Source organism: Candoia aspera, chromosome 7 (assembly GCF_035149785.1).
Source record: "Candoia aspera isolate rCanAsp1 chromosome 7, rCanAsp1.hap2, whole genome shotgun sequence".
Lineage (NCBI taxonomy): Eukaryota > Metazoa > Chordata > Lepidosauria > Squamata > Boidae > Candoia > Candoia aspera.
This window is the reverse complement of record NC_086159.1, coordinates 28,609,741-28,753,919: the sequence shown is the minus strand read 5'-3', so window position 1 is coordinate 28,753,919 and position 144,179 is coordinate 28,609,741. Positions and strand designations below refer to the sequence as shown.

At 40.6% G+C, this 144,179-nt stretch overlaps 5 protein-coding genes and 1 long non-coding RNA gene across 12 annotated transcripts in view; 4 read left to right on the top strand and 2 right to left on the bottom strand.

Moving 5' to 3' along the window:
- Positions 1-17,335, bottom strand: part of MAFF (MAF bZIP transcription factor F) — an 18,721-nt gene extending 1,386 nt beyond the window's left edge. The window contains exons 1-3 of one of the 3 annotated variants that reach the window (XM_063308098.1): positions 17,130-17,335; positions 4,944-5,021; positions 1-1,942 (exon numbers count right to left, since the gene is read on the bottom strand). The exon at positions 1-1,942 is cut by the window's left edge and continues 1,386 nt beyond it. In XM_063308098.1, the coding sequence (XP_063164168.1) occupies positions 1,529-1,942; positions 4,944-4,979 (450 nt within the window). In that variant the 5' untranslated portion in view covers positions 4,980-5,021; positions 17,130-17,335 and the 3' untranslated portion in view covers positions 1-1,528. Of the gene's footprint in view, positions 1,943-4,943; positions 5,022-17,122 lie in introns of all 3 variants that reach the window. The other 2 variants (XM_063308097.1, XM_063308099.1) reach the window with 2 other exon arrangements.
- On the top strand, positions 2,790-8,656 carry LOC134500732 (uncharacterized). The gene is made up of 3 exons (XR_010068292.1): positions 2,790-2,933; positions 5,280-5,393; positions 8,615-8,656. It is a non-coding gene; the product is annotated as an uncharacterized LOC134500732 (long non-coding RNA).
- A 10,304-nt stretch (positions 17,336-27,639) lies between the features above and the next one.
- PLA2G6 (phospholipase A2 group VI) lies at positions 27,640-51,913 on the top strand. 2 transcript variants are annotated; one of them, XM_063308313.1, is made up of 17 exons: positions 27,640-27,702; positions 30,590-30,837; positions 31,558-31,773; positions 33,614-33,797; positions 35,106-35,293; positions 36,881-36,977; positions 40,305-40,487; positions 41,420-41,528; positions 41,942-42,079; positions 42,750-42,840; positions 43,124-43,287; positions 44,256-44,406; positions 44,885-45,021; positions 45,728-45,882; positions 47,547-47,714; positions 49,229-49,302; positions 50,660-51,913. In XM_063308313.1, exons 2-17 carry the CDS (start codon positions 30,629-30,631, stop codon positions 50,799-50,801), a joined length of 2,406 nt encoding a protein of 801 aa, XP_063164383.1. In that variant the 5' UTR covers positions 27,640-27,702; positions 30,590-30,628; the 3' UTR covers positions 50,802-51,913. The 2 variants fall into 2 exon arrangements, with proteins under 2 accessions (XP_063164383.1, XP_063164384.1); XM_063308314.1 differs by lacking the exon at positions 41,942-42,079.
- Positions 51,914-57,011: 5,098 nt separating this feature from the next.
- Positions 57,012-86,623, top strand: BAIAP2L2 (BAR/IMD domain containing adaptor protein 2 like 2). Of its 2 annotated transcripts, none has more exons than XM_063308467.1 (14): positions 57,012-57,209; positions 61,001-61,076; positions 61,982-62,068; positions 67,291-67,352; positions 68,397-68,468; positions 68,857-68,973; positions 70,280-70,426; positions 74,808-74,948; positions 77,500-77,638; positions 78,444-78,681; positions 78,901-78,954; positions 79,540-79,726; positions 83,782-83,822; positions 85,732-86,623. In XM_063308467.1, exons 1-14 carry the CDS (start codon positions 57,171-57,173, stop codon positions 85,802-85,804), a joined length of 1,473 nt encoding a protein of 490 aa, XP_063164537.1. In that variant the 5' UTR covers positions 57,012-57,170; the 3' UTR covers positions 85,805-86,623. The 2 variants fall into 2 exon arrangements, with proteins under 2 accessions (XP_063164537.1, XP_063164536.1); XM_063308466.1 differs by having other exon boundaries at positions 79,540-79,750.
- Positions 86,624-97,939: 11,316 nt separating this feature from the next.
- SLC16A8 (solute carrier family 16 member 8) lies at positions 97,940-102,890 on the top strand. Its single transcript, XM_063308468.1, has 4 exons — positions 97,940-98,168; positions 99,018-99,161; positions 99,765-100,625; positions 102,583-102,890. The coding sequence occupies exons 1-4, from the start codon at positions 97,940-97,942 to the stop codon at positions 102,888-102,890; spliced, it is 1,542 nt and encodes a 513-aa protein (XP_063164538.1).
- A 2,570-nt stretch (positions 102,891-105,460) lies between these two features.
- Positions 105,461-126,198, bottom strand: PICK1 (protein interacting with PRKCA 1). 3 transcript variants are annotated; one of them, XM_063307926.1, is made up of 13 exons: positions 126,169-126,198; positions 120,599-120,688; positions 117,577-117,688; positions 116,167-116,295; positions 116,002-116,068; positions 115,789-115,878; positions 113,871-113,924; positions 112,581-112,643; positions 111,700-111,833; positions 110,633-110,725; positions 110,284-110,334; positions 108,916-109,060; positions 105,461-107,486 (listed from the first exon to the last, which is right to left on the bottom strand). In XM_063307926.1, the coding sequence occupies exons 2-13, from the start codon at positions 120,637-120,639 to the stop codon at positions 107,233-107,235; spliced, it is 1,233 nt and encodes a 410-aa protein (XP_063163996.1). In that variant the 5' UTR covers positions 120,640-120,688; positions 126,169-126,198; the 3' UTR covers positions 105,461-107,232. The 3 variants fall into 3 exon arrangements, with proteins under 3 accessions (XP_063163996.1, XP_063163994.1, XP_063163995.1); XM_063307924.1 differs by lacking the exon at positions 126,169-126,198 and adding an exon at positions 125,962-126,150 and having other exon boundaries at positions 120,599-120,677; XM_063307925.1 differs by lacking the exon at positions 126,169-126,198 and adding an exon at positions 126,004-126,150.
- Positions 126,199-144,179: the final 17,981 nt, after the last annotated feature.

Below are 144,179 nucleotides of genomic sequence, written 5' to 3'. Positions count from 1 at the left end.
TATATTCCTCACCAACGGTGTTTCCAGCTGAAGCCTCTTTTCCTTGTTCCGTGTAAGTGACTGGGCATTTCCCAACTTGCTCTTGGGGAGGAAAACAGAGGCTGGAAGAAATGTGCCAGCCTACCCCACCCCTATCACCAGGGCTAAGTCAGAACCCCTTAGAATCCCAACCCCCCAAGCAATAGCCTCTGCTGCTTCTTGGGGTAGGCCAACCTTCTGTGTAGCTTGGTTCTCTTGAATGTAAAATGCCTTAATCTCTGTAATAGCTGGATATACTTCTTTCCTGAGTTTCTATTTCTAGCCTTTTGCCAATGCAAAAACAAAGAAAATACAAAAAAAAAAAATCTCCATTACATTTTGTTTGTTGCCACTGGTACCCTCATGAAACTAACTCCTTTAGAACTCAGTGTCTTCCCTAGAAATTTCACTTGTAATTCTGTTGCCCCTTCACTATCCATCAGTCTCACTTGCTTTATCCACCTTGCTCCTGCCTCATTTAACACACTCCCTCTTTACTTTTCCCATCTACTTCTCTCTCTCCCTCTTTAGAAAGCTGCTTCCATTTTGTCCATAAATCTTATGACCTCAGCACAAGAGCACCTTTACAATCAAAAGAGTACTTGGAGCACAGTTACATCCACACACAGTTGCAGAGAGACTATCTCTCCAATCACTGCAGTGTGCATAATCAATTTCTTTCCTAGGGTGGAGTAGCAGCAACTAGCTCTTTTCTTGGCATGTCCCTCAGTGATCCCTTTTTCCACCACCCTTGCAGTCACATAGCAATAACACTTTTCTTGATCATTTTTAAACGCCTGCTCATCAGAGGCTCAGACTGATTCAAGTTGCTCTTACCAAAAAAATCAGTTTCATGCTGAAGAGATCAGGAGGTTCTGAACTAAACAGTAGGGAACTGTAGCTTGCAACAAAAGGCAGACAGAGTTAATGCATGGACACTCAGAGTTGTGTCTGAACAGTGCACCAAGAAACTGGGAAATAATTCTAAAGCATCTGGATTATTGTAATCTCTAGCTCTTAGACATCAAAAGGAGACTTCAATCTTGGCATCCCTTTTTTTTCCATCAAAGAGAAGCTATCTGCCTTTCTCTATAATTGCTGTCAAAACTTCTCTGAAGTGGCGTTTCCAGCTAAGACAAAGATCTCATCTTCAAACCCATCTGTTTACATTTACTCAGTCGTAAGGTATGAAGCAGCAGAGAAGAAAACCTAACAAATATAAAATGGAAACAAAAAATAGGAATAACTGGCCACTGTAATCCAATTCACAAATAACTGACAGCTAAAATTACACAAGTCGGGCACCACTTTCCCACAATCTTCCAATGAAGGCAAGGACTAAGGACAAAGTTCAACATTTAGCCATTTGGTCTTCAAGTCAACTGCGTCTCCTCCAGTGGGTAGAACAGAAGTGGGAGAAGGAAAGAGCCAGTGCAGCTACAGCTGTTCTAGGTGAGAGCTGTGCAGAGGCATGGCAACAGGACTTAGTTCATGGCTTGGCTTGTAGGCACTAGGAGTAGGTGGCCTGGTTGGAACCAGATTTGACAATGGTGATAACGCTGGCAGTTGCCACCTTTGCGGCAGTGCCATGAGCTGTGACTGTGCGGGCAAAGCCCTGCAGCGCTTCATACTTGCCACGCAGGGCATCCAGCTCAAGGCGCATGGCAGCATTCTCCCGTGCTAGCTTATCAACTTCCCTTTCTAACTCCGTCTTTTGCTTCTGCAGCTCCTCCTTCTGACACACCCGCTTTACTCGGCAGCTGGCAGCATAGCCACGATTCTTCAGAGTGCGCCGCCGTTGCTTCAATCTTGCTACCTCCTCCTTGGACAGGCCTCGCAGATGGTGGTTAAGTTCCCGCACTGACAATCCCATAAGCTCCTCATCTGAAAGATGTGGTGTGTTCTCACCCATCTCCCGTTTGATCTGTTTAAGAAAAGGACTGAATAGTTGAGAATCAAATGTACAAATATGGGAGAATCCAGAAAAACAACAACTGGAAAGAGCAATGTGCGCCTAGAAGAATAAAAAACAGGAGAATACTGAGGGTATGTGGTAACATTTTTGTAGCAATAGTATGTAAGCGTTATTTGTTTAGATTTTCTACAATGCTCATTGAGTTAGGATTTTTCCTCTTATACTGGAATAATTATTATATTATAAATTTCTTATAATAAAATCAATTGATTTTATTATAAGGATTTGAAACTTGAAGAGTTGGATCCAGGCTAAGATCTTCAAGCTATTCAGCCAGGACTGCCAGTAAACCCAATGGAATTTACTTCTAAGTAGAGATGCTGTGTACTTTAATCAGTGCCAATTGAATCAATAAAACTTAGCCATCAACTAAATGAATAGGATTGGCCTGGATTTATTCCCATCACTTTGTTTTTTTAAAGACTTCTTTAATCTTCCATTTTTATTATTGTTATTATTTTGCAGCAGCAGAGATTACAACCAAATACAAAAAATCAGAATTCAGAATCATTTATATAAATTGTTACAGGCCAACATTTTTAGAATTACAATCATACTGCTTTCAAGTTTGCTTCTTTTTTCGAACGAACCTCATGGTGGTGGGGGGAAACTAAAAGTAGATAAAGGGAAAAGCAGTACATCTCAGTCTCTTCCATTTTCAGATGTCTTGAATTACTTCTCCAGCCAGCACTGAAAAAGGTAAGTGAATTTCTCTTTCATGTAATTTTTCCCCCATAACTTCATTGTGATAACCCTTTGACCTAGTTCTTCAATTAGTAGTCAACAATTGCTATCTATGCCAATTTCATTTTTTCCTTTAAAAAGCATTTTTAAAGATGGGATGTTCTTTAGATTCAGAGAAAAACTTGAGAGGAGCAACCTGAATATGGCTAGCACTGGGTCTCAAGAAGCTCTTTGGGAAAGAAGTGCCATAATCCAGGTAGCATTGCAGAAGATACCCTGTTCCTGGGATTAATCAGACAAAGCTGGTTCAGAGGGAATTCAGAATCAGGATCTAGGGGCAAACCTTAAAACCTGGTCTGATACAATCCTTTATGTATGGGACCACAGGCCATTTACAGTGCAATCCTATGTAGACTTATTCAGAAGAAAAATTCTTTGTTCCCAAACTCTCAAATTCGATGGAGAAAGTAACTACATATGCAAGATTTTAGCTTTTGAGAATATCAAGGTTATCATATTACACTGTCCAAGCATTGCTCAGTATTGGTGTAAGATACATGTGATATTTTCTTGTTCCAATTCATATGCTACTGGCTGCATTCCAGATCACAGCTTCCACACTGTTCTTAAGGAAAGCTCCATGAACAGAGTTTGCAATTTTTCTCTCTTGAGGGTTTCCCCCTATTAATCCCAAATATCCCTAAGCAAAAGTTAGTGCATCTATGTTTATCATCCTAAATTTTCCAGCTTATAGGAACGCAGCGTACCCATTCCTATTCAAACTGTTTGGGGGTATTAATTAAAAGGAAGTGACCATTTGGCCAAGTAACCCAACCTAGCTTGAGTTTTCACACTTAGACTATATAATACTTTAAACTAGTTAGATTTAACCAGTAGACAATTTCTAATAATGTTCTTGAAAACAAAGAAATGTAAACAGTGGTAAAGTCTTCTCTTGCAGGTCATGTATTGCTAGAAACAAACTTATAATTGGATATTGTGCTGTACTGAGTATTATCATAATTTCCTAATGCCTACCTAGCCTCAGGGTCTTTTTACAAAACACATCAGCTTCCTGACACTAATTGTTGGTTCCCTAAAAACCTTGGGGTGAGCTCACCTACCTACTCCAGGTTGCTTCATGCAAAATCTGTTCTAAATTAGTATACTGGTTTTCCTCTTCTAGAATAGCTAAGCAGGTGAATACAGTTCCCAAAATTACTGTCCTAGATTTTTGTTTTAAAAAACTTACTGCTGGAGACTGACAGAGAAGAGATGCATTTCTTTACTCTACTATGAAGGAGGGGCTGGCTTCCCCTGGCAATCTGTGTGATTTCTCTGCAGGACACACCTCCACCAGTCCTCACTTCACCTGCACACAATAATGGGTTGCCTCTGTCCTCCAGGCTTGTGTTTAAACAAACAATGTGATAATCCTAAGAATGGGGAGGCAATAGTTTCAATTTATAGCTGTTTCTTTTCTTGGATACAAGCAGGGAAAATACTTATATGGAGAAGCAAGTACTGTTCTTCAAATATTTCTGAGAAAATGAAAAGGGGTCCAGCTTGCCAAAGTGTGTTTGTGCATATGTTATGTATGGCGAGAATTTGTAGGAGATCACATTAAAAAAGCCACACCAGTGCAATAACTTCAGAGAGGAAAATTACATTAGGAAGGGCACAGAACATCCTTCCCCTTTTGGCTCAATGCCAGGTGGAACCATTTGCAAACATGCATACATACGTGCTTCTGCAACTGTGTGGATTAGAGACCGGCTTTTCTAAAAATAGAAATCTTGTGTCAACTATTGGAAACAATTTAATTCCATACAAGTTTCTGCACACACGTTCACCACTTCTGAAAAGAGGGCAGTGGCAAAGGAGAAGGTAAATAACAACACAAGCAGGAAGAAAAAGTGGTGAAATAGAAGGAACAGAGCATAAGGAAGTGAGGGCACAAAGAAGAGGGAAAGTGAAAGGTAGGGCTAGAATAATTGCAGGAAGGTAAGGGGAAAGGATACATACACAACCTGGGCAGAAATTCTGTAGAATCTGTAAGGTGAAAGATTCACTTCTGAATTCTTCCAATGAGAACTCTGGGGACTATTTTTTAATGCCTGATAATAGTTATTGATCTAAGTCATGATCAGTCTCTTATAGCAGAGTACCAGAGTTTTATGGAAGGGGTATGAAATCCCAGGAGCACCCCCAACTTGGCAAAAATTGGCAAGGAGAACCTTGTTTTTCAAAGCTGTTGTGTCCTTACCTTTAGGGCTTTGGTTGACAAGCTGTCAGCTGACATCTTCTTGTGTGCTCCTGACAGTCCCCCAGAAACAGCCTGTAACTGAACAGAAGGAGAGAGAGAAAAAAGACCTTTGATTGCTACTCATTTTTCAACATCATTATTGCTGTTATTATTTATAGTTTGTCTACAGCAGTGTTTCTCAACCTTGGCAACTTTAAGATGTGTGGACTTCAGCTCCCAGAACTCCCCAGCCAGCAATGAGTTGAAGTCCATTCATCTTAAAGTTGCCAAGGTTGAGAAACAATGGTCTAAGGGTTGTGTTTTTCACACAATTTCCCTTCCTTTTCATCTGTCCAGGTCTTCCAGTCCCATTTTCCTACTAGCCATTGTACTCAGCAGAAGGGCCCAGGATGCTTTCCTAAGAAAACCATCCTGGGGTCACAACTCCTTACTCTAGCAAGAGCAACAGAGGTACCAAAGTGCTGACCCAGTGTCTGTATTTTAATAAATACTTTTAAAGCTAGCTTTTTGATTTCCTTCAAAGCAGTGTTTTTCAAACTTGGCAACTTTAAGATGTATGGACTTCACCTCCCAGAATTCTAAGTCCTAAATGAAAGCGTTTGCACAAAATAGCCTACCTAGCCACCCATGCAAATATGAGGCATCTCCAATACATCCTCTCCTCCACTGTATAGTGACTCTACAATGGACATGCTCTGCAGCTGCCGGAAACAAAGAAGGGCAAACATTTCCTGAGAAGGAGGAAACTGAACAGGGGGGAGCCAGCTGGCGGGTGTGTCTCTGAAATGGCAGAGCCTGAAAGGAGACACGAGGGAGGGAATAAGAGCAACATATTCTGCTATTGGCAGCACAAAACTTCAGTCCACTGGGAAAAAAACTAAGAGTGACTAACAAGCCAAACCCTTATCTCCCAAAGGGCAGATGTATGTAAACCTTTACTACTAGGGATTATGCATTAGAGCAGTGTTTGAGAAACCGCCCAGAGTCCCCTTTTCGGGAGAGATGGGCAGTAATAGAAATAGAAATTTGAAAAATAAACAAACAAACAAACACTGCATTAGAGAGCTGTGTCTCCAGTCAGGTATATCTATACAATAGCTACAATCGGCTGCTCTACTAAAAAAAAGGGGGGGGGATTATCCTCAGTTCTTTCCACTGGGGGAAACCCTTACCTTTAGACTGGCATATTTGTGAGCAAAAAAAGGATTCCTTTAGGGCCAATGGCAGCATCTGACACTTTGGACAGCTGTCAGGGCCCCTGGAAGATTATGGCTCATTAGTCCTTTTCTTTTCTTTTTTCTTTTCTTTTTTTCTTTTTCTTTCAGGTCTGGCACCCTGAAAATACTTCGTAGCTGGATATAGTTGCTTTTTCAGAGTACAGTGAGGACAGCAGGCCATCTCAAATGACAGCCTTTTATGGAATTCAACATATGGCACATACATGGTGAAAGGCTGTATCTGAAATGCTGTATCCCAGGATGGTCCAGCAACAATCTACAGATACATTAATGCTTAGGTGGAGACCTTTCCAAAGCAGGTTAAGCAGAAGTAATATATAAAATTGAGGACAAATATGTAGAACTTCCCATCCTTTCCTACTATCCTCTCTCCTATTTTCTTCAGTTATGTTGGCATTATACTGATAGGGCAGAGCTCTTGCTGACATATGCCTCTTTGTCATTCTGCTTTGAAGAACTGACCTCCAATACAACTGTGCTACCTAGAGCTTTTGGCAACTTTAGCAGTCACAAGGTTGTATTTTATTCTTGGAAGCCTTCTGGAAACAATATCTGAAGAAAGCTCAGACTAAGTCTTTTGTAGTTTACTAACTTGCTATTCCAGTTCATCTGCAAGGGTTGAGAATTTGTTGCTCTACAGATGACCCTGGATTGCAGTTTTCAGCATTCCTCAAAACTGCCCATGAGGTCCATGGGAGTTGCAGTTCAGCAATCAGTGGCAGGCAGCAGGGAAGTTCCATTCCCCTAATATTCATCTTGCCTCTGAGAACAAGTTTGCTCAAACTTATATGCAAGTTTTGAGGAATATGCCTTGCATGTGGCTGAGCTTTTAAGAATATGGATAGCACAAGTGAACTTTACTTTATAACATTATATTCTCACATAAGTGGTTCTAGTACCATCAGTCCTCTCCAAAATTCCTAATCCAGAAGTGTCAGATTAAAGCTCACAGAATCTGTAATCTATGCAACCTGGGAAATGTAATCTACGAGATATAGAAGGACTTTAATGGGGAAGACTAGATTTAGGTTTACATAAACTATTTACATATGGGATCTGAAGATACCCAAATTTAAAGCTCAGCATATTTGTGTGCAAAGATCAGGCCAAGTTGATATATCTGGTGAGCTCTCAATGATCTTGGAACAACTGTTGTTCCAGCCTAATTTTTCCAAGATTTGACATGAGGTTACATGTGAGGGATGTATAGTGCCCTCAATTCTTTTATTTTTTTTAAAAAAGTATTATGATGGGGCTAGATGTGAGCAGGAAGTTCTTTCAGAGGCATGGGAGTGGTCAGGTATCACTACTCCTTTGTTAATTATCATCTATTTAACTCTTTTAGGAAACTAAATCCAAACAGATAAATAAGTTGTACCTTTTACCTACTCCTCCAAAATCACAATTCTTTTATAATAATGAAAATACAATTACTACTAAAATGTTTGACATTTATGTTTAGATATTGATGTGGTATTTATTCTCTGTCCAAGATTTGGGGATTTGCATGGAAACGGAAGAGTACAGAGAAAGTAAGAGAAGGCTTAGGTATCCCTGAGAACGTTTAAGGGAGATTTAGATTTTTTAAAAAATATCTCAGAAAGTACAAACACTTGGTATCTCAACTTCAATCTCTGAAGTCAGGGTTTCCAGATTTCTCACTTTACTTCACAGGCTTTCCAAAGTACCAGGGATGATTTGAAGCATAAGATTGAATGTAGATTTTTTTTTTATCATCTGCAGCAGTTTCCTAGAATTAGGTTGCCACACATACAGACAGATTTCAGAGTATTATACCGAGTATTTATGGCCCACAATATTAGAAATGGCCAGAGGTATATTCCCTCAGAATATGAGGAGAGCACTGAGGACTTTTCTTTGAAAGACATTCCAAAATTTAAGTAGTAGTCTTTTATTTTATCCTCTGGTCAAAATTAAGCTATTAGGTACCATTGGTTGTCATTTGGCTACAGTGCTGAAGAGTTACTGCTGAGATCACAATCACATCCGTATACTTATCTCATTGGGAAGCTTAATTTTTCTCTTGAAATTGGCAGTACTATTATATAGAAACAACAACAATCTTATAGTAGTCTTAAAGGCTGACATTTATTATGACATGAGGTTTAAGTTGCTATAGTAGACTTTGCTATAATAGATTTACATGGCTGCCCCACTGAAAATCATGAATATTGAAGAATATTCCTTTGGCTCCCTCTCTCCAGAGGAAGAGCTTAAGACTGCATGGCAAATAATGCTCTCATATTCTTAATTATACTACCTTGGTTGAAATACAAGTGACTTAATGAATATTATACCTCCAATTTTTAAAATGTTGCAAAGCAGTATTAGGGATGATAGATTATGAAGGGAACAAATATCTAGCCTCACCAGAAACATGCTTTAACTATCACCATCTTTTTTTATCTCTAGAAAAACATGTTTTAATTAACAACGCAGTTAATTAAACAAGACCCCGCACAAGACCTATTTAAGTCTAGCCCAAAAAATTAATCTTTCTCTTTCCTAGTTCCAAACGTATTACAGTAGTATTTACTAAACTAATTGTTCACACTTAGTTAAGGTACAACCAAGGGATAAGGATTTCACATCTATCCTTGAACCAACTGAATTTTATAAATTTTAAATATAATTTTTCAGCCATCTCACACCGTCAGGGTAAGATGGGCTCTTCCCTTCAGTGTGTTCCTACAGCCCCTTGGTCAGTGAGGGAGAAAAAGCCATCTCACTGTAAATCAGCAGAAACAGAATGGGTTGCCCTCTTCACTGTGCCTCTTGTCATGAATGGAAGTGGAATCCAGGCTGTGAAGTATCCAGGCAGGTACACAGTCCCTGCTGCCCAAAAAGCTTGTAGGGCTGGTAAGACTTATTAGAATAAATAAAAACAGGTCAGGTAAAGAAACGGATGAGAAATGGGGCTGCTGGAAGAACGTGGATTGCAAACTGATTACTTAAATGTTTATTGAAGGAGACAGAAGAGATTCCAAGACCAGGCACTTGTGCAGCCTGGAACAGCAAGTGGCGCAAAGCACACATTGGGCTGTAACACAGATAGCATTTCTGAAGGTCACCAGCTGTCATCCTCTTCTTACTGTCAGATGGCAAGATGAAGTACTAGACACTGAAATTCTCTCTAGAGCAAGTCTACCATCAGTCCACACATTTCTGAGGAGAGCACAGACCCGGTGGGCAGGTCATGACATCGGTATGCCAGATGTGCACATTCCCAAGCAGCTTCTTTTTGGGGAACTCCCTGCTGGAAGATGCTCACATGGAGGGCAGAAGAAACACTATAAAGACACACTAAAGGTTTCCTTGAAGTCGCTTGACAAAGACACAATCATCTGGGAAATGCTGGCACAAAACCACCCAACCTGGTGTGGCCTTATCCACAAGAACTAAAGCAAGGCGCACTGCTGATGCACAATGTAAGTGCGAGCTGCATAAGTCTAGAGCCACCAACACAACAACTGTAGTGCCTACACATGTCTGCCAACATGTGCCAGGTCACTCCGTGCCCAAATTGGCCTAACCAGTCATCTTCAGACACACCACATTCAGTCTTAATGTGGCTAATGGCACTGAGGTCTTCATCGATGACAATGGATGAAATATCTATCTATCCTCAAAGGAAATGAGCACCACATCTTCTCAGGTAAAGAGTGACTTAAAGTAAAGTCAGCTACTCCAGGGTAAGCTGCTTGCCATAACCCATCAATGCAAATATAAATTTCCGTGTCCAATCAATACGAAGTGGAGAAAGAGGCAAAGGCAAAACTAAATATGCACTGAGAACAACTATCTCCTAAAAGCTAACAAACCAAACTGGGAATCAAGTAGTCAAGGCTTACAATATAAGCTGACCAGCTGGGAATGCTGGTGCTTGTAATGCATTATTTCTGGAAGGCAGCATGATAGAGAATGCCGCCCTCTTAGGTGTGAGCCTCAAGAAATGCGCAACCAGCTAATTCCTGACAGTGGCTCTGATTCAGATCTTGCTTAAGTCTCTTAACTTTTTAGTTGCCTTAGCAAGACTGGAACTAGGTTTACAGTTTGGACTAGGTCATTGGTTGCTTAAATATGTTTTATTGAAGAAGTCACAATTAGCTAGAACCCAATAAAGAGGGTTCAACAAACCACAATGCCTGTCCTTGTAAAGTCAAGACTAAAAAACATTAAGGCTTAGCCACTTTTCTGAAGCTGCACTTCCTAAATACACAGTTCTTAAGCACTTATAAACATAGAATGCTACTATGAAACTGACTTCCAAAGAAATACATACATGATTGGGGGCAGGGAGGGGAAATGAAGCTGACAGTACAATCTTTTGTCTAGCAATAGCAGACTCATTATGAGGATTATCAAAAGAGCTCAAAGCAAGGTCAATATACTCAAGCCTTATAAGATGCTAAGAACTGCCTTCACCATGGCTCTTCTGTCCGTTTCCTGTACAATTAAAACTTGCTATAGGCCCATTTCATTATTTGACTTTCCTATAGGCCAGTGTTTCTCAACCTTAGCAACTTTAAGATGTGTGGACTTCAACTCCCAGAAATCCCCAGCCAGCCATGGGGAAATCCGTGATAGAACCTCCTTGTAGATTTCTCCCATTGTTCTAAGCTTTCAGTGACTATATGCCCCAGCAAAGAAAGTAGGTTGGAATACCCTCTCCAAATACATTAGTTTTGAATGTTGTTTGAAACCTCTGTGTAGAATTAGGGCAGAGCAGAGATGTTGAGTAAATCTCTGTGTATTTACAAAATAAAATAATGTACCAAATTCTTTCAAAATGGGTAGTTCAAGTACATTGATCTAAAAAAAGAGGTGCAAAACTAATTCTTCTTTCAGCACACACACATTCTTACCCTTTTGTGACCCTTTCCAATATGTTTTAAAAGGAAGTTCACAGAGGGCTGCAAGCCACTGTATGTGGAAGAGGAGTAGCAATTTGTCCCAGACATCACTAATTGCATCAGAGGGAATGTCCAATAAGTCTCCATGATACTTGTGTAATCACATTCCATGAAGCAAACGGAACACATTTGCCAGATAAGGGAAGTATTGGATCTCTCACAACCCATTGCTTAAGAACCAAATACTAAGTACTTAATAGCTTCTTGCCTCTGACATGGTTCACCATACATCTCCAGCAGAGAAAGGTGTAAATAAAATTAGTATTCCCATTCTGAATATGATTCCCTGAGCCAGACACAGTTCCTCCTGGAATTTTCTAGCATAATGTTGAAAGACTTTTGACTTTTGGAATTTCCCCATTCAATTTCCAGAGTAGGAGGGTTAGGCAAAGATAGTCCTCCTATTTCACAGGTATAAGAGGATCAGTATTTGGACAATTTATCTACTAGCACAATTTATCATAACTCTATCAATTTATAGTATAGTAGTTATGTGTGCACAGTGTACACTGTTTGTATGGATTTGGCATCCAGCATCTAACAAAGCTTATTATTTCACTACTATAGAGAATATTGCAAAACTACCAGATTTTTTCCCAAATGCTATGTTAACTTTTCTGATGCCAAGATGTACATTTGTATGTGCATACGCATCTGTATTCAACGGACCTCTCATATAGGGTATCAAATATCCAAGACAACATGGAAATAGCAAGTTTTTTAAAAAAATCACTGCCTCCAAACAGGTTCACTATTTTCGAAACAAAGGTGCATGCAAAATTTTGAATGTCCTCATCTATTCAACTGTTTCCAAATTCATAGCCCTTATGGTTCAACAACTCTCAGGTACAACAAAAATGGGCAAAGGAACAATTATTCCATTTCCAAGTCTCAGTTTCACACAGATGTCCACTGTAAGAAATTCTTGAGTGGTAGAGTCTGATAGTTGCTGCTCCTACGGTGCCATGATGTACATACTTTGGTAGTATGGGAGTTGAGCTAACATCTCCACTGCAGTAGCTAAAACTCTGACAGACCGAAGGAGAAAATCAACAGTCTCATGGTTGAGTATAGCATTCCCTAATATAATGCCCTCCAGGAGTTTTAGATTTGACCCATAGTCATGCCAACAGCACAGAATACTGTATAGTTTAGAGGAGAAAAAAAATCTATAAATTCTAACACCCCAATTTGTCTTGTAGAATCCTGATTGTAATGGAATGTATATCCTCAGATGTATCCTCACAAATTTAACTCAGAATTTTTCCCCAAGTTCAAAGGGATTTATTCCTGAGGAAATATGCCTTTAACTCTAAACGGTGTATTTGGGATCCATACACTAATTTATTATTTAAATAAATATGAGCCTTCAGCAAACTTCTGGAGCCATTTTCAAGATAAAACCCAAGAAAAATATTAGCATCCAACTGTCCATATATTGTGTGTATTTTCAGCTCTGGTTCAGATTTAGGTTGTTTGCTTGATTTTTTAAAAAACAGGTTTTATCATTTTATGTTTGTGAGCCACCACACTACTGTGCGAATGAGTGGTCAACAGCAATGCTATAAATAAAGAATATGCACCTAAGCTGTAAAATAATTTCAGGACAAGCACTTTGAATTGTTCTCTCCCACCCACCTCTTCCCTTCCTTGATCAAATCATGATAAAGAATGCAAAATGTAAGGCGGTCCTATCAGTGTGCTGAACTACATATAGTTATACAGTATGTTCTTGAAGCTCTAGAGATTTGTAGTTATGCAAACAAGTAACTTGTGGTAAATTAAAGGATCCTAGAAATATACTACATGCACAACTGTTTCCTCACCATAACAGGCATTACATGCCAAGAGATTTGATCCCAGACTTCAATTAAAAGGTACCCATTGCAAAAGAAAACTTCCTAAGAGTTGCAGCTATATAAAAATTATCAAGGAACCCAAAACACAGGATTTGATTTGATAATTCCCATGATACATTCAGCAAGGATCTACTTAGTGGGCATATTCACAGTGGCATTTTTACAACCCTCCCCCTGTACAGCTCTTTAACTAAAGTTTCAGACTTAATGCGACATTCAAACCATAAACAGCTTCTTTCTTGGGGATCCCCTTAACTGGAGTGGCATCCTTGAGGTTGCTGCAAATTCTAGTTAAGGGGATTCAGGATGAGGGCTTTTAGGATCTGTAGGTCATAACAGGGAAGCCTCATTTCCAGAGGTGGCTTAATATACTGTGTAAACCCAGCCACTATAGTTATAAATCATAGTTACAACTTAGTATTCTCCCACCCCAGTCAGCTAACATTTCATTTTGTAAGCTTAGGTTAAATGAACCATGTCTTAGCGCAATTTGTTAACTCTTTCAATACAAGGAGTTTCACAGGTTTATTTAACAGCCTTCCCTAAACACTGTAGTCCAGTATTAGGCTATAGCTTACAAAATTTCTCACCAGAATGGTTAAGATGACTGTAAGGGAAGAGAATGGAGAAAGCTGTCTGAATATTCAAACCCTACAGAGAAATGATCATATGAAACAGCACATCACAGGTGGCTTCAATTCATTTCAGCTCTCAAACTTTTTCCACAGCTTCTCTGGTGAGAAGATTTCCAGATCATTTTTTAAAGAAGACACGGGCAAAATTCAGTTATAGGAACTACTCAATTTTGCTATAATCCCAAAGTCTACCAAACAGAATCTGGTGTAAGAGACTTACACTTCAGTTAAGACATCCCTAGTCCTGGTAATTATATCAGACACAAGCAAAGCTCACAGACCTTCTCTGCAAAAACTTGGTCTTAATTATCCCCAAACTCCCCTCACTCTGTGCCAGCCATATAATTTTGATAGGAAGAATGGATTTATTTTGTTACTAGTATCATTAAGCATCTCGGAGCCAGGAATCACACTAGTGTGCTGTGCTTGTAGTTCAGAATCTACATTCTGCTCCCCAGTGTTGTGTCACATACAAAGCTAACAGCCTTGAAAATAAGCTAACAAAAGTTGCTACCTTGCATATTTTTAAACCTGCTTGCTAAGAAAGCAAGCTACATTACCAGACAGGCTGCAAAAGAGGAGATGCTGCCTCCTCTGAATTTACCCTGGAAATGGAGGCTACTTACCCATTAGGAAGTTAATAACCTCCGTTAAAATGCTTTTGCTCAGGAAAAAGACTGCTCCTTGCTAGCTACTCCCCCCCCCCTTACTCACCTGCATAGAACTGCAGGTTGCCTGTGGCAACCAGGCAAGTTGTTAAATACTAGATGGTTATTTATATAGATAATGGGAGCCAGAAATCTGCACCTTTAACTACTGCTTTTCTTGGTCTAGTCTTCCAGGTATCATTTTACAGTAGAAGCCTACAGATATCTACTCAGATGTAAGCCCCAAATCAGACAGTTTACTGCTATAAAAGCCAAGTTACCTGGGAATTATGGAAGACATGAGTCTATAAATCTGGTGGATGCCAGCCTGGGTAGAGTTAATGTATCTTCAAAAAAAGATAGACACACAAGGTGTTACTAAATATAAGATTAATCAGAACAATTATTAAAGGATGGAACACATCACCAGTTAGATTCTTTAGAATCCATAAACACATATCAGCTATAGTTTATAAAAGAAACCTGCATGTCATCATGGGAACCATGAAATTTAACTGTACTCTCAAAAACATATTCAGAAACTTAGTTTCAAAAATGGGATACTGTGCAGGCACCAGGGTTTCTCATCCAGGGTTCTGTGGAACCCTAGGGTTCCAAGAGAGGTCACTAGGGGTTCCCTGGGAGATCAAGATTTATTTAAAAATTATTTCAAATTTGGGCAACTTCACATTAAAGAGGTAAGTTTCATTCTTTATTTTTAGTTTAAGAACACTGTTAGAGCATATATACAGGCCTACATAAGAAATGAATATCATAATTCTATAACTTCTGGCCTTTAACTGAGCCTGAATTTGCAGGGGTTCCCCAAGGCCTGAAAAATATTTCAAGGGTTCTTCCGTGGTCAGAAAGCTGAGAAAGGCTGCCTTAAACATTAGAAAAATGGAAGTTCCCTTCCAAATATTTTCACTGTACTTTTACAGAAGAGAATACTTACAAATACACATGCTAGAAATTGTTTGACTGGTAAGCCTATAAATTGGAGCAAGCAGAATTAATGTAAAACTGTATCTTTGTACTACAGTAGTTCCCTTGTTTCTTAGGCTACATTAAAGTAGTTAGTAAGGGCAGAGAGTAATTGTATTTATTTTGGTGTCTCCATGTAAACAAATCCTTATTGCTGCTATATTACACATAACAAAAACTCAGTAATACAAGGCTTATAAAGTTTTTGTTTTGCTCACAAGTGAAGGCAACTTTGAGATTGATTGTTTTCCTTTCAAATTAAATCCTTTTCCTAAATAAACATTTATGAGATAAGCCTTGGTTTTCTTCTTTCCATTTACCGCCTGTCATTTACCTATAATTTTCTTCTTTCTCTCTAATGCAGTGTTTCTCAACCTCAACAACTTTAAGGTGTGTGGACTTCAATTCCCAGAATTCCCCTTGCATGGCTGGCTAGCGAATTCTGGGAGTTGAAGTCCATACATCTTAAAGCTGCTGAGGTTGAGAAACACTGGTATAGACTGAAATCACAGTACTTGTTGATGCCTGCCTTTGACTGGTGCCTCTTATGTTAGCAGTACAGACCTTACGTATCCCAAGGCCTTCTCTGTAGCATTCCCTTACCTGTGGTACAACCTCTCCAGAGAAATCCACCTGCCCCTATTCTGGTTGCTTTTAGCACAAGGGAAATACTTTTTTCCTCCTCTGTGACTTCGCTTCAAAAGCACTCTTTCAAAAGATGGCTGTTTCACTTCTGCTTTTTCTCTTTGATCTTTTTTTTCAAACTTTGCCATTTATATTGGTGACTTTTAAAAAAACAAACGCTGTTGAAAGAATTAAAAAACAAAAACCCAATCAGGAGATCCTTTGAATCACAAGTTGAAAGCAAAGTAGGATTGTGCATGTTTATTCCTCTAAATAAGAGGTGCACCGAAGAGGAAATAACTCCAAATTAGGACTTGAGACATCCTTCTAGATATGCAAAAACAACAACAAAGCCTTCATGATCTTTAAGGAGTTTAACGGGGGGGGGATTAATTAGGACTCGATGCATGGAAGCAATCCCAGGGTCTTCCAATAGAAAAAAAAAATCACAAGACACAAGTTCAGGCCAAGTTTTGTTTAGGTTTTTAAATGCTGATGCAGGAAATCTACGTACTGGGTTGGTTCCCCAAACTCCCAGGTCACCTTTCGTTTGCTCTTCACTTTCCCTGCGTCATCAAGTGTTCAGCACCATTCTGTAGGTTCAGCCTATCTCGCCGGGGACCTCCGAAGCCAATACACCATCGTTAAAACCGAACAATTGTCAACTCATTTATTATCGGCGGGAGGGGAAGGGAAAAGAAGGAGCGGATTTACACCGATCCACATGATTTTCTAATGGAATCCACACCCCAGCCGCGCATCGCAACTCGCATTGATGCCAGACGGTTTCTTACATGTGACCGAGGCCTCAGCACGTGCATACACAGGGCTAATATGAAACGAGCAACTCCTATGTTATTAAGCGATTTCCTGTCTCTTGCAGCTGCTTCGCAACTGTGACTGTGTGTGAAACCGAAGGCAAAGCAACACGACGATTTCTTTAAAAAAAAAAAAGCTTTGCTCCCATCCGGATCCCTTCTATAGATTCCTTCTTCACAACAGAGCTACGCGCTCTAAATCAGTTAAATTAAAACATCTCCCGAGAAATAGGTATGACTGTCTAGCTCTGAAGAAAATCAACACCAGACAGCCCCTCCTCACCACACAGAAACAATCCACAATGAAACCACACTGCTACGGTTTCCTCCATCGCTTTCAGCTCTCTGCGTCTGACATCAAAAGCCCCACTTTAGAATAGTGCAAGCCGCCATCCGTCTCTGACGTCTGTAAGATAGATTATAAACGAAATATCACTTACTTCGTACCAATTCGTCCTTTTGTTTGCTGCTTTCCTCTTTAAGCCTTCGGAGGGCCCTCGTTTTCCTGACAAACAAGCTTTCAAATCGCCTTGTTTATTTCCACAAATGAAGTTGTTGTTTTCCGAAGCGAAGGGCTGAGCTGGGCGCTGCGCTGTGATCTGCTGAGTTGTAATATGAGTTTCCTGGAATTACTCACTCACAGGATTCTTTTCATTCATAAAAACACAGTCATACAATGACATCATTCTTTCCCATCCCTCCCCATCTTAGTGAAGGGCACAGGCAGAAGAATGCTGAAAGGAAGTTGCCATCTTGGTGCTGGGCATTTATTTTTAAAGGGACCATACCTAAATGTTTTGTAATTGGTAGCTAGCCTTCAGAATTAATGCTTCGATACAGCTAAATATTATTTCTATGCAAAAAGAAAATGCCGAAGAATGGATAGATAAAAATGCTAACCTCAGCTACTACCGATATGCATCTTCTTTTTATTGAGAGTTGTCAATTTACATGATCACTAATTTGTCTGAGATCTGCTACAGAGCAAGGAATCTGCTACTTTGCTTACAAAAGCCCTACAGGAGTTTGGTGTTTTTGGAGCCATCAGGTTGGAGCCACATACACAATGCAACCTCATATTTCTGCATTCACCATTTTTAATGTTAAGCCTTCCAAAACTATCATTGGGCAGAAAATCAATCAATAGATCTCATGCTGTTGATGAAAAGTGTCAGTAAAAGAAATCACTACTGGCCATCCTCACTTCTTTGAGCTATGAGCATTTTCCAAGTAGTGCCACTGTTTATTTTATGTAAGGCTCAGTGAAGACTGATTGACTTGTTATATTTGCTTTCATTATAAATATTCACTTCAGCAAAGGATCGTTACCTTGTCGTGGTGCTGGAGCTTGAGCACCTCAATGATGCCATGAGCTAAACTGTGAAGGGCCACCCAAGACGGGAAGGTCATGACAGAGAGGTCAGACTAAATGCGATCCCTGGGGAAGGTAATGGCAACCCACCCCAGTATTCTTGCCGTGAAAACTAAATGGATCAGTACAACCAGAGATATGTCGGTATACCATTGGAAGATGAGACCCCCAGGTCAGAAGATGGTCAAAATGCTACTGGGGAGGAACAGAGGATGCGTTCAACTAGCCCCAGACGTGATGACGCAGCTAGCTCAAAGCCGAAAGGACGGCTAGCGGCCGACGGTGCTGGTGGTGAACGGCAAATCCGATGTTCTAAGGATCAACACGCCATTGGAACCTGAAACGTAAGATCTATGAGCCAGGGCAAATTGGATGTGGTTATTGGTGAGATGTCAAGATTAAAGATAGACATTTTGGGCGTCAGTGAACTGAAATGGACTGGAATGGGCCACTTCACATCAAATGACCACCAGATCTACTACTGTGGACAAGAGGACCACAGAAGAAATGGAGTAGCCTTCATAATTAATAGTAAAGTGGCTAAAGCACTGCTTGGATACAATCCAAAAAACGATAGAATGATCTCAATTCGAATTCAGGGCAAGCCATCTAACATCACAGTGATCCAAATATACGCCCCAACCACAGATGCTGAAGAAGCTGAAGTAGAGCAGTTCTATGAGGATCTGCAGCACCTACTGGACAACACACCTAAAAGAGATGTTATTTTCATCACGGGAGACGGGAATGCTAAGGTGGGCAGTCAAATGACACCTGGAATTACAGGTAAGCGTGGCCTGGGAGAACAAAACGAAGCAGGATATAGGCTGATAGAATTTTGCCAAGACAACTCACTCTGCATAACGAACACTCTCTTCCAGCAACCTAAGAGACGGCTTTATACATGGACTTCCCCAGATGGACAACACCGAAATCAGATTGACTACATCCTTTGCAGCCAAAGGTGGCGCACATCTATACAGTCAGTAAAAACAAGACCTGGAGCTGACTGTAGTTCCGATCACGAACTTCTTCTTGCACAATTTAGGATCAGACTAAAGAGATTAGGGAAGACCCACAGATCAGCTAGATATGAGCTCACTAATATTCCTAAGGAATATGCAGTGGAGGTGAAGAATCGATTTAAGGGACTGGACTTAGTAGATAGGGTCCCGGAAGAACTATGGACAGAAGTTCGTAACATTGTTCAGGAGGCGGCAACAAAATACATCCCAAAGAAAGAGAATACCAAGAAGGCAAAATGGCTGTCTGCTGAGACACTAGAAGTAGCCCAAGAAAGAAGGAAAGCAAAAGGCAACAGTGATAGGGGGAGATATGCCCAATTAAATGCAAAATTCCAGAGGTTAGCCAGAAGAGATAAGGAATTATTTTTAAACAAGCAATGCGCGGAAGTGGAAGAAGACAATAGAATAGGAAGGACAAGAGACCTCTTCCAGAAAATTAGAAACATTGGAGGTAAATTCCAGGCCAAAATGGGTATGATCAAAAACAAAGATGGCAAGGACCTAACAGAAGAAGAAGAGATCAAGAAAAGGTGGCAAGAATATACAGAAGACCTGTATAGGAAGGATAACAATATCAGGGATAGCTTTGACGGTGTGGTCAGTGAGCTAGAGCCAGACATCCTGAAGAGTGAGGTTGAATGGGCCTTAAGAAGCATTGCTAATAACAAGGCAGCAGGAGACGATGGCATCCCAGCTGAACTGTTCAAAATCTTGCATGATGCTGTCAAGGTAATGCATGCTATATGCCAGCAAATTTGGAAAACACAAGAATGGCCATCCGATTGGAAAAAATCAACTTATATCCCCATACCAAAAAAGGGAAACACTAAAGAATGTTCAAACTATTGAACAGTGGCACTCATTTCACATGCCAGTAAAGTAATGCTCAAGATCCTGCAAGGTAGACTTCAGCAATTCATGGAGCGAGAATTGCCAGAGGTACAAGCTGGGTTTAGAAAAGGGAGAGGAACTAGGGACCACATTGCCAATATCCGCTGGATAATGGAAAAAGTCAGGGAGTTTCAGAAAAACATCTATTTCTGTTTTATTGACTATTCTAAAGCCTTTGACTGTGTGGACCATAACAAATTGTGGCAAGTTCTTAGTGGTATGGGGATACCAAGTCATCTTGTCTGCCTCCTGAAGAATCTGTATAACGACCAAGTAGCAACAGTAAGAACAGACCACGGAACAAGGGACTGGTTTAAGATTGGGAAAGGAGTACGGCAGGGCTGTATACTCTCACCCTAACTATTCAGCTTGTACGCAGAACACATCATGCGACATGCTGGGCTTGAGGAATCCAAGGCTGGAGTTAAAATCGCTGGAGGAAACATTAACAATCTCAGATATGCAGATGATACCACTTTGATGGCTGAAAGCGAAGAGGAACTGAGGAGCCTTATGACAAAGGTGAAAGAAGAAAGTGCAAAAGCTGGTTTGCAGCTAAACCTCAAAAAAACCAAGATTATGGCAACCAGCTTGATTGATAACTGGCAAATAGAGGGAGAACTTGTAGAAGCAGTGAAAGACTTTGTATTTCTAGGTGCGAAGATTACTGCAGATGCTGACTGCAGTCAGGAAATCAGAAGACGCTTAATCCTTGGGAGAAGAGCAATGACAAATCTCGATAAAATAGTTAAGAGCAGAGACATCACACTGACAACAAAGGTCCGCATAGTTAAAGCAATGGTGTTCCCCGTAGTGACATATGGCTGCGAGAGCTGGACCATAAGGAAGGCTCAGAGAAGGAAGATCGATGCTTTTGAACTGTGGTGTTGGAGGAAAATTCTGAGAGTGCCTTGGACTGCCATAAGATCAAACCAGTCCATCCTCCAGGAAATAAAGCCAGACTGCTCACTTGAGGGAATGATATTAAAGGCAAAACCGAAATACTTTGGCCACATAATGAGAAGACAGGACACCCTGGAGAAGATGCTGATGCTAGGGAGAGTGGAGGGCAAAAGGAAGAGGGGCCGACCAAGGGCAAGGTGGATGGTTGATATTCTAGAGGTGATGGACTCATCCCTGGGGGAGCTGGGGGTGTTGACGACCGACAGGAAGCTCTGGCGTGGGCTGGTCCATGAAGTCACAAAGAGTCGGAAGCGACTAAATGAATAAACAACAAAATAAATATTCAACTAGCATCTGTCAGAAGCACTATAACTGCTCTAGGTAAGAAAACAAGAAAATCAGTTGCCAGATCCCTGGGTGGCCTGGGGCAATTTGCTCAGTCTGATTGGTGTGAACTGGAAGAAACAATACCAGGTACTGTATATGAAACCTAATGCACTGAAGGTAAACTAGAAAAAGCTGAAGGAGTAAGATTAGAATGTCATGTGAATTCTGAAATCCAATGCAACTACAGCATTCCTACACCACGTGAATGTAGCAATCAGAAACAGAATCTCTCAAATTATTTGAGACACTTCTGTTTCTTGTTAGAAAGATACAAACATTTGAATGGATATTCCTAATTTAAAAGGAAATAGTTCTTAGGCTTTCTTCTGGGTAAACATACTTAAGATTATGCTGTTAAATATCCTAAGGAGTTGAAAAAGGTAACAATAGTGAAAGACAAAATGCATACAATGCAAATGAAAGCTCCTTCAGATTAAGGTCACATCTGCACAATGCAATTTGCATATCATGACCATCTGAAAAGGAAGGAAGTGTTATGGTTCTCCCTGAACACTGTTCACACTTTGTGCTCGTCCCAGCTTCTGCACACCAAGCAGTTCGAAAACATGCAAATGTGAGTAGATTAATTGGTACCGCTTCGGCGGGAAGGTAACGGCGTTCCGAGTCGTCATGCTGGCCACATGACCCGGAAGTGTCCTATGGACAACGCTGGCTCCAAGGCTTTGAAACGGAGATGAGCACCGCCCCCTAGAGTCGGACACGACTGGACTTTACGTCAAGGGAAACCTTTACCTTTACCTTTTATTGTCCTTCAGTTTTCAAGAACATTTTGTTATATACCTTTGCTGATACAACTATTCAACTATTCACAGTTTGGGAGGCCATGTGAGCATCAGCAAAAGAGTGGGTGGGCGGGAAGGAATGCATAATAATACAGATTTTAATTAAAAATGCATGTCAGTGTGATGTAGGGCTACAGTGTTGGACTAGGGCTGGGAAATTCCAAGTTCAAGTTCACCCTCAGTCATGAAAACTCACTGGGTAGCTCTGGAGTAGTCCCTCTCTCAGCCCAACTACTCGAGCAGTAGTTGTGGCGACAAAATAAAAGGAGATTCCAGGTGTGTCCATGGGGGTTGAGGTCAGACCTGAGTGCACAACTGAAGCCCTGCCCCTTCCTTACATGCATTGCACAACATGGAAGCTGCTTTGGGAGCTCAAGGAAGAAAGGTGGGATGTATAATGTAACCAATAAATAAAATTAAAAAGTCACCTTGAATGTTTACACAAGCACAAAGACAGGATTTCCATTTAATAACAAAACAAATCTAATAAATAACTAAACAAAAATAATGTTTGCAATACTACCATTTAAATAGTAATATAGTATCTCTGACTATAACAGCTGTAATGAAGTGATCTTTGTGTCTGTTAGTTTGTGTCTTTCCAGGAGCTGTTGTTGTCTTGATCAACGCAATACAAAGTCCCTGCTCTTCATCTGACTGTTTTCTTTAAGCCAGCTTTGAACTAAGCAGCCCTACAAGATGGAGAGTTGTCCTCTGATGCGCATCAAATAGCACAAATCTTTTGGTAGAGTAGGACATCTGAGTCTTCTAATGAGTCTTCTACTCCTTGAGGATGAAGAAGTCACATCTGTAGTTCATAGCTTCATGATTACATACAGATGCAGAGGACATGGTTTCTTGTAGGGCCAAACTGCTAAAGGCTTTATAGGTCAAAATCACGACTCTGGACTGTACCCAGCACCCTAGAGAAAACAAAATCCCAAGTATTGCCATAATGTACTCTTGTGATCTACAACAGCAAGAGAGTGGACTTGTGTTTCTCTCAGAACAGTAAGAAGGGTAGCTCCAAGTGTCTAGCTTTGGAACAGGTGTTTCAATAAAAAGGAGAACCGGGCTGCTAGGTATAATCAGTATTGGGTTTGTTCTACTTCTAAATTCCAGAATATATCAGATGTTCTTGGGGCTTCATCTTGGAAGGTTGTTTATGGGAAATTGGTTCAACAATAACAGGTTTTCAGAATGAATGGGCTCTTTTCCAAAGCACTGCAATTTACTTCTAAAGGGCTTCTATTGCTTCCTCTGAAAATATTTGAATAGCTCAAGGCTTGGCACTTGGACTGATCTGTTTGATTCTACCTTTTCCAGTGTTTGAGAACAATACAACTCAGGGCAGCATGCCTATCATGGAATGCTTTACATTTTTCTTAAAGAGGACTGTGGCCTTTTATAGCCCCAGAAACGGCATTTAGAGTTAAGAAGGTAGAATAGGAATATTATGTGGGTAAACATCTAGTATTCCAAATTTGCACCCAGACCTACCTCACCTCTGGACATGCCTAAGAAAATGTTGGTATATAAACTCAACCAACAGGTTCCATTGCTTCATACCAAACCAAACTAATTCGTTTTGTTAAAAAAAGGCACAGCTTCATTCTTACATAATAGGAACATAAAGTTGCAGATAGGAATTTGTGCAAGTAAACTCTGGCTTTTCTGGAGAGCAAAGGAGAGGTTACAAGTCTTTAGCTGTACTAAAAGCTGGAGAGGCTGTAATTTTCATGACTAACGTTAGTCACTAAAATGACTAAGAATCACCACACCATATATAATCATGCACTATCATCTCTGTGTGGGAAACCTAATCTTTTATCATACTTTAATCAGCCTGATTAACCGAACAAAAAAATGGATGGTTATCCAGGCTGTCTGAACAGTGCTTACTGGTACTAACCTGAATAAGGTAATATTAAATATATACTGCCTAATTTTTAAAACACAGTTTGTTGAATAAGGCTAAGTTTAGACCACAGTAATATTTGTACATACATTATCTCTCTTTCTCTCTCCACAATGGTGGGATGCACACAACACAAACCATATTATGTCGTAGTACACTGCATAAACCCAAGCTGTCTTTAACAATGTTGCTGGATGACTGTTTATGTAACATAAGATATTCAAAATTGTGGAATTTAAATATAGTCACTGATAATCACAGTGATAAAGACAACTCTGCTAAATTGGTAACAAAGCTCATCCAGTCTACTTCCTACAGCAGACAACCAGCTTGTGTGGGAGGTACATCCTCTTGTTCAACTACCTTAACAACCGGAACTAGGTTTACAAAACATTCCATCCTGAAAGGTGATTGGCTATTTTATCATGAGAACCCAACCAACCTAATTAATTCAATAAACTATGACTCAATTACTATGCATTAATGTGTTGTAAAGAACACTTTTTGATTTTGGAAATATATAGGCACCATTGATAGCCCTACCCTAAGTAAATGTGAGGTTCTTATCAACATTAATATCAATCACAGACTTTCATTAGATTTTTTTTTTTCAATTTTCAATTGCGATTGTAAACAGCTATTCATGAGTTAATTTAACTGATACAGTTTATAGACATTTTGTTTCTTTTTTCAACATACCAGTTTCATGATGCAGAAAGGGCAAAATACACTTAAAAGTTCTTTATTTTTAAAACTTCCAATCCTTATCATATCAAGATAGTTAGAAATATAAGCTCAGGTACTCTTCAAATCAGGCTTTTTTTTTAATCCAGTAAAGGCTAGTTTACAGCCAAACATATGTATTTGTTCAACAGTAATATGACTGACTGAAGGAAGACTCTCCCAATAACAGTAGACTAAAATTTAATTGAGCCAACCATTTTCTTCCATACCAGGGCCCCTAGATGCCTTCAGAAAGCTTAATAAAAGGTTGTAAATTCAAAAGCCTACTTTCACCCAAGCACACCATACTCAACAGTATATGGTCACCAGTAACTGATACTCCATTTGACTGGGGTTAAATTATTTTAGAACAACTTCTTGCACAATTTAGGATCAGACTAAAGAGATTAGGGAAGACCCACAGATCAGCTAGATATGAGCTCACTAATATTCCTAAGGAATATGCAGTGGAGGTGAAGAATCGATTTAAGGGACTGGACTTAGTAGATCGGGTCCCGGAAGAACTATGGACAGAAGTTCGCAACGTTGTTCAGGAGGCGGCAACGAAATACATCCCAAAGAAAGAGAAAACCAAGAAGGCAAAGTGGCTGTCTGCTGAGACACTAGAAGTAGCCCAAGAAAGAAGGAAAGCAAAAGGCAACAGTGATAGGGGGAGATATGCTCAATTAAATGCAAAATTCCAGAGGTTAGCCAGAAGAGATAAGGAATTATTTTTAAACAAGCAATGCGTGAAAGTGGAAGGAGACAATAGAATACGAAGGACAAGAGACCTCTTCCAGAAAATTAGAAACATTGGAGGTAAATTCCAGGCCAAAATGGGTATGATCAAAAACAAAGATGGCAAGGACCTAACAGAAGAAGAAGAGATCAAGAAAAGGTGGCGAGAATATACAGAAGACCTGTATAGGAAGGATAACAATATTGGGGATAGCTTTGACGGCGTGGTCAGTGAGCTAGAGCCAGACATTCTGAAGAGTGAGGTTGAATGGGCCTTAAGAAGCATTGCTAATAACAAGGCAGCAGGAGACGATGGCATCCCAGCTGAACTGTTCAAAATCTTGCAAGATGATGCTGTCAAGGTAATGCATGCTATATGCCAGCAAATTTGGAAAACACAAGAATGGCCATCCGATTGGAAAAAATCAACTTATATCCCCATACCAAAAAAGGGAAACACTAAAGAATGTTCAAACTATTGAACAGTGGCACTCATTTCACATGCCAGTAAAGTAATGCTCAAGATCCTGCAACAGTAAGTAGCAGACCACGGAACAACGGACTGGTTTAAGATTGGGAAAGGAGTACGGCAGGGCTGTATACTCTCACCCTACCTATTCAACTTGTATGCAGAACACATCATGCGACATGCTGGGCTTGAGGAATCCAAGGCTGGAGTTAAAATCGCTGGAGGAAACATTAACAATCTCAGATATGCAGATGATACCACTTTGGTTGATGGCTGAAAGCGAAGAGGAACTGAGGAGCCTTATGATGAAGGTGAAAGAAGAAAGTGCAAAAGCTGGCTTGCAGCTAAACCTCAAAAAAACCAAGATTATGGCAACCAGGTTGATTGATAACTGGCAAATAGAGGGAGAACATGTAGAAGCAGTGAAAGACTTTGTATTTCTATGTGCGAAGATTACTGCAGATGCTGACTGCAGTCAGGAAATCAGAAGACGCTTAATCCTTGGGAGAAGAGCAATGACAAATCTCGATAAAATAGTCAAGAGCAGAGACATCACACTGACAACAAAGGTCCGCATAGTTAAAGCAATGGTGTTCCCCGTAGTAACATATGGCTGCGAGAGCTGGACCATAAGGAAGGCTGAGAGAAGGAAGATCGATGCTTTTGAACTGTGGTGTTGGAGGAAAATTCTGAGAGTGCCTTGGACTGCAAGAAGATCAAACCAGTCCATCCTCCAGGAAATAAAGCCAGGCTGCTCACTTGAGGGAATGGTATTAAAGGCAAAACTGAAATACTTTGGCCACATAATGAGAAGACAGGACACCCTGGAGAAGATGCTGATGCTAGGGAGAGTGGAGGGCAAAAGGCAGAGGGGCCGACCAAGGGCAAGGTGGATGGATGATATTCTAGAGGTGATGGATTCGTCCCTGGGGGAGCTGGGGGTGTTGACGCCTGACAGGAAGCTCTGGCGTGGGCTGGTCCATGAAGTCACAAAGAGTCGGAAGCGACTAAATGAATAAACAACAACAAATTATTTTCAAGGGGGTTTCAGTTTGTCAAACAGCTGAATAGGCCCTCAATTTGGGTCCAGCTCCATCCATATAGTTCTCCCTGCAGCATTTTAGAAATATTTTGCCAGTCCTTTTACTGCCCATAAAAGAGTACATGCTGCCTTTACTCAGAATCAGTGTTAGGCTCTTTAAAGCTACTTTGGGGGTTGGCCGACTTCTGGCCTGAGTGTGAAATCAGTCTCTGTATCTCCCGTTTCGCAGCGTTAGCAGGTATTGCATTCAGTGGAATTTAGTCTTTGCAACCTTCACACCAATGAGAAAACTTTTATTTTTATTTATCTACATCCCATCTTTCATTCTGAGAATCTTTGTTTTGCATCTCCCCAATGTGATCCTCTGTACACATTTTCACCCGTTGCTTCTAGTCCTGAATACGCTTTTATTATCTGCTCTCGACTCTACAAGTTGCCGACGTTGCAATAAACACGAGCACAGGGCAAGATGAAACCAGTAGTCTATACCCTACACCCCCCCTTTACAAAGATGGCGGCTATGGCACTACTGTATTGCGCTAACATCCGCCCAACACAAAGATGGCTGACCCGCCTCCTTCACGTCGAGGCGTAATTGTCGTTCGCGCGTAAGTATGCCGCCCTATTAACCAGATCCTGTGAGTCGTCAACGAGGCGGTAGATCGTGATTGGCAGAGGGGAGATCACGTGAGGCAATTGGGACTTTGTTGGCGGAAATAGTAGCTGGGTGAATAATAGCTAAGTAGAAGGTGAGTGCGATGTTTTGCAGGAGAAGGAGAGTTTGCGGGGTGTTCCCTCCTAGCAGTATTTAAAGTCCGGATTTTGCTTGTTGGAAAACAGTTCTGAAAGCAAAGGGGATCAGAAATGGGAATTAAGAAACGGGTACCTCTGAGCCCAAGCACAACCTAGGAACTTAGTTCAGATGAGTTTTCGCACAATATTCCTAGTCTCCCCCCAGCTCTCCTTGTCAAAACCCTCTAAAAGAGTCTTTTTTTTGCCGTTAGGAAAAATAAAATTGTGTTACTGTATTACAGATTATCCAAAGATGCCTTAATACACTCTGACCTTCAACCCGTTATTTGCTTCTGGGGTTGAAGAATTGTAATACTCTTGAGGTAGTCCTTAACTTCCTACAATGCGCGCTTTCCTCTCGAAGGAAATGCTGTGTAGGGTTGCTTCTTTGTAGTTTTACGATACACAGCCCCTCTGGGGCAGGGGGGCTTTCAGTTGTAACCACAACGAAAGATTTGGTGGTTCAAAGTTTTTATGTCCTGCAAAATCTTAAAGGCAAAAGAACCCTGCCAAGGAAAAGGATGGTCTCTACATAAAACTACACAAATTATATTTGCATATTGTGGTTAGTCAGAAATAAGGTTATGTTGCTGGCTTAGCTGTGTGAATCTAGTTAATTGTGTTTTTGAATAAATAAAATATGGCTTTATTTATTTCAAGTGCTTTTAAGCAACTTCAGTCATTCTAACTTTAAGCAGTGTGAAAAACAGGTCATTAAAGTAGAGGAAAACTCAAGAGTTAGAATTTTTCATGCCTTTGTTTGAAATGTTAAAAATATTGTAATCAGCAGCTGACAGGATGACTAAAATTTTACACTGAACACTGTTTCCATATATATCAGTCTGTTTCTGCAATGAACTTCTTACTCAATTTAGGAACATGTACATTTGCTTCACTAGACAAGACTTAACATTTATTTCATCTTGAAGACATTTGTTAGACCTTTCTTTTTTAAAAGGGACACAGAATGGGATGTTAGTTTAATGGTCTCTATCTCTGAAAGGGAGTTCTCAGCCTACGTTGAAAAATCACGTTTTGAGTAGTGGTACAGAACATGAATCCCTAAATTCAACAGTAGGAAGATATAGCTCACCTGATGTGGAAAGCATTCCCTTTAGTTCCATGGTAATTTTTTTAGCATGAAGAGAAGTGTCTGCGTTGTCATAATAAAAGCATGGATATAATTCAGTATAATGAAATAAAGACAAATAGAAATATTTGTGATATAGAAAAATGCTTTATCATAATGTTCCTTAAATGCTTTCCCCTATTCCATTGTGATGCAATAATAATCTTCCCCTAGAAGGATGCAGGGCTGGGTTAGTAAAGAGAGAAACAAAACAAATGCTGCTCTAAAAATTCCAACTACAGCTTTCAGACTTTGCTGGTTTTTTAATATTGTTGAATTGGATTTCAGTTCTCCTTTTCCCATGTATATTTATTTATAGAGTGAGTACAAGACTGCTGCTTCTCATCTTTTTGGTCATGCAAGTGAAGCCATAAAAAAGGAAAGTCTGAATAAAAATTAGGCACGCTTGTTCTTGCCATCCATTTGTAGACTCAACACAAATCCATACTATGAATCTTTGGCATGGAATCACTGAAGAAAAGCATACAAGCCCAGCATAGATTATGTTATGTTGTGCCACAACTATAAATAAATATAGTGTTCAATTTGTTCAAATATACTTGAGATTGGGTATGGTTTCCCAGTGTTTGCATGCCAAGGAAGTGTGTTTATATATAGCTAATTTAAATCAAAATTATTTGTCATTTTTTCTTACAAAAATATGTACATTGAAAACAAATAGAAGAAAGCAGAATGTAATTTACAAACAGTAACTGCAGCAACCCAAACAATCTATAACATTATTTCAAATAGTATCTCTATAATCTGTTGGAATGTTTTTGGTTCAAAATTTACTTTCAGTTAGGAAAGGAATCAAAGTATGTCTCTTAACAGATCAAATCATATTTATAAATTAGGATCTACTACATAGTTGTTGATTGTGTTCTCTTAACAAAGAACTCTGCCATGCTACAAAATGCACTGATATTACCAAAAGGTCTTTGCAACGGAGAATAATTTTGTGGAGAGCTGCTCCTACAGCAAGACAAAAAGGAATATCTCTGTTGAATGACAGAATGATCCAGTAGAGTATAGCGCAAGGAAAACAGACATGTTTTCTACAAACTAAAACCTCCAGAGCTAAAGCAGAGCCCCCCAAAATCAGTACAACTGTTTTCTTTGCACAATAGCCAGTGCTATAAATCGCCTGTAACTGGAAAATATTTATCCAATGTAGTTTGAATTACAAATGACTCACATTGTATTAAATATTTTCTGCATTAAAATGGAATTGATGTGTTAACCTCTCTTAATAGGAGTTCGCCTTCAGAATCAAACTGTTAGATCTATAAAGAATGCAAGGGCACTAAGTAAACTTTCTTTTTCTTTTTCTTTTTCATTAAATTCTATTCAATCTAGACTCGTAGTATGGAAGTAGGATGTGCAAGCCAAACCTTCCTTTTTCCTTCAGCAGCCTTTGGTCATAAAGGACCATTTCTCAACCTAGTTGATCTCTGGTCCTCTTGTTTTGACTACTTAGTTGCTTCAACACTGGGTGAATTTCATGGCAGATATATCTAACCAGAGTTTCCTGATTGGTGCCCTTCCAGCAAGCATATGTAGCGTAAGTAGTGGGCACCAGATGGGCAAAGCTGATCCATTTTCCATCGTTCCGCACTGCAATAGCTGGTGGAGAGAATAAGGAAATGTTATGCTAGATCAGAGTTAGTGAATGTCAGTGATACGTGTGAATGAAGATTTTTTTTTCTTACCAGAACATTGAAAGAAGATTATTTGGGACATATTTTAGAGGCATGCAGTTCTTTGGACGACTTGTCCATACTCTGAACAATGTCACCCACTTGTTCTCAAACCCTTACCGGGTAAAGGAGGTATCTCTAGCAGAGTATACATCTCAAAACCAGGTTAAACAAGAAGATAGGTTAGTCCTGTATGAAAACAGTTCAGCTCGATCGTGGGACTGTCTGCTCATTAACCCTCAGAATCAAACTTCTGCCTTCCGGTAAGTAACAGAACGTTTTTTTTAAAAAAATTATTTTACCTTTTATCTGTTCGTATGGGGGGTTGAGAGCAGAGGAATATGGAAATTTTCATGCACTCTGGAGGAAGATCTGAATGATGGCTTGGAAGGCATGTAAAGGAAGACAGATACGATTGCTTTGTGTTGCTGTAGGTGAGTGAGTGAATTGGCTTCCTCCATAGCTGACACAAATGAAAAGGACTGAGTTTGTTTGTAACTGCTTGATAAAAGGTTTATTTTTTGCAAGCCTACAAAGAAATTAGTAGTATGTACTTCAGTGCTGCTAGTTTCTTAGTGAGGTACATAATTTTGTAGGCTAATAACTATGGGATTATGTACAAAGCTGGCAGTGATGAGAGAACATAATATTTTTTCTGGGCCTTAGGAGGGTTACATTTTGTGAAAGAATAAAGATGGAAAGTATTTTAACTTCCTGTTACCATGCAATTTTCACTTTATATTTGTGAATGATCTGTTCTGCTTCCTTGTTTCACATTCTTTTTGTTTAGAATCAGCTCTTTGTAATACAGTCTGTGTGGAACTGCCCTTGAAATAGATTGTGAGGTGCCTCAATTTCTCTCCCCTCAAATCTCAGAAATTTGGGAGATTTTCTTCTCATTTTGTGGCAGATGCATTGACTGCCAGTTTATTTAAGCCATAGAAAGGCAGGTTATAAAAGTTCTAAAACAATTTCCTTTGTAGGCTTTTTCAAGTTAACAGTGAAGCAAATGCAACGGAATATTTTGATCTGTACACGAAGCAGCTGCGTCCCTTCTATGAGAGCTGTCACAATCCTTTGCCTCTGGAAACTTTGCAGCACCTCACAGACTGTTTTCGAAGTCACCGCAATTGGTCACTAGCACACATAGCTGTAGAGACTGGACTTCTGGGAAGCTTCCGACACAATCTCATTCTGAGGTATGATGTGGGATAGATCTTTTGTGCCAAACATAGGCACAAAACCCCTAAACTTCACATGTAGAGTAATCAAATCTGAGCTGACCAATAAAGGAAGAGATCTTAGAGTCATGATGTATAACTTGGTGAAAATGTCAACCCAGCGCACAGCTACTGGGAAAAAGACAGACATATCTATCTATCTATCTATCTATCTATCTATCTATCTATCTCCATCTCCCACCAAAGGAGGGACTCTGGGCGGTTTACAGATAACATGTTGGAATCATTAGGAAGGAAGCTGAAAATACAACAGCCAATATATAAATATGCAAAAAACAAACCCTAAAATGTAAGTAGTCAGGGCAGCTCCTCTACAAGGAAGAACTTCAGTGTTCGATTTATTATTATTTTTTTCACTTAAGCAAAGATGGATTGGCAGAGGCATGATAGAGTTGTATAAAACCATGCTTGGAGAGAGAAAAGATTTTCTCCCTGTCTTTTAACCTTAGAACTCAGGCTCATCCATTAAAACTAAATATATGGAGATTCAAGCCTAATAAAAAGAAGTATGAATTGACTTAACATATAATTAAAATGTGGAATTTGCTGCCGTGAGTTTCATTGATGGCCACCAGTTCAGATGGTTTTAAAAAAGAAGGGAACAGATTGATACGAGAATGGGCTTTCAGTGATTACCAGGTTTGATGGCTGATACTATCTTCATAACCATGGACAGCATGCCCTCAATGCCAACTGCTAAGAAACAATGGTGGAAAAGACTTCCATCCTCCTGTCTGTGCCTGTTAACTCCCTTGAATGCATATGGCTGGGCAGCATGTGATAGAGAATGCTGGACTGGGTGGACTACTCACTTGATCCAGTAGGTCCCTTCTTGGTCTTTGACTCAGCCTGTTGTATGAACCTACTCAGCTGTGGTTTATTCAAGAAACTATGTCTATTTCAACAATAGTTTAGCATGAAGTGTGAACCCAGTTGTTATAAGCTCATTCAAGGTGGACTTTAAGCTCATACATTTTACTTCTTTTTTTCTTTTAGTGAAATGGAATAAGGTAGCCCGGAAAACCTAGCAAATTGCTTGTTTGAACCAATAACCTAATACATTACACTGATTTATGTTAATAAATTTATTAAAACAGTACATTATACTATTTTTTTTAATCCGTTCATTTGTGTCTGATTCTCGGAGACTGCCTGGACAAGTCCCGGTTTTCTTGGCAAGGTTTTTCACAAGTGGTTTGCCATTGCCTCCTTCCTAGGGCTGAGAAAAAGTGACTAGCCCAAGGTCAGCCAGCTGGCTTTGTGCCTAAGGAGGGACTAGAACTCATAGTTTCCCGGTTTCTAGCCTGATGCCTTAATCACTACACCAAACTGGCTCACATTATACTGTTGTCTGAATACACATCTGAGTTACTATAGAACAGGGTTTCAAACAATTGAATTAAGAATTAAAAATTGCTCAGAAAAGTCACAGATTTCCAATTGTTGATCTATTGCAGATTAATCAGAAATCTACCAGTAAATAACAATGTGACTTCTGCCCATGTGTGGTTCAAGGTATTTCAGCAACAAAGATCTAGAGTCTGTTGTATTTTAGCTTTTACATAAAAATACTAGAATTTGTAAAGGATCTTTCTATCATATTGAGTATTGTAGTGGAAGTACAGCAAGTACAGCAGTTAATTTTGTAATATGCTCTGTATTATAATAAAAGAAGCAGCAGCATAAAAAAATTAAGTAATGCCACAGCTTTTGAAAGAAATCTGTTGGGTAGCCTGGCTGTTTTTGTACTTATGTGTCTGACTGCATACATAGCATTACCCTATCTTTGTTATTTTAGCTGCATAAATAGCAACAGTTCTGACAATGAATGCACCCCACTTCACTTAGCCTGCCAAAAAGGTGACCTTGAATGTCTGAAGGAGCTGATGGAGGAATGCCAAGCCCGTCTTGATCTTACAGACAAAAATGGAGAAACTGTCTTCCACTATGCTGTTCGAGGGAGCAACCCAAAGATTATAGAGGTGAGGGCTTTAAGGAGTTTCTTGCTTGCAGGAAGGGAGCATGAGGTAGAATGAAATGGTGTACAATCTAAGGAAGTGGGGAGCGGAGCTTTCCAAATGTGGAAGAGCTGAAACTGGCCTGTTCTACTCTTCTTCCCAATATAAGCTTGTTTGTGATTCGATAAAGTACAGCAAAACAGAGATGCTTATCAATATTTGCAATCACAACAAACTCTTTATTAGTAGCAAGATAGAATAAATGAAAATTATTTTTTTTTCAAAATTAATTTATTTACAGATGATGTACTAATAATTTTATAACCATCATTATATTTTAAGAGACTTTCTATTCTGTTTTTAGATAATGGAATTCACAGTAAAAAAAAAAGATTTATTTAGCATTAAAGTGGAAACTTGGAAAATGAAGTATTTATATAAACCATGAAGGATAAACCAGTTTAGCATCTAGAAATGACAAATGTTCTTAGAATAGCAATCATCTATATAATTTTGAATTATTCTGTGATGAGATTTACAGAATAATGGCAAAAATACAACATGAAAAGGATAATAATGCTTACATATCTAAGAAGAATATACCACCAGACTGTTTCAAGAACTGCAAACATAGCAGTATATCCTACTGTAAAGAATGCATATTAGTTGATTCATTTCTCTTCTTAAACATTGGTGACATCCTTATCTAGATAAATGCCTTCTCTTCTACATACGTTTCAAAAAGTTTGAAATGAGTATGAGTAATTCTAAAGCATTCCCTTGGATAAAGATAAAATACTGATTATTACAATTCTATATATAGTTAACTAACAGAAATATTATTCAAGGATGTATATATTTATACTTTTGTATGACTATCATGTTTTTTTTAACCTACTGGAATTTGTATGAATGAGTCCCATATTTCATTATACTTGTCCATACAAAGTCTACCTCTATAGGCAATCCACTCATAAGTGGCAAGTGTAACCAGGTCTTCAATCCATTGAGTAAATGGGGCCATGTGTTTATCTTTCCAATGCTGCAGTATCAGTCTTTTAGTCATATTATACTATGATTTTTTCTTTTTTAAAACTTTTTGTTGCACTTCCACTTTTTTGTAAAACACTTTTTATGTTTTTTTTCTTTCTGACAATATATGTATCTCCATCAGTATTATCATTTTTTTCTTTTTCTTTTTTGTTATTAGTTAAAAATAAATAAAAATAAATAAAAGATAAAATACTGACTGGGAAATTTGGGAGAACACATCCTGAAGGAGGAGGTTGCTTCAGAGTTGAAAATCACAAGTGAAATTGTTTAATTGTTCAGCTCCTGGGCAAGAAATCAACTGCTGCTTTGGACCATCTGAATGATGAGGGGCAGAGCCCATTGCACCTGGCCTGCCAGCTGGGCAAAGAAGATGCAGTCTTCTCTCTTCTTAAGGTTCATGCGAAGTACAATACCTTGGGAGCACTGGGCTATCCCATCCACACTGCTATGAAGCATTCTCAGAAAAGGTAACTTTGCTAGCCTTGTTCAGATCAGAATATAAGGATTTCTGTAAATAGAAACACCCTATATGCTATCCAACTGTACTGAATATGCACTCCTTCCCCTTTATGCTAGGGTCAGGTCAGGTATATCTGTATCCAGGTAACGTAAGTCATCTATGTGATACTGCTTCCAGATCATGCTTGCTCCCCCAGGCCTGTAATTCAGACTTGCCTGATTTTTTGAAGCTAGTCTTGATTGGATTCCCCAGTGTAGACTATATATTGAACTATTGGTGATTTAAAATATCACTTGTACTTATTCATCATGTACCTGGCTGGACACTTTCAGTTTCCATCAACTAAGACCTTAGAGAAGAAATGCCTTGCTAAAAACAAGGAACAGAGAACCACTGTCCGCTCCAAGCTACCATAGGTCCTGAAGAAAGAAAAAATATTCCCCATTCCCACCTGATGCAAAAGGGAAATAAAATATATGGCTTTTATCCCTCCCCACCTCCAAATCCATGTTTTTATTTCCTGCTGAGAGCATTCACCTAAAACCTGAGTGATTCCTGTGGAAGCTTCATAACCATCAAACCACCTTTTCCTTGAAATACCTGGTAGGTCAACTGAAATCACAGAGGCAGGATACAGAGTGAGACAAGAGTTACAAATGGGGAAATGGACTGTCAGCTCAGCAAAGGTATACCCTTGCCAAGAAAATAGCTTTTCTCTGGTTTCAAAGCCAGGAAAAATCCAAAACTCTCCAATCCAGCCAAAGTCATGCAATTGCACACTTCCAGAATTGCTTTCAAACTGTGGAAAATTCTTGCATGGAAGTGTCCTCAAAGTACACATCTTTCACACACACAAAACTGGCAGGAATTTTCTTGTCTGAATTAAAAGCGGTGCTTTGTAGGATGCTTATCTTGTACCCATTTTTGTACTTCTGAATGTGGCTGCAAGGTAGCAGACCACTCAAGAGCCCTGGGAGTGTCCCTTCATAGTTCAGGCGGTGGGGAAATTGTTACCTTAAAAGACTGCTGTATGACATGCCAGCTGGGGTCAGGGGGCAGGGAGGAGAGGTGTGCCGAAGACCACTATTGTGCACAGTCCCATCAGTTGAGTCCCAGGAGTGGGGAGGGGGGTATTGCCTCCACAGGAAACACATTTAAATATGTCTCTGGTCCCAAAGGTTTCAGCAAAACTTTTTAAGATGGTCAATGGGCTCCAGGAGATTGTGGCAGAAGACATAGACTGACAAAATCTGTGGGGCAAGCAGTGAAGATCCATGGTCAGGATGACAGAGCAGCAGATGGTACAGAAAAGCAGGGAGGACAAGAGAAGGAATCAGCATGAGTGATAACGATGCAGTAAAATCAGAGAATATGATAATTCAAAAGCATGGTATTACAGGGTTGCTTAGTTATATTATGAAATTGGCTTTACTGTATCCCCATCTATAGTCTTAGGGCTCATAATGTACCTTGTGTGCTTGCTGCTGGACCTTTGAAAATAATTCCATTCTTACTGAAAATACAAATATTTATAAAGCTGCCCAGGACATCTTTGTTGCATCTTTTGTTTATTTCTGTTTCTTTTTTCTTCCAGATGTGCAGAAATCCTTCTTGATAAAGAAATCAGCCAGATTCAGTTTCTGGACCCACGATATGGTGCTACACCCCTCCATTGGGCCAGAAATGCAGAGGTGAGAAAGTAGAATATCATTGGATATGACAAAACTTTTATTTTTTATTTTGCTTTTACTAACTGGGAGCCTTATTCTCCTGGGAATTCCTGTGGGTAGAAGTTCTTTTCCCCATTCCATTGCTAACATCCATTATGTATGATCCTGATTGGTTCTGGGTCGTCAATATCTGTGCAGAACCAGGAGACTTGCAAACATTTTTCCCCCTGCCATTTTGTGAAAATTATGGAAAAGCAGCATTTGTTGAATTTCAACCTTAAGAATCCTCCTCCCAAAGCAGCCTCAATGACTGGACTTGCTTAGAAAAAGAAAACCTGCAACCCCCAAGATGTGCATAGAGTTGTGCTTAGAAGCACAAGAATATTCTTGAGATCATTTAACAGTGAAAACAAAAATAACTTGTGTTCACTGATCCTGAATGTGCCTTTTTACTTAAAGATATCAGTGCTCTGTTGAATAAAGTCAATGTCCATCTAAGTATGCAAGAATAGCATCTTGAGCAGAAGTATTGGCAATTAGTTAATATATATGTTGTAGAAGTAACATCTCTCCTTCTGTATGGAACTACTGTTCCTCCTTCCTCCTAACACCCATAAAGAGAGACACACCTAGCATTAACCGTCCAAGAACCACAAATTGAATATACAGTAATTAGCATGATGCTTGCTTCAAACAAAGATGCTACTTGTTAGAGAAAAAAAGTACCCAAGAATGATAGTGTAAGAGAAGATTGTAGAACACTTGGCTAAGAAACTGTTTAAAATTTGGCGATATTTTTCCCACAGAAGAAAATGAAAAGTAACTTTTTTATATAAAAGTGTCATTTTATGCAAATGTTCCATCTCCTTATAAAAACTGACAGAAGCAATTGATTTATTTACCCTTGTAAGTCTTTTGATGCTGATATGATCTCACTTTTCTTCTTGGGGTGAACTCTTGGAAATTTCAAACATAATGTATCTTAAAATTAGGCAAAATTAATATCTAAGCCAAGCCCATGAATTACTGAAAAAAAAATGTGTCCATAAAGGGGCTTGTTTACACCTGGATGAACAAGATTGGACTGTTATAGGACTGTTACAATTAATTTCCCTCTTTGTATAACTTCTAGCAGCTCTATATCCTCTATATATCTATATCTATCCTATATCCTATATATAAATTTATCCATTCATTGTGTCTGATTCTCAGATACTGCCTGGACAAGTCCCTGCAGTTTTCTTGGCAAGGTTTTTCAGAAGTGGTTTACCATTGCCTGCTTCCTAGGGCTGAGAGAGTGTGACTGGCCCAAGGTCACCCAGCTGGCTTTGTACCACAGTCTCCCAGTTTCTAGCCTAATGCCTTAACCACCACACCATACTGGCTCTCTGTATTCCATCCATCCATCCATCCATCCATCCCATTAAGGAACTCTGTATTGGCAGACAGTATAGAGCTTTTACTTCTCTGAGGTTCGGGGCATGCTAAAAGTTGTTGTACAACTGGAATAGATGGCAGATAAAAGTACATCTTTTAGAAAATTTCTGAGTGACTTAAAATCCATTGTGCAGACCCCTGACTCTTAATTATTTAATTTAAGCAGCCATAAAATGAATTCCTTATCTACCCAGTTATATTGCTGAAACACAGGTGAAAGATCAGAAAAACTGGAAGTGGATTTTTGTTTTGAAGGATGGTGAGCTTTGTTCAATTTTGATAACCAAAACAAATTCCGAGGCATAAGATTCATTAAATCTATGTCTTTTGCACCAGAATTCAGTAGGCTAATCTCAGAATTCTGGTTTAAAAAGTAAAAGTCATACAGTAGGTGTGAAATCAGTTAATTTGGTTGTCCAAGGGATAAGAAAAGTGTCTTTGGTTCTTGTCAGAAAGTGGCACAAATAAGAAAGATTGGGCCTCTGTGAGAATTTTTCAGAAAGGTGTTGCTGTTGTCAATTCTGTTCATTTTTACATACTAAACCCAGTAAAACCAAATATGAAGTGAAAAGTCATTGGAACATGCAAGAAAAACTATTTTGTAGATTGACTGAAATGCATTTCTGGGTGCTTTTCTTCTTGTTATGTAAATAAGTCTAGATAGTAGTTTGGAGAGAAACTAATCTTACCAGTCAAAGTGCTATAGATCAACCACATTTTTGGACATGATGGTGATGGTGATGATTTATTAAATTTGTATATTGCCTGATTCCCAATGACTCTGAGCAGTTTGCAGCTACAGTGGGTTTTTTTTCTAAATGGATTATTCTGGTTACAAGAATACAGGTAGTCCTTGAGTTACAACAGCAATTGGGACTGGAATTTCTGTCGCTAAGCAATGCGGTTATAAAGTGCGATGTCACGTGACTGCATTGCTTAGTGCCAGCAATCCCAGCAGTCCCCGTTGCTGTCGTTAACCGAATCCCACTGGTTGTTAGCCAAGGACCCACCCCAAGCCAAGCCACTCCTGGCTTGGTCCCTTCCAACCCTGAGACCTAGTAAGATAAGGGACTGCCTCCTCTTCAGCTCCCCCCACCTGCCTATCTTTCCCCCACATCTCTGCCCTTTTGGTCTCCTTGTACTCCGCTGCCTCTGCTGGCCTTGCCACCCTGCGCTTGCTGCCCCTGCTGCCCCTGCCGTCCCCAGCTAACCTTCGCCATCTTCTTCCTGCCACTGCTGATGGGCATGCCTGGCCTGGCCCTTTGTGAGGCAGCTGCTGGCTGCACCCAGCCTTTTCCAGAGGTCATGCCCACCCCTTGTCCAAATGACGTGCAACCTTCTTGCAAGGTTTTGGAAAGCAGACGTGTGAAAGAAGACCCTAGCTGCACAGGCACGAAAGAAGGACCCTTCGAGCTGTCAGCAGTGGTAGGAAGAAGGCAGTGAAGGTCAGCTGGGGCAGCAAGGCCAGCAGGGGAGCAAGGCCAGTGAGCGCGGGGTGGCCAAAAGGGCAGAGATGGCGGGGGGGATAGGTGGATGGGGGAGTTGAAGCAGTCCTGTGGTTGTAAGTGTGGGCAGACTGCCAAGCACCTGAATTTTGATCACATGACCATGGGGGTGCCGCAACAGCCATAACTTCAGGGACTGGGCATAACTGCCATTCGTTCAGTGCAGCCGTAACTTCTAACGGTCACTGGATGGATGGTCGTAACTCGAGGACTACCTGTATAGGTGAATGGTCTGGTAACTAAAAGATATGAAATTTCTATAATAAACTACAAATATTTAAAAGGACTGTTGGAGCAACCTATGATCTTTGTCCCATCGTGAAAAATATAATAGAAGAAGCTCTTGGAAGAAAAGAAGGGCACCTGCTGCAATTCCTATTTTTGATTACTCCCCTTATGGCTCTAGATGACCCGGTTGCTTATTGAGTTTGGCTGTGAAGTGAACACCCTCAGCGCAACAGGCGAATCAGCCCTTCATATTGCTGTGCGGCGTGGGCGTTTTGATTGCACAATGGTTTTGTTGACACACGGAGCTATGCCCAACACTAAGGGGAAGGATGGCAACACACCACTTCACCTGGCCATGCAGGTGGGCCTGTCATCATTTGGATATTTTCCTAGCAGATGGGAAATTGAGAGAGGTGCCTTCTTTCTAAAATACAGAGAGCAGGGGTGAGCACAAGGTAGTTCTGGAAGAACTTTGAATATTTTGCAGAAGATAGCCTCAATTTCTCATTCCCAGTTTTCTAGCAATTGAAGTAACAACATGCCCTCCCTGGCTTTAATTTTCTGCTGAAACAAAGGAAACTTGCAGCAACGAGGAATTGATTTGCATGTATGAAAGAAGAGTGACTTAAATTCTGATACTTAAAAAATATCTTTGGATTCAACCTTCTTTCAATCTGTGTGTATATCTTTTGTACCTATTTCAGTTGGTAGATTTCAGTGTTTTAGTGAAAAACAAGGTAGAGCCAAGAAACATGAGCTATGCTTATCTCTGCAGTGAGCACACTTAACCATTTTATTTTGATATATCAATCAATTGATCCAGTACTCTTTTATATTTATCTCATCACCACCATTCTAATCTAGGTAAATCAGCTATTCTACCCAAAGAAGGTTGGAGATCCTGACCTGTTTGGGATGGATAAGCCAGTTGGCAGTTTGTAGTGTGGCTGCTGAGAGGAAGGTCTATATCTAGTCCTCCCCACTTTATTGGGCTTCTGAAGGGCCATGAAGACCTGGCCATTCAAGAGGGCTTTTGAGGAAGTGGAAGTTTAGCCTACCCTGCAGGGATGGCACTGTCATATGATGTTGATCAGAATGATGCAGTATTTTTACCCCAATGTTTGATGCTCTTTAAGCAGCTTTAGGCCTATAGGAACTAGTGGCATAGAAGCACAAACAAACAAACAAACAAGGTGGTAAAGTGGGTGAGCGTTTCAGTGTAGCCTAGGAAGCTGTGGATGGAGAGAACTAGGACAATATGCTTCCATTAACAAGTTCCTTTCTTCCCAATAGCAAGACCACATAGAAATGATCAAGGCTCTTATTGTGTTTGGAGCAGATGTGGATATCCCCAATGATTTAGGGGAGACACCTGGGTTGGTGGCAGCCAGGACAAGCAAAGGTAAGAGGAACTTGTGGATAGAAGAAGGGAATGAGGGTCAACCTTGGTCTACCCAACTGGATTCTGCTAACATTGTGAACAGAATCCATGTGTACATAAGCCATGGATCTTTTGGTTTAGGGCATAGATCTGTACTTCCCAGTAAAGGTCTGGTTGTGGAACGGAGTTCAGAATCATAGACAAGTCACCAACAGTGGAGGGGAGCTGTGAGAATGAGTCCCTAGAGCTACCTCACTGAGTTATTAAAATTGCTCTCCATTGCCTTTGGCAAGCATATTCACCTGTCTTTCAGATACATGCTCTTCCCAGATACATGAAATTGGGTGGCTCAGAGCTTGCAGCGGTGACTGAATTTTTATTTATTTTAATAATTTTCTGTCTAATGCGTGTGATTCCTGCCTCACCTACGCAAGGTGCCAACCGGAAGGTTCTTTTAGATCTGCTGAAAATTATAGGGATTGAACGCTGCCATCCACCTGGCATATCTACCTCATCATCATCCACTTCCACCTTCCCAGAAAGATCACCAGACCCACGGAATTCTGGCCTAGGTAACATACTACCTAGCTCTGTGCCTTTCTTTCCTTTCACTCTCTTGGGCCACTTCACATCTCAAGATTTCCAACATGGGATTGCACTTAGAATAAGAACTCGTATGTGTAAATGAATGCTGGTGCACACATCCATGTGGCAACCATCATAATTCCTGATGGTAACAGGTTTTTCAGTACTGTGTGGGTGTGCTAGAAAACTGGTCATTGCATTGGAGCAATCAGGGCAGCCAATCTTGTGACTACCTACCATGCTCTGTAGTAATCTACCCTGTGGTACCACCAGTGACTCTTCCTTCACTTTTCCTTCATGTTCTTACAGCTATAACAGTATGTATTTCAGAGGAGACAGATTAATAAGTAGCTCTTGAGCTAGCAGATAGGATTGCTATATTCAGTAGAAACAAGGCTCTTATAAGCATTGCATACAGGGGAGGCATTTGGCAGGCAGGCATTTCCTGTCATCGATTATGGTGACTCTGGAAAGGTATGCCTATCACATCATTTCCTTCTGTGCAATGCCTTGAGGTGTAGGAACCTTGGATTCTATGGAATCTGGCCACTGCAGCTACCAAGGGAATACGTCCTAAACTCTCAGTTCTAAACTGTGTCTGCTGTGTCCTGAAAATTGGAAATTTTATGCTTTGTTTGTTGCTCTGTGTCTTTCTAGAATTCCAAGACATCATCCATGTTTCAGCAGCCCTTGGAAATTTGCTGAAGAAACCAGATGTGGTGGATTCTGCCCCTGAGAAGAGCAGAAAGTAAGCAAATAGAGCCAGTGGGAGTTACATTGGTGGTCTAGATCTCCCTGCTCTGGGGGGATCCAGTAAAGATGCACTGAATTCCTGGAAAGAAAAGATCCATGCCTACTCCTTCGCTTTTCTGTGGCTCAAATGTACTCTCTGGAACAATTATTTTGGTACATTAGATATACCATATAATGCATATAAACATTAAACTATCTCCCTGAGGCATCTGCACGTGAAGAACAAGGCAGAGCTACTTCTGGGGTTGACGCTTCTTTTCTCTCTTCCCCTTCTCTAGCCAGAACCGCCTCCTGAGTCTGGACGGTGGGGGTGTCCGGGGCATTGCGCTCATCCAGTTTCTCATTGCTATAGAGAAAGCTGCAGGACGTCCCATCAGAGAGCTCTTTGACTGGGTGGCGGGGACTAGTACAGGGGGAATTCTGGCCCTGTCTATTGTGCATGGTAAGGAGTGATGTGAACAGCAAATAATCCCATGCGGGTAAGGAAATGACTCAGCCTGGGAGGGGAATGGTCACTGAATGGGAAAGAAAATGGGGGATTGCTCTTCATAAAACCTGATCAGAATTGGGCTCCAGATTTCTTATCAAACCATCACATTATATAGCTGTACATACTCTTGTCTAAATCTTTCTCATTGCTGTGTTTGCTTTACAATTTTTTGCTAGGTTTATAAATAGGTAGGCTTAAAGGCTCAGTTCTTTTCTAGTCAATTTTTATTTCTGATCTTTGGGCAGGTAATTAACATGTATTCAATCTAGAAGAGGGCTAGAAGTGGCTTTTTATTGATTAGATGAGAAAGATCCAAGGGTTCCTGATTCAGAAATTGAGATTCAGTACAATGCTTCCATTGCTGAGGGTAGATAGAATACAGCCCTAGTTTACTTTGTATTATGCCCCCCGCGAGATAATGTGTCATTCAGATATATTTTGTGGACTGGTCTGGCCACCAGACATTTCTTCAATTGTTCTTTATCTCCCTTCTTCAGAAGCTGCCATGTTTAATCATGTAATCAAACCATTTAGTCTTCATGGTCTACATTCTAAATGACCAAGTATTTTTCTAGTTTTTCTACCAATCTTTCTTTAACGAGAAGTAACAGAGATTGAATCTGGGATCTTCTTTATCCAAAGCATGCAGTATATGGATCCTTTACACATTTCCATGCAGAATGGCTCAGGTCTTCATTGCACTTTTGCATCTGGCATAGCCTCATGTATTTCTTCCTGCTATGAACCATTCTCTTTTCTGATGTCCCCTCTTCTATCACACATTTGGTGATTCCACACACTGAACAAAACATGGGTTTCCATGCTTCCACCAAGATGTTCAAATAATTTCCTGCCTATTTCTATTGGATTGGATCTGAAGGTGCTCTCTGGGAAACTAATATTGCTGTTCTTCTTTTCAGAGAAGCCCATGGACTACATGCGCTGTGTGTATTTTCGCATGAAAGATGAGGTCTTTCGAGGGTCGCGGCCCTATGAATCTGAGCCTCTTGAGAATTTCCTGAAGAAGGAGTTTGGAGAGCATACCAAAATGACAGATATCAAGAGTCCCAAGTAAGCCAAAATGAAAACTATTCAGATGGCTTTCTGAACTCCAACCCCTACTTTTTAGTATTTAGCTCTGCTGGTCATTTGTTTACCTCCTCTACATTTCTGTGAAGACAAATCCAAGGCGTGACCTTAAGACACATAGCTTAGCTTAATCAAAGTAGGCTTGGGATCTCATCAGTACCTAAAAGTAGATTGCCTGGCAAAGTTACAATACCACTTGGGATCCATAGAAGAATGGTAACATACACACAGAGCTGTCTTAGTCAGATCAATGATCCATCTTTCTTAACAGTCATCTACTTGGTCTGGTAATGAGGCCATGTTCTCCAGTAAAAATGTTTTTCAGCAGGTACTACCTGATCTCCTTTAACTCAGGGGTTGAGTCAGTCACCTTCTGCCTGCAAGGCGCAAGTATTGCTACTGGGCTATGGTCTCTGCTTTACAACCAAGTTGAAATTTTGTCTGGCTTGACCTTTTACAGGGTCATGTTGACAGCAACACTGTGTGACCGACAACCTGCTGAGCTCCACTTGTTCAGGAATTACAGTCCTCCAGAAGGAAGAAATAAATCCCGTTTCAGGACGATAGGCTTATTTCAGCCAATGACCAAGCCAGAAGGTAAATACTCATTCACACAGACCAGGGATCTAAGTTGCACTGGGGCGTTGAGCAGTGGAGGAAACCTATATGGAGTACATAATTCTTCCTCATTTACCACTTGTAAAGAATTGGAGCAAACAGAATAGTTGTGCACTTAGCATATATCATGTTTGCAATGAGTGTACTACATATACTAAATATGATTGGAACACATCACTTTCCCATGATCTTCTGCTCATAACAAAGTAAAGACTGGTTGTATATGCAGCGATATTTTTCTCCCAACATGAGGATAATTTCTATGTAGGAAGAAAGACATTTGGAGCAGCCATAAAGCTAAAAACATGGTGTTAGACAACATTGCTAAGTATTATAAAGGAAGCACACCTGGAGCCATCAGTGTCATTGTCTCCTATTTGCCTGCATTTGGGTGGCCAGCAATTTTGGGGTAATATTTGTTGCACACTGTAATGTTTTGGAGTGTACTTTTTATTTTTTGTTCTTCAAAATTAAAGCGTAATCACAGTAATGTAAGGAGATCTTCAGTGGATCTATTGGCTTCACCACTACCTCCAAAACTTTCCTTGATTTGAAATTTATTTTGTTTTTTCCATTTCATAGACAGGCAGATAGCTAGATAGTCTCTCTGTGTTATGTATTATAATATTGATATGCATTATTCTTGCTAACAAAATAGTTACTGCTTTTTGTTTCCTCCTTATAGACCAATTGGTTTGGCAGGCTGCCCGTTCCAGTGGAGCTGCTCCAACGTATTTTCGGCCCATAGGACGGTTTCTAGATGGAGGGCTGCTGGCCAACAACCCCACTTTGGATGCTATAACTGAGATCAATGAATACAATAAATCTTTAATCCAGAAAGTACGGGTTTACTCTGCAAGAATATTTATTAAAGACATGCTCTAATTTGCATGTGCAATCTTCTAACATGTCCAAACAGTGAACTCCTTTTTTTTTGTCCAGAGACAGTATTTTCTCTTAAAAGAACCAGTTAGGTTTCTAAGGAATTAAGGGAGTGATGGATGTCCCTGGGTGGTTAAAAGGTGAAATACTTCAGTTGGTTTCGTTGCTGTTTAGCTGTGGGGAAAGGGAGCATAAAGTAGCACTGCTGGAAATTAGGTGTTTTGCTGCCAAATTTGGCAATATAATCTGTGGGTGCCCCAGATCACAAATGGGATCTAAAAGTATCTGGCAAACAGCATAATCAGAACATTTTCATAAAATCCCTCAGAGTAAGCTGCATCAACCAGTTTCTAATAGGAGCCACATCATATAGCCAGCACTTTAGTTTTATTGCTCTCTCTCTCTTGCTGTTGTTTATTTTCTGTTTTACTACTTAATACAAGAAGAGAAAGATGATGAGGCAACACTAAAATTAGGTATTTCAAATTAAAAGCCGGCATGTTCTCAATTTCTGGCAAAAACATTATGGACAGGGTGACATTTTTTAATTGGAAAAGGGGCTGCCGTGGCTCATTGGTTAAGATGCTAAGTCAGAGGACCATTAAGGTCGGCAGCTCGGCACTTTGAAACCCGAGAGCGCAAGCCGCGTGACGGAGTGAGCTCCCGTCAACTTGTCCCAGCTCCTGCTAACCTAGCAGTTCAAAAGCATGCAAATGCAAGTAGATAAATAGGTAGCACTCTGGTGGGAAAATAACAAGGACATGAAAGGAGCCCCCTCGGGCGTCCCCTGGGCAACGGTGATCCTTTCAATACAGAAGCACCTTGGTAGGTGCTTCTGACAAGGGAAAAAAAAATTGGAAAAGTATTCCAGAACCAAGATACCAGCATAAGACCCTGTTGTATTTGTGCTCTGATAGGATTTCTGTGTGAAAGCAAACAATTCCTAAGGATGTCTAGTCCCAAGCCCTTAGGGCTTTTTCACACTATAAGATGAGAGTTATGTGTTTTGATCTCTGATACATGGCATGAAACCCTGGTTGCTGCAGTTTGGAGCAACTGGAGTTTCAAAAATGTCTGCAAAGCTAGCCAGAGTATTTTGCAGTAATCTGCTCAGCTAGTAACTGAAGCATGGATTGTTAAAATCAAGTCTGACTTCTCTACAAAAGATGTGTTGGCAAGGACCATCGTACAATCCCAGGGAAAGGAATGATTTCCTTAAGGTTTACCAAGAAGGAAGTCTTAAAAAGTTCAGTGGGATTTGCACTTTAATTTTTCTTTTAAAAATGGTAAGGCAACACAAATGTCAAAGACTGATTTGTAACTAGGTTCAAGCTTTGTGAAAATTTATGCTGGAATAAATGTATAAGACTTCAAGGAGCTATAAAACTACCAATCAGTTTTGTGAACAAGTTAAATAACTCACTTGCTACATCTCCATACCTCTTTGAAGAATGGAAAAGAACAACCAGAATAATATTCCAAACACCTATTTCACATGGACTGTGTACATGCCTTTTTAGTGCAAAATTCAAGCAAACTATGTGAACTTTTTGGTAAGACTCCTACCCACTTCATCCTTGGAAGTTTGGAGTAATTGCTTATTTTTCTTTCCATCTCTCCAGGATCAAGGTGACAAGGTGAAGAAGTTGGGAGTTGTTGTCTCTCTCGGAACTGGCAGAGCACCAAAACTCCCTGTGAGCTCTGTGGATGTCTTTCGTCCCTCTAACCCTTGGGAATTGGCCAAGACTGTCTATGGGGCTAAAGAACTAGGCAGACTGGTGGTGGACTGTGTGAGTATGAGGTAGAGAATGGACATCATGATACCAGATTTAAGGTGAAGATTCCTACATTTTGGGAATAAAAGGAATGTTTTGGGTAGTTTGTAATAAAATAACAAGTCAACAGATGTGAAGAAAATGCTTTCCCTAAGGTGATACTAATAAACATCAAGGGAGATCAATCCCCTTCACTGTCCTGCCTGATATTTGTGTCATTTGAGCCAGGACAGAAAATAAATCTGATTATAGTGCATGTAATACATGTATGTGATGATTATGAAACTAAGCTTCTTTCATACATATGCCTCAGTATTCTTGCCTATTCTTGTCTTGCCCCATCTTACTGTCCTTTGAACTTAACATTGCTGCTTTTGGAGATATTTTTTGCTGCTGCTTCACTATGATTGGATAGAGTGTAAATTATGTAATCTAATAGAATGTTCATAAAGATTTTGTAATGCTTTCTAAACAGTCCATTTGATCCATAGGATCTATTCATTTTTTTAGTTTCCTAACAGATTTCCTTGCTTTTGGTCCAGCTGATGAAAGCTCTCCTCACATATTTTTAGAAATTTGGGAATATAATATTTGCATGAAATAAGCTTGGTTCGTATATAGTGTCTTACAAAGGTGACCATTTTTATCAATTACACAATTATGTGTAATTCTCTTTTTTTCTATTCTTTTTGTAACTTATTAAGTAGGAAATTCTTTCTACTTAAAATCAAAGCCTGCTATAAAGAGTCCCCCTTTGGGGGAGATGGGCGGTGACAGAAATTTGAAATATAAATAAATAAAAATAAATAAATAAAATTATTCATCTATTTCTCCAGCTTTCTTTTAAAACTCCAATAGCCAGGTTGCCAATCTTCAGTGTCACACTAAATCTATCTTTTAACACCCCCCACCCCCCACTGCTAATAACAAACTCTGCCCCCTTTATCATATATTGGATTTTCCTGGGGTTTTTCAAAATTAAGAGCATTCATGGTTCGGTCTGAATTGCGCATGCAATTAAGTCCAGTTATAGCACTAGATGGTTAGCAGTTTTGGCTTACAGGAATTGGTAGGAAGCTAAAGGTAAGGCATCTCCTCACTTTCATTCCAGCTCCCCCCTACACATCTGAAAATATAGTATATTTTCAAGTAGCTTTAATATGACTTCCAACTACTTGGTTCTTCCTTGTAAAGCTATAAAGGACACGACCAAGTCCTGAATGCAAATAATGTATGGTACCATCATCTGATTAGCCCACCAGTAACACAGTATAATAATTACCAATTGCTTTGTTAATCAAAAAAGAGGGTCTTCAAAATTTGGTCTCGTTCTCAAGACTACTCTGCATTGTCATATGTTTCATATTCAAGTTGTCCTTGGAATTAAATTATCCAAGGTCTCCTTTTGCAAACCTGCTTGGGGTTGTTGTTGTTTTTTAGTTTTTTTTACTTGTGGTACTTGAGATTTGTTTTGCAGAAAAACTGGCATACTTTGAATAACGCTATATTCCTTTGTTTTATTTTTGCAGTGCACAGATGCAGATGGACCATGTGTTGACCGTGCAGCAGCCTGGTGTGAGATGATAGATGCCCACTATTTCAGGTATATGCAATGTTGTCATGCGCTGCCTACCTCCGAGTAATACACAGACACTGATTCCGATGAAGCAGGCTCTGGTTTATTCGCAGTGTAGATACAGTGATAGAAAAAAGCTGAGAGTGACAGGAGCGCGCCGGTGCGGGGTTTAAATACCCCGCGCCGGTCAGCGCCCCCTCACTCGCGGTTACGTCACCCCCCTTTGTCCAACACGCTGTCTTGCCGGTAGGTGAGGGGTTGCGAGGCCCCGCTGGCGCTCCGGGATCGCCCATCATCGGTTTCCCTATTCCTCCGGTGATTGCTGTCAGCTGGGCGATCTCCGTTGCGCTAGCGCTAACAGCTTGGGTGTGCCTCGCGATCCGCTTAGCCATTGTCTCTTGTCCTTTAGTCTTTGTAAGTTGATGGCTACTTATCTTGAGCCCCTTCCCCTGTTTCCTTGTTATTGTCATGTGTGCCATTGCGCTGATGTCTTCAGCTCAACGGCACTCATGACAAATGTCTAGTATAATACTGTGTCAGAAAAACCAGAATTTGAACTTGTGAATGTGGTTTCAGAGTATGACCCTATATAGTAAACAAGGATCACCAAACAGGGACTCTTATCAGTCACCATCAGTTGGGGGCAAAGCTGTTTCAGAGCTGAAGATTCTTATGCATTTTGGCAGCCTGTATAGGCAGAGTTGGGCAAGTTCTCAGTCTCAATATGTTGCTGAGCTATGGCTTGCAGCGTCTTCAACATTGGTTGTGTTGGCAGTGACTGCTGAGAATGATAGTTCAGCAACATTTCAAGAGTCACAAGTTCCCTGTTCCAATAAATAAACATAAGTCATTTTCTAGGTATTTTCTGCTTTTCAGGTGTTTTATATAAGAGGCCCTCACAACTTTTTAATGGGGCAGGATTCAGCTGAGAGGGAGGGAAATATTATCCAATTATCCAGTGTCTGAGCTATAGGCAGAATGTTTTGGTATGAAGCCAGGTTAGTTTTAGCTGAGTAGGCAAGACTGAGACAGGATAATGCAAGGACAGGAAACAAAGTTTAGATGAGTCAATGGCTCAGTCCCTGCTGGAGAGAACTTCTCAGACTCAAAACTAGAGAAGAACTCAAATATTTATATGGAAGATGAAAGATATTGGCCTCTTCTGTCACCAGGTTCTATCAGTAGTATCCAAAAACATTGAGGGTCTTTTGGAATCTGGAACCAAATGTCCTATGATGCTCCTGTTTCACCACATTGTTTCCAGTGTGTTTTGTTTTCTCTGTTGTACTCTCCTCTGAACACTTCTTTGCCCTACATTCTCACCTTCACTTGCAGTATATAGACAAAATTGCTGTTCTTGTTAACACCTTCATGATGCCCACAGATTCAACCCACCTTTGGAGACAGACATAATGCTGGATGAGGTGAGCAATACAGTCCTGGTAAACATGCTCTGGGAAACTCAGATCTACATTTATCAACACTGGGATAAATTTGAGCAGTTGGTAGAGCTCCTAATTCAATAAAGTTTTTGTAAAGATTTTTGGTACAAATAATGCCTGCCTTGAGCTGCAGCTTGGATTATCCACAAGAAGTAGCAGGTTCTGTTGGCCGGCGACTTGCCCCTTGTCCATGTACCAGAAAATCAAGTGGAAGAATTTGAGGATTGCTCCCATCAAAACATCCTTCAGCTGTTCTATATCCTGTGTCCCACCCCCACCCCAATGTGCTGGTGCACCAGTAACCTTAAAAGATTTAGTAAATTTCAGTTTGCTTGTTGAACAGAGTTGGACTGTTTCTGCTCCTGCCTGGAATCTAAGACTAGTTGAATGCTGTGGTTTAATTACTGTACCTTTGTATCTAAGGGTATACATGAGGACTTGAGTATTTTAAATTGCTTTTTTCTCCCTGTTTACAAGTCATGTCCTGAATTTCTGCTATGTGGAAGCTGGAGATTTTTTTTTCCATTTGAGAAAACCTACTATTTATTTCAACATTATTGGTAGTAGGCAAGCTCCTTTGCTCATTCTAGACCAAAGCTCTTCCTAAATACTTGTTTCCTTACTTCAGACTCCCTGACTTTTCCCACCCCTGAAGGAGTCATTTTGCTATGAGTGGCACAAAGGAGTCCTGGAAGAATGGAGGACAGGTGTGTTTCCTCATAGGAGGCAGGGTCTCACAGCCTTTGACAGTTAGTCTTCCCAAACAAAGACATTTCTGAATAAGGATGAAAAATGTCAGTATAGGATTAAACTAAGTTTGTAAGACCTTTGATTGACAAAGTCAATCATCAGGCACATGTTTTCATGGTCAGTTTTTCTGTTTCCTTACACTCTCCCTTGTTGCATTAATTTTTCTTCCCACGAACACTATTTTTATTGTTTTGTTTTGTTTAGGCAACAAATTTAAGGTGTTGCTGTTTAACAAAAATGTACTGTTTTTCCAAGTTTTAACTGACTTAATAGGATGTACTGGAATTGTTGAAAAATATCCCAATAAAGTGAAACTAACAGGAAATACCCCATTTCCCCATTGTTTTCATAAGCTATTTCAAATTCAGATGAAAATTATGTTGATGTTAAAAACTCCACATTTTTTTTCAAAACTGAGTATTAAATAAAAGCACTATTTTCTGAAACCTGACTATTCTCTGTCTTAACTCTTCACATTTAAGATGTCCTAATAGAAGTTGCAATCTATTATTCTCATGAGGCATCAATGGCAGATGCTTTTTATTGATTTTATTGCAAATTGAGCACCTTATTCAAAAAACATCTCTCCAAGTTGGTAGTTAAAGATGTGTGGGATCAACTTTAGCAATTTTTAGCCAATATATGGAAGGCACCTGACAGAGAAAGGCTGCTATGTATAGCATAAATGAATTTGTACATACTTCTATATTGTGAATTGCTGTATTTAACCCAAAGATGAGGGTTTTCCCCCCCAAATAAATCCCTATGAGTGGGTCTATGCTTGTGTGTCATCTTGCATTCGGTGAGAAAATGATAAAAGAGGGAGGTGATGGTGAAAGCAAATAAATGGGGTGGGTGGGAGGTCCAAATCATGAAAGTAAGTGGCTGAAAGGGAACAAAGCTGATACTTACACTTCTTCCCATTCCCTTCCATAGGTAAAGGGCAAGTGTCTTCAGTAGAGAGCTTTTTTATCCATTGGAGATGCTGACCAAACTACATTGGGAAGGAAATGAGGACAGTTTGGTTAATATAGTGCCCCTGAACTCAGTGGGACCAATTACAGAGTAACTGTGGATAGGTTTCCTTGCAACTGAGTACAAAGACTTTGTTGATTTATTTCTTTTTTCAAATAGAAAGGAAAAACAGCTCAATATTTCAAGGAGCCTTTCCCAAAGTTCCAGCTGATCTTACATAGAGTAAGCTGGATGAAGCTGATCCATCCCCAGCATAGCATCACCAATGTGTATTTATCTGGGAATAAGAGCCATGAACCTCAATGAGAATTACAGCAGAGTAAACACTCACAGATTTGCTATGCACAACAGTATGTGTAAAATAGTGGCTTTGTTTTTTGTTTCCATTTTTAAAGTGTACCCTGAGTACAAAGTCGGCAAAACTCAAGGTGTAGGTGTTCCACTTATACTTTCACTGTCCAAATTCAAGTTAATAAAGAAGACCCACATTTTTAATTATCAAGATGCCTTTTGGAAAGGAACATTTAGTACAAGATTCTACCAATATTCTTGATATTCATTACAAATAGTACAGCTGAATATTTCTAAATCCCACCAGGTACAACCAGAATTGACTCATGGTCATGAGGGATTAAAGGTGCTGATCCCCTTCCATTTTGAAAGTACTTAACTTCTATAACCAAAATTGCTATGCCAATATTAGGTCAATATTATTACACCGGGGCCTTATTTGGATCACTATAAAATAGAAGCATATGCTGTTCTTGCACTTTATTTGGGAGTAATACTGATCATGCGTTGATGACACACGAACTAAAGAGGGAACTAATTGACATGTGACTCTATGTTCCATATGACTTGGGCATGGTGTTTATCTAAAAGAGAAAAATCCTTGATCTTTTCCTTGGTCAGTAGATAAAATAATTCCCTTTTGTGCCAAATGTGGCATGTTCTTCCTGTAAAAATCTCAACCCAGCTGCATTAATTAACCTGTTGTCCTTAAATCCTCCTTACCTACTAAAGCCTAATGCTAACCCAATTGTGCCTAATCATTAGGTCCTCCCGTTAGTAAGGTTTCTCTTTCAGTTGCTGTGTGTATATGCAGAAGAGGAGCAATTTTATGAAAGGGTGCCTTACTTCACTAACCCTCAGTAGTCAATAATTAATGGTGGGCCTTTTGTTTGTTTATCTGTTTGTTTTTGCCCTGGTCCTATGCTTGTTTGGAACATGTCCACAGATAGCCACCTGGTGGCTTTATTTAAGGTAAGTCAGGCCCTCCTGAGAAGGGCTGGCTCAGAGGTTTACTTGGAAAGTTGCTGTGGGGAATACTCACAATATATCTCTGTCAGATAAAGTCACTTAGATTCACTCTAAGTTGGACTCTTACAGGTCCTATGGAAGTGATCAAGGGTCAATCTGGCTTGGTTATCTGGGACAAATTTGATCCTGCTGATCCTGATGAAGTGAGCAGGGTTCTTGGGGCTACTAACTCAGCCACCTGTATTTTAGAGCCATGTCCTTCCTGGTTGGCTAAGATGTTTTGGGAGGTGTCATGTGGCTGGGTTCTGGTGATGATGAATTCTTTGAGAGAGGGGGTGGTTCCACTGTCCATTAAAGAGGTGATAGTTTGCCTGCTCCTCAAGAAGCCATCACTGGGCCCAACCATGCTGGACAATTTTCATCTGGTATCCAACCTTCCCTTTTTAGGGACGGTTGGAGAGATGGTGATCACATGGCAGCTCCAGAGAACCTTGGAGGAACTGGATTATCTGGACCTCTTTCAGTTGGGATTCAGACCTGCATACAGGACAAAATGGCATCGATCTCACTTGACCTCTGGCAGGAGTGGGATGGGATTGGTGTGCCCATCTTTGCTCTTTTTGACTTCTCAGTGGCTTTTGATACGATCAATCATGGTATCCTGCTGGATTGTCTCTTTGGCGATTGGGAGTAGACAGATGATATTATGCTGGTTCTCTTTATTTGGGGCTGGTTCCAGTCAGTATTGATGACGGAAAAAGGTCTAGCCTATAGCCCCTGCTTTGTGGGGTTCCACAGAGCATGGCACTCATTTTACTCCTGTTTAAAATCTACATGAAGCCATGGAGTGAGGTATCATCAGTATGCTGATAATATCCAGCTTTATATCTCCACCTGTGGCTGCCCAAGTGATGCTGTGGAGGTTCTATGTCAACGTATGGAGGGTGATGGGGGTTTTGATGGTTTCAGCTCAACCTTCAGAAGACTGGGTGGCTCTGAGTTCTAGGGTCTCCGTGTTCCAGGGACTTTCTGTCTTTTGTTCTGGATAGGGCTGCATTACTCCAAAGAGAACCAGTGTGCAATTTGGGGGTTGTCCATGACTCATGGCTCCTGTTAGAGGAGCAGGTGGCAGCCATGCCCAGAAGGGCTTTTGCACAGCTTTGTGTTGTGAGCCAATTGCACCTGTTCCTGGATTGGGAGGCTCTACTCACAGTCACTCATGCCTTAGTCACCTCCTGAATGGATGACTGCAATGCACTTTACATAGAACTGCACTTGAACATCTGGATGCTGCAGCTGGTTCAAAATGCAGTGGCGCTGGCAGTTACGTGTGTTCCTTGATCAGCACATGTTACACCTCTGTTCTTTGCATTAGTTGCCAGCATGCTTCCAGGTTCAATTCAAGAGGTTGGTAGTTACCTATAAAGCTCTTCATGGTATGGGGCCAGATTATTTGAGTGTCTACTCATCCCATTGGATCTGGCAGGAGAGGTATGTTACAGGTCCTTCTGTTAGAAAGTGCCATCTGGCAGGACCCAGGAAGACATCTGCTTCTGTCATGGTGCCCACTCTTTTTGGAACATCATCCCCCTGGAGATCAAACTAGCCCCAACCTTTTGGTCCTTCATAAGGCCTTGAAGATGTGGCTATGTCAGTAGTCATGAGGGTCAGAATGTACAGCAGAGCCCATGAGATGGTTATTTTAGATGTTGATGCTTGTTTATGGTTTATCACAGTTGCCATTGTTAGACTATAATGTTAAGTTGTTAGCTGCCCAGAGTTATCATGATGATGAGATGGGCATTCATATACAAGCAAACAAATGTCTTCTACATTTCAATAAATAGATGTCTCCTGGCCAGTGTGTGTACAAGCATACATGTATGTGAATGCTTATACAAATACATTAACACATTTGTTGAGAAAAAAAATCACCAGGAAGGATTTTAATGGGAGACCGCAACCTTAGTTGACAAAGGAAGTGAATAATATACAGAATTTTTGTTTGTGTTTATGAATCCTTTTTTCTAAGGAGATTTGATAGAATTATTCATTAGGGTAAATAGTGTGTGTGTGTATGTTTGTGTGTGTGTGTGTGTATATAACCGCCCAGAGTCCCCCTTTTGGGGGGAGTTGGGCGGTAATAGAAATGTGAATAATAAATAAATAAATGAGATAAAGATAGCTGAAATCTTTTGGAATTGCTAAATCTTGAAAGATCTCTTTATCTCTCTTTATTCTTGGCTGGATTTCAAATGGAAATGCATGAGTTCCAGTGAAAATTTTCATCTCTCCTCTCTCTGTTTTTAAATCTATCTTGCTTGCAACATGGTATACAAAATATTGCTGAAGTGTTCACTGCTGGAGGATACTGATGCCTGGACTAAACTAATGGAGGCAGAATCTAATTTAGAATCTGCTGTAGAGAAAGCTAGGGTTAGCCTTTTGAAACTAGAGGCAGATTTTGACATGGAAACTTCAATGATTTTGAGACAGAGAATGAGAGAGAGAAGTTCATGCACATTTCCATGAGGCAGCAGATTAGACTGGGTTGATCAAGAACCGTCCAAAGCAGACTTCAGTGTGCTTAAATTTCCTGGCACATGGCAAGTGTGTTTAATTCTATATTGGGATTTATCCTCTCTGTCATGTGGGCAGTGCATTCTTCGGGACTTTCCTCACCTCACTGCTGAGTTAGAGTGGCCTTCACCCATCCCTAAGTCAGCAGAAAACTAGCCAGCATGAAACACTATGTCCCCATTGTTGATTGCTACCCTGCCTCTGTTTCTTCCATTTCAAGTCACTATAGTTGCCTGATTTCCCTCTGAGGTGACAAAGTCTAAAAGATTTAATGCACCTTCAGGCTGCCCTTGGATGGTATCAGAATAAAAGGGAAAACATTAATACTTGAATAGCTAAGGGCAACATAAGCTTGTCTCACTCATGCGCTGAAGAAGAGCTAAAGAAAATCTCATGACGACACAGCAGAAAAAATGGTCCAGCCCACATGTTTGTTGCCTGGTTAGATAGAAGTGGAAAAAAGCCCTTTGAGCCAAACCAGAGATAAGTTGTAGAAGGTGCTCAACCCCATTATAATTATTTCAGTCAAGAAGATAGTTTCATGGTACTGTGCTGCACAAGGAACCATATATGGAAATTGGCAATACATAATTAAGAGTGAAGATCATATGACCCACATGGGTGTCACAGGATTCCGCCCTACCTGGTATCTGTTTACACCTAAAGATCAAGTTCCAATAGCACAACATGAGAATTAATTATTAAACTCCCTGGCAGTGTGTTCTTCTTTTTCAACATGAGCCAGCATCTTTGTTGCATCCTATACTTCTAGAAAAGTATCTTCCAGCTACAATTGTAGAGCTGGATTCGTAGGAGTTCCTGCGTATCTTCTCAAACACTGCCATTCCTGGAGAAGTGATTCTTGGGTCCTCTTAAAGTATTTGAGGTATGGAGCAATCCTACAGATCAACAATCACTATCTATAAGGTGAGACTTGGTTTTCTTTGTTCTCTGGATTGTAACAGCCTATGTTGATTGGCCAAGAGACACATGTGGTTTAGGAAGACTTTCCTTAATAATGGATTCTGCAGGAGGTAAAAAGGAAGTAGAAAGTAGTTGTTAAAAGATTAATGGAGAAAAACTGTTTGATTACTAAACTCTGTGATCAAGATTGCTTGACAGTATAGCTTTTGAGTGCTACACAGTAGTTTTAAAAACTTGAATAGACGGTTAATAATCTCTGTTTTAGGTTGTGAGATACTTAAAATAACTGAGGATCTTAATTCTTTGAATCCCAGTCTGTTTTAGAGACAAATTTAATAAAACTGAAATGATTTATTTACATTATATGCAGTAATTGTGTTTGTGCCCAGATAGTTTGTTCTATATTCTCAGATCATGCAGCTATTCATAGTGGTACAGACATTGCAGGATTGAGTCCTTAAAGGGCAGGTTCATACATCATGCTAAGACAGTCTGTATTTTGTTTGTTTTGGCTTAGAATATTATGTGAACTCCATTCATTGTGGTTTATCCAAGAAAGCTAACAAACCGTGGCATTGCCCAGTGTATGCATCTAGACAAATAATGAGCCATCTTTCCAGTCTTTTAGGTGGCAGAGGCAGAATTTGGCATCCTGCTTCATTTTAACACAGGCCTCACATTAATGCAGAGAATCCTCTATTAGTGTCAGTGAAGATGTGCTAGGATCAGCTTTCCTGAATCAAGTGACTTGCGCTAATACCCATACTGTCTGGGGGTGGTGAGAGATGTAGGTCAATATATCTGAAGGGCCTTGGGTTGGGAAAGATTATTTTAGAGGAATTAGCTGGAGTCCCAGTAGCTCAAGAGCAACCTTTTCTAACTTGGCACCATCAAGACGGGTTGGCTTATGCTGCCTGTTGTATAGCCCAACCCCTCTAGAGAAGGCTGTTGAGGAAGGCTGTTTTGACCTTCAAGCGTGAAGAGGATTGGAAGTAAGAGGAATGGTTGCAAAAGGTCAGGGAGAAGTTTTGAAATGGACAGTACTTAGAAATTAGCAGGTTGTTGCCAACTGGGAGCATGTGACTTCCATTTTTTCCATTCTTAATGGTTCCCCAAAGATTTCGTATTTCATAGAATCATAGAATGTAAAGGTTGGAAGGGACCTTGGAGGACATCTGGTTTAACCTCATGCCCAGTGACATTTGGCCTAGCTAAGCTGAAAAACATTAGAGGCCAAGATGTTCAGCTTAGAAGAAATGAGAAGGTAATTCAATATGCGGTGAAAACTAACCGCTGGATGAAACCAACTATACTTGGCTGAACAGCACACGCAAAGGTTGAAATCCTTTGCACACTTACCTGAGAGTAAGCTCATTGATTTGCAATGGGATTTACATCTAAGTAAACTTAGTGAGGCAATGTTTGTACAACATGCTGGCTCATGGTTAACTCTGCCCAAACATACCAGTACTATTACTGGTATGTTAAAAGAGAATACTGCATATGCAGAGGGATAACTGAGGCTGATAACCTAGGCTACACCTTCTAGAGAAAGTGTATAAAAGTGTTATGTACAAGCTTCAATTGACAGAAGCCATGCTGGGCAGCAGAGGTGAATATCTATGGGCCCTTCTGGTAATGACGACAACATATGGAAGATTTCAACTTGGAGTGTAAGAGGAATAAATGTTGAAGTGCAAAATGAAATAAAATGAAATGAAAATATGTTGTGTGTTTGAAACTTAAGAGAAAGGATAAGGTTGTGATTAATTTAAATGAAGGTGATCTAAGGTTGTGGAATGGAACTGATGAATACATACAGAGAAAGAGAAGGTGTAGTTTTGATTAAGAATGAAAAGGCCCAAATTTATATCAGAAAATATGAATTGGTATTTTCTAGGATGTTTAGGTAGACATGATAATTCCTCAGATTACACTTAATTAGATCCAGTTGTTTCTATCACTGAGCTACAATAGCTCACTGCTTCATTGTTCCAGAAGGTTTTCCTATCAGCAAATTCAATTTTTTTCCATTTAAAAAAATTAGGGGAAATTTAATAATTAACTTTCAAATAATTAAATTTATTAAAAATTATTAGTATTAGGGAAACCATCGTTAGCAGACTTTAACAGCCATCACCACTGAGGTTTTGGTACCATAATTAACCCATCATGGCCAGCAATAGGCTAAGGCCAAGTAGGCACCAGCTGAGGGGTGCCAAATTTTAGGGGGTGCCAAAATTGAAAAGACTTCCAAAAAAAACAATAAAAAAGTGAAAAGCAGTAATGGCACACTTTGTGATCCAGCATGCCTGCTCAAGGATTAAATATAATTTCACAGACTTGTTGTCATATGACAACAATGGGTGCTGATGTAATTATACTGTGTAAATAGCAGTAAGGGTGAAACTGTCCGAGAAAAAAAAATTGTCGGGGCTGAAAATCAAAAACTTGAAGAAAAAAAGAAACAAGAGGGTACCCTTTTGAAATTCCTAACAAAATCAGAAGATGAGCCAAACCATAGGCAATGCCATAATAAGACTTTGCCTAGTGCACCAAAATGTCTAGAGCTGGCCCTGCCTCCCATTGTATCCTTGATAAGGTGGTTCATTTTGGAATTTTGTCCAGCTGTTTATTAGTGCTTTTGAGAAATATTTAGCTTTTACAGGTAGTCCTTGTTTAGCGACTGCCTCGTTTAGCGACCATTTGCAATTATGATGCTGATGAAAAAGTAACTTTGTAGCACTCCATACTTTTGTGTGGACTTAAAAAATACCAAAATCTACACTTAGTACATGTAGAGTATATAAAGGCCTGTGGTTGATTGGAGCACATACTTTACATGCAGAATGCCCTGGGATTACTTCCTCAACGTGACCCTTTCCAGAGCGTAGGGATAGCAATTTGCCCAACACACCTGAACATTGTATGTCTCACGAGGGTTTAATGGACCAGATGACATATGGTCTGCTGTGGTATAAGAATATTTCTTACGTGTGACAGAATGGAGCAACTGAACACTATCTGACATCCTGTCACATGATCACCTAGCCACACAAATTGTACTTGGAAGTTGATCAACTTGTCTTCGACAGCTTTGTGTTATCTGCTCCAAGGTTTTGTTTTGTTTTTGCATATGTAGAGCTCTCATATGGGGGAGCGAGAAAGGAATTTGGCTAAGGTATTTACAGGAAGACAGAGCTGTTGTTGGAGTTGGAAAAACAGAGTAGAAGATGGTGATTGGCAAGCTAAACTGTATTTTGGCAATTCTGGCTGCTGAAGAGAAGCCTGCTCCAGGATGGACTGAAGACATAAAAGTGTTCATGGGTAAAAGGAAGATCAGCAAAGTTGGAGAAAGATGGTCCGAAATGGGATCATATTAACTCAATGAACAATCCCCAAGGGAAAAAAGGATCTGAAGATCCACATTCTACTAGCCATGGGATAGCCAGCTAAACATAATTGATGACTTTGATTAACCTTAAGTGTTGGGGGGGCGTTATAGACATAGGATATAGGATCTACCCTCATTGTGCTCACTGTTAACATTGGGTACCAACATAACACCACCTTAGATTGGCTGGCACCAATTTTATTCCAAATCTGGGCCTGTAACTGAGGTCAAGGTATTTGCAGAACAACATACTTTTAAACTTTATGGAGGGCCCACTTGATAGGTTGTCCAGAATATAGAAAACAATAATGCCTGAGCGATCAACAGTGTTTTCTTTAAAGAGTCCCAGATGTTGTATGTATGTTTGTTTTTATTCTTTCTTCATCTGGATGGATAACAGAGCATCCTGGAACAGTTTAATCCAGCTTTGGAGAAGCTGATGTATCTGGGAAACAAGTATCTGCGGGCTTTTTATGGTAAGTGACAATGCTAGCTGTCTGCCTGCTTGCTTACGGTCTGCAGCATACTTTCTGACCCTGTAGCACATCCATCCTGCTGATGTTCCAAAAGTCCTTGAAAACCTGGCTGTCCTCCTGGGCTTGGAGTAGGGTGGCTTGATAGCCCATAGGTTATTTTTTGATGCTATATATTGCTCTCTCTTCTGCACTGGTACAATCTGTTTCATTATTTTTTATTGTTTCTTGCTCTTAAAATATAAGCCAACCATGATGATTTGGAGTTGGGCTGCTCTAAGATAGCAACATAACATAAAACATAACGTAACGTAACGTAACATCAGCTGTATCAGTTTGTTCTTAGTTCTGTAGAATTTCATATATGCATGAGAGAGGAGGTGATCTTTCTCACTATTCATGGATAGAGAAGAATATCTGTGCGGGCAAATGCATCTATATAATCAGATGCACCATAATCAGTACAGGGCATAGGCCAGTGTTTCTCAACCGTGGGAACTTTAAGACGTGTAGACTTCAGCTCCCAGGATTCCCCATGGCTGACTGGAGAATTCTGGGAGTTGAAGTCCAGACATCTTAAAGTTGCCACGGTTGAGAAACACTGGCATAACACGTATAAGAATTGCACATCTTTGCATGCTGTACTTGTGGACAACATGAAACTACAGGAGTTTCCAAGGAGTCCTGACTCTTTTCTTTGTCCAAGACAAACTTCAAACGGTTTGCAGAGAGGTGGTTTGGGGGCTGGCCTGAATCCTTGGCAGGGGAAAACCCAAGGAGAGAATTTCTGAAAAAGGCTTTAATATTAATCAAAGAATAATTCTAAGTAAAATGAATTTTAAAAAGAGAAAGGGAATTCCCAGCCAAAAATGCATTCTAATGTTCTTTCTTTAAAAAAAATTCTGCAGCTTTATCTGAAGCCGCAGATCAATATTTTACAGCGATTCAAAAGATTGGAGAACAAGCTCTTCAGAGTTCTACTTCACAAGTTCTGGGTAAGACTTCTATTCAATCTCTCTTCTATTTGGCAGCTTTATATGCCTGCCACTCCCCCACGATGGCACAAGAGTGGTCAAGAAAAGTGTTTTTATGCCTCTAAAATTGCTGCATGCTGGCCTTCTTCAATGTTTTACTGTTTAGATGTGCTAGGTTGCAGCCCCCATAATTTCCAGGCAGCACCACCATACCTGTCAGAATTACGGAAGTGATAATCTAGCACACATGGAATCAGTCTAAAGATAGATTATCAGGTTGGGAAAAACTGTATGATGCACCAAATATTAATCTAATTTTTCTATTACTGTATATATGAAATATACTGTATATACATGGAGAGAGCTGGCTTATGGAATCACCAAGGGTCAGATACAACTGAATGGATAATTCAATTCAATATACTGCAAAGACTTGTGGATCTTCCTCTCCCCCCCCCCCAATTTACCTTTAAAACTGGAAAGTTGTGTTAGATTCACTGAGGATATGAAAATGGAGGCTGATCATTTTTTAAAATCTAATTTTCCTTTTTTCAAGAAATCTTAAATTAACGGTTGTCTTCCTTTCAAGTATATGCAGTGGTGCACAATAGTTTTAGTCATGCTGGTTAATATATAAGTCAAAGTGTAGGCATTTTGAAAAAATGCAGTAACTAGAGGTTGGTATGGATTTGTTGAGGAAAAAAAATCTTGCTATACTTATTTTATCTCATGTTTTGATTAAGAAGCTTTTTTAATCAATTGTGGGTATGCATAATATATTTTGACTTAACTAAAGCATTGGATAAAGTACCTTGTGATATACAGATTACCAAGCTTGTTAAATGTGAGCTGGATGGCATGACAATAAAGTGGATATGTATCTGGCTCAGAGTGCTCATCAGTGGCTCTTTATTAAAGAGAGATATCAAGTGGTGTGCCCCAAGAATCTATCCTGGATCCTTGCTTTTCAATATTTTCATAAATGATTTGGATGAGGAGGTGGAGGGAATGCTTTGTAAATGCCACAAGATTGGATGGGATAGTTGATACCTGTTGTTGTTGTTGTTGTTGTTGTTAGTTGCCATCAAGTCGTTTACGACTCATGGCGACCCTATGTATAACAGAACAAAATGCTGTTCGGTCTTGTGCCATATGCCTGACTGCTCCAATGTTTGCATCCATTGTTGCGGTAATTGTATCAATCACATTGAAGGTCTTCCTTTTTTCCACTCTCGACTTTACCAAACATGATGTCCTTTTCAAGCAATCAGTCTTTCCTGACAATGTGCCCAAAGTATGCGAGTCTAAGCCTAGTTATCTTCGCCTCTAGGAAACATTCTGGTTGTATTTCTTCTAAAACTGATTTGTTTGTTCTTCTGGCAGTCCATGGTATTTTCAATAATCTTCGCCAACACCACAATTCAAATGCATCAATTCTTCTTCTATCTTCCTTTTTTAATGTCCAACTTTCACAGGCATATGTGGCAATTGAGAAGACCATGGCTTGAGTCAGATGCACCTTTGTTTTTAAACTGACGTCTTTACTTCTGAAAACTTTAGATAGGTCTTTGATGGCAGATTTTCCCAGTGCGATACATCGCTTGATTTCTTGATTACTATTTCCCTTGGCATTGATTGTTGATCCGAGTAGAATGAAATTGTTGGCGACTTCAATTTCTTCTCCATTTATTGTGACATTGTTTATTGGTCCATTTGAGAGAATCTTCGTCTTCTTCACATTCAGGTGTAGTCTGTACTGCTGACTACAATCTTTGACCTTCATCAGCAAGTACTTCAAGTCTTCTTCATTTCCAGCAAGCAAAGTTGTATCATTTAATATCATTGCAGGTTGTTAATGAGTCTTCCACCAATTCTGATACCCCATTCCTCTTCGTACATTCCTGCTTCTTGAATTATTTCTTCAGCGTACATATTGAATAAGTAGGGTGAAAGTATACAACCTTGCCTCACACCTTTTCCAATTTTGAACCACTCGGTGTCACCGTTTTCTGTTCTAACGACTGCCTCTTGATTCGTGTACAGGTTCTGCATGAGTACAATTAAGTGCTCTGGAATTCCCATTCTTCGTAATATTAGCCATAACTTGTTACGGTCCACACAGTCAAATGCCTTTGCATAATCAATGAAACAGAGGTAAACATCTTTCTGGTATTCTTTACATTCAGCCAAGATCCATCTGAAATTAGCAGTGATATCCCTCGTACCGTGTCCTCTTCTAAATCCAGCCTGTACTTCTCATAATTCTCTATTGATATAAGGCTGCAGATGTTGTTGAATTATTTTCAGCAAAATTTTGCTAGCATGTGAAATCAATGAAATTGTTCTATAATTTCCACATTCTGTTTGATCTCCTTTCTTTTGAATGGGTATGAATACGGATCTCCTCCAGTCAGTTGGCCAGGTTGTTGTCTTCCAAACTTCTTGACATAGAAGAGTAAGTGCTTCCATTGCTGCATCTGATTGTTGAAATATCTCAATTAGTAACCCATCAGGTCCTGGAGCTCTGTTTTTCACCAATGCCTTCAGTGCAGCTTGAACTTCTTCCTTCAGTACCGGTGGTTCTTGATCATATTCTACCTCCTGAAATACCTGAACATCAACTAATTCTTTTTTATACAGTGGTTCTGTATATACCTTCCATCTTCTCTTAATACTACCCACATCATTTAATGTTTTGCCCATAGAATCTTTAAGGATAGCAACTCGGGGCTTGAATTTTCTCTTCAGCTCTTTCAGTCTGAGAAATGCTGATCATGTTCTTCCTCTTTGATTTTCTAGCTCTAGGTCTTTGCATATTTCATCATAATGTTTTTCCTTATCTTTTTGAGCTGCCCTTTGACATTTTCTATTTAGCTGTTTTACTTCATTCTTTCTTCCATTAGCTTTAGCTACTTGGCGCTTAAGAGCAAATTCCAGAGTCTCATCTGATATCCATTTGGATCTTTTCCTTCTTTCCTGCTTTTTAAATGATCTTTCACTTCCTTTGCATATTATGTGTCTTCCCACAACTCTTCTGGTCTTTGATCATCCGTGTGTATTTTTGAGGTGATCTCTAAATTCAGGTGGGATGTTTTCTAGATCATACTTTGGTACTCTTGGACTTGCACATGAGCAATTGTATTTATCTGCTTGTTGCCCATAATCAGTGAAACAGTCATAGTTGGACTTTTGTTCCAGCATTAGATAACACTTTGCATGAGATGATATATGACAATCATTTATAAAAAAATATATTATTGTATAATATAGTGGACTAAATATACTATGGAGTCCTTAGCGCTCTCTGAGCTTGGTAATTACCCCATTTCGGGTAAGGAAATGTCTGCAAGCAAACAACTGAACTCAGAGAGCACCAAGGACTCCACAGTTCAACCCTGAGCTATGTATATTCTCTTCTATTAAATATACTATGTTTGCTAATCATTCCACTGGGGATTTTCAGAGTGCAAAGTTCTTTTGTGAGTTTATATCTAGCCATTGATCCATCCTCTCTCACAACGTGTTTCAAACTGATACGATTCAATCTATGCAAGGACTGTGTAGCTGAGCTAGTATGTGAATTGGTATATCCTGATCCTGTAGATTGATCGGTTTATTTCCCATTCGGTGCCAGTTACAACATGCTCATTTATAAAGCTAGTCTGACTTGTTTCTCCTTTTGTGTGCACATTTTTAAAGTTCCTCTCTTTTTTAAAAAAACAAATGTAATTGTTTGACAAAATACACATAATGTATTTTATTTCTTAGTTTTCATTCATTTTAAAATATTTTTCTTAAAATCTGGGTTTTAAAAATGCATTTGGATGTGTGTTTTGAGCTGAGAACTGCATTATGAAATTTGGAGAAATATGAAGTCTAAATAGTAATTTACCTCTGGTCTGTACTCCAGGTATGCAGATCAGATCAGTGTCCATTAGAAATCAGGTAGAATTTTCAAGCATTGTTATTTCACATTCAATAGTTCCAGCTTCTCTATTTGATGCCTTCCAGATGTGCTAGAACTGTAGCCTCTAATTTCCACTTGAGGATTCTGGGATTTGCAGTCTTACTCTATCCTGCAAAGAAGGCTGATCTGTAGCACCTGGTGCTAGTATTGTATATCAGGTCTGCCTAAATTGTAAATCATTAAGGCAGATGGAGTCCACCAGCCATTTACCGTGGCTTTCCATTTTAAAGTATAAAACAAATTGGGATAGCTAATATTGTAGAAATTGGTCTGAATTTAACAGAAATGTGAAATTTTTCATTTAGGGGGAAAAAAATCAAATGTATCTTCCATAGAATGGGAGATACCTGGCTCGATAATATTAAATTTGAAAAGGATCTTGGATCTTGTAATTGATCACAAGCTGAATGTACAGTTTTTTACAATTACTTTTTATTTATTTGTTTAATATTTTTATATCTTATTAAATAGCTTTGGTATATAATTCAACATTACTTTAACATATTTAACATTTATTGGCCTAAACAGATCCTTCCAACTCTATCATATAAAGAGTCTGGCTAGATCAGATCAAAGACTTATCTAGTCCAGTATTTTGTTTTTCATAGTAACCATGTTCTGAAACATGATGAAAGGGAAAATTACCATTTATTTTTTCCTTTCTGTGTAGAGTGGGACTGAGGGCTTTTTTGTTTTAACTTTATGACTTGTCCTTGGCACTGACTCTTTAGTTTTGCTCAATCCTGTTGGTTGGCTGGCAAGAGCACAAATTGGCTCATGCTGGTTCTAGCTTGCTCTCAGTGACTTGAGGTTGGCAAGGTATTGCATATCCAACTTCAAAAGACTTTGGAGGAACTGGGAAATGGAAACAATGCCATGTAGAAGGGCCCCCAGTGCATCCCATTTTTTCATTGGAAGATAGCTTATAGCATCATGAGGAGTAGCCATTAATATCTACTGTGTGTGTGGGAAAAGACTTGTTTAAATCAGCATCTGTCTTCCAAAATCAGCAAAGAGTCTTATAATACTTTAAAATAATTAATGTGTTAATTATGCCCATGCTAAATCTAAATCTTCATGCCCTCCTTAGTAGGTTCTACCTCCTATGCATCTCTAGCAAGCAGCCTTCAGGTTGGTTGTATGCCAACTTTCTGTGCATCAGCTTTCTACAACTTGGCATCCCCTGAATGTGCTTGGAGGGACTACATCTCCTAGAACTCCCAGCCAGTCCCAGAAGAAAAATAATTAAATATGATTTGTCTTTTCCTCCTTGAAGGTGAAATTTTGATACAGATGTCTGACACCCAGATGCATCTGAACCGCAACTCAGAAGTGGTTGTAAGTACCTTGGATATATCTCTAATAACAGGAAGTTGCAGGGGAGAACTGTGTTCTGGCAGTTATGGTAGTGACCCTTGTAACATATTTTTCTGATGTCCTAAACAATATCAGAAAAAGGATTTATTTTTCTTTTGGTTGCTTGCTACTCAAATTTTACTTATAGGAAGGCATGGGAGAGTGGGAAGCCTGCAGAGGCATATGTGTAAAGTTGTACAAGGTATCTGTATCACAGCTTGGTTATATATCTCCATCCTGTATATACATACAGCAGCTTCTTCCAACCTCGTTCCTTCCAGATATATTGCATTTCAGCTCACATAATCTCCATGTAGCATGACTAATGGCCAAAGGTCGACAATTTATTAATAAAGATTTTTTTTTTAAAAAAAAGAGGAAATAATATTGGGAGTGAAAGGTTGAGCCTTATCTTCTTTTTATTATTTTATAAATCACTCTAGCAGCCTTTCATGATGAAGAGTGGAAAATAAATGCTTTACATTCCTAACTAAATACATTTATGCTTTTTAATTTGCACAGAGCTTAGAGAGAGGTCACAACATGGTATATGTAGAGATTCTCAGCCAACAACACACGGCATTGCCTGAATAGAAAAGTACACTCATATTTGCATTTCTATCCAATATAGCTCTAACATCCCTAGGAGTATTCCTTATTCATTTCTCCATAAATGCATTCAATAACCAAGGAGAATGCACACATCCTTGTCTTGCTCATCACTCAGTGATGAACCAATGAGTGCTCCCTCACTTCAGTTTCATCCCAAATCATTTCATCATTGCTATTCTTAATCCCATTCCCTTTGCTGGAGGCTTCTTGTTTAATCCTTTTCACCCACTTCTATGACATTTTAAAATTATTTCCATCAAAATCACTCTGCGTTTTCTCTGTCTGTTTTAACTGTAACTGTCGCTTGCTATCTTCCCTACATACTTTGCAACTATTTTCCTCTCTTCCTCATTCTGCAGCAATCACTAGATAAATAAGACATGATTTCTGACAATACCTTCTTTTTTTGAACAGGCAGAGACCTTCCATGTAGATTTGTTGCAGCACATGGAAAAAAACACCAAGCTGGATGTACAGTTCATTAATGTAAGAGTCAGACTGATCCTGGCCTGTTTCTTCTTATCTTCCTCTCCTTTTTCTCTACTTGGCCACCACTGCAAATGCTGTGTCCCTTGAATTATTCTTGTCTTTTACAAGCTGCTATATATACCTATGGCTGGGCCGAGCAAACAAGTTATTGTTCATGAACCGCAAACGGCCTACTCATCTGCTCACGTAATGGCTGGTGCTTGATGTTAGATGACCAGAAAATCTAACCAGCCACACCTATAGCCTTTATAGCTACCACCATATTTATTCTACTTGTGCACATAATTAATGACTGTGTGTGGGGATCTGGGGTATTCTTCTTTTTTTCCTGAGTCCAGAGTAAAGATTTTATTTATTTGTTTATTTTAAACATGTTCACTTGTAGGATAGTCGCCAACGATACGAGAAGGAATACCGGCGCAGAGTAGCTAGCATAGATAAATGCATGATGGATCTGCAGAGGATGGAGAGGAGTCAAGATAAGAATGCCTGGGAGATGAAGGTAGGAAGCAGGCTGGCTGGGTCTGGTGAGAAGCTGAGGAAGACCAGTGCTGAGGGTCCAGCTATGGCAAACTTTATGCTTACAAAAACCAGTGAAGTCATCCCAGAATACATTGGATTACAATGGAGAGACTTTGGTTTAAATCCCTACATCCATAAAGTGTCCCTGATGGATGTATCCTTATAGGGAACTTTAGTGACTCCAAATTTTGTAGCTGAATTTGTTTCCTGAAGGTTCTTTTCTTTAAAAAAAAAAGGATCTTGTTAGTTGCCCTGAGCTTTTTGGAGAAACAGTAGGATCAAATGTAATTAATATGTATCTATATCTGTCTCCAATTTCCCACAAAGATGGTTCATACATAATTCCTACCAGGGGGATCCATAATTCCTTCCAGGGGGATCCACATTCCTACCAGGAGGGGTCCAAAAGGTCAAGATGGCAGCTGCAACTGTATTATCACTTTTGTACGTATGTTACTCATAGTCACCATCTTGACTTTGGACACCCCCACCATGGATGCCACTGTGCCCTACTCCTGCAGGCTGTTTCCTATGAGGCAAAACATCAGGCAATGTAATGGACTGTGAGAATAACCTTGAGAGACCGGAAGAAGACTGCAGCCTAGATAATGGTCTGATAAGAGAAATCTGAGTCCAAAGTTGGAATAGGGATAGAGAAAGCATCTCAGAAGGGACCCTCCCTAGTTCTCTGGAATGTAAAGGCAGGGGAGGGGGGAAGCACTTTCAGACTTGTAAGATTCTGCTACTGTAACCTTACAACAAAGGTAGTGTTAGTACTCATGGTTGGTGCTTCTTGTCTGGACTACTTCAAAAGGCTGGCATGCATGTATGGCAAGTTCATCCCAACTTAGCTATGCAGCAAAGCCATAAAATGAGCTGCTTCTTCATTTGTGTGATACTTTTTTCCAGCGGTTGCAAGGTATTTTTCAAAGCTCATTAATGTAGGCTGAAAATTGAATTTGAGAGCCTGTTTGGTGTAGTGGTTAAGGCATCAGGCTAGAAACCAGGAGACTGTGAGTTCTAGTCCTGCCTTAGACATGAAGTCAGCTTGGTGACCCTGGGCCAGTCACTCTCTCTCCACCCTGGGAAGCAGGCAATGGCGAACCACTTCTGAAATCTTGCCAAGAAAATTGCAGGGACTTGTCTAGGCAGTCACCAGGAGTCAAGACTGACTCGAAGTAGGCCCAGCCAACTGTAAAAACTCACCAAGCCCCTGGGATCTGGAAATGAAGAACCTGGTTGACAGGGATCCTTTCTCCCCACCTGCTCTCTTTCCTTGACTACAGGAGAACATGATGCGCTTGCACACTGAGATGCAAGTTTTCATCAGTGAGAGCCAACAGGCTGCTGAACTGGAGGAGAAGCGCCGCTATCGCTTCCTGGCTGAGAAGCACCAGTTACTCTCCAATACCTTTCTCCAGTTCTACACCAAAGTGAGGAGTAGGGGAGGCAGGTGTAACGTGGGGAAGAGATAGAGTCACATCTGTGCATTGGCATAGCTTGGTTTTGATGTGATGACCCTCTTGCTTTACTTTAAAGGGTCTTGGATATGGTACTTTCTGATGGGAAGAGAGAGGGAGGAGGGGGTTTAGTGTACGCTGTTTGCTTTTCTCTGACAACTTCCACAAGTTAAACACAAGCATGGCATGTTTATACCATGAATGGAGAGATGATGAGGTCTTAACAGGACAGAACCCCAAGCCCATGTATTTAAATGATGCTGACCTTCTAGTTCTCTTTGGAGCAGATCAGGGGAGGGGGAAATGGTTTAAGGTTCAGAAACTGGAGGAGAACCCAATAGCCAAATAATGCAGAAAAGGTGTTTTTTTTTTAATTCCAAAAAAGGTCCCAACCCCTCTTTGTGATTGCATGTGCTTGTCCCTCACCAGTATTTTGAGTTTTGACCTGTCTTTCTTCAAGGTTTATGTTTGAATCCTGATAAATGAATTAGACTTCAGCAAAGGATCGTTACCTTGTCGTGGTGCTGGAGCTTGAGCACCTCAATGATGCCATGACCTAAACTGTGAAGGGCCACCCAAGACGGGAAGGTCATGACAGAGAGGTCAGACTAAATGCGATCCCTGGGGAAGGTAATGGCAACCCACCCCAGTATTCTTGCCGTGAAAACTAAATGGATCAGTACAACCAGAGATACGTCGGTATACCATCGGAAGATGAGACCCCCAGGTCGGAAGATGGTCAAAATGCTACTGGGGAGGAACAGAGGATGAGTTCAACTAGCCCCAGACGTGATGACGCAGCTAGCTCAAAGCCGAAAGGACGGCTAGCGGCCAACGGTGCTGGTGGTGAACAGCGAATCCGATGTTCTAAGGATCAGCACACCATTGGAACCTGGAATGTAAGATCTATGAGCCAGGGCAAATTGGATGTGGTTATTGGTGAGCTGTCAAGATTAAAGATAGACATTTTGGGCATCAGTGAACTGAAATGGACTGGAATGGGCCACTTCACATCAAATGACCACCAGATCTACTACTGTGGACAAGACGACCGCAGAAGAAATGGAGTAGCCTTCATAATTAATAGTAAAGTGGCTAAAGCAGAGCTTGGATACAATCCAAAAAATGATAGAATGATCTCAATTCGAATTCAGCGCAAGCCATCTAACATCACAGTGATCCAAATATACGCCCCAACCACAGATGCTGAAGAAGCTGAAGTAGAGCAGTTCTATGAGGATCTGCAGCACCTCCTGGACAAAACACCTAAAAGAGATGTTATTTTCATCACGGGAGACTGGAATGCTAAGGTAGGCAGTCAAATGACACCTGGAATTACAGGTAAGCATGGCCTGGGAGAACAAAATGAAGCAGGACATAGGCTGATAGAATTTTGCCAAGACAACTCACTCTGCATAACAAACACTCTCTTCCAACAACCTAAGAGACGGCTTTATACATGGACTTCCCCAGATGGACAACACCGAAATCAGATTGACTACATCCTTTGCAGCCAAAGGTGGCGGTCATCTATACAGTCGGTAAAAACAAGACCTGGAGCTGACTGTAGTTCTGATCATGAACTTCTTCTTGCACAATTTAGGATCAGACTAAAGAGATTAGGGAAGATCCACAGATCAGCTAGATATGAGCTCACTAATATCCCTAAGGAATATGCAGTGGAGGTGAAGAATCGATTTAAGGGACTGGACTTAGTAGATAGGGTCCCGGAAGGACTCTGGACAGAAGTTCGCAACATTGTCCAGGAGGCGGCAACAAAATACATCCCAAAGAAAGAGAAAACCAAGAAGGCAAAGTGGCTGTCTGCTGAGACACTAGAAGTAGCCCAAGAAAGAAGGAAAGCAAAAGGCAACAGTGATAGGGGGAGATATACCCAATTAAATGCAAAATTCCAGAGGTTAGCCAGAAGAGATAAGGAATTATTTTTAAACAAGCAATGCACGGAAGTGGAAGAAGACAATAGAATAGGAAGGACAAGAGACCTCTTCCAGAAAATTAGAAACATTGGAGGTAAATTCCAGGCCAAAATGGGTATGATCAAAAACAAAGATGGCAAGGACCTAACAGAAGAAGAAGAGATCAAGAAAAGGTGGCAAGAATATACAGAAGATCTGTATAGGAAGGATAACAATATCGGGGATAGCTTTGACGGTGTGGTCAGTGAGCTAGAGCCAGACATCCTGAAGAGTGAGGTTGAATGGGCCTTAAGAAGCATTGCTAATAACAAGGCAGCAGGAGACGACGGCATCCCAGCTGAACTGTTCAAAATCTTGCGAGATGATGCTGTCAAGGTAATGCATGCCATATGCCAGCAAATTTGGAAAACACAGGAATGGTCATCAGATTGGAAAAAATCAACTTACATCCCCATACCAAAAAAGGGAAACACTAAAGAATGTTCAAACTATCGAACAGTGGCACTCATTTCACATGCCAGTAAGGTAATGCTCAAGGTCCTGCAAGGTAGACTTCAGCAATTCATGGAGCGAGAATTGCCAGATGTACAAGCTGGGTTTAGAAAAGGCAGAGGAACTAGGGACCAAATTGCCAATATCTGCTGGATAATGGAAAAAGCCAGGGAGTTTCAGAAAAACATCTATTTCTGTTTTATTGACTATTCTAAAGCCTTTGACTGTGTGGACCATAACAAATTGTGGCAAGTTCTTAGCGGTATGGGGATACCAAGTCATCTTGTCTGCCTCCTGAAGAATCTGTATAACGACCAAGTAGCAACAGTAAGAACAGACCACGAAACAACAGACTGGTTTAAGATTGGGAAAGGAGTACGGCAGGGCGGTATACTCTCACCCTACCTATTCAACTTGTATGCAGAACACATCATGCGACATGCTGGGCTTGAGGAATCCAAGGCTGGAGTTAAAATTGCTGGAAGAAACATTAACAATCTCAGATATGCAGATGATACCACTTTGATGGCTGAAAGCGAAAAGGAACTGAGGAGCCTTATGATGAAGGTGAAAGAAGAAAGTGCAAAAGCTGGCTTGCAACTAAACCTCAAAAAAACCAAGATTATGGCAACCAGCTTGATTGATAACTGGCAAATAGAGGGAGAAAATGTAGAAGCAGTGAAAGACTTTGTATTTCTAGGTTCGAAGATTACTGCAGATGCTGACTGCAGTCAGGAAATCAGAAGACACTTAATCCTTGGGAGAAGAGCAATGACAAATCTCGATAAAATAGTTAAGAGCAGAGACATCACACTGACAACAAAGGTCCGCATAGTTAAAGCAATGGTGTTCCCCGTAGTAACATATGGCTGTGAGAGCTGGACCGTAAGGAAGGCTGAGAGAAGGAAGATAGATGCTTTTGAACTGTGGTGTTGGAGGAAAATTCTGAGAGTGCCTTGGACTGCAAGAAGATCCAACCAGTCCATCCTCCAGGAAATAAAGCCAGACTGCTCACTTGAGGGAATGATATTCAAGGCAAAACTGAAATACTTTGGCCACACAATGAGAAGACAGGACACCTTGGAGAAGATGCTGATGCTAGGAAGAGTGGAGGGCAAAAGGAAGAGGGGCCGACCAAGGGCAAGGTGGATGGATGATATTCTAGAGGTGACGGACTTGTCCCTGGGGGAGCTGGGGGTGTTGACGACCGACAGGAAGCTCTGGCGTGGGCTGGTCCATGAAGTCACGAAGAGTCGGAAGTGACTGAATGAATAAACAACAAAAAATGAATTAGAAGGAAAATAAGAGAAAACCCTGGTTTTGCCAAATAAAAATAAAAATGCCTACAAATCAAAAAGCTAATATTTCATATTGAATGATATCATTTAGTTTTATAGTTGAGAACATTTATATCCTGCCTTTCTGCCCCTATGGCACTCGAGACTGCAATGCTTTGAAGGGCATTTGCAGGGGGATCAGAAAAATCAAGACGACCATAACCATGCGATCAATGTGTGCCCCCTTTTAATATCATGCCTCTCCTCCCTGGGGAACCTCTGCACACTTTGAAGCAGCATTTCTCAACCTTGGCAACTTTAAGACATGTGGACTTCAATTCCCCAGCTGGCTGGGGAATTCTGGGCGTTGAAGTCCACACACCTTAAGGTTGCCAAGGTTGAGAAATGCTGCTTTAAAGGAACAGGCTTGGATTTTAAATGTGTTCTTTTGGCTTGAGTCTGGGTTTGTTTTTTGTTTTGTTTTTAAAAAAAATCATATTTCTGAATCTCTTAAATCTTCCACAGCTTTTTAGTTATATTCAGCATGAAATCTCTTTTATTAGCCCAGCTAAAACTGTGTGACTTATGGCTCCTGTCTTTTACCTTTCTTCAAACTGTGTCATGTTATAAATTAATTTGCTTCTGAAGGCTCGGACCCTCATCCTGAACAAGACACCACTGTGGAAAGAGGAGCTGGAGGCCTCCCACAATCCTGTGCAGAATGTGTTTAACACCCCACCCAGCCAGAGACACCCATCTGGCCACCTCACTCCTACTCACTTTGAAAAAGTAAGAGAAAGTGGAGCAACACAGGAGCTCTGGGGCGGGGGAAGGCTTCAAATGAATGACCTTTGGGGTAGAATTAGCAAGGACTGGAGATAACACCATACCACAATAATTTGGCTAATTCCCAAAGCTCTGTATATGCACCTGCTTTTTGTGCAGCTACTTTTGCTCCAATTCTCTTCCCCTACTGCAGATCAGAGGCACCTGGACCTGTTTTTGTCCATATGCCAGCAAGTCTGCAGTTCATAGACAGCACCTTCATCCAATTCATACTCAGCTCAATTTAGCCAAAAGAGGACAGAGCAACTATTGGAGAATCAGACAACCAGTGCTCATTCTCCCTACCTCAGAGATGATGCTGGTCAAGTTTATGTTCTCCCAACTTTCTGTGAAATGATGAACAACAAAAAGACAAACCAAAGCTTAAGGAAAGGCAAAAAGAGCTTCAAGCACTCATTGCTCCTGCAGTCTGTGAATTTGCCTCTATGTATTTGTGCGCATATATTTTGTGAGTGCTGTTGGGCAGATTGCTTTGTTGCTTCTGCTTTCCTGGTGGCTTTTCATCACTGCCTGTAAAAGTTGCATGACAGCTTTCATATGACTACAACACCCCTTCAAGGCTTAACCCTGGGCTTGGCTGGGACTGAGAGAAGTGTGAATTATGAAGTGGAGGAGGAGATGGTGAGCCCAGTCAGAAATCAGGTGCCTTCGGATACTGGAAGTCTGCATATTCACATATGGTGGAAGAGAGAGGTGGTTGAAAGAAGTGCCAAGGAACCAGAATCTTTGAGGATTAACTGAATCTTACAGCTCTTTTGCATCTGGAGATATGCACTGGCCAGAGACTTAAAAAGTAGGATATCGCCCTCAAAGCCTTCAGGATCTTATGTGCAGTTTAATTGGCAGTTTAAAAAAGTTGGTGGAAAGTTGAAGAAGATATCAGGCCAAATGATCACTGGGCTAATCTAAATGCTTAGAAAGTTTTAGATATAGAAAATAGAAAAGATTGTTCGGGGAAAGGATATGAAGTTATGGTGGGTATGCAGAATTTGTGCTCCTTTCCTCCTGAAGGTATAAATTGATTGACGGTTGATTCAAGAGGAGCAGGATGTCAGCTGTCAAGGGAAGTGAGCCTTAAGGTTCACCAGGTTGCTCAGAGGAAGGGGCTATGGATGAATCTCTTGTGCAGATTGCATCCAGCAAGGAGGAAACATGCTTTAGAAGTTCATTTATGCTCCCATGAAGTATCTACGTCTAGTATGTAGGCTCTGTAGCCTTCCAGCTTTTGTTAGATTACTGCTTTTTTTCAGCTTCAACCAATATGGCCAGTGGTTAAAAATAATACTGTAGGAGTGCATGATAACTCCACAGCGTCTGAAAAACTGAAATCTACTAAGCCTAAATTATTTTTGTAGGAGATTAGATACAAAGCAAACAAATTTTTTATTCTTTTTTTTGGGAGGGAGGTGAGAAATGGGGCTTCTCCTGCTTTCAGTATTTTTTTAACCACCCAGATTATTGCACAGGAACTCAACTGACAGGAGACAGAAATATAAAGAAGTAAATTAGGCAAGTGTTATATGCATATGGCTCTGATCACATACACATTTTATGTTCATTTACAGTTTCTTTCATTGGGATGGGGTCGGGGGGAGAGAGATATATAATGCATACACAGAAATGCTGTTGTTGCTTCTGGGCTTCAGAACAGGTCTTTGTTCTCTCCCTAATACATATAATTTATAAATGTAGCTTTTAGACACACAAATGGGTTACCCTTTTGCACACATAGCCCTGTTTATTATTAAATGGTAAGTGTACTATTGTGTAAGCTCATTTTACTTAGACAACATTTAGACAACCAAGTAGCAACTGTTTCTAAAGCAATAAAGGGGTGAGCGAAATCATTTTGTAGTCTGGAATATTCTGCCCCCGGAGCTGAGACAGGCCCACTCGCTCCTGGACTTCTGGAAGAACCTAAAAACCTGGTTCTGCCACCTCGCTTGGGGTGGGAGGGGCACCAGATCATCTTGGGGGTGGCTAGTATCATAGATCTCTCCCCAACAAACAAGATCTGCTCTGCTTGGATTTTATATTTTATATCTATTTCATTTTTATAGATCTATTTATATTGTAATTTATGTTTTAATTGTGATTTTATTGTAAACCACCCAGAGTCCCCTTTTCGGGAGAGATGGGTGGTGGTAGAAATTTGAAAAATAAATAAAAATAAAATAAATTTAGCCATGTCCTAGGAGAGGTAGGAGAGAAACAGTAATGTTCACATCCTGTTTACTGATTGGTCTACCTTCTAACCTTCCTTACTATATATGACTGTGCATCTTGATTTTCTATCTTGTCATTTGTCTAAGATTGTAGAATTGTTAGAAAAAATGTAGGGAATTTATTTTCCCAGCACCAATACAAAAGTAACCTCCCAGCCCAGACCAACAGAAGATATGGCAATTCTGTGTGTAAGAATATCTCAATGGATATGGTCTTCTCGAACCCTTTTCTAGAAGGACTCACTTCTGCTCTCCTTCTTTTGGTATAGCTCCAGAGGCTTCCAAGTGATTTTGGTTCAGTTATGGCAGGACAGAACTCCAGCCTCTTCACCCAGGAGAGACTCCAGATGGTGCCATCCTCTCAGCCAGAAACAAAAAGGAAAGTGATGCCAAGAACTTCTTCAGCTGGTAAGATGGTAAAAGAATAATGTAAGGACAGATTAAGAATCTCTGCTAAGACGCATTTGCTAGAGATGCCTGTCATAAGGTGAAACACGAACATGTATGTTTATTCTGGGCAGTGCTAGAATTTGGGCTGAACCCCGGAAAAGCCATCTTCAGCCCCTCAGGGAATCAAGACACATGTCTTGGGTCAGTGTGTCACAATTTATGTGTTCTCTTACAGGAAGAAGCTGGCGGGTAAGGTAGACAGAACATTTCCTCACTATCCCATATTAGCCTTCTTATTAGAGATTTTTAAATGTACAAGTAGAAATTAGACCATGTATCATGTAGCCAGGTGGTCCCTGGTTAGGGTTCCAGGAGGCTGTGAGTTCCAGTCCTGCCTTAGGCATGAAAAATGGCTGGGTGACTTTGGGCCAATCGCTCCCTCTCAGCCCAACTCACCTCACAGGGCTGTTGTTGTGGGGAAAAGAGGAGGAGGAAGGAGTGCTAGGCATGTTCCCCGCCTTGAGTTATTTACAAAAATAATAAAGGCGGGATACATTTAAAAAAAAAAAAATTACCTTGCAGCATTATTGTGAGGATCAAATAAAGCAATCTGAGATTATATAAAAAATGAATATATATAAAGCAATTATGACAAATGAATTGTACTTACAGAGAGAGAAAGGAAAGCGGACCCAAAACAGTTTTGCCCCAGGTGACACACTGTATGACTCAATCAGTATGGCTCTCTTTGGTAGCAGCAGTGGGATCCTGCAGCAGCAGAATAACCTGACGAAGAGGTTTGGTCTCTCGCTGTGTGTTACAGGCTCAGCCTCCCCTGGCCTTTCTCGCTCCAGCTCCTTTGGAGAGCAAGCAGCACGAAGGGCAGATGCCGGTAGTAAAGAGGGAAACAGCAGCACTCTGCTCAGAGCGCAAGCACTTGTGCCTCACGTCGCAGGTTCAAACCAGACTCTTTTGCAATTCAGTGCTGGAGACGTGGTCACTGTGCTGATACCAGAAGCGCAGAATGGTTGGCTGTATGGCAAGTTGGAAGGTACATCAATGTAAGTCTGCTCAGATCTATTTCTGTCAAACGGGGTTGGATGGCAGACTGTGGGCCCTACAGATTTGTTATTTCAGCATTGTATAATAATGTAATGCATAAAGAAGAAGAATATCAATTTTATTTATGTAATTCAGTTTTAATTAAATGTAAATTTATGTCCAAATTTTGTCCTGGTTCCACATAAAACGTGATTCCTGCCCTGTGCCTTTGATTTCAGGAGTGGCTGGTTTCCTGAAGCTTTTGTAAAGTCATTTGAGGAGTCAATCCCCAGGTAATCCAAATCTGAATTGTATCAGTGATGAAGTTTAGGAGACACACTAAGTGAAGAAAACTTGGCTAATGAGCATGAATGTATAGCCATACTATCCCCTATCATGTGCTGCTGTACCACTTCAGTCTGAAGCTGCCACTGTGTTGAGTTGGCATGAAATGGACTTTGTAACCAAGCCCATTTCAGATGCCAGCCTGTACAACTTCAAACTGACATTCACTCCAGATTGAGACAAGACAGTAAGCCTCAAATCTTGGTTAAAGTGTAGTGTGGGGATAAACTGGAAAGGGTTTGACCGACAAAGAGTATTATGGAACCTCAGCCTAAAACTGGGAACGTCCAGGTTCAACTTTCCCCTTGGTCCTAAAACTCATTTCCAACTGCCAATTACTGCATATTAACTTAACTTACTCTACAAAAAATTGTGATAATACAATAAGGGAGTAGGGGAAGGGAGATAAGTATTCCACAATTAAGTGGCAGGATTTCTAGAGGTCAGGACCAAATAAAATAGCATGTTTACTCATTTCCCTGTCAACTCTCCCCTTTCTTTTGTTCTTCTGTTTTCTCCCCTTTCTTGCTTAGAGGCTTCCCCCTGAGGAGCAGTCGTAGTGTGGACAATCTTCTAGGTCAGTCTTCTGCTCCAGCACCAGATGGTTATTGGCAGAAATCCAGCAGGCCTCAGTCTCCACTCCCTTCTCCAGCTTTGGTGGGAGCAGGCAACCTTCAGAACAGCACATCTAATGCCACGACTCCCAGCAGGGACTCCAAGGTAAAGGTTTATACTAATGAGCAGGTACTTTGAGGAACTTTTCAGGACTCTAGATTTATTCACAGATCAGTAGATTTGGATTGATGATGGTTTGCAGCAGACATCCTCAGCCTGGCCTTCCAAATGGGCCAGGAATGCATCCACACCAGGTTGGAGAAGCCTGTTCTATAGAGTTCTTTCTAACATTGCTTGGTAGAAGAGCTGGCTCATATTCAGGTCATATGATTTCCTATCTTTACTGAAAATGCGCTAGAACCAATTTAGCTGCAGCTGCACTTTAAGGGCAATCACATGGTCATCCACCACATGATTAGCCTCCTTTATTGGAGCCACAAAAGTATGGAAAGAAAATGCAGTATTAGTCTCCTGCTGCTTTCTTCTCCCTCCACCAGCAAACAGCTCTGCAGGTAGCTTGATGAGGATTATAGGGCTAAGTAGGGCAGACATTGTGAGCAAGAACGTTCTCCCCCACTGGGGACAAATAGCTTGTGAAGGGGAAATGGTTTTACTGGCCCTTCCTTTTGCTCTCCTACAGGAAGAAGCTGGTGGGTAAGGTAGACAGAACATTTCCTGACCATCCCATATTAGCCTTCTTATTAGAGATTTTGTACAAGTAGAAATCAGGCCACGTATCAGGGAATGCAGATGCACATTTAGTGGAGTTTGCTGTGCAAAACATTGCTCATCAACTGTATGTGGCATGCCAGTCTGTGCTGGAGTGAAAGTGGGGCAATAATATAAGCCTCCAGTTCAGAATGAGGTACTTCCAGAGTTTGAGGGCTAGAGGGGTTATGCTTAATCGTACCCCAAAGACTGTAAAGTGGTATTACACCATATCCTCAGTTGTAAGCCTGCAACTAAGCTGAAGACCAGGCTTGGGAGAGCTACTGCTAGGGTAACTAACCTAAAGTAATAGCTCTTTATTGGGCCCATTGCATAGAGCGCCCATTGCACTGAAGACAATTAATATGGGCATTTACTGAAAACACAATTAGTACTTGCAGGGAGAGCCCCCTCCCCATCCCACAAGAAGTAGCAGGCCTGCAAGAGATGGGAAGGGAGAGTTTATTCGTTACTCATTGCTGTGGCCCAAAGTAAAAACTGCTTCCTTAAAGCTGCTGTTTGCATTAAGGGACAAGTCTTGTGTGTTGGTTGTGTTCACAAAATTACCCCTATTTTGACCCCAAATAGTTAAGAAATTTCCCTTTTCATACTCAGTGAACTCTATCTGTCATAGTCTCACCAGATAGCCATAGCCTCCCACAACTTCTCCAATTTCTCCTGATATATTAGTTTACAGTCCCCATTCTGAGGAAGTTTTCAAGCTGACTTCTTTGGAGCTGCTGTTCTCCTTCCTTTTTTGTGTGTAGAAGCATAGAAAACCATCTTTCCTTGCTTCTCTCCAGTCCCTTTCATCCATATCGATGTTGATCCCCTGCTCTCCTATCCCACCAGGAGAGTCTCAGTCACTTCTCTTTCACTTCTCAGGGTCCCTTCAGTTCTCTCCTCTTCTCCATGACATCCCGGCCTGATTTCTGGTGGCTCCGGGGCAGCAGCTCTTTCTGCTAACAGTAGGACCCTTGAGTGGTGAACATGGACTGGGATGGTGGCGATGGGAATGGGCCAGCTGATGGAGGTGTCTTCCTTGACTTTCTTTCTGGGTTGGGGACTTTGGAGTACCTCTTCCAAAGGGGCTTGATTATAAAAGAATGCTAGTGTTATGGTGGTCCCAGCCTCCAGAAATGAAAAACAGTGTGGTTTTTTACTGTTTGCTGTGGATTGAGAATTAGGCCGTGTTCACACGAATGGTTTAAAAAATGTACTTAAATGTTCTTTAACTCTGACATGAGGAAAGCAACATTTAAATTATCAATTTTACACTCCATTGTTGCTGTAAGCCACAGATAGTAGAAAGCAGTGTTTCTCAACCTCAGCAACTTGAAGATGTGTGGACTTCAACTCCATGGCTGGCTGGAGAATTCTGGGAGTTGAAGTCCACACATCTTCAAGTTGCTGAGGTTGAGAAACACTGGTAGAATGTTGGTGATCTAGAGATATTGGCAGGAAGCATCCTCAGTACTTTGCCTTCTAGAAAATAGATTTTATGACTGGTTATGACTAGTTCCACTGCCTCTGGAGCTACTTTGTAATTGGGCAACCCCACTCCACCTCGGACATGATCTTAAAATGCATCCTGTGCCCCCAAAGTTTGGGGACTCACCTTTTCCTTTAAGAGAGGATTTTGCATTGTCCACATTGGGAGCTTTTCTCCAGGACTAGCAAGTGCTTCTGCAGGTAGTTTTTCTTGGGATCCCAAGAGAGGGCCAGGCCTTACCCAGCATGGACTGCATTCTGGTCATCCTTCACACCTGCTGTTTAGAATTAAACATTGATCCATGGATCTGAAGTGATGCATTTAGAATCATGTGCAGCTTGATCCCATGAATATGTTCATCTGCTCATTAGAAGAATTCTGTGATTTCTTCAAATAACTTCACCTAACATGTATGATGGGAAGGAGCACACCAGGGTGTTCTATCCTCATCTTAACATGTGTGAACAGTCCAAAAAGAAGGCCTGCTCTCTTAAAAATGAAAAGGTCATCCTTCCTGTACACCAGATCAGACATCACATCACATTAAAAGTGCAGGTTCTGAAAAGCAGATTTATATTTCTTTATTCAGCTTTTTACCCAAGGTATATCCATTAAAAGGCACGTAAGCAGCAGAGCTGGGGAACACTGCAGCTGCAAGAACTTGGAAAGCGGTCACCCCTTTGAGTAAACAGGGAGCAATCTGACTGAAGCCGCCCAGTCTTCTGGAGTGGGCAGCCATAATAAATTTAGATGATGGTGGTGATGATGATGATGATGATGATGATGATGATGATGATGATATGTTTTATAAATCCATACGTATAAAGGACAAAAGGTATTACAGTACATTGCATAACACTGAAATAAGCCCAAGAACATCAGTGCAGACATTGGAATAGCTATTACCAGAGTATCTAATGCTGTTCATGTGAACATAACCTTGGGTGTGGTGAGTGTTATTGAAGTGTGTTTAGGCATCTCAACAAAGTGAAACAAGAAGTAAGTTGTTCACATAACCAAATCTCTCCACATGAAAAGCCAATATTTCTGGCTCACCAGTGTTGTATGTGAAACTATCATTAAGTAATCTGTCATTTTAAAAATACTGAGTTTGTATGAAGTTTGCAGAAATTCCTGCTTTACTGTATCCCATCCTCTTGTCCACATGTCTTCCAAGGGGAAAGAGCCCTTAATGCCCTTGTATTCCCCCTGTAAGAACAACTGGGTCTTTTTGTTCCTTTTTGCACATGATCCGCCAGATGCACACAACATAAGGATGTTGATTGGGCAGGGGTACGTGTGTGCAAGTAATTCACTTTATTTCCTTCTTCCCAAGTGTGGGGAAATTTTTATTCCTCTAGGACCTGCAGTCACTTGGGGCAGGGTGCGATTCATTGCTTCTTGTTCTCAGGGTAGCAAGACCTGAAGACAATTGAGAATACTCTTCAAAACTGTTTTTCAGGGATTGAGGAATGAAAGCCATGATGATGTGGAAGTGGCCTTAGAAAATTCAAAGACCAGTTTCCTCCTTCCTTTAAAAAAAGCTCTACATCTTTCCAAAGATGAGAAAGGTCATATTTCTACCTGAGAAAGGTGGCTGGTCCTACATCTGGGGTTTAGCTGGACTGAGGATGCATCTCTGGACTATACGTATTCTATGGAAGGAACCAGCAGTGGGTCGTTCATTTCCCAAGTAGCTGGAATGATGGTGGCTTGAACCAAGGGTGTGATGAAGTCACTCATTCCCATCAGTCCCGGGACAGAGTCAGATTATAGATCCCTTGAGCCAAGAACGGTCTGGCCTCCCAGAAAAGCAGTTCTGGAGTTGTGTGTGTGTGTGTGTGTGTGTGTGTGTGTGTGCGTGCGTATCTGCTGTGTTTGTTCCCTCTCCTTTTTCTCTCTTCTGAAAACTTACAAGGGAATTTCCTCCCAGCCTTACCATACTTTTGATTTATTACAGAATCCAGCAAGGCGGGATCATCCTCCAGAACTCTTCCCCAGGTACATTTTCCTACCTTTGAGCCTGGCTCAAGAGTGTCCATGTCTTTCTGACTCACTTATTTGCAGGATGCACTCAAGGCTGTCTTTCTAGAGACACTCTTCACTATTTTTATGCCTTTTTGATAATGGCATATCATGCAAGTGGCTAAATATAATTCTGCCTTCCTTCTGTTGCAAATACAAACACTTTAAAATAAGCCAGGGTTTAGGCCATTCTAAATGATCATTCGTTTAGATCAGTGTTTCTCAACCTTTAAGATACGTGGACTTCAGCTCCTAGATTCTCCCAGCCAGCATGGCTGGCTGGGGAATTCTGGGAGTTGAAGTCTACATATCTTAAAGTTCCCAAGGTTGAGAAACACTGATTTAGATCATTCAAGTTGGTTTAGTATCCTGGCTTGTTCCAAGAAAAGGAGGCATGAGGAGGCTGAGTACACATGCAAAAGTCTTGTTCAGGTCACCCAAACTGCATCAGTGTCCATTTAATGAAAAACCATGAATCCATTCTGCAAACTAACATGTGAATTTTTAAGAACTACTTCCAGTGCTTGACTGGTCCAAGACGTTTTGCTATTTGAGAGTGAAGCAGCAAATGGGGTTATGATCCAAGCCAAGATACACAGGCCCTAAGGGCAGCCAAGAGGCAAAAAATAAAATTAAAAATTAAAATTCCCACATGTATTTCTCATCACATCTAGCAACAACACTGTATTGAGAATAAGTGAAATAGCTAACAAAGTTGTGTCCTTTAAGTAGAGCCACCACCAATAGAGTACAAAAATCTGGATGACCATTAAACTGAAGCCAACACTTTTCTGTGACTCTTGGCTGCCACCTAGTGACTGTCTAGATCTTTGTCTAGTACCTGGAAGTGTCCATAATGTGCTGCCTGAAATAGCTGTTTTAGCCTACCTAATGAGAGACCTGGTTCTGCCCAGCCTTATAATACTATCAACATGTCACAATTATCTTGCCACAGGATCCAAATCCTTCATGGAAACCCCGTTCCTGTATCATCCTGTTCTATTGAAGATCGTCTCCAAGTTCCTTCTATAATGAAAGTGACCTGCAAAACAACATCTAGCCCCATGTTCCACTTAGAGAGCACCCTCCTTGAAAATAAGTGTCCTAGGCACACCTTTCAGTTTTTGGGGACTGAGTTAAGACTTTTTTTTTTAAATCCAGTTTCTTTAAATCAGGCTAAATGACTGAGACGGTTATCTTCTGCCCTTTAAGACTATGGTTTTGCTGGTCATTTTAATACTTCTCAGCATAGGTTATGTACTGTATCTGTTCACTGTCTTGGAAGCTGCTGGATGAAGGGTACTGTACCATGGCTATAGGACTGCATTCTAAAAGCTTTATATCTCATGTTTTGTACTCCACTGAAGGAATAGACAACATCAAATGTACCATTGTTTTGTATAGGTGTGCTATAATTTTATATTGTTGGATTCTTTTAAAAAATGACCAGAGTCACTTTCACCTGTTTCCCAAACAATTAGCATTCATTGTATGGATTGAGGCCTCCTTGGTAAGAGCATCGTTGATGTTAGATCATTCACTAGTTTAAGAGCTTTGAGGTATTAAAAAGAGAGATGTTTAAATATGCACCAGGAGAACCTGGACCTGTTATGACCATTTCACAGGGAACTGGCTGTAAGTGCCACAGGAGTCTCCAGGAGGGCTGGGTCACTGGTATGTTTCTTACACTTTAGTGGAGTGTTTTTCAAACTTGGCAACTGAAGATATGACACATCTTCAAGTTGCCAAGTTTGAAAAACAGTGCTTTAGTGGTCTCCTGGTTAAACGTCACAGAATAAAGTTATTTGTGAACAGCTTGCATTATCTTCTGTTTTATGATGGTTTCAGTGATTGAACTTATTTCATTTTCTTTTCATCCATTCAGAGGCACCAACCCATTTGCCACTGTCAAGCTGCGTCCAACAGTGACCAATGACCGATCGGCACCTATCATCTGATGAAAATAATCTACAAAGTTGTGTGTGTGGGTGGTTGCTACTGGAACTGAAGAGGACACTCTTTCTTATTTCTGTGTATTATTTCTCCCAAAGTGGGCACAGCTGAGCAGAGAACAGCTGTTGCCTCTGATTTCCTCTGTTGGCAGATTGCTAGGAAAGCCTTTGGCCCAGGAGAGATCAGAAAAGTCACACACCAGGCATTTCTATAAAAATAATTTTATTTACAGAAAGCAAAACATATTTAAAAGCTTCTGCATTCTTACAGGCTCTCAGTGAGAGCTGCTAAAAACTCTCTACATGCCTACACAGAAGGGAAACTGAAACTAAAACAAGTCCAGGCAAGTTCTTCTCCCCCCCCCCCCAGTGCAACAATTAACAACTGAAAAGGGGACAATTAAATTCAACCTCTTCACCTGGCCAAAATGATTAGTTACCATAGTAACCTTAATCTGTAGTAGAAAACATATTAACATCCTCCACTTGCTATGTCACAATGAACATAGGCCCCAGGTTATTTTATCAAGTCACTATGGCAAGCATGGACAATCCATGACCCATTGCTCATCTTCCTTCTTTTCCTCCTGCTGCTTTTCCTCCTTCTCCTGCTCCTTCTGTCTCCAGAAATCACACCACCAAAATTCAGTAACAAATTGCCAAGCAGCAAAGGAACTATTTTCTGCCATTGGAGGGAACATGTGGGAGTGACATTGTAAATGATGTGTCAGCTATCTTGTCAAATTCAGATCTGCCCCAATATAGATCACAGCCATCTCCCCAAATAAAAATAAGAAGCTGGAGTTCCAGGTGCAGAAAGGTTGATATCTGTGCCCAAAGCCTGATGTTTTATATCTCTGCATTAAGTACTTTTTTCTCATTTCTAGTGCATAACCTGCCATTCAGTTTGCCCAGGTTCTCCTCTGTTGTCTAGGAATATCTGTGAACAATTAAATGGTTCCCAGCTCCACAACACATTCCTTGTCCATGACACTACTTTTACACACTGTTCAAAAGAGACAATAAAAAAAGCTAAGAAGGAAACAAAAAGACAGAGCACATCCTCTCCAGCAGCCAACACCCAGATAAACAGGGATTAACACCAGACAATCAAGCAGACAAACAATACCCTAATCAAGGAACTACCAAGGAGAAAACCACACCCTCACCAATCCTGGCAGGGCAAGCGACTGTGTATAAACAGGGAACCAACCCCACACCGACTAGCACTGATGATGTTACCTAGTCAGGTAATGAAACATCTGCAAGCAAAGAACCAGGCTCAGAGAGCACCAAGGACTCCACAGTTCAACCCGGAGCTATGTATATTCTCTTCTATTGGGACGTTCCTTGCAATCACAAGAGTGTGGTGAATACATAATTAGTATAACCTGTAACATAGTTTTACAATCACATGATGCATTATATGGGAGCACTGTGGTTGGATATTAGGGCATTTTAAATATTATTTAAATTGAAAAAGTTGTTGGATAGGGGGATTAATATGGTAACACCAGAGAAAATTGGGAAGTAAAATAATTTCAGGCATGAAATATACGATATTATCTTCCATATGTTACTTTAGATTATCTACTTAGGAGAAGTCCAGTTCTACAGATCATTATTTTTTCTGCTTTGGTGGAGTCAATCTTTGTGAGAGAGAAAATTTAGGCTGGGGAAATGAAGGTTAAGTTTGTCCTTTGGAGACATCGATCCAGTTACATTCTGATTCTTATAGCTGTTTTTAGATAAAAATAAAAACAGGGGAAGATCAATCATAGAATCTTGTATACTATATCATTTGGTCTTCAGATGGAGAACAATCTTTTAATTCCAGACACATTCCATTAGATTCTGTCCCATTTTACAGCATGATTTTGTTCAGTTATTGGGGTGAGGGTGTATTTTATGGCAGCAGTATTTTCCAATTTGGGAAGAGTAAAATACCCTTTTTTAATGCTTAAGGCTTTAAAAAGTAATTTGGAGACTGTGCACGCAATTCTTGCCTAACTTGTAGATTTTCATTTAAAAAGTGTGATAAATAATAACAAGATATTCTGTGCCTCCAGCAAAGCACTTATGACTAAAATGTACAGCCTGATGTAGCTGCTGTGGCTAAAAGATTGCTTGTCTCATTGAAGAAAATCCAGATGTTTATATGCATTATGAATTCATGTAGCACACAGGCGTTAGCAGGATATATATCACATATAGGGTATCTTAGGCCAAAAGCTGATTTTGCCAATGGCTTTCTATTTAGCTTGTACTTGGTGGAAACTCTTGTTTGTTGCTGGTAATGTGCAAAGGGGTTCTCAGAATGGTTAGACAGGAAGAAGCTTCCTCTTTCCTACTGATGAACCTCCTTGTGGAGGAAGAACGTGTATAGGTAAAACCTAGGACTTAAGAGAATCCAAGTACATTGTGGCTATAGATAACATTACTGTTCAAATTGTTGTATTCTGAAAAAATGTTCGTATTTGCTCAGTGGTGACATATAAGCTACCCAACAACTTTATGGGGATAGTATCGCCACCAGGAAACCATTGGCGTGTGCAACTTTTTTCCTGTTTCATGCAATCCCTACAGTCTTCTTGTTGAAAATGATGTGTAGCCATGCTCTAGCACATTCATCCAGCCAGCCAGCCAGCCACATGCCATAATCAAGAATTTGTCTTGTCTTGATTAAGAACTAGGAATAATTCTGGAGTTATTATTAGGATTTTTTTTTCAGCTTATGTCTGTAAATATCAACAAAAGAGGGTTTTTTAGGTGAAAATAAATGGATATAGTTTTTAAAAATCACATCCGACCCTAGTTGCTGAATACCTATTTCATACATCGGATAGGAGAAATATAGGAGACACAGTCTAGATCAATGCACCCTTTTCCCTACCTCTATTATTTTGGGTTGTATTTTTTTTTCAAGACAAATTAAGCCATGTTGACAGAATTAGTTCAGTCTTTCCCAATCTAGCACCCTCCCAAATTTGATACTTCAACTTGTACTTGCAACTCTACTTAAGGATTAGTGCAAGGGGAAATAACTGAGGGCACTTTATGCCACCACAATTTCCATGCCCCAACCCATTAGACCCAATTTTCCAGAGCAATCCATTGTCCCAAGGCAGCAGTTCTTCCAGCTGAACAAGGCATGACTAGCCAATAATCTTCCTGCTGATGCCCCACCCCTCTGCTCCCACCTCCCTTGCTTGCTGGTCATCTTGGTCATGGGCCACCCTGAACCTGAATGCAAGGATAGCCAAGGCAGCATGTCAGCTCCAGAGAGTTGGGCGGACAGCCAAGGAGCTGGGAAGCATGGGTTGGTGTGAGTTTTAGCCAATGAGAAATTGGCCCACACCCAAGTGCCAAGGAGCTCTGGTATCTCCAGTGCAAAATAGAAGTTTTGTTGTAATTTTGTTCAGTGAAGCTGAAGGAACCTGGCTTGGCTGCTCAACCAGGGTGCTAGTGTGGGAATCCAATGGCATGTTACACCTTTAGGATCACTTAAAGCCCCAGGGCCGCAACTGGGGAGGGGGGGGGCAAATGGGGCATGTGCCCCAGGTGCTGCACTGGGGTAGTGGTGCCAAAATGAGTTCTGGGGGGGGGTGTGCCAAAATGGGTGCGGAAGCCATTTTTGCCCCGGGTGACACAGAACCTAGTTGCTGGCCTGTGGAAGGGGCTTTACAGGCCCACATCTCCTGCCAAGATGCTGCAGAAGATTAATTCTTTCTGGGGGTGTATCTTTCTAGTCAATGCTGTGGACCTCCTGTCTATATGTTGCTGAGAGAAGCCTGTTCCTTGTTAAGACTGGAAACAATTTTATTTGGTTTATGTTTTTAAAGATACCCAGAGAACCAAAATGGTGCAAATGCATGAGATAAAAATCTATTTGCTAAACCAATACACACATCTTACTAATGATTTTTAAATGTTGTCATAATTTAATCCTGTATTGCTGATTCAGATTTCTCCATGCTTGTGTAAGTATAACCAACACTGCACCATCCACACACACGAAAGGTGGCTGTGATACAATTTCAAGGTTTGTACGAATATGAAAAATGAGAGTATTTTTCCATGGAAGAACTGAGTTGAAAATTTCACCCAATGTTAGCAAGGTGATATTTGAATAACGTTTAATTAGTCATAATAAGTTCAGTGTCATAATGGAATGTTGGTATTTCATTCAGAAAGAGGTGCCATATTCTCGCCATTGACTGAACAGGGCTGACTTCCAGTTTCCTCGTCTGGTGTTCAGTCTAATAGCCACCAGGTGGCAGCATGGCTAGCAACCAAAGGGGCTTGCAGTTGATGGACTTGTTTGCAAATCTCCTACCTGAGCCACACTGCTGGAGTGAATGAGTTGGCAATTGTAGAATTCAGCCCCTAGAATATTGCCCTGGGTCAGTTCAGGTTCTTGAGCTAAAATAATTATTGGCCTTTCTTTGCTATTCAGTCAGTTAACGTGCTACTCAACCATGCATCTCCATGAAACAATGCTCACATAGTATTTGCTAATTCTTGTCCTGCCCCTGTTACTTCTATTCCGAAGCACTGCCAAGTACTGTTGCTGTGACTGGTGTGAGTATGCCAAGAGAAGTGATGAGCTTTCTCTGCCAGTTTTGCTGCCATCCATCCTCAGCACATCACCCGTCAGCAGGGAAAACATCCACTGTCACTGGAAATAGGAGAGTCTGACTTTAGGAATCTGCTTGGACTTCCCTAGGCTCAACAACCCCTTGGGTATTGTGAGACTAGACTGAAGCTGCCATTATCTAAAGATGGAGCAGGCACATAGGCAGAGAGGACAAAAGCCAGGAAACTTGTCGAAAAGATCCCTTCAGGGAGGTAGATAAGAAGGAAGCAAGTCATTAAGGAAACAAAGGAAAAATGTCACCTGAACCAGACAAAGGGAGCTGGGCCTGAGCACATGGAAAACCAGCCCCCAATCCCATCAACAGCTACCAAACTTGTGAAATCAACAAAGCAAGGACTTTTGGGGATAAAAGGGGTCCTGAAGCCCGCCTACTCCTTGAGTCCTCTTTGGACCCAGACTTGGCGGCTTCGGTCCCTCTAGCTAGTGCCTGGCAGCTTAGTTGGGTAAGTGTGGATGAGCGTGTGTGTGCGTGTGCATGTGAGAAAGAGCAAGGTATCTTGCAACCAGTAAAGTTTTGCTGTTACTTTAAATTCACTGGGTCTCCGTGTATTTCAAAGAACCTGTTGTGCCTCAGTGCCTCAGGAAGTTATTTGTGTGTGTCTCTAATTACTTCCCAGCTGTTAACCAGGGCTGTGTGTCTTGTCTGCTCAAGCCGCACCTATCTGGAAAACCCAGGTAGAAAGCAAGGGGGACTGACAAGATCTGTGTGCTTCAACAGGCTGTGAGTCTGTGAGTGATTGACCATAAGCCGAACTTGGGAGCTTGTGTGTGTAACAGTATCTCCCAAGTTAAAATAACGTGAAATAAAGAAAGATATGGGATGACATCATGGCAGAAATAGCTTTAGAGAGGAGATAGCCACATTCTGCCACTACCTTTGCCTAGGTAACAGTTCTGGAATATTTTTATCTTCCTTACTCTCTGCAGTGCCACTGAGGCCCCAAGTTTAAAAAGGTAAATGGACTGATGGAGCATCTCTCTTCCAAGTGCTCTTATGATAGCATGGCATTAGTGCTTTGGCGTAAAATGGAAACAGGTATCCCCACACGTAGCAACATATTGATCTTATCTATGTAGATGTATGTTCCTAAATTGTAAGCTTAGACTTTCACAGTAAGTACAATCCTAACCAAAACCAGTTATAAATATCCATCCATTCAGATCAGTAGCCTTCATAACCCACCATAGTTTTCTTACCTAGGTTAACTTCCATTGTTTACTCTCACCCATCCAAAATCCTGCTGCAGAATTTCCACTGTTCTCTATTAATTACAAGCAGAGAAGGGGGAATGCTAGTTGGGAATTTCTTCCAACAAATTCATAGACGCTAAAAATAAGCAAGTGAGACAAGATGGAACTTTTGAGATGGACACAAGAGACCCTCCAGTCCCATTGTCTGAAACTGCCCCGCCAGAAAGGATCAGCATCCCCAGAACATCACCCCTTCAAGTTCTAGCAAGAGGAGCAGCTCAAAAGTATCCTATAACTGAAGGGGTTGGAAATTGCTAAAAGGTCCAGCAGCATCAGCTAAAGTGTATTTTCCCATTCTTCCACTATATTGGGACCACAATATCCAAATTCACAGTCCAGATGGAGAATACTCCTAACATATTTCCGATATGCTAGACTGGAAAAGACTGCAGTAGAGACACCAAAGCTATTTTGAACTGAAAAGCTGGTTGGAAACTAGAGAGCAATGAATCCAAATATTATTATCCAGTATTTCAGAAATCACCACTTTCTCAAATGATGATGCTCAAAAATGCTGTTATTAGACAGAGTGAGGAAATTAACCAGAACAATAAAGACCAGACTTGATTGGCAGCTGCTATTTTCTTCAAAGGAAATTGGATGGACAGACAGACAGCATTTACCTCCCTTTGCCCCCTCTCTTGTCACACAAGCCTGTCCCTTGTCCATCCACCTGCAAGGAGTTTGGTTTCTAGTTCAGTTGTGCTGGGTAAAACACCTGTCAGTCACTTTTAAACCTAGTTTAATTGAAAATATCCCTGGCCTTCGTGGTCAAGGGTTGCTTGTTTTGAGCAGGAAAGCTTGTTTTGCCTTCCCTAGCCTGTACCTCAAGGCCTCACGTGGGCCTCCACATAAATGCCTCATTGTTTTGGGAGCTTGCATAGGTGGGGGGGAAGAGGGGAAGTAGAGAGAGACCTGTTCTGGCTCTTTTAGCCGATTAGCCTTATTAAGAGAAATTAAGCCCCATCTGCATGCTTGGAGAACCTCACCAGGCCCCCTTCCCTACCTGTGCTCTTACTCCTTTTCTACGGCAGGAATGTATAGATAAAGGAAGCGGGTGAAGGTGAGAATGAAGTTAAGCAGCTTACCAGCTTAAAAGCCAAGACTTCTCACTTCTGGAAGAGTAGGCATTAAAAGTTCCTGGGCTCACTGGTGCCAGGGGTGCCAGTCTGGATTTTCCTACAGTGATCTAACCTCATTCCCACTTACCTTTCCATTTACTTTTCCCTTTTAATACTGCCCCATAGAATCCTTTCATAATTATTTGCTTTAGGGATACATTTTCCCACCGGTTAGGACAGCTGATTATTTGATTGATTGATTGATTGACTGATTATGTGCCATCAAGTTGGTGTCAACTCTTGGCGACCACATAAATAGATTTTCTCCATGAGGATCTGTCCCTAACCTTCCAACAGTGCACCCATGGCAGTTGTAACTGAGTCAGCCCACCTTGATGCTGTTCATCCTCTTCTTCTCTTTCCTTCCACCTTTCCCAGCAGTACAGCCTTTTCCAGAGATCTGGGTCTTTGCATAATGTGTCCAAAGTAGAATAATTTGAGCCTCATCGTTTGTGCCTCGAGTAAGAAAGAGTTGATTTGTTTGATGATACATTTGTTTGTTTTCTTGGCTGTCCACAACATTCTCAAGAGTCTTCTCCAACATCAAAGTTCAAAAGCATCAATATTCTTCCTATCCTGCTTCTTCAAAGTCCAGCTTTTGCTTCCGTAGAATGCTGGCTGGGGAATTCTGGGAGTTGAAGTCCAGACATCTTAAAGTTGCCAAGGTTGAGAAACACTGGGATAGATTAAAGTGCCTGCATGAGACACAAGCTAAGAGAAAGCAAACTGGGGAGGACTGAGAGCAAAGGAGGACAGCCCCTCTACCCCAGTTGGAACAGCCTCTTCTCTGATATTGTTTTTGAAAAGAGGTGAAGATTTTCCTCTTTCACCAGGCTTAAGGAATGCAGGTAGTTGCCTAGGATAGTACTGCACATTGGCCTGGTCGTTTGCTGAGCCTCTGTTTTATGGCTTTTATGTCAATTTTATGGTTCTTATATTTGGAGGCTTTGTTTATACTGATTGTTTATACTGATTGTTTTGAGCTGCCCAGGATCTATGATTGGGGTGCCATATTGTGAGATAAATACATAAAATACATTTAAAGAATATAGTACTGTTGGAGATTTTTAAAAAATGGTTATGCCTTTCCTAAGAAAAGGAAACAGGGAAAAAATGATTCTCAGGTTTAGCAGTCCTCAAATGTCAACATGACTACTATGCCTGAGGCTAAATTAAAACCAAACCTAAATTTGTGACCTGTCTTATAAATTTCTCATGACCTCCTTTCTTTAATGGCATTTTTAAATGACAACCATGTTGGAAGTCCTGGCAAAATCAGCATGCCTCATTAGCATGTGAATTAGCATGTAAATTGAGTTGTCCCACAATGCAACTCTGAGGAAGCTGTTGTAACGATTGCCCTACTCAAATAAAATGCTCAGACTCCAAATCTAAGTTTAAGGTCTGGTTTTATTTAGAATAAGGTGCAAACAGAGAGAAAGCTGAGAATGAGAAAAGCTCACCTAAACTCAAACTAAATAGCTCTGTTTTCAACAACGACACCCCCCCTTGCATACAGAACAATCCCACATTCCCAGGTGCTCCTAACGAGCTCTGCTGATCGACGGGCAAAAAGACCTTGACATTTAAGAGATAACCCAAACACATTCCTTCCTGGCACAGCCCCACACATCTCCCCGTACAAGGTTTATCAGCAGCATCCTCCCAGCCAGGAACACGCATCAACACTCTGGCATGCGAACCGTTATGATGGAGCTAACATCGCAACGGTGATCATGACAGCTGTGTGTTGCCACTCCCGCTTCCTCTTTCTCTCTTCCTCCTTTTTCCACCCAGGAAGAAACAAGCATGCTGCTCTGCTATCCATTCATCAGGGCCATGTACTCAGGCCTTGATGAAGGATTCTGCCACTTTCTTCACACGGCCCTTGACAGCAAAATAGGTTTAGGGCAAAACTAAGTATTTAGAAAGAAAAGAAGAACAAAGGACCTTCATCTTTTCCACCAAGATGGATGTAACAGAAGCAACAATAAAGTCAGTAAGAAATGCTTTTACTTAGCCTAATCTGTCTAAGCGTGTGATTCTTTATGCTTGGGAGGGCTGAATGTGTAAGATTAATAACCTGTGTTTCTCTGACATGCTCAATGAAGCTATTTTAAGATACTATTCTTTTTCTGTGCCAGCTTCTCAGCTGTGTTATAAGCTCTGCTCCATTTCAGTGGTTCTAGCAGGCCACTAAATTGGCTTCAAATCAAAGCAAATATTTGTAGCTCAGGGTTGACCTGTGGAGTCCTTGGTGCTCTCTGAGCCTTGTTGTTTTCTTGCAGACATTTCATTGCCAGACTAGGCAACATCATCAGTGTGAACATCTTGGTTTGGTTTTAATTTAGCCTCAGGCACAGTAGTCATGCTTGACATTTGAGGACTGCTAAGCCTGAGAATCATTTTTTTCCATTTCCTTTTCTTAGGAAAGGCATTTTCCTAAGAATTTTTTTTAAAAATCTCCAATACTATATTCTTTAAATGTATTTTATGTATTTATCTCACAATATGGCACCCCAATCATAGATCCTGGGCAACTCAAAACAATCAGTATAAACAATCAGTATAAACAAAGCCTCCAAATATAAGAACCATAAAATTGACATAAACGTCTGCAAGAAAACAACAAGGCTCAGAGACCACCAAGGACTCCACATTTTTAAATGCATTTGATTGTCTTCTAGTGTAGCAAGGTGCACTGACCTAAAATGTGAAAGAGTTAAATTATCTGCTGGTAGATAATTTTACTTTACTTATCTTTGCTTTAAACTTTAGTGAAATGGGGAATATCAGACCAAAATTGTTTGGAACTATTGTTTTACCTATCTTTAAGTTCTTCTAATTAAAGAGTGAGAGGAAATCAATCCAAGTCTAAAATGGTTTGGAAGTGGAGTTGCGCATTGGGGTGATTATGTGATGCTTCCTGTAAATCAGGTAACAGATCTGAGCTCCTTTGATATTTCAACAGAGCTCTGAATCTGAGTTCCACACCCTGCCCATGTTTCCATTTCTCTTACTCCAGGTCTGTAGCTTGCTGTTTCCTCTCCCTGTCATGCTATTTTAGGGTATCTTATTAGCAGCACTAGCACAGCTTCATTATATTTCATTGGTGTATCCTAGTCTGATGAACCCAAGCCAATCCCCCTCCTCAAATACTGCAGGACGTCTCCTAGAGCAGAAAACAGGATCCTTAATGAGTCCTTGGGCCTTCTGCTTCCTCATTCTGGGGAGGAAGCAGAATTCCTCAGGGGATTCTGACCCAGTTACACAAGGTCTGTTCATTCCTGTTGGCTGGGAAAGCCTCTTAAAAATAATGGTTTCTTTCTGCTAAAGCGACTTCTGGTTCTTTAGCAATTTTACAACATAAGCAGCTGCTGACCCACATCCATGCACTTTAAACAGCTTGGTCTTGAACTGCAGGGCAATCTGGAGGAGCCTGGCTGGAAGCCCCTGTAGATTATCACTGCTGTTGGCCATTGACTCTTTAGGAGCCTAGGCTGAAGAAGGACTTTTGCTGGCTAGGAAACTGGAAACGGAAGACTTCTTCCAAGGGTTATATGGATATTGTCATGGAGTGAACCCCTTAAAGAACGATCCCTTCCTGGCAAAAAGAGGTGCTTCTCAAATACATTTTTCTCCTTGGAAAGGAAAAGCACAGAGTATCCAGGTCTGTATATTTTTATGGGTAACATTGTTTTATTTCATTGTATGATAAATGTACTTATCTGTTGTCTTGTTAATTTTGATTTTTTGATGGATTCTGTGCCATCAAGTTGGTGTCAACTCTTAGTGACCACACAGATAGATTTTCTCCATGACAGTCTGTCCCTAGCCTGGTCTTTCAGGTCTTCTAGTGGTGACCTCACAGCCGCTGTAACTGAGTCCATTCACCTTTCTGAGCAATGGAAGATGTCCAACTGGTCTTCATTAAGGACAGAAACTGATCTGATACCTTAGTAAACTGGTCAAAATGTATCAGTAAAGACCAAGTTAATCTGTTATTAAACTTAGAAAAGGGAAACAATTTAATAATAACTACTCCCCAAATTGTTTTTTACACATTGTCTGCTGTATGACTTCAGATGCAGAGCTGTCTAATTTCCTTGAGAGTGGGAATGAATAAGTCCCCTAGCTTGTGGATTCTTGTGTACAGAAATGTGTTGCACTACTAACTCTACAGTATGCATGAAAGGTGAAAGGTCCCCTGTGCAAGCACGGAGTCATGTCTGATCCTTTGGGGGGATGCCGCTTTCGCGACGCTTTCTTGGCAGACTATATCGGGGTGGTTTGCCATTGCCTTCGTCAGTCGTCACCTTCCCCAGCAAGCCGGGTACTCATTTTACCGACCTCGGAAGGATGGAAGGCTGAGGCGACCTGAGCCGGCTACCCAGAGAGAATCCAGCTTCCGCTGGGATCGAACTCAGGTCATGGGGAGAGTTTTGGTTGCAATGCTGCCACCTACCACTCTGCGTCACGCTAGGCATATACCATATTAATTTATTGATCTGAGAATAAATTCTGTAACTCAATTCATTTTTAGGCCATGTAATCTTTTATCTATACATATGTGCAAGCCAGCAGCAAAGGGAGGGCATACAAAGTTCATGCACTCCCTAAAACTAAGTTATGAGCCCATCAATCAGTCCTGTTGTTCTGAATTAAGTGAATGAATTAAGGTCACAATGCAGATGAGAATCTTCTTTACTTACTTATTCGAGGGTGATCTTTTTCCTTTGGTAAAAAAGGATTTTGTATTTCTGAATTTTTAGAAGCGTTGCATGGATGCACATATATAGACTTACACTTTTAAAGAGATAATGCTCTGAAAACAGTTTATGGCATTCATTTTAATGTGATGTGTGAGTGTCTGAATAGTATCTCTCCTGTTGTGTATTCACTCCAACTTACTTGGAGAGCACCAGGTTGGGAAATATTGTTCTAAATTTAAAGGGCAAGAAATAATGTACCTGAAGAAAAAGGAAGGGTGTTGCCCAGAGCAACAGATGGTCTTGCTGGCTGCCTCTGCATTCTGCTCCTGTGACCCCTCTGGTCTGTCTCTGCTGCAATCTGTGCTTTGCTTGATTTCAGGTTTCTTCTCCCGTTCTGGCAATGGGCAGAGACGACGTGGAACAAGGGCAACTGCCCAAGAAGATGAGGCCTCCTGATGGTGGCTGGGGCTGGATTGTATTATTAGGCTGCTTCATCATCACTGGCTTTTCTTATGCTTTTCCAAAGGTAGTGAGCATTTATTTCAAGGACCTGATGCATGATTTCCATGTGGGATATAGTGACACAGCTTGGATCTCATCCATCATGCTGGCTATGCTGTATGGAACAGGTAAGAATTCTACAGATCTGGAAATGAAGATATTTTCATGTCTTTAGAACAAAACTGTATGCAACCACGCTAACACCATCAACGATGTAGCTATTTATTGGGAATGGCTATGCAAAAGAAAGCCCTCCCCATCTCTCTTCCCTCCTTCCTGTCCACAGGACACTGCTACTGCTACCTGAAGCTTTGCAGGGGCTGATGGTATCCGTTGAGCTCTTTTTTTTTAATCTGTTCAATTGTGTCCAATTCTCGGAGACTGCCTGGACAAGTCCCTGCAATTTCCTGGGCAAGGTTTTTCAGAAGTGGTTTGTCATTGCCTCCTTCCTAGGGTTGAGAGAGAGTGACTGGCCGAAGGACACCCAGCTGGCTTTGTGCCTAAGGCGGGACTAGAACTCTCAGTCTCCTGGTTTCTAGCCTGGAGCCTTAACATCAAACTGGCTCTCACTGAGCTTTTTAAAAGCCTTCAATCCCACTATTTTATGCAGGGGCGGATGTTAAGGAAGTTGAAAACCCCTAGACCCACCAACATGCAAATAAATTAGCACCTGGTTGGGGAAAACTCTTATCCACAATTATTGCTAACTCATGAAAGCAAAAATCCATATCTGTTCCACAGTTTGCACTCCTGCAGCTATGTCATTTTTTCTGCATACATTGCATATGCAAAACTGCAACTTCTCAGTCTCCACAGAAAACTTGTAAGTAGTGATGGCAAAGATGCCTTCACCTACTCACAATTCAAAGCCAGCTTAAGATCATTTGCCATCTGGCATCAGGAAATTACTGCAGTTGTGCATTCATTTTATCTCATTCTGGCCCTTCCTCTTTTCTGATTCCTTGGATTCCCTGCAGGACCTGTGAGCAGCATTATGGTGAACCAGTTTGGATGTCGGCCTGTGATGCTGGTTGGGGGACTCCTGGCTTCCTCTGGAATGATTCTGGCCTCCTTCACCACCAACATTATTGAACTGTATTTGTCTGCTGGAGTGCTGACAGGTTAGCATTTTGCAAAATGGGATGAAGCTCTGTTGTGCAAGTCTGCTTCAGAAAATGATGGGTAACATGAAATTGCTGAGATATTGTCAGGATGATGTTTAAAAATGCCCATGACACAAAAGTAGTATTAAGCCCCTTTTCTGCTCTTTGTACATGTGTGAGTGTTGTTCTGATGTATGCCGTAAAATGTAGCCTTAATATTCACACTTCAAATTCTCTGTTTGAGTGAAGTTCATATATGCTCCTACTGATTATAAGTGGTACTATCTAAAGTAGAAATTGCTTTAAATAAGTGATGGAAGCAGGCATGGGGGACCTATGGCTCCCTGGATATTTCTGATATACAGCTCTCTGAAGGCTCAGTTAGCATGGCCAATGAGAAGCAGTTCTGAGAATTGTAGTTCAGCAACATACAGTGGGCCATAGTTTTTTTATCTCTTGTGTTAAAAGACAACTTGCATAGATTAAATTAGATTAAATAGCATATTTTTGGTGAGGGGGGAAACTTCACTTCAAATATAGGGACCTCGAAACCTTTGCATCTGTTGAAAGCTGATGTCTTTCCATCAACTGCCATTCACTCTCCCTTTGCGATTTTTTCAGGTTTAGGAATGGCTTTGAATTTCCAGCCTTCTTTGATTATGTTAGGATCTTACTTTGACAAGCGCAGGCCACTAGCCAATGGGCTAGCTGCAGCTGGAAGCCCAGTCTTCCTTTCAGCCCTTTCTCCACTGGGTCAAGTCTTGCTGGAAAAGTTTGGCTGGCGAGGGGGATTCCTCATTATGGGGGGCCTCCTCCTAAATTGCTGTACATGTGGAGCACTCATGAGACCCTTGGCAATTGGCATTAAGAAGACAAGGGAAAAAGTCGTGGACACTTACGAAACTAAAGAGATGCTGCCAATGGGGGGGACAGCAGAAGAGGGAGCCAGCACCATGGACAGTGCTAAGAAATCCAAGAAACCCAAGAAGAAAAAGGCCAAGAAAAAGTTATTAAATTTTTCTGTCTTCAGAAAACGGGGTTTTATCATTTACACTATCACCAAGTTCATAATGGTTTTGGGCCTCTTTGTGCCCCCAGTCCTGCTGGTCAGCTATGCCAAAGACACAGGAGTACCTGACAAAGAGGCTGCATTTCTCTTGTCCATCATTGGCTTCATAGATAGCTTTGCCCGTCCATCCTGTGGGATGTTTGCTGGGCTGAAGTGGATACGGCCCCATGTCACCTACTTGTTCAGTTTTGCCATGCTCTTCAACGGCCTGACTGATATCTTCAGTGCCAGGGCCAGCACCTATACCTCCCTGGTCATCTTCTGTGTTTTCTTTGGTATTTCCTATGGAATGGTGGGAGCTCTGCAGTTTGAAGTGCTCATGACTATCATTGGACCACAGAAATTCTCCAGTGCAATTGGGCTTAACTTGCTCATTGAGGCCCTTGCTGTACTCATTGGACCACCCTCGGCAGGTGAGTCTTACCACCTCCCTTATGTAGAGTTTCTTTTGAAGTAGGGCATATCAAGACTTGCTTAGTCCTATTTTATTTATTTATTTCTCACATTTATACAGCCGCCCATCTCACAATAAAGTGGCTCTAGGCAGCTTACAATAAAAACAATCATAACATCCAAATGTTAAAAACTACAATTAAAAAACATCAGCAATATTATTATTATTAATGAGATAGTAGAGAGAATTGATGTTAAAAACAATGCAGCCATCTCATCAACTCACCACTGCCTTGAGATCCCCGGGCCTGCTGACACATCCGTGTTTTAAGGGACCGCTGGAAGGATGTCAGGGACGGGGCCAATCTCACCTTGGGATGGGGGGTTGATGTTCCACAGGGCAGGTGCCATGACAGAAAAGGCCCATCTCCTGGGTCCTGCCAGATGAAACTCTTTTGCAGACAGGACCTGCAGCTTACCTCTTCTGCCAGACCTGACAGGATGGGTAGATGTAATTGGGCAGAGGTGGTCCCTCAAATAACCCAGTCCCATGCTATGAAGGGCTTTCAAGGTCAAAACCAACACCTTGAATTGGACCAAGAGGAAAACTGGCAACCAATGCAGCTCATGGAGCAGAAATATAATGTGTGTCATTCTAGGGGCATGCTTGTGCCACTGCATTTTGCATCACCTGAAGCTTCTGGATACTATTCAAGGGCAGCCCCATCTACAGTGCATTACAGTAGTCCATTTGGGAAGTGGCCAGGGCATGAGTTACTGTGAGCAGAGCCTCCCAGTCCAGGAATGGGTGCAACTGGCGCACATCATGAAGCTGTGTAAAAGCCCTACTAGCCATGACTGCCACCTGCTCTTCAATTTACCTTGTCATGCTCAGTCTTTATCATAAATGAGTGGTGCTGAATGTGTGTGGAATGTCCATACCATTAAGCAACTAAAAGGTAAAGGTAAAGGTTTCCCTTGACGTAAAGTCCAGTCGTGTCCGACTCTAGGGGGCGGTGCTCATCTCCGTTTCAAAGCCTTGGAGCCGGCGTTGTCCATAGGACACTTCCGGGTCATGTGGCCAGCATGACTCACGGAACGCCGTTACCTTCCCGCCGAAGCGGTACCAATTAATCTACTCACATTTGCATGTTTTCGAACTGCTTGGTGTGCAGAAGCTGGGACGAGCAACGGGAGCTCACCCCGCCGCGCGGTTTCGAACCGCCGACCTTCCGATCGACAGCTCAGCGGTTTAACCCGCAGCGCCACCGCGTCCCTTATTAAGCAACTACCAGGAGTCTTAGTATATCTGTGGTTAGAAGGCAAACATTTGGGGCTTATTCTTTAATATTGTATATTTCACCAATTGACATGTTGCTGGGAATGAAAAGGATATACCTAAAAGGCACCATGTTGGAAAGCTGAGTTAGATCCTAGGAACTTGATGCTGGAACTTAGGAATTAAACCTGTGAACCTGAGCATATTCACAAATCAGTCCAAATCAGTTCTGTCCAGTTAAAGCAGAGTGGGCAACCTGCAGTCCTCCAGCTCTTGCTGGACTGCAACTCTCATTAGCTATTAAGATTGACCAGGTTAATGTTCATGGATACTTGAGTTCAACAACATTTTGAAGGCCCCATATAGTCCATCTCCACATCACAGAGATGACGTAGTGATTCTCTCTCTTCTATAGTGATTCCAGTGGAGCCCAGAGTCAGTAATTCTGACTGAACAGGGGGATGTATGAAAAGGTGTATATGTGCATATTTGGAAATTCAAATTCATATGTGCATATTTGGAAATTCAAATTCATATTTGGAAATTCCAATCCAGGCCTGATTGAAGTTCTGTATTTCTAAAACTGCAGACTTCCAATTAACACAAGCTATAAGTTCAAGCATCTTATATGGCATCCATATGAAATTGTTGGAATCCATTATAATGCAACTATGCTGTGCTTGGTTTCAAAATTGCAGGACGACTGGTGGATGCATTCAAGAAATATGAGATTATATTCTATCTGGCTGGCTCAGAAGTTGTGTTGTCTGCTCTCTTCCTGGCTGTTGCTTCATACTGCTGCCTGAACATGGAGAAAGAAACTACCACTCAGCTAGAGAATTGTTCTGTAGCTAGAGGTAACAGTGAAACAGAAGAAGCAGAAGCAGAAGCGGATCTACAGGAAGCAAAGGATAGCCTTGACAATGACCAACATCTGACCCACAGCGCTGACAGTGTTGGAGGTGACAGAGTGGATAATATCGCAGACTACAAGAACATTGGATAGCCAGAAGGGGAAAATACAGGTCTGGTCCCAGATGGTGGCAGTATTGATCAGATAGAGAAAAGAGAGTTTTAGCAATGTAGAGATCCATTTGGGGTAAACAAAGACACAGTGACATCAGCACAAGGGATCTAATTTGCTTAAGAGGAGGATATGGAGAGTATAAATTCTTGAATGGTATGACGGCAGGGAGAGAATCCTGAGGAAGTTTAAAAAAAAAACATAGAAGTTATATGGAATCTAACCCAGTGTATATCTCTCCCATGGATAAAGAATTGCAATTCTCTTCAATATTATATGGGTTTGCACTCATGCACAGATCAACACTTACATTAAATAGTCTTAGTCAGCTGCTAATTCAATATAACATCTTTATCAATCTACCTCTATAGTCCTAGTGTTTAGCAAAACAAAACCATGTGATTATTCTAGCTTGAACGTGTGTTTATTTGTAATATTAAAGATGTAGGACTGAAGAATCCTCGTAGCTAGGATTGAGGAAGGAACAATGTTACAGGGTGGCAAGCGATTTGCTTCATTTTAGCAGTGTGGCCAAATACCACATCCTCATTTACTGATAGAAAGGAGATGACTGCATTTCTCTTGGTCAGTGTCAGAAGTTTTTATCCCTTCTAAATTAGCGTTAGGAGACAGGTATGTTGGTCATACTCTGTAAATTTTAGAATATGCCTGTTCAATAAACATAATAGGAAACTAGAAGCAATTTTTAGCTATGCCTTTAATAGGAGATAGTATAATGGTGCTACTGAAATTAGAGTTTTTGTATGCCTAGTGCAAATATATCAGATAATTCATGCTATGGCTCAATATTCAAACCAAACTTATAAACTGCAAGTGCCTATCTTTTGTGGGAAAGATTTGCTACTAGAAGCTAAGAAACTATCATCATCATCTAGATCCTCATTGGCTCTATGATACAGGACTTGGGGGCAGAGGTTTAAAGCCAAAGTAAAGGCACAAATTTATTGTTCACAATTTGCCAACAGAGATCACAGGACTTGTATGCCTAATATATTTTCATAGTAGTAAAACTATAAGTGTATGTGACAGGTATGTCGCTGAAAGTCAAATTATGCCATAAATATTTATCTTATTAACAGGCCCAATTTTGTATGTGTTTAGCTTCCATTCTGCTGGAAAAATTAGGCTTAGAAGCTTTAAAAGCCTATACACACCCAGAAGGATCCAATTTAAAAAATGCCTTATCTAATCCACTTGTTCACATATTAATCCTATATGTTATTTATATACTTATGCTTATACATATAGTCTGTCTTAGATTAAAGGCCATGGACTGGCCAGGCTGAGATTCGTAGGGCTTTTTGGATGTGAATTTGGAAGACGTTTTTTAAAGGGTTAAAGTTTTTTATAGTTTGGATTTCGTGGATGCTTTGATGTATTATTGCAGACATTGTAGGAGGACAGCCATGTTAGTTTATGTTTGCAAAAATCAGGGGCAGTCTGGTAGCACCTTTTCCAACTAACAAATTTTATTAAAAGGCTAAGCTTTTGTGAGCTGCAACTCAGTTCATCACATGCAGAGAGCAGCAAGATTGATGTAAGATTTCAATTCAGACAAGAGGGGGAGGGAGGGGGAGACAGGTTGGTTGGCAGGTGTCTCCTCCTCCCCCCGCCCCCAGAAGTGATGTGAAATGTTAAAGGGAAAACATGCAGGAAGGAAATGAAGAGATACAGGTAGCATAGCACTGAGTATTTTGAAGCCCAGTATCATTCTGCTCAAGCAGAAATAGTTATGTGGTCACAAAGTCACCAAGTGAGTTTATGACTACCCATAACATTAATCTAAACTCAACTGTAAATATTTCCATATATTCTGAACAGTCAGTATTACACTTCCCCAATTTGCTGTCCTTCAAATTACAGTAATGCCAATGCTGAGTGGAGTAGGATAGAAGCTGTAGGCCAACAGATTAGGAGTACATTAGGCTGCACACAATAATGACAGAACTCCAAAACGCAACTTTCATATTCAAGCAAGGCAACAGACATACTGTACAGTAAAAACTTCGTATTTCTGCTCTGATGGCCAGTCTTTTCTGTAACAATTCTGCACGGAAAGCAAACAGCCTATTTTGCAGTGTAGAACTGCACTGAACCTACAAATACCATGTTTGATGTGGACCAAGGAGAGAAATTTACTTGGGAAAGTCACTGCAATTGCTCTTTGATCAGGCAGGTCCAGGATATGCCACTGCAGCTATCTAAAGCCTTATTCAACATTGAAACATCCAATGGGGTGCCTATCAGATACAACTCTATTTTTTTCTTCCTAGCACAATTGAGGGATTCTGGGAACTCTACTGCAGTAGCTCTAGAAAGTTCTAGAAGAGCTGCTATCAGGATAAGGGAAAGTCCACCTGTGTTTGTCAAGTTTTGTGGTTTTGGTTTTCAGTTTTGGAGCATTTCCTTTTTGGAGCCAAAGGACTCCTGCAGTCTCGATGGAATTTGGTTCTTCCGCCATTCATACTTTTTACTATGGTGAAAACAGAAGGATTAAGGTGACACAAACCTAATGCTTAGGTCAGAAGGAAAAAAAGCAGAAAGTTCACATTTTTATTAGTCATTCCATCTGACATGTAAGATCCCACTGAGATCACCCTGACTCCAGCTTGGCTTTCTTCTGGTCATACACAGAGAAAGAGACAACAGGAAGCAAAAACCAAAGGGAAACATGTTTGTCATAATGCTCTCATGTAGTTTTTCTTCTTGCCAGTTGGCACAAACTACACCAATTTAAGGAGGAACAAAACCCCTTTTTCCCCTCAAAGGCAATACTTTATCATCAGACTATTTTATTTAAAACCTCAACAAGATTTTGAGCAGCTTTCTTCAACTTTGTGTTATTCTAGTTATGGGTGATGGGACCTGCAACTGGAAGGCAGCAGCCTGTGGAGACTGAGAAATAGGATGGTGAGATTTCTTCACAGAATATTAGCGGCAGTGTCAAATTTGCACTGTTTATTAGCCATCATGTAATATGTTATATTAATGTTATTTCTGTAGGTTGCCCCCATTGGCATAAAGGTTATTTTAGACAATTTTCTTCTTTTTGTTTTTATTTCTGGCTTATTTTTGTAATTTTGAGTGTTTTTAGATCATGTCTGAATATTGTACGTATTCGATAAAATATGAGAGAGAGAGAATATTAGTGATTCCCCCCACTTCCTTTGACAGTTTATTTATCATTCACATTTCTAAGGCTGCTGAATTGATGACTGTAATGAGAGGGAGTAGGGGCACCAGGCGGATGCTCATAATAGTCTCTGTCCACAAAAGCAGCGTTCAAAAAGGAAAAAAAATGTGTAGGTATAATGAAAGTGCATTGTATGAATTAAGAACTTAATGCTTAAAATGGTTGTCTTTATTGTTAACCTCAACCATCTTATGCCTCCCTTTTAAGTTACCATTTGTTCCTTCCTGGTACAAGGTCTTAAATTTCACAATTTGTTAATTACTGGATAACGCTAGTTTAGAAAAGTTCATGCAACACAGCACCTATGCAAGAGAGCATATAAGACTGGTTGAGTGGTCCTCAAAGACTGTATTTGGTTACAGCCAATCATGACTCATTGCATATGAAGACCAATGGGGCTGAGAATACAAAGAGACTGATATTTCCGTATGGAACTTGATGCTATGGTTAAAATGTCCTTGCTTACATTTCCAGAACCCATTGGTCTTCATCCGGACCTGATGCTACTAAGGATAGCTTTGTCATTCAGACAGATTATCTTGGCCAATATTCTAAATTATCATTCTAAGGCTGACCTTTCTGATTTCACCCCTGCTTCTCATTTTGTTTAATAAGGGCCATGGCAATGCAGAGAAGTCAACACTCTTAATGTTAGAGTCACCTGCTAGCAGCAATATCATTCAAGATTAAAAATGACAGAACAGTGATAGAAATAGAAAACCCTAAGAAATCGAAATGTTCAGCCATTTTTATATGAGGATACTAGGCTACTGAGGGGGAGAGAGAGAGGAAGAGAAAGAGATGTACATTTAATCATAGCCCATCTGCACAGGAAACCATGTTGGGGTGATGGTTTCAGGTAGTCATTTCAATCCCACTAGCTCTTGATGAGGTCAGTGAGATTTTGAGAAAAGCACATTCAGAGGGACAAAGAGGGAAATTTTTTGCATGATTTTGCATACATCATTACCCAAATGCCCCTATTCAGTACAGAATCTTGGTTCCCTAGCTGGGTTTCTACAAACAGAAGAGTCACTGTGGACAAGCTGTCTAGAGAAATAGAATTTATCAGTCTCTGCAGGGATTTTGCATCTTGCTAAGTTCAGATGTTCAAGCATCATCAATGAGTTTCTCTCCATTTTCTTCCTCTTTTTTATTGCATTCTCTACTTCCACCACCTTCCTCTTCCTCCTCATCCTCTGCCCCATCTGTGAAGACATCCTTTTGGCCGTAACTCAGTGTAGTGCGTGCTAGGTCCACTTCAATTGGGAAAACATCTGCATCCCTCAGCACAGCATAACAATCATCATAGTACTTGGAAAGTGTGGACACAAAACGCTGGAGCTGGAATACAATGTCTTGTACTGCAAAGGAGGGAAACCATTGGACAAAGAGGAACAAAAATACCAATTTTTGGAAATATGCTCATGAGAAACCATTGCCTGCTAATCTATATAGGGCTGCATTGTGAGAAATCCAGAATGCCTGACTTCAGCCAGGCAATCTTATAAAGTAATTTTAGACTAGAATAGAATCAATTAACGTACAATAGGAGAGACCTCAGATGAAGAAGTCATGACAGAAAAAAGCTTCAAGACTATACTATCTCATTCTTTTAATTCAGTCTTGTTAGGTATAATTAAGTGTGAGCTATATTATGGAAGGATGTTCTCTGGGATCTCCTCCCCATCATCCTTCAATTCAAGCATTCCAGCTTTTTGCTCTTCAATTCTCTTTAAAAACAAACTCTAAGGATTCCCTACTGGTGGCCCAAAGATGTCTTGCTAACCTTTCACTAAGGATATGTCTTCATGAAGCAGCCCTCATCTCACCTCCAGCCAATAGCTAGGCTGCTAACCACATAGCGCACCACCAGGGTCCAAGTGGTGTTTTCCATTTCCTCCCTACACAAGTCTTATTTCATGCACAGTGTTTAGCATTTCAGTGGCAACCATGATGATGACAGAGCAGGGTCTGTAATCTGCCCAGACTCCTACTGACTGTGTAATGCCTAGTGGCACTTCACAAAGTAAGACTGCTATAGGCATCTAAAAAAAAGTTCCCCAAATGACATGCAGCTCACACAGTGGAGCGGTAAACAGAGGTAGCAACCTCCTGTTCTAACATCACCCCATATTAAGGAAAGCTATTGGTGGATGTGTTTCCCGGTAGCAGAAAATCCAACAAATGCTTTCCTTAATTCGTTTCACTTTAAAACTGTGAAGGTGGCACCACTCACTGACCTTGTTATTGAGACAGATTAAAGCTCAGCTGTTGGGGCAGAGCAAATTATTCCAGCATATTTTTGAGCCACATCAGACTGGAGGATAGTGTGTTAAAGCAGCTGTCTGGATAAACCCTAAGATACTCTGTAAAAGCTTTTAAACCCCCCACCCGCATGCATACCACATTCGATCGTATTCTTAACCTTTTAGTGTCATCTCAGATAACATCCTGCAGTACAGAAGCATTTTTCATCACAGACTCTCCCCAGTATCCCTCTTTTCCCATCCCCCCACGTGTTACACAAAGGAATCTGGATACCCACAGCCTATAGCCTAGGATGTATTTGTCTTCCTATGCAAGACAACATTCAAGTTTACAGATGGCTAAGCTGATAGTTTTGCCTCCTTCAGGGCCAAAAAAAGGTCTCTTTTCATCCGGTATTTTTGTTCCTAAGGAGCTTGATTCTTTTTCTTGATAGCGTTCACCTGCGGCTCTAGGTCACTCAACTTTTTTGGAGGTTGTTTTGAAACAAGGCTTTGGATCTAAAGAAAAGGCAACTGCACTTACCATGTTTCTGATCTAGCAGCTCCATCTTTTCTAGCACATCCTTCCTCATTTTGGCAAAACGTGAACGTGCCTCCTGGCGGCAGCGCAGAATTAAACGATATTCATAGTTTCCAGTTCCGACCCGGTAAAGAGGTTCACCCATGGCCTACCAAAAATACTCTGTTACTATAGCAACCAATGGGGTAGATTGTGCAATATATCATACTGTATATGTACTAAAGCTTCTTTCATGTATCCCAGCAAACTGTGAGCTTCTCACATGATGATGCTGCATCTTTATTTGGCCAAAAGTCAGACATTAAAGATAGCTTCTGAGGCAACTTTTGCTAAAGAAGAAGCAGATGCCTAGAACCCTGAGGGTAAGAAAACCAATACTTCAGACAACAGAAACTCATCACAAGGTCATCACATGGTAAGCGAGGTCAAGGAACAAATCAGGATGACTGTTAGTTTTTCCATCTCAAATTAATTGTGAATCTATCCCATAACTTTAGAAGCTTTAGTACAAATTGGAATCAACAGAATATGTAAAGCACTCCCTGAAGCCATCTGCTTGAATCTTTAATCTTGAAACTTAATCGTGAAACTTGAAACTTTAATCTCTGTAATTTGCATTAGCTATAATTTTGTTCAAATTCTTGCCATACACTTTTTCAAGAACGAAGAAAAGTCTATGAGTTTGATCCTCAAAATTTCAACTTTAAAAAGCTTTTCTTTTGCTCAAACAAAAATAATGGCATACCAGATGCTTACCAGATGATTTGGCCTTTTCATCTATGCCTGAGAAAGGATGATGTGCTGGAGGTTATAGTCATCATTATGGGAAACAAAAAGTCACAAAATACATCTCTGTATTGAGTCCACTAGGTAGATTATCTACCCAGCTTCTACACAGTGGCAATCAAGTGTTTGACCTCTCTTCAGTAGGACTCATTAATGATTAAACAATCTATCCTTGTGGGATGCAAGTGAGTCAATCTCACATTACTGCACTCAAAATTCCAGCCAGACCCAACGCTTCTGGAAGGCATCAAGATGGGAAGGCCACCCTGCAGGACATGCCAGATGGAAATGATGGCTGACATCAAACAATTAATTACCAATCTCAGTTTGAAAGTTTGAGGTAAGTTATAATCTTAATTCTTAATTACCTTTACGAGTCAGGGAAAACTGAGGCATCAAGAAGGTTCATTTGATAAGACTTGGCAACACAATGCAAGATTCAACACTGAGCACCTTGATGAGAATGTACACAGTAGACTTCCCTGAATTTAAATCTTTGAAAACAGGCAAGCATCTGAGTATGTCTATGAACAAATCTGAGATCTCAGTGGAAATCTGACTGCATATTAGAACCTCTGTACTTACAATACAGCTGTATTCTTCATCATCCATCTCTTTCACCTTGAGACAATAAGACTGAGAGGGAATAAAAAGTGCACAGTGTTACAATTTATAGAATGATTGCTAACCAGTCAGCTATAACACTAACAAACATAAAATGACCATAGTCCATTACATTAAATGCAGTAAGTATTATCCTAAATTGTTAGACATATTATATACACATATAAAATTTAAAAAGAAAGCAGAAAAGTTGGATTTGTTTAAATTCAGGCAAAGCATAGAATAAAGAAAGATTGAAATTATCTTGCAAAGAATATGCATTTTAAGCCCTATGCTTTTCTAAAAGAATAATTAAAAAAACACAGCTCACCAAATACTCAAACTTGACATCCAAATACTTCTTGATAGTTAGTCTGGTATCAGGAATTGCTTTGTTCAGGTAGGTGTTCAAGTCAGTCAACATCTGTAAGGAAATGCTGAGAGTGAAAAGGGAAGATAAAGCAAAATAAAGCAGACAAGCTTTGGTACATGAGAAAGCTAGTAATCCCAAATTAACTAGTATATGATTTGTGGATATTTCTATCAGCTCTCAGAGTAGAGTTAAGCCATTCGATGCACAATAGATCAACCTTCTATTATATGGACCTGATGACAGTCATGTTTCTGAGCCAGCCTGATAGATGTTCTGTGTATCAGTGCTGCTGTTGTTCCAGTCCAAAATAATACTATTTCTACCCTGCCATTTCCATATGCTGTCCTCTCACAACTCAAGGCAAAGCAGGCTAATGAAACTTAGCTCAAGTCTGATATGTGAAAGTGCCTAGTTCTTAATTCTTGCCTAGCTGGGAAAGGACTAAGAGGAAGAAGCCAAATAAAGAAGTCATATGGAAAGCCCCACAGCAAACCCCACAGCAAAGGGTTGCAGATCACTGAAGTAGTGCAGTCAGATAAAACCATCTCACATTCTTACACCTTTTATCAAGCACCTCCATTTTTGACATCCCCAGAAACAGTAAACTTTTAGCACTGCGCCTAATTTATTGTGAGTAAGCAGAGAGAAATAGGTTGCAAAATATATATAAGATAGCATAAAGAGCTAGAACACTATGCAAGACTACGAGCACTGTTTACTTTTGGCCTTGTCATTACTCTGTCGCCATCACAGTCTGCAGCCTACAACTGTTCTTTCCCGTGAGTCAAGAGCCATTCAGAAGGAAAGGGTCCCATCTATATCTTTGGGTACTGACAGTGCTACATTGGAACTCTATGCCTCAGACACAGTGGTGTGAAACTTGTCAACTCTCATAGCTACCTAGATTATCATAATAAAATGATATACATAGGTTTTAACTAAGCATATGCATAAGAAACTCCATGTAGAGTTTTTACATAAAAAAATTATTTTGAGCATAATAAAGACAAAACACATATTCTTACTGGTTTAATAGTTTTTAAAAGATGGATTCCAAATTTCTCAATACTGCGATGAGCATCAGCAAACTTCACAAATGCTTCACTGGCTGCTGGCTGAGGTTCTCGTACACCAATAACCGAAAAAACATCACCAAATGCTGGTCATCATACAGAAAAAACATGCAATAGAAACTGGAGTCAAAATCACAGATGTATTTTCTGGTATTCTATATTATTACTCAATAATTTTTCACCACTTCAGACAATGACTGATACTATGAGGATTATGGAACTTGAAAACTGACATGTCAGGAGAACCCCAGAATGCAAACAGCTGATTTAGACTTTATGCCGGCCCACTTTAAATCTCATTCTAGCCAGTAAGTCAGAAGATACTTAGTTTGCACCAGCTAATGACTCACACAGACCTAATACTAGCCCTGGATGCAACCCCACAGATATTCTAGCCCAAATTTTGAGAACCAGTGCCCATATCTGGAATTTGGAAATAATATGGCCATTCTCACAAAACTGCTGCCATGATGGGTATGGCCAGTCATAAACCTGAGATTACTCCCCACAATGCTCTCCGTTTCCTTAGTTTCCTTCTGTTTTTCTTCTGGGTAACTGAGTACACTTCCAAAAGATCATTGCAGACTATCATTTTTTTCAAACTTTCTATAAATACCTCTCAGACATACAGTATGCAGAACCCAGAAGAATCTTGGAAATATAGCTTACTTGGCTTTTCATCTTGTAGCATACCAGCTTCCTATTTAATATTTGAATTACAATGAACTAAAAAAAAATGGAGCACACATTGCCACCTCCAATATTCCCTACAAGTTGCTACGTTATTTGTAAAGAGGATATGGCAATAATTGGCAAATGCTCTATCTGCTTACCTCTGTGAGTCTGAGACAGTTCGAAGAAGGCTCTGAGAAGACACTTGGTATGTTCTGTCATCCCTAGGAAAAGGTGAAGGAAAAGCATACTAGTAATTCAGTAAGATCTTGTTTATATAGGAGCTTATGTTACTTTTCAGTCTACATTTTAACACTAAACCAGACGTTTGGTAAAAGAAAACAAAGTCAAAATATGGCTGGGGACAAGTCAACTCTGATACATTGTCATTTTGAGACTTCCTGCAGAAGTAACTGAGTGGCAAAAGTTGTACTGACCAAATGCAAATGTCATTCTTTGCTCTTCACTGGTCATGTTCTGTGCACAAATACACAAGTGAGAGTGCTTCTGGGAACAGTTTGCTCACCACAACTGAGGTATTCTTACTAAACCACACAAAAGGACCAACTCTTTGCATTCCAATCTGATGTAGGATGAGGAAATATGCTTGTGGTTCTAGGGAAGGAGTTCTAGACACAGACCAAATAACTTGCCAATGAGGCTGAAAATAAGTAATTCTGAAGATTTTACTGATGGTAAACCATGTTATCTATACATTAAATCAACAATAGCGCTTCAAGATGCTTTTGTACGGTAAACAGGGTAGAAGCAAATGAATGGGCAGTTCCACCAGTCATGTATGATCCTCACCTCAGGGTCCACTTGTGGCTCTCAGGTATTCTCTACTTCTCTCTGCTACTGCTTGTTTCCTGCTACTTGGAAACAGCTGGGGAGCATTCACCCTAAAGTTCACAAACTGTTATTGTACTAATATGCAAGATAGCAGAAGGGGGAGACAATGCAATCTCAGTACACAGGAGGGGAGTTTTACTGTTTTTCAATCCTTGTGTGTTAATGGGGGTGGGGGAGGCTAACAGCTTCTTCATAGCCTCATCAACCACTGCTGATACAATATAAAGCCTAACCCGATTATTATTTTGGCAGAATGATGGTTAGAATTTTCTTGAAGATGCTGTTAGTCACTAGTGGGGAAATGACCTAAATCTGGGTGTTTGCATAAGAGGGTGTTTATGTTAAAAAGCCAGTGGGTGGAAGAAGCCTTTTTAGATGTGAAAGGTAAGAGAGACAGTTCACATCTGCCCATCCAATTTTCCAGAGGCACATGGGTCTAACCTGCCACTGCATGTACACCATTAAGGCTGAAAGCCTGCACAAATACTGTATGTACAATGTACTTGTAAGAATCAACTGATCTCCCAAGAAATCATCATTGATATGAGCTGTGAGAAAGACAACATCTTTCCAGATTACAGAGAGAAAAGTGGGATTACCTTTATATAGTTCTGCGGTCCTCTCCAGCTCTTCTAATCGCTTTACCAATCCATCTATAACAACAAAGATAAAGAATGGGCTGATTACAACAGTGAATTATTTCAGGAGCATGAAGAGTTATATATCCATTATTTCATGTCCTGCATTCTGGAATGAGAGAGGACAGAACCTGACCTTCTTCTTTTTAGGCAGTTGCCATCGTATCTCCCTCAGTTTTCTCTTCTCAAGGGAAACAAGCCGAGCTTTTTCAATACCTTTTCATTGGCCTCGGTTTCTAGTGCCCCAATTGCCTCCATGCTCTCTGTGTACCTGTTTCAGTTGCTCTGAAGAGATCACTGTCTGGAGCCAGACACAGTACTTGAGGTGGGGTCTGACCACAGCATAATAAAGTGGAACATTTTTTTCCCATGATTTGGAAACTAATTCTTCATTGATGCAGCCTAAAAATGCTTTCACCATTTTTCCAGCACCATCATACACTGACTCATATTAAATTTGCAATCAATTATTATGCCAAGATCTTTTACCAAGCCAGATACCCCTATGCATTTGATATCTGATTCCTAAGTGAAGAATCCCTAAGTGCATTTATCTCCTTTGAATTACATTGTGTTATTTTTCAGCCCATTTCTCTAGACAACCAACTTCATTTTGAATTTTGTTTGCTCAGATATTACCACACCCTATTGTCCACAAATCTCGTAAGTATTCTCTCCACCTATTCATCCAGGTTCTTTATAATCATATTGAAGAATAGAGTATATTCTTATCTTCCACTTGATAACCTCTTTTCAGTGTGATAAGGAACCAGTGATGAGCACTCTTTGAGCAAGATTTCCAAGCCAGCTATGTATGTATTTAATTGTCATGTCAGCCAGCCGAAACTTAACTAGCCTGTTAATCAGAATGTCATAGGATATTTTATGGAATGCTTGGCTTGTATCAAAATATATTACATTTACAACATTGCATGGATTATTAAGGATGTCTTCTGACATAAAGTGAGATACCGTTAGTCCCCAAAACAGCAGATGCTCTAGGGGACTAACGGATTCTTTACAAGTCCATGCTGATTTCTGCAAATTACCACATTGCTTTCAAAGTGCTTTTGAACCAACATCTTTATGATCTCTTCTAGAATATCGATGGAAGGTTCGATCGATAATCTTCCAGGTATCAATGGAAGATTAGTAGTTCTCTGGATTGCCTCACCCCTTCCTTTTTAAGGATGGGGAGATTTCTTTTCTTTCGGTGAATTGGCTCCTCATCTCTTCTCCAGGATTTCTCAAAGATTACGTATTATCAGTTTCAGTGATACTATCAGCTAGTTTCTACAGTGCCCTAGAATGCAATTTACTTTGTCCTATAGATTTAATCTCAAAGTAAACAGATATTTCTTGACCAACTCAATATCCAAATTCTTTCTCACAGCCCCTTCTTTGGGTAGGGTGACATAATGGGAATAGTGCAAAGTTTAAGCCCCATAACTTCTCCTGGCAGAGCCACGCATTTATGCACTTCACAGACAATTGGAGAGGGTGGAAAGTTTGAGAGAGGTACCAGAGTTCATCAGGAGACCCATGGATAAGCCTGGTGGACCAGCTTACATTTCCCAGATGCACTATAAGGAGTGGCTACTGCCCCTGTCTTACAATTTGGGGCTAGGACTGAGATATAGTAGTCTGCCTGAGGATCACCCTAAAGAGGTGAGACTTAAAGTGAGGATCCCTGGTATTTAACAATTATATTACACTGGCTTTCAGCCCCACAGTTATGAGCCAAGTATAGACATCTCCAACTGGACAAGATTCAATTTCAGGAGAATGTATGCTTTATATTTATGTGGGAATGCTTAATCCTTGATGACACTTAGCTCAGCCAGCACAATGGCCAAACTGCTTCTTGCATATTACTCACCATTGCAGAGGATAGCTCGGCTCAGCCCTAGGGCATCTGCTGTCCCTGAGCTCATGTTCTCTACCAGACGGTGCTTCACTTTCTTTAGCACTGCATTCCAGGAAAGAGATATACAATCCATAAGCCACATTTTCCAACATGTAGCAGAATGCCTGCATTTCACAAAATCAGGCTAATAAAAAAAATCTTTAAGAGAGTCAAAGTCTTTCATACCAATGTCTAAGGTTTTTCCCTGCTTTGGATCAGCCTGGAGTTTGTTGTAATGAATTGTCACCTCTCCCTAGAAGACCAAAACCAAATACTGTTGGTTTGTAATCAAGAGAAAGGGACTATTTGCAAAGAACACTTTACATTCCAGCAATCCTTGAAGGCTCTCACCTTCACCACCTGTATCATTTTCGCTACTTCTACTTTGGTTTTTCCTTTGACTGACTTCCCATTCACACCTGTGATTTCATCACCAGCTGCCAACGTTCCATCAAGAGCTGCAGGAGTATTATCAAATACCTGAGGAGGAATACATAGTGATGATGAAAGGAAGGAAAAAAAGCCAAAGAGAAAGAACCAGACTATCTATGCACAACTGCTAATTTTCTTGCCACATTTGTTATCTATAAGAAGCCTTAATTCTCAGAAATATCATTGATAGCACCTTCATAAACACATGCTGCATATCTGTACTGTGTACGCTGAAGCCATGCAAAAGCTAACATTTTCTTGGTTGAAAAATGCCATTCTAGAGATTTATTTGATATCCGTTCTTCTATAATAAAAGCTGATAGCTGACCTGAAGTGTTTTTAAGTCCAGAGATTTCAAACTAGTTAAATGTTTTTCACTTTCCACAGTTCACTAAACATTTGGGCAGCTTTCCATATCACACTTCATTAGACACTGAAAGAAATCTTACTGCCTTACTGTGAGAAGGTTCATAGTCTAACATTTTGAAATCAGAATACATTTACAAATATGCCTGAATTTCTCTCCCTACTCCCTTGTTTAACATCCATGGCAGGATTTATTTTAAATTTCGAGATCACATATATAAGATTCAGTGAATTAAAAGTATCCATCATTTCCAGGCCATGAACTTAGCTTTTTTATGAAAAAGAGAAATGAACTAGACCAGATCAGAAAATACTTGCAGTTTGGTTGCTTAATTAGTCACATGTGACACATAGACTGATACCCTATTAAAAAATAAACCATTTATTATGTTATAAGCCTTCATGCACTGTAGTCCATTTCTCTTTGTTGCTGTTAACTATTGTTGCTATTGCTACAGACTACAAAGGCTGGATCTTCAGAAAATGTTCCCATAATAAAAATACTGCTCTTAGGATGTTGTCACTGCACCAATTCCGTCTTACCCTAAAGCCACTAAAACTATTTTGGGAGATTAGAGGACCCTTTGGTACAGTGATTGAGGTGGCAGTGATTGGTAACTTCTGCTGGATCGCAACCATTCATGGAATATACACTTTAGGCAGAATTTCATATTGCTGAGGTTTTTTGCAACAATGTACTATCTGAGTTCCAATGTGTTAGACCAGTGTTTCTCAACCTTGGCAATTTCAAGATGTGTGGACTTCAACTCCCAGAATTCCCCAGCCAGCTATGCTGGCTGAGGAATTCTGGGAGTTGAAGTCCATACATCTTTAAGTTGCCAAGGTTGAGAAACACTGTGTTAGACTGAGCACAGTGCAAACCTGTAAGGTTAAACCTTACCAACATGCAATTTATATTATTCTTTTCTTCCTGAGAATATGTTCCTCTTCCATAACACTAACCTGGACAATATACAGGCAAGGACAATACTGGGCTCCTCCACCTATACTGATCCCAATCAGATTCTGAGAGTCTTTCTTCAAGGTCACTGTTCCAGGTACCGTAGGAATCCCCCTAAAACAAACAGAGATTAAAAATACAAACATGAAACACCTGCCAACTACAGTGACCTGCTCCTGCTTTCACCACCAAAAAGATATTGATATGAGAAACCAAGACTATGTCAGATGTTCATTTCCTAAATATTAAGGTTCAGACTAAAAAGAAAAATGCAACAGGATGAAATACATATAAATTATATAGTGATTAAAACATGCAAATTATTTGCAGAAGCATAGCAGGTGCTCGAACATCTTGCATGAATAAACTGGTCTCTTGGTATTTTTAGCCTCATATGACCAGCCTTAACATACAAACCTCTAGTCAGCACTTCCAGATTTTAAATTAGTTTCATGGCAACTTAAATCCAGCTGTAAATTTACGAAGTTCAAGTTCTTTCATTCCATTGCCTTCTAAGCTTTAGCACAAATCACTGCTGCAGTCTCCAATTTTATTTCTAGGGCTTACTCTCTTTTTAAAAATAAAAACTGATTTTTTTTCTTGCGGGCAATAAAATTTGATGCTTCCAGACATGTACCACAAGCTTGTCCTATAATTTTGGCTGGCCGGCCATCCGGCCATCCGGCCATCCATCCGGCCATCCGGCCATCCGGCCATCCAGCCATCCGGCCATCCATCCATCCATCCGGCCATCCATCCATCCATCCGGCCATCCATCCATCCATCCGGCCATCCGGCCATCCATCCATCCGGCCATCCATCCATCCGGCCATCCATCCATCCATCCGGCCATCCATCCGGCCATCCAGCCATCCATCTGGCCATCCGGCCATCCATCCGGCCATCCATCCGGCCATCCATCCGGCCATCCATCCATCCATCCATCCGGCCATCCATCCATCCATCCATCCATCCATCTCCTTCTTGCAATTTATTATTTTCTCACCAAGTCCTTTCCAAATTTCTTGGATTCTGAATTCACAATCTATATAATAAGACTGCCAGGAGAATATAAATTCAATCAAGTGAAAGCTGAAAAAGAGCAATCACAGAATAATAACAGAAATTAATGGGGACTGTATCCATAATTACCTAGTCTACATGTTTCTTTTCAGCCCCTTGACCTAGGAAATACTGAAGCTGCCAGAATGGATTGCAAAAAAGTTGATTGGACAAATAAAGCCAACACTGAATTAGCACTAAATTGTTCTATACTTTGAAGTGGGATTTCTTCTTTTATTATACTGTCAGTGAAAGTGAAATCACAGAAGAATGTTAATGATACGTTATCCTTCTAATATGTGTATCCCTTCCCCAATTCAGTTACTCATTCTGCTACCTCTATAAAAGTAAAAATAAGTAACACAACCTTATTAGCTCCATCAGTGGCTGACAAAAAGATAAAGCAACCAAATAACAAAGACACTGAGTGCTTTGAAGCCAAGATTGTAAATATAAAAATTAATAATCCCTCTTTCAGAACACTGATTTCTGTACATGTATTTAAAAAATAAAAAAGAAAGCTATGGTAGAAGTAGAGCTTGATGTACGTATTTAAGCTTCTGAACTGTGGCCGCAAATTCCTCTTTACTCACCTAAAAGAGGCATCTGAAGTAACAAAAGTTGTTTATTTGCATTTGCTTACTTCAGCTAAGTGTTCATTTGTCAGGTGGAATAGCTTCTCTACCACCCCTGACACATTGTCCTAACACCATGTTTGTCCCATATACAGTCAAGTGAAAAATAAGTACACCTCATTGGAATTTTTGACTTCTTCAACATATTTCAACATACAGATATTTGATCTTCATTTCAACAATACTGATGGATAAAGGAGATACAATACAACAAATGTCATGCACTATTTACATTTTGTAGTCCACTATATAATGTAAATAAACATAAATGCAAATTTTGTATGTGGAAAAACTAAGTACACCCCTAGATTTATCACTACCTCAAAGGTGAAATGTTGATATGTCCACATGTGTTAAAGAAGAAAAAAATTGATATGGGGTGTACTTATTTCTTCACATGACTGTACCCACTACTGTCAGATTATCTCAAGATTATGGTGTAGCTGCTTGAAGCTCCCTCTTATTTACTGATCATACTTGTAATTTCTTATTTAAACAAAGTAAGATTCATAGATTTCTAATATTTCGTGTATGTCCCAAATCAGAACTGATAGCCTCAAAAAAAAAGACTCCATGATTGAATAAAGACCACACTGTTCATAAGGCCCAGAAGTGATTCAGGAGCAGCACAAACACTGGGTGAGCAGGCATCTCTAGCAAAAATTCTACAAATGTTTTTTTTTTTTTTTACTTATTTACTTGCTCATCGTGCATTTCCTGACCTTGTTGATGTTCTACAGCCTTAACAGTGGAGGAACCCACAGAATCTAATGGTTTCATCAAATGATGAAAACAATGCCATACTGTTGTGACACCAGCTCCACCCCTTATAAACATGCATCATGACATCACATTTATGGACCTATGGGGCTGAGCATGGATTTGCTTCTTCATGCCCTTCCCTAAGGATGCCCATGCTTAGCAGTTACTGAGAGCAAGATGCATAAATTCAGTCCAAACAAGAAACTGCTATTCCCATACCCAGCTCCTAATATGTGTACTTGTGGCATACTGTGTCTTGTAAGATTTTGACTTGACTTCTATACAATGCTGTTCCCCAGTCCAAACTGGAGAAAAAAGTCATGTAAATGAATAAAGCTCTAGAACTAAGTCATTTTGTCTCATCCCTAAATCTACTAGCCTTTGGGTGTGTTATTTATTTATTCTTGTTCCATCTTTTTTTTCTCAGTCAAGAAATTATTGTTGTTGGTCCTTTCTACACAATTTTAATTCCAGTTTCATTTTTTCCCAAAAGCAAATACAAAGATACACATATGTAAACTTACATAAATTACTTGCAGAAAATAAGGGAGAAAAAGTAACTTACAGCTTGTCTTCCTCAATGTCATAGTCCAAATCTGCAAACATTGTTCTAATTATTAATGGCTTTATGAAGGTTCTGATTTCTCCGGACTACCTAAAAAGAAGAAAAAAGGCCATTAATGGAGAATACCAATCTCCTCTTTTCATATGCTTACCAAAATCTTCGTCTTTTCTAGCTTCTGTCTACTGAACAGTAAGAAAAATTGTCTACCTTCTCAGGTTATCATCATTAAACGATGTATGGAAGCTTATAATAAAATATGAAACATCTCACAAAACAACGTAAAGTCCTAGTTCATAACTTTGAAACATTTACAGCTAAAAGAGTATAAATAAATTATAAAAATTCTATGTCCCAATACTACTAAAACTGTGTTTCTCAAGTCCAGCCTCCAAGTAATAATTGGTTGGTTGATGCTCTGACATCATGTTATATATGATTCATATCACTGCCTTTCTTTTGGTTTTAATAATTAGATTTTTATTCAATATTTCATTGGATGTTTTTAAGTTGAATTTTAATAGGGACATATATGTTATGGGGGATCTTGATGTTTTTATGTAAAATTTATTGGTTATAAACAGTCTAGAATTCTTCAATGCAGTAATACATAAATATTCATAATAAATTGTGATTCAATTATTTGAAGATAGAAACAGTTAAGCACTAGGAATAATTTGCATAAGTCTTTCATTTTTATATTCAGAGGTCTTTACTCATGTAATTGAATGCATGGATATTGTGGACATGTTCACTGTTCAAGTGTGGACAAGTCAGTGTATTTTTTAGCTTGGCATATCTATAGTCTGCAGCAAAGGATCGTTACCTTGTTGTGGTACTGGAGCTTGAGCACCTCAATGATGCCATGAGCTAAACCGTGAAGGGCCACCCAAGACGGGAAGGTCATGACAGAGAGGTCAGACTAAATGCGATCCCTGGGGAAGGTAATGGCAACCCACCCCAGTATTCTTGCCGTGAAAACTAAATGGATCAGTACAACCAGAGATATGTCGGTATACCATCGGAAGAGGAGACCCCCAGGTCGGAAGATGGTCAAAATGCTACTGGGGAGGAACAGAGGATGAGTTCAACTAGCCCCAGACGTGATGACGCAGTTAGCTCAAAGCCGAAAGGACGGCTAGCGGCCGACAGTGCTGGTGGTGAACGGCGAATCCGATGTTCTAAGGATCAACACACCATTGGAACCTGGAATGTAAGATCTATGAGCCAGGGCAAATTGGATGTGGTTATTGGTGAGATGTCAAGATTAAAGAAAGACATTTTGGGCGTCAGTGAACTGAAATGGACTGGAATGGGCCACTTCACATCAAATGACCACCAGATCTACTACTGTGGACAAGAGGACCACAGAAGAAATGGAGTAGCCTTCATAATTAATAGTAAAGTGGCTAAAGCAGTGCTTGGATACAATCCAAAAAATGATAGAATGATCTCAATTCGAATTCAGGGCAAGCCATCTAACATCACAGTGATCCAAATATACGCCCCAACCACAGATGCTGAAGAAGCTGAAGTAGAGCAGTTCTATGAGGATCTGCAGCACCTACTGAACAACACACCTAAAAGAGATGTTATTTTCATCACGGGAGACTGGAACGCTAAGGTGGGCAGTCAAATGACACCTGGAATTACAGGTAAGCATGGCCTGGGAGAACAAAATGAAGCAGGACATAGGCTGATAGAATTTTGCCAAGACAACTCACTCTGCATAACAAACACTCTCTTCCAGCAACCTAAGAGACGGCTTTATACATGGACTTCCCCAGATGGACAACACCAAAATCAGATTGACTACATCCTTTGTAGCCAAAGGTGGCACACATCTATACAGTCGGTAAAAACAAGACCTGGAGCTGACTGTAGTTCCGATCACGAACTTCTTCTTGCACAATTTAGGATCAGACTAAAGAGATTAGGGAAGACCCACAGATCAGCTAGATATGAGCTCACTAATATTCCTAAAGAATATGCAGTGGAGGTGAAGAATAGATTTAAGGGACTGGACTTAGTAGATAGGGTCCCGGAAGAACTATGGACAGAAGTTTGCAACATTGTTCAGGAGGTGGCAACAAAATACATCCCAAAGAAAGAGAAAACCAAGAAGGCAAAATGGCTGTCTGCTGAGACACTAGAAGTAGCCCAAGAAAGAAGGAAAGCAAAAGGCAACAGTGATAGGGGGAGATATGCCCAATTAAATGCAAAATTCCAGAGGTTAGCCAGAAGAGATAAGGAATTATTTTTAAACAAGCAATGCGTGGAAGTGGAAGAAGACAATAGAATAGGAAGGACAAGAGACCTCTTCCAGAAAATTAGAACCATCGGAGGTAAATTCCGGGCAAAAACGGGTATGATCAAAAACAAAGATGGCAAGGACCTAACAGAAGAAGAAGAGATCAAGAAAAGGTGCCAAGAATATACAGAAGACCTGTATAGGAAGGATAACAATATCGGGGATAGCTTTGACGGTGTGGTCAGTGAGCTAGAGCCAGACATCCTGAAGAGTGAGGTTGAATGGGCCTTAAGAAGCATTGCTAATAACAAGGCAGCAGGAGACGACAGCATCCCAGCTGAACTGTTCAAAATCTTGCAAGATGATGCTGTCAAGGTACTGCATGCTGTATGCCAGCAAAACTGGAAAACACAAGAATGGCCATCAGACTGGAAAAAATCAACTTATATCCCCATACCAAAAAAGGGAAACACTAAAGAATGTTCAAACTATCGAACAGTGGCACTCATTTCACATGCCAGTAAGGTAATGCTCAAGATCCTGCAAGGTAGACTTCAGCAATTCGTGGAGCGAGAATTGCCAGATGTACAAGCTGGGTTTAGAAAAGGCAGAGGAACTAGGGACCACATTGCCAATATCCACTGGATAATGGAAAAAGCCAGGGAGTTTCAGAAAAACATCTATTTCTGTTTTATTGACTATTCTAAAGCCTTTGACTGTGTGGACCATAACAAATTGTGGCAAGTTCGTAGTGGTATGGGGATACCAAGTCATCTTGTCTGCCTCCTGAAGAATCTGTATAACAACCAAGTAGCAACAGTAAGAACAGACCACGGAACAACGGACTGGTTTCAGATTGGGAAAGGAGTACGGCAGGGCTGTATACTCTCACCCTACCTATTCAACTTGTACGCAGAACACATCATGCGACATGCTGGGCTTGAGGAATCCAAGGCTGGAGTTAAAATCGCTGGAAGAAACATTAACAATCTCAGATATGCAGATGATACCACTTTGATGGCTGAAAGCGAAGAGGAACTGAGGAGCCTTATGATGAAGGTGAAAGAAGAAAGTGCAAAAGCTGGCTTGCAGCTAAACCTCAAAAAAACCATGATTATGGCAACCAGGTTGATTGATAACTGGCAAATAGAGGGAGAACATGTAGAAGCAGTGAAAGACTTTGTATTTCTAGGTGCGAAGATTACTGCAGATGCTGACTACAGTCAGGAAATCAGAAGACGCTTCATCCTTGGGAGAAGAGCAATGACAAATCTCGATAAAATAGTTAAGAGCAGAGACATCACACTGACAACAAAGGCCCACATAGTTAAAGCAATGGTGTTCCCCATAGTAACATATGGCTGTGAGAGCTGGACCATAAGGAAGGCTGAGAGAAGGAAGATCGATGCTTTGGAACTGTGGTGTTGGAGGAAAATTCTGAGAGTGCCTTGGACTGCAAGAAGATCAAACCAGTCCATCCTCCAGGAAATAAAGCCAGACTGCTCACTTGAGGGAATGATATTCAAGGCAAAACTGAAATACTTTGGCCACATAATGAGAAGTCAGGACACCCTGGAGAAGATGCTGATGCTAGGGAGAGTGGAGGGCAAAAGGAAGAGGGGCCGACCAAGGGCAAGGTGGATGGATGATATTCTAGAGGTGACGGACTCGTCCCTGGGGAGCTGGGGGTGTTGATGACCGACAGGAAGCTCTGGAGTGGGCTGGTCCATGAAGTCACGAAGAGTCGGAAGCGACTAAACGAATAAACAACAACAACATCTATAGTATATCAAATATTTTTCATGAATAAAGCATCAGACTAAAAAGACCAACATTATTCTAAATCAGATTCACTGTTCTATCTAACTCTGTACTGTCTGTTCTGGCTGGTAGCAGTTCCTAATCTCAAGCAGTCCTGATTTCCCAATCCTGCTTCTTGACCTTTCAATTGGACACCACATCAAATGGAGATGTCAAAGCTTAAACCTGTCTCTTAGCTTTCAGTACCAACACATAACTCATTTTTGAAGATGCATGCACATATTTAGCAATATGGGTAATAGCTGCAGCAATAGGTATTTAGGTATGTGCATTCTGCCACCCAAGTTCAAGTAACTTTCAACTGTTTGTCTTTGATGACTGTTATCTCTTATCTTCCTATTTGCCATCTCTTGAAGGTATCATTGTGACCTGTATCTCAAAAGGTCTGTATAACGGTGTTTTTTTTTACAAAGAAAAGATAATTGCCTAAAAAAAAAGCTTGGTGACAATTGCTTTAAATATCCACGAGATATGTAAACACAAACTAGTGATAAAGCTTCCTTCTGAGACACGCAAACTGTCACCTATTGATTTTTGAAAAAAAAAGTAGAAGAAACGGTCTGGTATAATACTCAGAATGTGGTGTGGTGGTCAAGGTGCTGGATTAGAGCTGGGGAAATCCTGATTCAAGACCACCCTCAGACAGAGATACTAACTGGATAACTTTGGGTCAGCCGCTCTGTCTCAGCCTAACCTACTTCAGGGAATTTTGTGGAGAAAAACTGGAAGAGGCGGTGTAATGTAACTTCTCCTTTGTTTCTGGATAAATAAATAATGGTTAGAATGTTGAGCTCTGAGGACCAAAAAAGTTGGACTTAGATAGCCACTGGGCTGCAAAGCTGACTTGGGCCTAAAATTACTTGCAGACAGACATTTTCGCAGGGTGGTTGTTGCAAGATACAGATGGATGAACGAAAGGAACCCAGACAGCCTGTCTCTTCTCTCTCCCCCCACCCCCCAATTCATCAAAGCAACAACGAAATATGCAAGTAAGCAAGCTGGTCACGTTCTTCCCATTGGCAATCTTAGGCAAAGGAGTCACCTGTCCCTGAGGTAGGACTCTGGACCAGCAACTACCTGTTTTCAGTGGCAGAACTAGGGAGAGGCCGGACCCCAACCCCACCCCCCACCCCCCCCATGAATGTCAAGGTTTACCGAGGAAGCCCGGCGAAGAGATTACGGGATGCGCTGCTCCCAGTAGGGAGTCCCCTTCCCCCACAAATCATTCCGCCCTCCCTGCCCCCCCGCGAGCAAGAAGGACAACCCCCTCTCCAGAGAAATGGAGCCATTCAACCACTGCCTCCCCGGAAGCCTCTGCCTCGAGCTCCGCGCCCACCTGCCCGTTCTCTCTTCCCGTCAAGGCAGCGGGACTCAGAGGGTCTCCCACGTCAGTGCCAAACCTGCCCGGAAGCCTCCACCCCCACAGCTTGCATAGACCCGCCTCCTCCCACTCCGGGAGGCTTCGGGTTAAGGAAGGTATAAGAAACAAAGGGAGAACCACCGTAATAACGTCTCGCGATATTAAGCTTGGCCCGCGCGATCTAGAGTCAGAAGAGAGGTGAGTCGCCTCGGTACAGCAGTAAGATGTTCTCTTGACGTCACAAAGGCGGGGCGGGAGAGTGAGGGAGGAGGCACGGTTTCGTTTAGCTAAAGTGGGCAGGTGCAGAGCGGAGTGCAGCGTTTTCAGCAAGACGGCAGAAAGTCGTGGAAGTACTTTCAGAGCCGGCAGACTTATTATAGTAGAAGCTTTCCCGGGTTGGGGTCTGTTTCAGAGGTACAAATTGGCAAGTTGCTTAAACACTTAAAGTATTGCCCCATTGGTGTGTGGGGTTAGAGATCCCCTTATTTCCAGCCAAAGGAAGATGGGAGTTACTTATTTAGAAATGGGAGTCGTGTATGTTCTAATAGTGTTTCACAAACTTGCCAACTTTAAGACGTGGACTTGTCTGGCTGGGGAATTCTGGGAGTTGAAGTCCACATGTCTTAAAGTTGCCAAGTTTGAGAAACACTGATCTAATACATTTGAAGACACCAGGTTGGAAAAAAGCATTAGCTGAAAGAGGACAGAAAGAATAAAATGCGAGGACAATGACAGATGAAATATGCTAGCATTGGGAAGCTATTAACATCTGTAATAAGATAAAAGGCAAATCCATTCTTTTTTCTATTCAAGCTCATCAACGTTTAGGGCAATTGAAAGCAAAGAGGACTTGAAGGCTAGCCATATGACCTCCCTCTTTATCCCTTCTCACCTGCATTTCCTCACTTGGTTTAACACCCTGGCTAGGAAGCTCAGAAGTTTGTTCATTAGGCCTTTGTTCTAAATTAGCAGAAACCCTATGCTATGGGTTTAGCATTTTTTAAAAAATGGATCAATATAAGTGCTTCATGTGTACTAGCAAATGGCAAGATTTAACTGTGTAGCACTGCTGGAATTTATATACTGACAATATAATAAAACAAGTATACAGTGCTCTCCTTCAAGTGTGAGGTCTAGCTTGACAGACAAAATGTTTTATAGATTTTTACCTCTGCAAAAGAGTTCAAGTCTTAAAAGGAGGATTTGATTTAGCAAATCAAGAAGGAATCTTATTGCATCATGTGCCATTTTTTCCCCAGCTGCTGTTAAATGTCTGAAGAACCAAGAGTCTTCTGACCTGACTTTTGACATGAAGAGAACCATTCTTTTATTTAAGAATGTGCCTGTGTGGGACATGACTTGGTTAACAATTGCTTCTCTTTCCCTTGCTGCTCTAGGTTTTAAGTGCACAGTTAAATGACATGAATGGGCATGCTGATCAAAGCATCTGACAGTGAAGCCACCCATGTTGAATGGGCAGCATGTCATGCGTAGGAAAGAGTTTGATGTTCATATGTGTGAGACAAGTAACAGATTCTCCCAACTAATTGAATTATGGTGAAGGACCTATTATGAACAACAGTACTTTGAGAGAAAAACCATCATACATCAGAACTATATCTGCTTTGTATGCAGCGTTCCAAATTCATGCCTTGATATCTTCTAGCTAAAAAAATCCAGTGGCAGGTGATGGGGGAAGACCCCATCTGAAATTTGGGAGATGCCTTGGAGCTTCTGCAAATCAGAATAGACATTACTACAGTAGACTAAATGGATTAACCATTTTATCTGGAATAAAATGTGATTATGTACCTTGATCGGCTAGTTGGATATATTTGCTACAGGAAATACTGTATCTGAAGAGAGATGACTAGATAAGGAACACTGTGTCCAGGTAATTGGGAAAGCCCCTTGCCTAAAGCCCTGAAGAATTGTAGTACTCAGACATGGTGAATAAAATCTGCAGGAAACAGCTTACCATATTTCCATCCCTGTTATTCTGGGAAATTCTTAAAAGACAATTTTGGTTGTCCACTCAGATGCTGTCTTCACAACAATATCCCTCCTAAGCACTATATCTTCACATTGGGATGCAGTATTATCTTATAACTTATAAATAAAGTTTCTCAACTTACTTCCCTCCAGAAATGTTGGGTATAAACTCTAATACTCCAGGCAAAGGCTAATGAGATTGGGAATTATTGGAGCTGAAGCCTAATCCAGCTAGAGGGTCCTTAACTGGGGAAATGTGGGTGAACAGGAAGCAGATCCTCTTGACTGTGCTTCCTTCTGCCAACTTTTATTTTTCCTAAACCCCTTCCCCCAAATAAGAGAGTCTGAGAGTGGAGATGGTAAGCTTTTCTTCATTAAAGTAGAAACTGGAGGCCTAATTCTCAGATAATGCTGCTGTTGCATTGTGTATATTAAGCAGTGAATTGGAGTAGATTACCTTCAAAGTGTGAAAGTCTATTTTGTCATGCTGAAGAGGAAGATTAGCTGTGGTGGGTAATTCACTTGTTTTACAGGAAAGTTTGTCCTCAGATGGTGATCTCAAGATATCAAACTCTAGTCTATCAAAATAAAGTTTGAAATGCACAGTGTTAAGTAACATTTGTAAAGTTTTAATTTTATTTATTTTTCTATCCCATCTTTATTATTTTTATAAATAACTCAAGGTAGCAAACATACCTAATACTCCTTCCTCCTCCTATTTTCCCCACAACAACAACCCTGTGAGGTGAATTGGGCTGAGAGAGTGTGACTGGCCCAAGGTCACCCAGCCGACTTTCATGCCTAAGGCGGGACTAGAACTCACAGTCTCCTGGTTTCTAGCCCGTTGCCTTAACCACTAGACCAAACTGGCTCTTTAAAGGAGTCTTCTAAATTACAGGGTAGATAGTTTAAATGGCTTTACTGGGAGTTTTTTTTTTATCTAAATATTGTTCAGACACTGTTTATAGATATGAAGGATTTAATGAATATACACAGTTCTCCAACCTACAAATGCAAGTCTCTTCATTTCAACAAAAAAGGTCTATGAATATGAAGCAGATCTGTACCATCCAGTGAGATGAGCCATGTGTACATTAGTATGTAGATAGAGTTGTATCATGTATGATGCTTTCCTCACCCACCCTGTGTTTTGCTGGAATTGCTCTATGCTCTGTTATAGGAAGTGTACATAAAAATAATTTTAAAAATATCCTGAAATCCTTATTAGCGAATGCTGTTATTAGGCCAGCTGTCATGAGTAAGGATGGCGAGCAGGGGGCTCCCATCCAGGCTGTAAAGCGCATGCGTAGTACTGAGGAATTAAGCAGCCATTCAAAGAGACACAGATCAGGCCCGCCTTAGCCTTTGGGGTTTATATGTCTGGGTTTTTCCCACACTTACTCAGTTTGTTAGGATTCTGTTTATGTAGCAGTAATAAACATTAGAGTACTACTCCTCGTCTCAGCGTGTGTCTCACTGTTAGGACACCAGCTCAAGTTAGTAACATAGTGTGTGTGAGGTGAAAGGTCCCCTGTGCAAGCACCGAGTCATGTCTGACCCTTTGGGGGGACACCACTTTTGCAACATTTTCTTGGCAGACTATAGCGGGGTGGTTTGCCATTGCCTTCCCCAGTCGTCACCTTCCCCAGCAAGCTGGGTACTCATTTTACCAATCTCGGAAGGATGGAAGGCTGAGGCGACCTGAGCCGGATACCCGAGAATCCAGCTTCCGCTGAGATCGAACTCGGGTCGTGGGGAGAGTTTTTGCTTGCAATACTGCCACCTGCCACTCTGCACCACACAAGGCTCAGAGTGTACATAGTGTACATAGCTTTATTATGCTCCTGAACTCTTCATGAGATAAATGGTAAGCAGGGTAAAGGTGTATAGAATAGGAGAATAGCACTAGGTCAACATTTAAGTGCATTCTTAAAATATGGAAACAGGCTGCAGACATTCAAATTCAGCTCAGGTAGGTGCCAAAAGGACTAATTTGTGCTTGTCCCAAGAGCACTGGATGAAGAAGCAAAGATGCTGGATGGATCTAGATTGGCCTATAAAAATAGGATGGAAGGAGCAGCACTGAGAAAAATAGCTGCAAACTGTGTGTCTTGGTTTGGAGAGAAGAGGGTCGTAGAATTAGTAGATACACAGACTGTTGCTTCCCTATAATACCCAAGCTCACCTCCATAAAACAAGCCCACCTGTAAGAGGGAAACCCACCCTGCAGATGCAGGGTTGTGTCATGAGTAAGGACAGGTTGCATGTATTCCCCCATAAGCTCTTAGTCAGGGGCCCTAGAGCTGTTTCAAAAGTTGCAGCTGATTTTTTTTTCAAAAACCAAATTATTTATCCATTTTCAAACAGACAGACATAAATTACTGTAAAATAAAAATGAACAATTTACCATGCACAAAAACAAAAAGGAAAAAAGAACTTTACACAAAAAAGAAAACATATAAAAAGGACAAGCAAACAAAACCCCTAATTGCAATCTCCCAAGTTCATGTGATTTTGTGAATCTTTAAAAAAAGAAAACAACCCACTAAGCTTTTAGTGTTGACCAAGCCTGTTCAAAAAATTTTCCCAAAGGGAGAGAGAATACGATACTTTCTGATTAGCTGAATATATAATTTTCTTAAAAATTGCTAAATCACATATCTCTGAAATCCAGTCCTTTATATCTAGAAATGTAGTGTTTTTCCATCAGGATTATTCTTTCTGCTGTTGTTAGAGCACAAAAAACCCATCTTTGTTCTGAACATGCTAAATCCCAAATAGTCGGTATATAATTCGGTACAATATACATATTTTTAAAATCAAGACTTTTCTCAATAATATTGTCAACATATTATATAACATTACTCCAAAAAGGGTATAAGGAAGAATGTGAACATGCAGCCATTCAGTTGCAGCTGAATTTTAATTTTCATAGTAGCATAAGAGACAATGCTGCGGTACATACAGTGCACAGGTAGTCCTCGCTGACAGACCACAATAGAGACTGGCAACTCTGTTGCTAAATGATGCAGTCGTAAAGTGGAAAATAATGTGACCACCTGGCTTACAACGGCAGTTTGGCAGTTCCAGTTGCGGTTGTTAAACAAATCACTGCTGGTTGTTAAGTGTGACCTCACGTGACCACAACTTGTGACTTCCTGCTGGCTTCCCCACTGACTTTGCTTGCCAGAAGCTGGCTACGAAGATCACAAATGGTGATCACATGACCATGGGACGCTGCACTGGTTGCCAAGTGCCTGAATCATGATCACGTGATCCTGGGGAAACTGCGACGGCCACAACTTCAAGGACCAGTCATAGGTCTCATTATTCAGCACCACTGTAACTTTGAACGTTCGCTGAACGAGTTGTCATAAGCAAGGACTACCTGTAGTGTGTTAAAAATATATTTAATGTAATGTTTGCCAAGGCAGCATCAACTTTTTGGAGCTCATCCCCCATTATGCAAGTCAAAGAACTGAGCTGGATCTCAACTTGAAAACATCTGCACATCCCTGAACTTGAGTAAACGGGGAAAAAAGCACAAGAGCACCACCATGTGGTTAAGTGTCAAGATCGCTTTTCATTCATCTGATTACAAGGAGGAAAATATAAAATGTAAATCATAGTCATGCATAATTCTTTTTAATGTAGTAATTAACAGGATTATTGGTATGATTTTTTTCTATTTATCACCTTTACAATGGTCAGAAAAGCAGGAATTGGGCTGTTCAAATGGCATCTCTAGATTAATTCCAACCTAATTTAGTCCTTATCAAGGAGGAAGTAAATCCTGCAGATACTTATGGTAACTTCTCAATTACAAATTAAACTCCATATGTGTTCTGAATCTTCTGACAGGTCATATTTGACATATTTTTGGTAGCAATACCTTGACTGGACTTGGAAGTTAAGCAGGGCCAGGCCTAGTTAGCACTTGGATGGGAGATAATCAGGAAATACCAGGGTTGGGGGCTAAATTGGGAGGTTGAAAATCACATTGGACAACCCCTTTATTACTATGAACATGAAAATTGTGTGGATACATCCATGAAGTCACTAGGGGTCAAGCTTGACTCAAGGGCATTTTCTCATTTTTTAATGAAAAAAGGCTTTTGTAAGAGTAACTGAAATTGTGCATTGATAAATGCTGACCACTGTCAGTACAATTAATGCAAGTTATTAAGAATTGCAGTGTAGATCTAATAGATCAGCATAGCCAGTTCACACTAGTCTCAACCCTTGAGGCTTGTTTGTATAACTGGCATCCTCAGAAAAAAGCTCAGATGTGTGAAACGGAGATATCTGAATTAGCATATGATGAAAAGCCAGAGAAATTGTGTCCATGGTTTGTGCTAGAGATGTGAATATCCCTCTAAATTGGGTATTTTGTTAGTGTTACAGTTGTTCACCTGTTATTCCAATATAACCTTCCGTGCATGTGAATTAAAAAAACCCTAGAAAATCATTTGCAATTTTCCATAATGGATCCAGTTTTGTATGCAAGTTTCCTAAATACATGTAAATTCTGTACAAAACTTTTTACTAATATATGGAGCTACGTATGTACTACTCTTATTTATTTACAATACACAAACTTAAAAAAAAGAAAAGAAAATTACCGCAGCACACCTTTAAATTGCAACTACCCCAATGTAGTTTTAGGATGGAGGTCCCCTCAAGTAATCATTCTGGATAGTTTTATCCAAAAAATATAGTCCAATAATTGTTATTGGACAGAAAAGGACAAATGCTAGCAAGCAACTGCCAGTCCTTATCCAGAGACCATCTCCCATTTAAATCTATGGAAGATTTCTTCTACATCTCTATTCAGTACAGATATTGGGGGGAAGTTGTCTAGGCTCACTTAGTAGAATCAGCCAGAGGATTTCCAGATGCAGGTGAACTGCCTTGCCACATTGGAAGTAAAATTACCATTTAAAGGGTAGGGTGCTGTGAAAGCATTACATATAAAATTTAAAGTTATCAAAGTCTGTTAGTGATCTCAGACAGGTGTGTCACCTGTCCCCAGGGTTTTCTACATGGAAATGCCTCAATCTTTCTGCGGACAAAACATATACACTACTATTGGAATATGGCCTTATTTGTTTGAGCTGCAACAGTCATCAAAACGTACAAGATTTTATGACCTTGATGTTGTTGTTTATTCGTTTAGTCACTTCCGACTCTTCGTGACTTCATGGACCAGCCCACGCCAGAGCTTCCTGTCGGTTGTCAACACCCGCAGCATCCCCAGGGACAAATCCATCACCTCTAGAATACCATCCATCCATCTTGCCCTTGGTCAGCCCCTCTTCCTTTTGCCTTCCACTCTCCCTAGCATCAGCATCTTCTCCAGGGTGTCCTGACTTCTCATTATGTGGCCAAAGTATTTCAGTTTTGCCTTTAATATCATTCCCTCAAGTGAGCAGTCTGGCTTTATTTCCTGGAGGATGGACTGGTTTGATCTTCTTGCAGTCCAAGGCACTCTCAGAATTTTCCTCCAACACCACAGTTCCAAAGCATCGATCTTCCTTCTCTCAGCCTTCCTTATGGTCCAGCTCTCACAGCCATATGTTACTACGGGGAACACCATTGCTTTAACTATGCGGACCTTTGTTGTCAGTGTGATGTCTCTGCTCTTAACTATTTTATCGAGATTTGTCATTGCTCTTCTCCCAAGGATTAAGCATCTTCTGATTTCCTGACTGCAGTCAGCATCTGCAGTAATCTTCGCACCTAGAAGTACAAAGTCTGTCACTGCTTCTACATGTTCTTCCTCTATTTGCCAGTTATCAATCAAGCTGGTTGCCATAATCTTGGTTTTTCTGAGGTTTAGCTGCAAGCCAGCTTTTGCACTTTCTTCTTTCACCTTCATCATAATGCTCCTCAGTTCCTCTTCGCTTTCAGCCATCAAAGTGGTATCATCTGCATATCTGAGATTGTTAATGTTTCCTCCAGCGATTTTAACTCCAGCCTTGGATTCCTCAAGCCCAGCTTGTCGCATGATGTGTTCTGCATACAAGTTGAATAGGTAGGGTGAGAGTATACAGCCCTGCCGTGCTCCTTTCCCAATCTTAAACCAGTCCGTTGTTCCGTGGTCTGTTCTTACTGTTGCTACTTGGTCGTTATACAGATTCTTCAGGAGGCAGACAAGATGACTTGGTATCCCTATACCACTAAGAACTTGCCACAATTTGTTATGGTCCACACAGTCAAAGGCTTTAGAATAGTCAATAAAACAGAAATAGATGTTTTTCTGAAACTCCCTGGCTTTTTCCATTATCCAGTGGATATTGGCAATGTGGTCCCTAGTTCCTCTGCCTTTTCTAAACCCAGCTTGTACATCTGGCAATTCTCGCTCCATGAATTGCTGAAATCTACCTTGCAGGATCTTGAGCATTACCTTACTGGCATGTGAAATGAGTGCCACTGTTCGATAGTTTGAACATTCTTTAGTGTTTCCCTTTTTTGGTATGGGGATATAAGTTGATTTTTCCAGTCTGATGGCCATTCTTGTGTTTTCCAGTTTTGCTGGCATATAGCATGCATTGCCTTGACAGCATCATCTTGCAAGATTTTGAACAGTTCAGCTAGGATGCCATCATCTCCTGCTGCCTTGTTATTAGCAATGCTTCTTAAGGCCCATTCAACCTCACTCTTCAGGATGTCTGGCTCTAGCTCACTGACCACACCGTCAAAGCTATCCCGATATTGTTATCCTTCCTATACAGGTCTTCTGTATATTCTCGCCACCTTTTCTTGATCTCTTCTTCTTCTGTTAGGTCCTTGCCATCTTTGTTTTTGATCATACCCATTTTGGCCTGGAATTTACCTCCAATGTTTCTAATTTTCTGGAAGAGGTCTCTTGTCCTTCCTATTCTATTGTCTTCTTCCACTTCCACGCATTGCTTGTTTAAAAATAATTCCTTATCTCTTCTGGCTAACCTCTGGAATTTTGCATTTAATTGGGCATATCTCCCCCTATCACTGTTGCCTTTTGCTTTCCTTCTTTCTTGGGCTACTTCTAGTGTCTCAGCAGACAGCCATTTTGCCTTCTTGGTATTCTCTTTCTTTGGGATGTATTTTGTTGCCACCTCCTGAACAATGTTGCGAACTTCTGTCCATAGTTCTTCCGGGACCCTATCTACTAAGTCCAGTCCCTTAAATCGATTCTTCACCTCCACTGCATATTCCTTAGGAATATTAGTGAGCTCATATCTAGCTGATCTGTGGGTCTTCCCTAATCTCTTGAGTCTGATCCTAAATTGTGCAAGAAGAAGTTCGTGATCGGAACTACAGTCAGCTCCAGGTCTTGTTTTTACCGACTGTATAGATGTGTGCCACCTTTGGCTGCAAAGGATGTAGTCAATCTGATTTCGGTGTTGTCCATCTGGGGAAGTCCATGTATAAAGCCGTCTCTTAGGTTGCTGGAAGAGAGTGTTTGTTATGCAGAGTGAGTTGTCTTGGCAAAATTCTATCAGCCTATGTCCTGCTTCATTTTGTTCTCCCAGGCCATGCTTACCTGTAATTCCAGGTGTCATTTGACTGCCCACCTTAGCGTTCCAGTCTCTCGTGATGAAAATAACATCTCTTTTAGGTGTGTTGTTCAGTAGGTGCTGCAGATCCTTATAGAACTGCTCTACTTCAGCTTCTTCAGCATCTGTGGTTGGGGCGTATATTTGGATCACTGTGATGTTAGATGGCTTGCCCTGAATTCGAATTGAGATCATTCTATCATTTTTTGGATTGTATCCAAGCACTGCTTTAGCCACTTTACTATTAATTAGGAAGGCTACTCCATTTCTTCTGTGGTCCTCTTGTCCACAGTAGTAGATCTGGTGGTCATTTGATGTGAAGTGGCCCATTCCAGTCCATTTCAGTTCACTGACGCCCAAAATGTCTATCTTTAATCTTGACAGCTCACCAATAACCACATCCAATTTGCCCTGGCTCATAGATCTTACATTCCAGGTTCCAATGGTGTGTTGATCCTTAGAACATTGGATTCGCCATTCACCACCAGCACCGTCGGCCGCTAGCCATCCTTTCGGCTTTGAGCTAGTTGCGTCATCACGTCTGGGGCTAGTTGAACTCATCCTCTGTTCCTCCCCAGTAGCATTTTGACCATCTTCTGACCTGGGGGTCTCATCTTCCGATGGTATACCGACATATCTCTGGTTGTACTGATCCATTTAGTTTTCACGGCAAGAATACTGGGGTAGGTTGCCGTTACCTTCCCCAGGGATCCCATTTAGTCTGACCTCTCTGTCATGACCTTCCCGTCTTGGGTGGCCCTTCATGGTTTAGCTCATGGCATCATTGAGGTGCTCAAGCTCCAGCACCACGACAAGGTAACGATCCTTTGGTGAAGATGACCTTGATACTTGTCTCAAATATTTGTGTGCTTGACTCCACTTTTCTATGTGACTTTTTTCTCACTGGATTTCTTTTCATTATTTATTTTCCTAGTCTATTGATGCCACTTTTAAGAATAATAATAATAATAAATTAAAATTTAATTCTGCCCTCTGAATTTGTTGTAGTGCTTCCAGTTTTGTACCTGGAAATTTGGGGTGCATGAGGTTCACTTCAAGGGTGTCCTCTGGGTCAAGATGGCAGCCATGACAGTGTGATTGCACATAAATAACGGAGAAAGCCATTATGGCTGTCATCTTAATTTTTTTGACCTCACCCTGTGGACACCCCTGGTTCACTCTTCCTTCCAGTTTCTGAAAATGTCACCAAAGTGTTTATGCCAGTTTGATACTCTCCTGAAATTTGGAATTTGTGGTGTGGGATGCCAAATGCTCTCTGGTCCATGAATCCATTAGGAATGGTTGGATTCAGGACTTGGAACAGAAGAACAATTTGAGAGGCAGCACTCCCTCAGGGGTTCCTAGGTTCCTATTGTCATAACAATATTTGTAGATCACAAAACTGATGAATCTGAAACAGCCAGCACTCACTCTTGTTCCTTATGAATCAATGTGTCATATTTTCAACTCCCAAATGTAAAAAATTTCTTGTTAAAAGCAGCTATTATTCTGAATAACATCACTCTTTTATTTAATTAATGGGGGGAATATGTAGCTGATTAAAAAAAAGAAGTGATTTAGTCAAAAATTTCCCTCATAAAATAGGGACCCCTACCCTGGGTTACCCCTTGCCACTTCCCGACTCTATTTCTGGTTAAAAATCCTGAGTTTAAGTAGGACGACCTCCTGACCTGGCTGTCCCCCAGGGTCACTGATGAAAGCAGATGGAAGTTTCACAGTCAGGTCCCTTGTGTGTGAGCCTTTTGTTCAGGGGGCTGGGGTGCAATGGTTGGGGACAGTGGTGAATTGTTCAGAAGCATTGCTCTACCCATCATAATTTCCCTCTGTGGCTCCCACACCCATTTCATCCTTCATAGGAAGGAGGCAGCTTTTCTATCCACGCTAAGAAAGAAATTCCCTCTCTGTCCATGTAATTATAAACCATTTATCAAACTTGGAATAGTTAGCCATGCCCCCAAGAAAGGTTCCAGAAGCTAAAATTTCTGCAGCTTTGTCCACCACCTTGAGCTTCATAATAAAACTCCCCCTATTTGCTCTCCCATGTCTGTCTCTGAAGGAAATGAATCAGTGTGTGTTCTCATGAACAGGCTATTGCTAACCGTGGCATAGCTATGAATAAACTGAAGAGGGAACCTATAAGCCAGCTTACATCAAACCACAGGTTCCTTCTCTTTCTATTGTAATTGAAGATAATTATTGTGTGCAAGGATCACATAGCATGGGCACCGAAAAAGCAATCATTGAGTGGTAGTTTGCAAACACGCTACTCAGAAAGAAGAGTCACCAGGTGTGTTGCAGCTAAACCCTCGTTGGTAATAGGTGTATCATGTGAAGAAAATTAATTAAAAAAAATCTTATGCCAAGTCAGATCATTGATTGGTTGCCTAGGAAGCTAGTACTCTTAACCTTCACCAATTGTCTTTAAATAGAGACTGGATAGACATTGACCACATATCCAGTATTTTAAGTCAGATTCCTGCAGTGAGCAAAAGGTTGGACTCAGTAGTCTAAATCATCCTTCCTGCTCTATATTTCTATGAGAAGCTAAATGTAGAAAATGTTTACGTGTATTTAATGCCATTACATAATGATACATTTATAATTTGATAACGTTTTGAAAAGAAAAAGGGAATAGCTGCTCAGTGTCTTCTGTCTGGAGTTATTTGTCTGAAAATATGCAATACCACAAACGAGCTTCTTTGAGGAGCCAATCTCCCCAGTCCCCAGGTAGCTTACTACCTGTGTGCACCAACAGAAAGATGGAAGGAATCATGTTATTCCAACAGAATAATATGAGAGATGAAGATCCTGCTGGGTTTTTTTTTAAAAGTCTTTCAAAACTAGCTCTAAATGAGTGCTGAGATCTCCAATATGGAGGTACTTACCACGATGACTGCCACCCTATTTGCCCTCCTTCAATCCAGATTGATTGATTGATTTTCCTCTGAAGAAACTAAATGGTCTGTCCCATGTTTCTCCTCTCTCTGCTTGTTTTTCCATACAGGTTACTGACTGCACACTTCTATTTCTACTCTGGCTGGCTATAGACTGTTACGTTGGTTAATAGAGGAATGGGAAGAGAAGGACTGCTGGTATTTGCATGCCAAGAACTGAATGAGGAGGAAGCCAGCCAGAGTCCAGAAGTGAATCTGCCCCTTTCCTGTTGCAGTGTCCCACTCGGTGGACGTTTTCCCCTCTGGCTGGTGATAGGTTGAAAATGGAGAGTGGTGAAGTCCAAGAAGAAAACCGTGGGGGAAGGTAGAGAATAGAATGGATGGGACCATGCATATGGAGAGAAGACATGAACAGAGGACACTGCACAGGATGCCTGGATACAAGGAAAGGGTGAAAATAGAGAATATGGGATGTGCAAAATAATAAATAAATGGGCCATGGGGCTTAGAGGGCAAGGGAGAAAAATTTGGGAGTGGGAAAATTGATTGGTACAGAGACAGTAACCTTTCCCCACTACTAAACTAAAGCACTATTTCATCCTTGAGTCTGCCCCAGACAATGCCAACATAGAATCTGTCCCCATTGCCAATCTGTTCCGAGTCACCATGGGATGGTCTTGATTTGTCTTTCCAGCATACACAAGGCAAGGCAACTGGTTTTCTTCCCAGGCTTCACTGGTCTCCATTTTCAACCTATCACCAGCCAGAGGGGAAAACGTCCACCAACCAGGCCACTGCAACAGGAAAGGGGCAGGCTCACTTCTGGACTCTGGCTGGCTTCTTTAGGCAGATTTGTCTGCTTCTCCTTCCACATCTCCCAAGTTAAGACAATATGAAATAAAAAAATATATGGGAACCCACCAAAGCACAAACTTCCCCAAAGAAGAGGGAGGGAGATCCTGCCATAACTGTACAATGTGTAGCATCCCTTAAAGGGGAAGAACTGAAACTAACTAGCTGCTGGACAACCACCTCTCTTACTTCACGATAAGGAGGGAAGTGAATGAAATTAGCTAATAGAGAGAAGCAGATAAATAAGCAACAAAAGTCCAGTCAACATCACTCATTATTTTCTGAACATTGCAAGAAGTTTAGAGATACATTAGAAGCTTGGATATACAGTATGTTGGTATCGAAGACAGGGATGGGCATGAAAGGAACTTAGGAAACAGTGCTCTTGGTCAAAGGATGAGAGAGAAATGGCTGTAGTGGATGCTAGTTATGATGAGAGGGAAGGGACATATCCACATCTCCCAACACCTTGTTAGCTGACCTCACCTCCAAAATAATGAGTGACAAAGCATTATAATTTTACACACCTTAAAGCTGTGACTGGGTTGTGTCAGCTTCAAGGGGAAAAGATTACTTTCATATAGAGAAACCGGGAGACTGAGAGTTCTAGTCCCTGATTAGGCATGAAAGCTGGCTGGGTGACCTTGAGCCAGTCACTCTCTCTCAGCCCTAGGAAGAAGGCAATGGACAATCACTTCTCAAAAACCTTGCCAAGAAAACTGCAGGGACTTGTCCACACACTCTCTGAGAATCAGACATGATTGAATGTATTAAAAAAAAAAAAGATGACTTAAGACCATTTCACTGATGGGCTTGGATGGACATGATGGCAGTGCAGGAGATTGGTGCTGTCAGGTCATTATTGTGCCATTATTGTGCAAGTGGGGACAAGGCCATATTGAAGAGGGTGAAAAAGAAGAGAAACTTGCACTATTTTCAGTATTTGTGCTAAATAATTTTCACATCTGTAGGAATGAATTGCCAGGAGTATCACAAACCTGTTCTGGCAAACTTTTTTTTTTTTTTGCCATGTCCTCATAACACAGCCTTCATGTCATCCTGAACCCATATATGAGCAAAACCTGACAGATGGCTGAACTTGCCAGTCTAGCCACTTATTAAAACTCATCTCCCCACGATCCCAGCCCCATCACACTTTGAGGAGAGGGGCTGGTGGATGTTTTCCCACCAGGTGGTGAAATTGGTTGGAGAGGATGGAAAGACAACTGAGGGAATCCACCAAGCTTAATGTAGACTGTACACCATAAATCAGGACAGCTCCACTTGCCAGCATCCGCTTGTGGCAGGGTAAGTATTGCCAGTGGGAGAAATAAATGTTACACAATTACAGTTTTCTGCTGGCTCAGGAGCTGATGGATAGCATTTTAACGTGGCCAAGGACAAGAGCCCAGGCAAAACTAAATTTCTTCTTTAAATGTGGTTCTATGGGTTGTCAAACACATCAAGGTTAAATGGTTATTTATGGTCCTGATATGCTCATGAATCACAGTTTGAACCAAGTAGAATGCCATGAGTTCCAACACAACAAGGAATTCTTCTAGTTAGTTTAAAAAGCAGTAGGAAGGGAAAAATTAAATATGTGTTATCTTTTGGAGGGGAGAAAGATGTTTAAGAGGTTTATATGATTTTTTAAAATTTCAATATAGGCGGGGAGTAACTGTACTTAGTGATTTTTATTGTGTGCTAAATTAGAATGATTTATAGAAATAATGTGGTTTTGTTTTAATATAGCATAAGAGATTGATTATGAAAATTTTTGTATATCCTTGTTAAAAGTCGGAAGCCACATCTTTTTGTAAATTTGAAAAAAAATTCTCTTGTGTTTTTGCACCTTTTAAGCTCTTTTTTCCTTCTTTGTAGTTTTTTGTTTTTTTGTAGTTTTTATTCTTCTCTTGAAACTTAATAACATTTATTAAAAAAATAAAAAATAAAAAGCAGCATCTTCTGGTAGCTGGAGCAAAGGAGGAACGCAGGGAAGGAATAACTGGGATCTTTGCTGCTGCCTAATGTTAAACTAGGGTGAGCAAGCAGGCAGGCAGGCCGTCTGTTGTCTCAAAAGCCCTCCGCAAATGAAGAGGTCAGACCTTTAGCAAAAGTGGTCTGTCCCTGAGCAGACACTGGCAGGGAAACAGAAGGAAAGGGGCTATGCTTCTGTCTCCATCCCCACCCACATCTCCTTGCAGTTCTCTGCAGCTTATCCCCGAGGGTATGTGGCCCTCAACAGAAAAAGAATGCTCACTTCTGGTGGAATATTATTTCTGAGTGGGATAACTGTAGATCTGTAATCTGCTACGTGGAGCCTGAGCGAAGGAATATATACTAGGTTTGAAGAAACCATAATCTCCTGGACTGTGGGGAAAGCCAGTCACGATCATGGCAACTAAAACTGTGATTGACCTCTGGCACCCATACCCGGAAGCCAGGATTACCAGAAAAATAAAGAGGGGAAAATGGAAAGCTTTTAGATCTAGTGGTGTTGGATGCCAATGGTTTTTGCTGCATTTTCAGAGTGATAGCCTTTCACTTCGTCTTGGGTTTTAATGACTCTTTCTGCCTTCCTTCCTGAGCTTTCCATCTGAATTAAATAGAAAAAACATAAAAGAAAGCTTCTTCCCCACCCTCTCTTCTATAATGGGGAAGCTACTGCACTGAGGATATGGGTATAAAAGAGCAAAAGGTCAGAGCTTAATTGCTCTATTGTACTCTCAACTGAACAGTAGAAAATTTGTCAGAAGGTCACCTAACAGTTGCTGCACCAAAGGGCTATGGAGAAAGGCATTCCCTTAATCAAGCATGGTTTACTAGGCAGCCATATTTGGGCTGCAGAAATCAAACCACCACTAGATGACAGCAAAGAGTTAGTTTTCTCTATCTCTTCATTGCCATCTAGTGGTCTTCAGAATTTATACTGCCCAGATAAGTTAAGCCTAGGTTTAGGCAAGGGTAAGCAACCCATGAACCTACCACTCTATGTTTGTGCCCCTCCAAATTGCAGGAAAAGGTGAAAGTGAAGAGGTGAGTGTGGATAAGAGATTCGGTTTCTGACGTTGCAATTCCATGCTGCTTCAAGTGTTGCTTTGAGAATGTGTAGTTTCTAGTTGTACCCTGATGCCTAATAAGGCTAGAAATGATATTTTCATTCCTTATATCAAATGAGGACAAACATTTAGCAAAATCAATACCCCCTCAGTGCATTCATGACTATTGAAGCACACCATAGTCACCGTCTTGGCTTTTCAACTATACCTGGTAGACATGTCTATAAGCCACTGTGAGCCTCACTGGATTGTGCACCATTTGAAGAAATCTTGGACCTGCCATCATAGCTTCATTGGGAGAACTCAAGTTCTCATATTTTGAGAGAAAGCATGCAAATCACAGAAACGATGGCAAAGGATTGAGAAAAGCTGAGATCCTTCCTCGATTTGTGGCAACGAATTTCTGAGACTTGCCAATCTCAGAAATCTCCCTATTTGCCAGTTTCATCCTACAATATCATTTTTGCCTGTTTTGTTGTTTTTCTTGGGTTAATAAATGCACAGCCGGTTCTTTCTTTTGTCTTCTGAGCTTCTTAATGGTTGTTTGTTTGTTTGTTTGTTTGTTTAGGAAGTTTGTTCACATTTCCTGAAGGCTCATACTACATTATTTGTGAAAGAGAAGGTATCCCAAAGACAGATAGCAAATTATGGTGCAAAGTGCTTTATGAAATACAGTTGTATACAGTATATAAGTATTGTTGGGTAGTGCCAAATATGACTATACATGTCTCTCACACAAACACCAATCTTGTGCCATTTTGTAATGTTATGTACTGGTAATTACATACCATTACAATGGTATATAATTGTACCAATGTACAATGGTAATGGTAATGGGTATGTGGGAATGACCTTGGGAGACTGGACCCAGAGACGCTGCCTAGGGAACAGTCAGATAAGAGACAACATAGTTTGCAGCTGGATAGTGGGTGAGGCAAGAGGCTCAGAAGAGACCCTCCCTTTCCTTGGGCGTAAAGGAGATGGGAGGAGAAATTGTACTTTCAGACTTGCAAGATTCTGTTAAAGTAACCTTATAATAAAGTAGGATTAGCTGATCTGGTTGTATTTTCTGTCTGGTCCACCTGGTAAGGCTGACACATTTTGAGAAACTTTAAACTTTAAAATATTTTATTTACTCAAGCAGTGACTAATGGCCTCTCTTGTACACCATTGTATCACAGCTCTCACATAACTTTCCATAAATTAAAAAAAATCCAGTAATTGCTAGACAGTAGTTTGAAGCTTGTCAAGAGCAGTTTTTGCCAGGTTAACCTTCCTTTGCTTCTTGATGTGGTAACATATTTAATATATTAGAGAATGCTTTAGATATATTTAAATTTCAGCAAAGGTTTGACCAAGTATCCCAGTGACATTTTGATTAGGAAGCTACTTAAGTGTGAACTGAATCACAACATGACAATTCAGTGGATATGTTGGGGGGCTGAAAATCATATGCAAAGAGAACTCATCAATGGTTCCTCCTCAAGCTGGAGAGAGTTTCCTAAGGGGCTGCCACAGGCTTCCATTTTCATCCTTCAATAATATTATTAACAACCAAAAGGTGAAGGAATGCTTATCAAATTTGCAGACACAAAGTTTTTCACTTGGGCAACAAAAATCAAATATGTCAGTACAGGATTTACAGTATATGTGTGTTGGAGGGGGGATTACCCAGCTTGGTAATATTACTTACAAAAAAATTATTGGAATAGTGCTGGACTGCAAACTGAATATGAATCAGCAGTATGTTGTAGTCGGAAAAAAGGCAAATGCAATTTTAAACGGTAAAGATAGAT

Coding starts and splice junctions, on each gene's coding strand:
- SLC16A8 (XM_063308468.1), top strand. CDS start 97,940: ATGGGCAGAGACGACGTGGAACAAGGGCAACTGCCCAAGAAGATGAGG. Junction 99,162..99,764: donor GTCTGCTGGAGTGCTGACAG/GTTAGCATTTTG, acceptor CGATTTTTTCAG/GTTTAGGAATGGCTTTGAAT. Junction 100,626..102,582: donor CATTGGACCACCCTCGGCAG/GTGAGTCTTACC, acceptor TCAAAATTGCAG/GACGACTGGTGGATGCATTC.
- BAIAP2L2 (XM_063308466.1), top strand. CDS start 57,171: ATGGAGCAATCCTACAGATCAACAATCACTATCTATAAG. Junction 67,353..68,396: donor ACCGCAACTCAGAAGTGGTT/GTAAGTACCTTG, acceptor TTTTTTGAACAG/GCAGAGACCTTCCATGTAGA. Junction 83,823..85,731: donor CCTCCAGAACTCTTCCCCAG/GTACATTTTCCT, acceptor TCATCCATTCAG/AGGCACCAACCCATTTGCCA.
- PICK1 (XM_063307926.1), bottom strand. CDS start 120,639: ATGTTTGCAGATTTGGACTATGACATTGAGGAAGACAAGCT. Junction 117,689..120,598: donor GACATTGAGGAAGACAAGCT/GTAAGTTACTTT, acceptor TGTTTGTTTTAG/GGGGATTCCTACGGTACCTG. Junction 110,335..110,632: donor ATGTCAAGTTTGAGTATTTG/GTGAGCTGTGTT, acceptor ATTCCCTCTCAG/TCTTATTGTCTCAAGGTGAA.
- PLA2G6 (XM_063308313.1), top strand. CDS start 30,629: ATGCAGTTCTTTGGACGACTTGTCCATACTCTGAACAATGTCACCCAC. Junction 35,294..36,880: donor ATGAAGCATTCTCAGAAAAG/GTAACTTTGCTA, acceptor TTTTTCTTCCAG/ATGTGCAGAAATCCTTCTTG. Junction 49,303..50,659: donor ATAGATGCCCACTATTTCAG/GTATATGCAATG, acceptor TGATGCCCACAG/ATTCAACCCACCTTTGGAGA.